General features: G+C 46.1%; 3 protein-coding genes across 3 annotated transcripts in view; 2 read left to right on the top strand and 1 right to left on the bottom strand.

Annotated features, from left to right (window-relative positions):
- ADM (adrenomedullin) overlaps nt 1–2,379 on the top strand; it is a 3,476-nt gene extending 1,097 nt beyond the window's left edge. The window contains exon 4 of the mRNA XM_056523105.1: nt 1,175–2,379. Coding sequence (XP_056379080.1) covers nt 1,175–1,514 — 340 coding nt within the window. The 3' untranslated portion in view covers nt 1,515–2,379. The remainder of the gene's footprint in view (nt 1–1,174) is intronic.
- A 46,475-nt stretch (nt 2,380–48,854) lies between these two features.
- On the top strand, nt 48,855–107,426 carry AMPD3 (adenosine monophosphate deaminase 3). Its single transcript, XM_056523099.1, is given in 16 exon segments — nt 48,855–49,030; nt 60,560–60,785; nt 77,204–77,420; nt 78,844–79,006; nt 79,340–79,556; nt 83,987–84,116; nt 89,070–89,264; nt 91,886–92,017; nt 93,948–94,111; nt 96,754–96,880; nt 96,978–97,141; nt 99,006–99,126; nt 100,048–100,221; nt 104,856–104,966; nt 106,463–106,508; nt 106,511–107,426. Coding segments are annotated over 15 exon segments (2,313 nt in total). The 5' UTR covers nt 48,855–49,030; nt 60,560–60,564; the 3' UTR covers nt 106,642–107,426.
- Nucleotides 107,427–113,475: 6,049 nt separating this feature from the next.
- Nucleotides 113,476–135,003, bottom strand: RNF141 (ring finger protein 141). Its single transcript, XM_056527999.1, has 6 exons — nt 134,855–135,003; nt 125,110–125,287; nt 122,625–122,733; nt 121,700–121,884; nt 118,706–118,813; nt 113,476–114,589 (listed from the first exon to the last, which is right to left on the bottom strand). Exons 2-6 carry the CDS (start codon nt 125,244–125,246, stop codon nt 114,433–114,435), a joined length of 696 nt encoding a protein of 231 aa, XP_056383974.1. The 5' UTR covers nt 125,247–125,287; nt 134,855–135,003; the 3' UTR covers nt 113,476–114,432.
- Nucleotides 135,004–144,179: the final 9,176 nt, after the last annotated feature.

Raw genomic sequence — 144,179 nt, 5'->3', positions numbered from 1 at the left:
AGGAACGATTGTAGTTTTGCAACCAGCACTGATTTAAAGCAGCAGGTGTAGCAGAGCTGGGAATGTCGTTCACACAGTAAACGCAAAATGACATTCAGTGCAAGGGTTATGCTTTCAACCAGGGTTGGTTGCAAAACTACAACTCCCAGCATGCCGGGAGTTGTAGTTTTGCAATAGCCGGAGGAACACTGGTTAAGAAGCGCTGATTCAAAGCAATGTATGTAGCAGAGCTGGGAATGTCACTTGTTACAACCGTCAGTTCATCGGTTACATAGTATATGCAAAATGACATATTGAGCTCTGCTACATCTATATGGTTAACTGTGTGTTTAATGGGTTTCTCAATCTCAGTGCAAGGGTTGTGTTTTCAACTAGGGTTGGTTGCAAAACTACAACTCCCAGCATGCCCGGGCAGCCTTCGGCTGTACTGATTTAAAGTAACAGATGTAGCAGAGCTGCAAATGTCGGTTACATAGTAAATGCAAAGTGACACATTGAGCTCTGCTACATCTGTGATGTCTATAGGGTTGTGTGTATTTAACGTTTGTTTTCAACTAGGGTTGGTTGCAAAACTACAACTCCCAGCATGCCCGGGCAGCCTTCGGCTGTACTGATTTAAAGCACCAGATGTAGCAGAGCTGGGAATGTCGGTTACATAGTAAATGCAAAATGACACATTGAGCTCTGCTACATCTGTGATGCCTATAGGGTTGTGTGTATTTAATGTGTTTTCAACCAGGGTTGGTTGCAAAACTACAACTCCCAGCATGCCCGGACAGCCTTCGGCTGTCCGGGCATGCTGGGAGTTGTAGTTTTGCAATAGCCAGAAGAACACTGGTTGGGAAACGCTGATTTAAAGCAACAGATGTAGTAGAGCTGGGAATGTCACTTGTTACAACCGTCAGTTCATCGGTTACTTGTATATGCGAAATGACATATTGAGCTCTGCTACATCTCTATAGTTATCTATGTGTGTTTAATGGGTTTCCCAATCTCAGTGCAAGGGTTGTGTTGGTTTTTTGGAGTAAGCGCTTCGTAGAATAAGCAGAGCGGGGGGTGGGTTGTAGCACCAGATACTTGGTTATTATTAGTGACTGATGTGGAATAGTGGTAAGGAGTTTGCATTGTGTTGCAGGTGTCTAACCTTATTTTTGTTTTGTCTCCCTTTTTGCAGCAACGTCGCCCACATCCGTGTAAAGAGATACAGGCACAGCTTCGGCAACTACCCCCAGATGTCTAGGGGCTGCAAGTTCGGCACCTGCATAGTGCACAACTTGGCCAACCAGATCTACCAGTACACCGACAAGGACAAGGACATCACCGCGCCGGCCAGGAAAATCAGCTCCCAGGGCTACGGCCGCAGGAGGAGAAGGTCCGTCCCGGAGAGGAGGCTTCTGATGCCCTTCGTGGACGGCGCCTTCAGACCGCGGTGGGTGAGAAGAACCAACCCGGCCACCACCCGGCAACTCCGCCCGACCAAAGGCAAAATGTGGCCGACCTTACTGAGGACTTAAACAAGAAAGCGTGGACTCGGAGGTGTGGAATACTATGAAGGGTTAAGGTCCCCCCCGATTGAGGAGGACGCGTAGAATTCCTCGTGCCCGGCGCGTGCGGCGCTGGACACAAGACGAGGGATCGATCATGGAGGACTGGTGGTCGGAGAACGGTCTTCGGTGGCTCGGACTCTTCCGCCGCGGACCGAGGTGAAATGCGACATTTTGCACTTAGTGACTTTAATGAATGTGAGCACTGACCAAGACCGGAGAGAGGGCAACGCGTGGGGGGGGGGGGCGGCGCCACGAGCGCAGAGAAGGACTTGGCACGGGTCGTGGTGCTGTAGAACATTTCTGATGGAGTCTGTAGCTGAATTAACTGACCTCAGAGCGGGACTCGGTGCACTCAGTCCCAAATGTGACTTCTGATTCATGGGGGGGGGGGGACAGGGGACACCTCGGCGGTCTCTTCCCTCCCCCCCCCCCCCCAGGACTGTCTCCCTCTCCCCCCATCCTCTCACTGCCAATGGACCTGTTACAATGTATCACGGTCCTTACGGAGACCAACGTTTCCCGGACCCTTAATACTTGAACCTGAAGTGCAATATGTTTGTTTTTGGATATTTAATGCTACTGTTTATTATGTGTTTGTTTTGTCCAAAGCAGAAGTTATTTTTTTACCAGATTCTTATATGATAAGGGCATTATTATTATTATTATTATTATTATATATATATAGAAATCTATCAATCTATGTATCTCGTATTGTATGGGATGTGTTTTGTATTTTGCATTCCTCGGGGACGTCGCTCTCCGTATGTTACGTTTTGTTATATACATCCCCCCCCCCCCCCCCTGTGGGTTACATTGAATAAAAGAAAAAGCAATTCACCAGAACTTTTCTTTGTCGTTGATTTTACTATATTTTGTGTATACGGGGTCATTGGTCTCCTGCCAGCCCCATATAGTCCTGAATTGGTTGTGTGTGTGTGTGTGTTAGAGATGAGCGAACTTACAGTAAATTCGATTCGTCACGAACTTCTCGGCTCGGCAGTTGCCAACTTTTCCTGCATAAATTAGTTCAGCTTTCCGGTGCTCCGGTGGGCTGGAAAAGGTGGATACAGTCCTAGGAAAGAGTCTCCTAGGACTGTATCCACCTTTTCCAGCCCATGGGAGCACCGGAAAGCTGAACTAATTTATGCAGGAAAAGTCGGCAACTGCCGAGCCGAGAAGTTCGTGACGAATCGAATTTACTGTAAGTTCGCTCATCTCTAGTGTGTGTGTATATCTATATTCGTATTTTATTTATTTACATATATATTTATATATATTTAAATTATTTATTATATATTATATTTAATGTAAAATCATTATTATTTATCTATATGTTTATATTTATTCACACATATATATATATTATCTATTGTTTAAATTCATTATTATTTATATATTTATGTTTTTATATATTATATACACAAATTAGTAAATAAATATATATAAACATATACATTTATAAATAATAATGATTTTAAATTTAAATAAATAAATAATTTATATATATATATATATATATATATATATATATATATATATATATATATACATACATACACACATATATTATATTTTAGGGGCTTCAACATTGACACTTTAGAGCAGTATTCTCCATCCTGTGGCCTTTCAGCTGTGGCTAAACTACAACTCCCATCATGCCCTGACAGCCAAAGGCTGTCAGGGCATGATGAGAGTTGTAGTTTTGCCAAAGTTGGAGAGGTTTAGCTTTCAGAGCATGCTGAGAGTTGTAGTTATGCAACAGCTAGAGAAACAGCAGCTATTAGGGCATGCTGGGAGTTGTAGTTTTGCAACAAAAGGAGAACCCACAGCTGTCTAGGCATGCTGAGAGTTGTAGTTCTGCAACAGTTGAGGAAACAACAGCTATCAGGGCATGCTGGGAGTTGTAGTTTTGCAACAGCAGGAGAACCCGCAGCTGTCAGGGCATGCTGGGAGTTGTAGTTCTGCCACAGTTGAGGAAACAACAGCTATCAGGGCATGCTGGGAGTTGTAGTTTTGCAACAGCAGGAGCCTAAGCAGCTGTCCGGGCTTGCTGGGAGTTCTAGTTTTGCAACAGAAGGAGAACCCACAGCTGTCAGGACATGCTGGGAGTTGTAGTTCTGCAACAGTTGAGGAAACAACAGCTATCAGGGCATGCTGGGAGTTGTAGTTTTTCAACTGCTGGAGAACAAGCAGGTCTCGGGGCATGCTGGGAGTTGTAGTTTTTCAACCGCTGGAGAACAAGCAGGTATCGGGGCATGTTGGGAGTTGTAGTTTTGCAACAGCTGGAGAACAAGCAGGTATCGGGGCATGTTGGGAGTTGTAGTTTTGCAGCAGCTGGAGAACAAGCAGGTATCGGGGCATGTTGGGAGTTGTAGTTTTGCAACAGCTGGAGAACAAGCAGGTATCGGGGCATGTTGGGAGTTGTAGTTTTGCAGCAGCTGGAGAACAAGCAGGTATCGGGGCATGTTGGGAGTTGTAGTTTTGCAACAGCTGGAGAACAAGCAGGTGTCGAGGCATGTTGGGAGTTGTAGTTTTGCAGCAGCACATTTGGTTGAATTCTTAGTAGTAAATAAGAACCAAGTAAAAAAACATATCCGAGACTTCAGGGAAATCCTACATCTGTCTCTTCCTTCCTGACATGATTAAATGAGATCAATTTGCTATAGAAAACAAAAAGAAAAAAAATACATTAAAAAAAATACATAAAAAACAATACATAAGAAAATACAAAAAAAATATAAATACAAAAAAGCATACATAAAATAATACATAAAGAAAACAAAACAACCCAATACCTAAAACTAAGGTATGAGATGAAGAATGATTCATAGGAACGCTATGTGACGCCACAAATATCATTCCCAAATAAAGTTACTCCAATAAAGCCTCATTAACCTCTATTTACCATCGAAAACATTTCAAGGATGATCTATAAATCCCTGTTTAAATTTACTGTATGATGGCGGCCTCTAGAGGCCAATCCAGGAACTGCTCCAAAAATCGGAAGAAAACACTCAAAGTGCAAGAATAATAATAAAATAATTACAATTATCCTTATCTTTAGTTCTATAGCGCCAACATACTCTGCAATGCTTTACATTTTAGGGTATGTGTCTAAAAGAAGGGGAAAAAATCCCATTGGCCATGCTGGGATTTGTAGTCCCACAACCAAGATTTATTGCCTGTGATGTAACAAGCTCATTTATAATAATATTATTGTACAATGACATGTTTATCCAAATATTTTGAATAAATAAATTACAAAAAAAGAAAAGGGAACAAAATCGCTCATTTTAGATTCACTTTATTGGGCCAAAAAAGATTATTCTTCCCTTATTTCCAAGTCGTATGTTTCCCATTCCCTTCGCGCCGGTGCCAAGTAAGGGTACGAAAGCGGATCAACAAGGAGAACATTAAACTTTCGAGATGTTTTGGAATTTGGCAGATAAACTTTAATTCCTCGTAAACAATGGAGAGCGTCCCCGCTTGTTTATCTTCCAGTGTTTTCTAGATATTTTCGTCCCATTAATAAACCTGTCTTAAGTCCCCAGATTGTGCAATCGGTGCGGATTCTGGGCCAAATGACTACACAAAAATGCAGCCTGGGCTTTTTTCCATTGTAATTTACATTGGGTAATGGTGCAAGGACCTGATGGGTGACAGCGATCGGTAAAAGTGGTGCTCTTGCGCCATCTAGTGGTGGGAGCGCGGTATTGCAAGATGCAGAAGCAAAATCCCAGAATATTCATGTACTCACCGAAGTTTTTTCAAACACTTTAGAGCAGTTTTTTCCCAACCCGAGTGCCTCCAGCTGTTGCAAAACTACTCCCAGCATGCACTCCCCATCCCCGTATACACTTGGAAATGTATTCTGCAGGGGGACACTTGCCCGACCCTTCTCTCCTCTGATATCCAGAGTCATCAGAGAGTTTAGAGGCCATCATACTCACAGAGCAGTTTTTCCCAACCTTGGTGCCTCCAGCTGTTGCAAAACTACAACTCCCAGCATGTACTCCCCATCCCGCATACACTAGCACATGTATTCTGCAGGAGGACACTTGCCCGACCCTTCTCTCCTCTGACATCCAGAGTCATTGTACTCAGAGAGGCCATTGTTCACATAGATCAGTGTTTCCCATCCAGCGTGCCTCCAGCTGTTGCAAAACTACAACTCCCAGTATGCCCGGACAGCCATTGGCTGTCCAGGCATGGTGAAATTGTAGTTTTGCTACAGCTGGAGGTGCCTTGGTTGGGAAACACTGCTGCAGAGAAATATTCCTCCTATTATATAGAACAGTGTCTCCCAACCAGTGGTTTCCCAGCTGTTCCAAAACTAATTTTGTAACAGCTGGAAAGTGTGCAGCTGCCAGGGAATGCTGGGAGTTGTAGTTTTGCAACAGCTGGAAAGCTTGTGGCTTTCAGGGCATGCTGGGAGTTGTAGTTCTGCAATAGCTAAAGAGCCTGTGGCTTTCAAGGCATGCTGAGAGTTGTAGTTTTGCAACAGCTGGAAAGTGTGCAGCTGCCAGGGCATGCTGAGAGTTGTAGTTTTGCAACAGCTGGAGAGTGTGCAGTTTTGGATCAGCTGGACAGCTTGCAGCTTCAGGACATGCTGGTATTTGTAGTCTTGCACTAGCTGTAGAGCCCGTAGGGTTGTCTGGGCATGCTGGACATGTGGTACAGATTAGACTTTAGGATCCAGGGTCTTCGGTTTATACCTCTATATACCACCGATACATTATGGGGACTTCAGTGAGGCTCCCCGTCATTTTCATCATCATGGGTGGCTGGCACTTGTAGTCCCACAGGAGGCAGATTCTCCATGTTCCCATACATTGTGGGTGTTCCAAGGTCAGTGCCGCCATGTCCTTGTTTCCACTCTTCTATCTTTATCTATTTATTCACAGTCTGTGGACAAGACGTCGACATCAGGCAAAAATTCCTTAAATATTTCACGCAGCAACAATGTATCGGTTACAAAACGTGTTTGTCCAGCAAATTCTGGTCATGGAGTCCCTGGTACAAAGAGCTGACAATCTAATCTCAGAAGATAAGGCGCCCGCCTCAAGGTCACCAGTGAAGCTGACTCCACAGTGGGTGCTGTGCCCCCCGACCTCAAGGTTATCAGGGGGCGTCCTGAGTGTGGAAACAGCTGCAGAATCCATGATAAGATTTTCCACTGCGAACCGCGTGGGCTGACAATCTAATGGGGGGGGGGGGATACTGAGCAATAACAGGTTATTAGGAAAACATATTACCGCAATATGATATTCACTGGGTGAAGAGAATGTTACATAAATAATGCCGCCATATAGTGCCGAAAACCAATGCAGCATAGCCCCTGTACAGGCGCTATGCTGCATTGGTTTTTGACACTATATGGCGGTATTATTTATGTAACGTTCTCTTCTCCCAGTGAAGATTTCTCCCTCCCAGGACCTGCCATATTGCGGTAATATCTGTTTTCCTAATAACCTGTTACTGCTCCGTGCACACATAATAGTGCCCGTCAGGAAACCCATATCAGTACCGTACACTATAAAATACCGCTATAAACTGCCTATACCACCGCACAGTGCCACATAATGATACCAAGAAACCCCATAATGATGCCGTATTGGAACCATATAGTTGTACCATATAGTAAAACCCATAATGGTGCCATATTTGAATCTTATAGTAATACCCTATAAATAATAGTGCCTTATTTGGTTCCTATAGTTGTGCCATATGGTAACACCCACAATGGTGCCATATTTGGATCTTATAGTTGGACTATACTGTCACGATTCGGCTTACAGGTAGTGGATCCGCTGTGTCAGCGAGGGATTGGCGTGGACCGTGCTAGTGGACCGGTTCTAAGAGGCTACTGGTATTCACCAGAGCCCGCCGCAAAGCGGGATGGTCTTGCTGCGGCGGTAGCAACCAGGTCGTATCCACTAGCAACGGCTCAACCTCGCTGACTGCTGAGAAGGCGTGGGACAGAAGGACTAGGCAGAGGCAAGGTCAGACGTAGCAGAAGGTCGGGGCAGGCGGCAAGGTTCGTAGTCAATGAGGATAGCAGAAGTTCAGGTAACACAGGCTTTGGACAACACTAAACGCTTTCACTGGCACAAGGCAACAAGATCCGGCCAGGGAGTGCAGGGGCAGTGAGCAGATATAGCCAGGGAGCAGGTGGGAGCCAATAAAGCTAATTGGGCCAGGCACCAATCATTGGTGCACTGGCCCTTTAAGTCTCAGAGAGCTGGCGCGCGCGCGCCCTAGAGAGCGGAGCCGCGCGCGCCAGCACATGACAGCAGGGGACCGGGACGGGTAAGTGACTTGGGATGCGATTCGCGAGCGGGCGCGTCCCGCTGTGCGAATCGCATCCCCGACGGCCATATCAGTGCAGCGCTCCCGGTCAGCGGGAGTGACCGGGGCGCTGCAGGGAGAGAGACGCCGTGAGCGCTCCGGGGAGGAGCGGGGACCCGGAGCGCTCGGCGTAACATATACAGTAAAGCCCATACTTGTCCCATATTTGGATCATATATATAGTAGTATCATATAGTAAAACCCATAGTGGTGCCCTATTTGGATCACATAGTAGTATCATGTACTAAGAACCATAGTGGCGCCCTATTTGGACCATATAGTAAAATCCATACTAGTGCCATATTAGGATCATATAGTAGTTTCATATAGTAAAGCCCATAATGATGCCATATTTGGATCATATAGTAGTATTATATACTACGAACAATAATGGTGCCATATTTGGATCTTATAGTTGGACTATACAGTAAATCCCATAATAGTGCTATACTTGGATTATACAGTAGAACCACATAGTAAGACCCATACTAGTGCCATATTTGGATCGTATAGTAGTATCATATAGTAAAACCCATACTAGTCCCAAATTTGGTTCATACTAAGAACCATAATGGAGACCTATTTGGACCATATAGTAGTACCATATAGTAAAATCCATACTAGTGCCATATTTGGACCATATAGTAGTACCATATAGTAAAATCCATACTAGTGCCATATTAGGATCATATAGTAGTACCATATAGTAAAGCCCATAATGATGCCATATTTGGATCATTTAGTAGTATTATATACTAAGAACCATAATGGAGACCTATTTGGACCATATAGTAGTACCATATAGTAAAATCCATACTAGTGCCATATTAGAATCATATAGCAGCGCCATATAGTAAAACCCATAATGTTGCCATATTTCGATCATTTAGTAATACCATATAGTAAAACGAGTGCCATATTTGGACCATATAGTAAAACCCATAATGATGCAATATTTGGATCATATAGTACCATATACCTTTACTATGACCCATTTCCTATATAACAGTGCCGACATACCACCCCACTATATAAACATAACCCATACAGTGCCTTCTATAATAATACTATAGAGTTCAGAAATAACAACGCCACATAGTGACCAAACAGGCGAAGAAATGTATCATGTTGCAAAACTACAACTCCCAGCATGCCCGGACAGCCAACGGCTGTCCGGGCATGCTGAGAGTTGTAGTTCTGCAACATCTGTAGGTCGACAGTTTGAGAGAGGGCATTGTAAGCAACTGGTGATAAATTCGAGAGGTAGTCAACTGCAGCATGAGCCTCCCCCCACTGTCTATACCACATTATGCTAAACCCCACCCCTTTATCTAAGCCACACCCACTATTAAAGAGACCCTTCTCCTAAATTAACCAGATATCTCCAGTCTTCCTCTTCCAAGCTGCGAAAGTTGCTTAAATGTAACTAGTTACATCTCAGGATTGGGAATGCCTGGAAAGCTGGGTGACAGACCTAATGGGTTCTTTACTATCAGGCATAATGATTGTCACCCAACTTTCTCCGACACAAATATGTGACAGAGAAGACTAAAGGATTTATATTTACCGGAGATTATCAAGTCTTGGGAGAAAAGGAATTTAAAGGGGTATTCCAGGCCAAAACTTTTTTTTATATATCAACTGGCTCCGGAAAGTTAAACAGATTTGTAAATTACTTCTATTAAAAAATCTTAATCCTTCCAATAGTTATTAGCTTCTGAAGTTGAGTTGTTGTTTTCATTCTAACTGCTTTCTGATGACTCACGTCCCGGGAGCTGTGCAGTTCCTATGGGGATATTCTCCCATCATGCAAGGCTCCCGGGATGTGAGTCATCAGAGAGCAGTTCGACAGAAAACAGCAACTCAACTTCAGAAGCTAATAACTATTGGAAGGATTAAGCTTTTTTTAATAGAAGTAATTTACAAATCTGTTTAACTTTCTGGAGCAAGTTGATATATATAAAAAAAGGTTTTGCCTGGATAACCCCTTTAAACTATGAAGCTGCAATTTCAACCATCACCACTAGATGGAGCCAAAACACCAAATTTTATCCAAACTTCAACCTAAAAAACACCTCCTGGATTATTACAGCAAAAAGTCTAAAACAAACTTCTATGATGGTTTATTGTGGTAGAGTAGCGTTTGCCAATCTGCCTGCGGGAATGCTGGGAGTTGTAGTTTTGCAACAGCTGGAGGCGCGCTGGCTGAGAAACGTTGATGTAGACGGAGTTTGTGGAGCACTAGCACTTACTGTGCAAACTGACAAGGATCATCACAGGGGGCTTAAAGGGGTACTCCGCCCCTAGACATTTTATAAGATGTCTGATTGCGGGGGTCCCACCGCTGGGGACCCCCGGGATCTCAGTGCTGCACCTGGCATTCGTTTAGAGTGTCCGGTTCAGCGCCGGAGGCTCGTGACATCACGGCCATGCCCTCAATGCGAGTCTATGGGAGGGGGCGTGACTGACGTCACGCCCCCTCCCATAGACTTGCATTGAGGGGGCGTGGCCGTGACATCACAAGTGGGGCATGATTGTGGCGTCACGAGCCTCCGCCCCATATCGCCAGTCATCCGGCACAGAGCGAAGTTCTCCCCGTGCCCTGGATGTCTGGGGTGCCGCAGCCGAGATCGCGGGGGTCCCCAGCGGCAAAGAAGCTGTTACCAATCCTGTTGCATCTCACACATGGGGTTATTTTTTGGAATGCTTGCGAAAAGCCACTGCGGCCTCCGTTACCTCCGTGTGCACCTCAGCACCGGCGTCTACCAACAACCAGGGACACTTTATTTCAGCGTTAAAAAGCATGAAAACTCCGCTAGCGCATTAAACGAGCTGTTAGTTACCATGGGTTACTGCATGTCGCCACAACTGATCCTTAAAGGGGTACTCTGGTGGTAAAATAAAATTTTAAGGTCTTTATAAGTCAACTGGTGCCAGAAAGTTAAACAGATTTGTAAATTACTTCTTTTAAAAAATCTTAATCCTTCCAGTACTTTTTAGCAGCTGTGTGCTCCAGAGGAAATTCTGTTCTTTTTGAATTTCTTTTTTGCCTTGTCCACAGTGCTCTCTGCTGACACCTCTGTCCGTGTCAGGAACTGTCCAGAACAGCATAGGTTTGCTATGGGGATTTTCTCCTGCTCTGGACAGTTCCTGATACGGACAGAGGTGTCAGCAGAGAGCACTGTGGTCAGACAGAAAGGAAATTCAAAAAGAAAAGAACTTTCTCTATAGTATATAGCAAATGATAAGTACTGGAAGGTTTGGGATTTTTTTTAATAGAAGTAATTTACAAATCTTTAGTAAAAGCTTAACTTTCTGGCACCAGTTGATATAAAAGAAAATGTTTTCCCGTGGAGAGTCCCCCCTATAAAACCACTTGGTACATTCCTATGAGACCCTACTGCTCCATTACACAAGGTTTGATAAATCTCCTCCGTATGTCGCGTATTGGGGAGTAAATTCAGCTTTTGCAAAAAATTTGCAACTTTTATACTTAATCCAGCGGATTTCCTTCCTTCCTTCCTTCTTCTTCTTCTTCCTCTTTCTTGCAGCATCTCGATACATTGTATTTCATCAGATTTCCAAGTACAGGGAGGAGGAGGGAGGAGGAGGGAGGAGGAGGAAGGAGGAGGAAGGAGGAGGAAGGATGAGGGAGGAGGAGGGAGGTGGTGGGAGGTGGAGGAGGGCGGGGGAGGAGGGAGGTGGTGGGAGGAGGAGGAGGGAGGTGGTGGGAGGTGGAGGAGGGAGGAGGAGGAGGGAGGTGGTGGGAGGAGGAGGAGGGAGGTGGTGGGAGGAGGAGGAGGAGGGAGGTGGTGGGAGGTGGAGGAGGAGGGAGGGGGAGGAGGGAGGGGAGGAGGAGGCGGGAGGTGGAGGAGGGAGGGGGAGGAGAGAGGTGGTGGGAGGTGGAGGAGGGAGGAGGAGGAGGGAGGTGGTGGGAGGTGGAGGAGGGAGGAGGGAGGTGGTGGGAGGTGGAGGAGGAGGGAGGGGGAGGAGGGAGGGGAGGAGGAGCGGAGGGAGGGGGAGGAGAGAGGTGGTGGGAGGTGGAGGAGGGAGGAGGAGGAGGGAGGTGGTGGGAGGTGGAGGAGGGAGGAGGAGGAGGGAGGCGGTGGGAGGTGGAGGAGGAGGGAGGGGGAGGAGGGAGGGGAGGAGGAGGCGGAGGGAGGGGAGGAGAGAGGTGGTGGGAGGTGGAGGAGGGAGGAGGAGGAGGGAGGTGGTGGGAGATGGAGGAGGGAGGAGGGAGGAGGAGGAGGGAGGTGGTGGGAGGTGGAGGAGGGAGGAGGAGGAGGGAGGTGGTGGGAGGTGGAGGAGAAGGGAGGGGGAGGAGGGAGGGGAGGAGGAGGCGGAGGGAGGGGAGGAGAGAGGTGGTGGGAGGTGGAGGAGGGAGGAGGAGGAGGGAGGTGGTGGGAGGTGGAGGAGGGAGGAGGGAGGAGGAGGAGGTAGAGAAGGGAGGAGGAGGAGGGTAGGCGGGAGATGAAAGGAGGAGGGTAGGAGGGAGGAGGAGGAAGTAGAGGAGGGAGGAGGAGGAAGGAGGAGGAGGAGGTAGAGAAGGGAGGAGGAGGAAGTAGAGGAGGGAGGAGGAGGAAGGAGGAGGAGGGTAGGAGGGAGGTGGAGGGAGGTGGAGGGAGGTGGAGGAGGGAGGTGAGGGAGGAGGAGGGAGAAGGAGGAGGTAGAGGAGGGAGGAGGAGGGTAGGAAGGAGGTGGAGGGAGGAGGAGGAGGAGGTGGAGGAGGAGGTGGAAGGAGGAGGGAGGAGGAGGAGGTGGTGGAGGAGGAGGTGGAAGGAGGAGGGAGGAGGAGGAGGTGGAGGAGGAGGTGGAAGGAGGAGGGAGGAGGAGGAGGAGGAGGCCCTGCAGCGTTGCGGTAAGTTTCTGTTCACATCTTGGTTTTTCTTCATGTTTGGCCTATGTCCCGGGAAAACTCCAGCTGGGCAGGGGTCAAGGGCCAAGGAGTGTCCTGCTAGATCAGTGGTCTTTAGCCTATTGTAAAACCACAACTCCCAGCATGCCCAGACAACCAATGGCTAATGGAGAGCCACAAGTTAAAGACTGCTGTGCTTAAAGGGGTACTCCGCCCCTAGACATCTTATCATCCCCTGTCCCAAGGATCGGGGATAAGATGTCTGATCGGGGGTCCTGCCACTGGGGACCCGCAATCTCGGCTGCGGCACCAAAGACATCCGATGCACAGAGCGAACGTCACTCCGTGCCGGATGACTGGCGATGCGGGGCCAGAGACTTATGACATCACGGCCACACCCCCCTCGTGACATCCCCCCCCCCCCCCACAGAATTAAATAAAAATAAATAAATGGATATATATATATATATATATATATATATATATATATATTGTATTTATTTAATTAAAGTAATAATAATAAAAATAAATATATAAATGGATATATAGATATATAAATAAATAAATAAAAATGAATATATGAATACACACACACACATATATATATATAAATTAAATAAATAATAAAAATAAATAATATAAATATATATAATGTAATAATATTACTAATAAATAAATATTAATAAATAATTGATGTGAATATTACAATTATTATCTTTAAAAACAATATAAACAGTTTGGGGGAGATTCATCAAAACCTGTGCACAGTAAGAGGGGTGCAGTTGCCCATAGCAACCAATCAGATCGCTTCTTTTGATAAATCTCCCCCTTCATGATTAAAATGTAATCAGAGTTCCCTTTATCCCCATATGTGAACCTCTAAATGTCGCAAAACTACTACTCCCAGCATGCCCGGACAGCCAGCGGCTGTCCGGGCATGCTGGGAGTTGTAGTTTTGCGACAGCTGGAGGCACCCTGTTTACAATTACAAATGTTACAATTGTATCCAGGCAACAAGTACAAGTCTTGTTACAATGTATCGGAGCAAATATGATGTATCCATTTGACTCACAGAAGACAAAAAAAAATTATAATATAATAAATATAAATATAATAAATAATAATCTATATCCTCATCTATTACTTTTCACAGCTGAGGGTTTGTTACAGGTGACAATCATCTGGAAGTAAATAAGGATCATGGGGATTTCTACAGAGATATATTTCTTTTTATTTAATTTATTTAGTATTAATTATTATTATTTATTTTTTTACTGTATTTACGGTTTGTTCATTTCACCCCAGAAAGTGAATTTCTGGTGTCCCCCATAGTTTGGGGGGGGGGGGGGGTATAACTATGTGGGGGGCGGGGACTCTATTTAGACACAATGTAACAAATCGTATCACATGGTATCCGGAGTCCGGTTTGTATTGTCCATTAGGGCGGCAGGACGGACCGGCTTCAATTTCATCTAATTTTAATGAGAGGAGATGGATTTCGGTCAATTATAATGTTTTATTGAGATTATTAGTCGCATCTAACAATGACTCCATTTCCTTCAAAAATAAGTGATGAAAATGGAAAAATGGGCCAAGCACAAAAAAATAAAAAAATATATAAAAGAATATAAAAAATATATAAAAAAAAAATAAAAATATATAAAAAAATATAAAAAAAATAAAAAAAACACCAAAACACTGGAGGAACCGGAATAAACCAAGGGTTGGAGAACAGACCCTACACCGTACACCAGGACCGGGGCATATAACCTCTGGACCAAGGTTTCCCAACCAGGGTGTCTATAGTGGTTGCAAAACTACAACTCCCAGCATGCCCGGACAGCCTTTGGCTCAGGACTCTAAGGACGGTATTGGACAATGTAGACTAGAACATTATTTCAGTAGACATCATCAGCTATGGGGGAAATGACTGGACACCAGGGCCTGAGGACACTGAGCCACCTGACACCAGGGCCTGAGGACACTGAGCCACCTGACACCAGGGCCTGAGGACACTGAGCCACCTGACACCAGGGCCTGAGGACACTGAGCCACCTGACACCAGGGCCTGAGGATACTGATCCACCTGACACCAGGGTCTGAGGACACTGAGCCACCTGACACCAGGGCCTGAGGACACTTAGCCACCTGACACCAGGGCCTGAGGACACTAAGCCACCTGACACCAGGGCCCGAGGAGACTGAGCCACCTGACACCAGGGCCTGAGGATACTTAGCCACCTGACACCAGGGCCTGAGGACACTAAGCCACCTTACACCAGGGCCTGAGGACACTTAGCCACCTGACACCAGGGCCTGAGGACACTTAGCCACCTGACACCAGGGCCTGAGGATACTTAGCCACCTGACACCAGGGCCTGAGGACACTGAGCCACCTGACACCAGGGCCTGAGGACACTTAGCCACCTGACACCAGGGCCTGAGGACACTAAGCCACCTGACACCAGGGCCTGAGGACACTAAGCCACCTTACACCAGGGCCTGAGGACACTTAGCCACCTGACACCAGGGCCTGAGGACACTTAGCCACCTGACACCAGGGCCTGAGGATACTTAGCCACCTGACACCAGGGCCTGAGGACACTTAGCCACCTGACACCAGGGCCTGAGGATACTTAGCCACCTGACACCAGGGCCTGAGGATACTTAGCCACCTGACACCAGGGCCTGAGGAGACTGAGCCACCTGACACCAGGGCCTGAGGAGACTGAGCCACCTGACACCAGGGCCTGAGGAGACTGAGCCACCTGACACCAGGGCCTGAGGAGACTGAGCCACCTGACACCAGGGCCTGAGGATACTTAGCCACCTTACACCAGGGCCTGAGGACACTGAGCCACCTGACACCAGGGCCTGAGGACACTGAGCCACCTGACACCAGGGCCTGAGGATACTTAGCCACCTGACACCAGGGCCTGAGGATACTTAGCCACCTGACACCAGGGCCTGAGGACACTGAGCCACCTGACACCAGGGCCTGAGGACACTGTTACGCCGAGCGCTCCGGGTCCCCGCTCCTCCCCGGAGCGCTCGCCTCATCCTCGCTACTGCAGCGCCCCGGTCAGATCCACTGACCGGGTGCGATGCGATACCTCCTCCAGCCGGGATGCGATTCGCGATGCGGGTGGTGCCCGCTCGCGATGCGCACCCCGGCTCCCGTACCTGACTCGCTCTCCGTCGGTCCTGTCCCGGCGCGCGCGGCCCCGCTCCCTAGGGCGCGCGCGCGCCGGGTCTCTGCGATTTAAAGGGCCACTGCGCCACTGATTGGCGCAGTGGTTCTAATCAGTGTGTTCACCTGTGCACTCCCTATGTATACCTCACTTCCCCTGCACTCCCTCGCCGGATCTTGTTGCCCTTGTGCCTAGTGAAAGCGTTTCCCAGTGTGTTCCTAGCCTGTGTTCCAGACCTCCTGCCGTTGCCCCTGACTACGATCCTTGCTGCCTGCCCCGACCTTCTGCTACGTCCGACCTTGCTTCTGTCTACTCCCTTGTACCGCGCCTATCTTCAGCAGTCAGAGAGGTTGAGCCGTTGCTAGTGGATACGACCTGGTCACTACCGCCGCAGCAAGACCATCCCGCTTTGCGGCGGGCTCTGGTGAAAACCAGTAGCAGCTTAGAACCGATCCACTAGCACGGTCCACGCCAATCCCTCTCTGGCACAGAGGATCCACCTCCTGCCAGCCGAATCGTGACAGTAGATCCGGCCATGGATCCCGCTGAAGTTCCACTGCCAGTTGTCGCCGACCTCACCACGGTGGTCGCCCAGCAGTCGCAACAGATAGCGCAACAAGGCCACGAGCTGTCTCAACTGACCGTGATGCTACAGCAGCTACTACCACAGCTTCAGCAATCATCTCCTCCGCCAGCTCCTGCACCTCCTCCGCAGCGAGTGGCCGCTTCTGGTCTACGACTATCCTTGCCGGATAAATTTGATGGGGACTCTAAGTTTTGCCGTGGCTTTCTTTCACAATGTTCCCTGCACTTGGAGATGATGTCGGACCAGTTTCCTACTGAAAGGTCTAAGGTGGCTTTCGTAGTCAGCCTTCTGTCTGGAAAAGCTCTGTCATGGGCCACACCGCTCTGGGACCGCAATGACCCCGTCACTGCCTCTGTACACTCCTTCTTCACGGAGATTCGAAGTGTCTTTGAGGAACCTGCCCGAGCCTCTTCTGCTGAGACTGCCCTGCTGAACCTGGTCCAGGGTAATTCCTCCGTTGGCGAGTACGCCGTACAATTCCGTACTCTTGCTTCCGAATTATCCTGGAATAATGAGGCCCTCTGCGCGACCTTTAAAAAAGGCCTATCCAGCAACATTAAAGATGTTCTGGCCGCACGAGAAATACCTGCTAACCTGCATGAACTCATTCATCTTGCCACTCGCATTGACATGCGTTTTTCCGAAAGGCGTCAGGAGCTCCGCCAGGATATGGACTTTGTTCGCACGAGGCGTTTTTTCTCCCCGGCTCCTCTCTCCTCTGGTCCCCTGCAATCCGTTCCTGTGCCTCCCGCCGTGGAGGCTATGCAAGTTGACCGGTCTCGCTTGACACCTCAAGAGAGGACACGACGCCGCATGGAGAATCTTTGCCTGTACTGTGCCGGTACCGAACACTTCCTGAAGGATTGTCCTATCCGTCCTCCCCGCCTGGAAAGACGTACGCTGACTCCGCACAAAGGTGAGACAGTCCTGGATGTCTACTCTGCTTCTCCACGTCTTACTGTGCCTGTGCGGATATCTGCCTCTACCTTCTCCTTCTCCACTAAGGCCTTCTTGGATTCCGGATCTGCAGGAAATTTTATTTTGGCCTCTCTCATCAACAGGTTCAACATCCCAGTGACCAGTCTCGCCAGACTCCTCTACATCAATTGTGTTAACAATGAAAGATTGGACTGTGCCGTGCGTTACCGCACGGAACCCCTCCTAATGTGCATCGGACCTCATCACGAAAAAATTGAGTTTTTGGTCCTCTCCAATTGCACTTCCGAAATTCTCCTTGGACTACCATGGCTTCAACGCCATTCCCCAACCCTTGATTGGTCCACAGGAGAGATCAAGAGCTGGGGTACTTCTTGTTTCAAGGACTGTCTTAAACCGGTTCCCAGGACTCCCTGCCGTGACCCTGTGGTTCCCCCTGTAACCGGTCTCCCTAAGGCCTATATGGACTATGCTGACGTATTTTGCAAAAAACAAGCTGAGACTCTACCTCCTCACAGGCCTTATGACTGTCCTATTGACCTCCTCCCGGGCACTACTCCACCCCGGGGCAGAATTTATCCTCTGTCCGCCCCAGAGACTCTTGCTATGTCTGAATACATCCAGGAAAATTTAAAAAAGGGGTTTATCCGCAAATCCTCCTCTCCTGCCGGAGCTAGATTTTTCTTTGTGTCCAAAAAAGATGGCTCCCTACGTCCTTGCATTGACTACCACGGACTTAATAAAATCACGGTAAAGAACCGCTACCCCCTACCTCTTATCTCTGAACTCTTTGATCGCCTTCAAGGTGCCCACATCTTTACCGAACTGGACTTAAGAGGTGCATATAATCTCATCCGCATCAGGGAGGGGGACGAATGGAAAACTGCATTTAACACCAGAGATGGACACTTTGAGTATCTGGTCATGCCCTTTGGCCTGTGCAACGCCCCTGCCGTCTTCCAAGACTTTGTTAATGAAATTTTTCGTGATCTCTTATATTCCTGTGTTGTTGTGTATCTGGACGATATTCTGATTTTTTCTGCCAACCTAGAAGAACACCGCCAGCATGTCCGCTGTTACGCCGAGCGCTCCGGGTCCCCGCTCCTCCCCGGAGCGCTCGCTACACTCTCTCCGCTGCAGCGCTCCGGTCAGATCCACTGACCCGGGGCGCTGCGATTCTGCTGCCAGCCGGGATGCGATTCGCGATGCGGGTAGCGCCCGCTCGCGATGCGCACCCCGGCTCCCGTACCTGACTCGCTCTCCCTCGGTCCTGTCCCGGCGCGCGCGGCCCCGCTCCCTAGGGCGCGCGCGCGCCGGGTCTTTGCGATTTAAAGGGCCACTGCGCCGCTGATTGGCGCAGTGATTCCAATTAGTGTCTTCACCTGTGCACTTCCCTATATCACCTCACTTCCCCTGCACTTCCCTGCCGGATCTTGTTGCCATTGTGCCAGTGAAAGCGTTTCCTTGTATGTTCCTAGCCTGTGTTCCAGACCTCCTGCCGTTGCCCCTGACTACGATCCTTGCTGCCTGCCCCGACCTTCTGCTACGTCCGACCTTGCTTCTGTCTACTCCCTTGTACCGCGCCTATCTTCAGCAGCCAGAGAGGTTGAGCCGTTGCTAGTGGATACGACCTGGTCACTACCGCCGCAGCAAGACCATCCCGCTTTGCGGCGGGCTCTGGTGAAAACCAGTAGTGACTTAGAACCGATCCACTAGCACGGTCCACGCCAATCCCTCTCTGGCACAGAGGATCCACTACCTGCCAGCCGGCATCGTGACAGTAGATCCGGCCATGGATCCCGCTGAAGTTCCTCTGCCAGTTGTCGCTGACCTCACCACGGTGGTCGCCCAGCAGTCACAACAGATAGCGCAACAAGGCCAACAGCTGTCTCAACTGACCGTTATGCTTCAGCAGTTACTACCACAGCTTCAGCAGTCATCTCCTCCGCCAGCTCCTGCACCTCCTCCGCAGCGAGTGGCCGCTCCTGGGCTACGCCTATCCTTGCCGGATAAATTTGATGGGGACTCTAAGTTTTGCCGTGGCTTTCTTTCCCAATGTTCCCTGCATCTGGAGATGATGTCGGACCTGTTTCCCACTGAAAGGTCTAAGGTGGCTTTCGTAGTCAGCCTTCTGTCCGGAAAAGCCCTGTCATGGGCCACACCGCTCTGGGACCGCAATGACCCTGTCACTGCCTCTGTACACTCCTTCTTCTCGGAAGTCCGAAGTGTCTTTGAGGAACCTGCCCGAGCCTCTTCTGCTGAGACTGCCCTGTTGAACCTGGTCCAGGGTAATTCTTCCGTTGGCGAGTATGCCGTACAATTCCGTACTCTTGCTTCAGAATTGTCCTGGAATAATGAGGCCCTCTGCGCGACCTTTAAAAAAGGCCTATCCAGCAACATTAAAGATGTTCTGGCCGCACGAGAAATTCCTGCTAATCTACATGAACTTATTCACCTAGCCACTCGCATTGACATGCGTTTTTCCGAAAGGCGTCAGGAGCTCCGCCAAGATATGGACTCTGTTCGCACGAGGCGTTTCTTCTCCTCGGCTCCTCTCTCCTCTGGTCCCCTGCAATCTGTTCCTGTGCCTCCCGCCGTGGAGGCTATGCAGGTCGACCGGTCTCGCCTGACACCTCAAGAGAGGACACGACGCCGCATGGAGAACCTCTGCCTGTACTGTGCTAGTACCGAACACTTCCTGAGGGATTGTCCTATCCGTCCTCCCCGCCTGGAAAGACGTCCGCTGACTCCGCACAAAGGAGAGACAGTCCTTGATGTCTACTCTGCTTCTCCACGTCTTACTGTGCCTGTGCGGATGTCTGCCTCTGCCTTCTCCTTCTCTACCGTGGCCTTCTTGGACTCTGGATCTGCAGGAAATTTTATTTTGGCCTCTCTCGTCAACAGGTTCAACATCCCAGTGACCAGTCTCGCCAGACCCCTTTACATCAATTGTGTAAACAATGAAAGATTGGACTGTACCATACGCTTCCGCACGGAGCCCCTTCTAATGAGCATCGGATCTCATCACGAGAGGATTGAACTTTTGGTCCTCCCCAATTGCACCTCGGAAATTCTCCTTGGACTTCCCTGGCTTCAACTTCATTCCCCAACCCTGGATTGGTCCACTGGGGAGATCAAGAGTTGGGGGCCCTCTTGTTCCAAGGACTGTCTAAGACCGGTTCCCAGTAACCCTTGCCGTGACTCTGTGGTTCCCTCAGTAACCGGTCTCCCTAAGGCCTATATGGACTTCGCGGATGTTTTCTGCAAAAAACAAGCTGAGACTCTACCTCCTCACAGGCCTTATGATTGCCCTATCGACCTCCTCCCGGGTACTACTCCACCCCGGGGCAGAATTTATCCTCTCTCTGCCCCAGAGACTCTTGCCATGTCTGAGTATGTCCAGGAAAATTTAAAAAAGGGCTTTATCCGTAAATCCTCCTCTCCTGCCGGAGCTGGATTTTTCTTTGTGTCCAAAAAAGATGGCTCCCTACGCCCTTGCATTGACTATCGCGGTCTTAATAAAATCACGGATAAGAACCGCTACCCCCTACCCCTCATCTCTGAACTCTTTGATCGCCTCCAAGGTGCCCACATCTTTACTAAATTGGACTTAAGAGGCGCCTATAACCTCATCCGCATCAGAGAGGGGGATGAGTGGAAAACGGCGTTTAACACCAGAGATGGACACTTTGAGTATCTGGTCATGCCCTTTGGCCTGTGCAACGCCCCTGCTGTCTTCCAAGACTTTGTCAATGAAATTTTTCGTGATCTGTTATACTCCTGTGTTGTTGTATATCTGGACGATATCCTAATTTTTTCTGCCAATCTAGAAGAACACCGCCAGCATGTCCGTATGGTTCTTCAGAGACTTCGTGACAATCAACTCTATGCCAAAATTGAGAAATGTCTGTTTGAATGCCAATCTCTTCCTTTTCTAGGATATTTGGTCTCTGGCCAGGGACTACAAATGGATCCAGACAAACTCTCTGCCGTCTTAGATTGGCCACGCCCCTCCGGACTCCGTGCTATCCAACGCTTTTTGGGGTTCGCCAATTATTACAGGCAATTTATTCCACATTTTTCTACCGTTGTGGCCCCTATCGTGGCTTTAACCAAAAAAAATGCCGATCCCAAGTCGTGGCCTCCTCAAGCGGAAGACGCCTTTAAACGACTCAAGTCTGCCTTTTCTTCGGCTCCCGTGCTCTCCAGACCTGACCCTTCCAAACCCTTCCTATTGGAGGTTGATGCCTCCTCAGTGGGAGCTGGAGCTGTTCTTTTACAAAAAAATTCTTCCGGGCATGCTGTCACTTGTGGTTTTTTTTCTAGGACCTTCTCTCCGGCGGAGAGGAACTACTCCATCGGGGATCGAGAGCTTCTAGCCATTAAATTAGCACTTGAGGAATGGAGGCATCTGCTGGAGGGATCAAGATGTCCAGTTATTATTTACACCGACCACAAGAACCTCTCCTACCTCCAGTCTGCCCAACGGCTGAATCCTCGCCAGGCCCGGTGGTCTCTGTTCTTTGCCCGATTTAATTTTGAGATTCACTTTCGTCCTGCCGATAAGAACATTAGGGCCGATGCTCTCTCTCGTTCCTCGGATGCCTCAGAAGTTGAACTCTCTCCGCAACACATCATTCCACCTGACTGCCTGATCTCCACTTCTCCAGCCTCCATCAGGCAAACTCCTCCAGGAAAGACCTTTGTTTCTCCACGCCAACGCCTCGGAATCCTCAAATGGGGTCACTCCTCCCATCTCGCTGGTCATGCGGGCATCAAGAAATCTGTGCAACTCATCTCCCGCTTCTATTGGTGGCCGACTCTGGAGACGGATGTTGTGGACTTTGTGCGAGCCTGCACTATCTGTGCCCGGGATAAGACTCCTGGCCAGAAGCCCGCTGGTTTTCTTCATCCCCTGCCTGTCCCCGAACAGCCTTGGTCTCTGATTGGTATGGATTTTATTACTGATTTACCCCCTTCCCGTGGCAACACTGTTATTTGGGTGGTCGTTGATCGATTCTCCAAAATGGCACATTTCATCTCTCTTCCTGGTCTTCCTTCAGCGCCTCAGTTGGCTAAACAATTTTTTGTACACATTTTTCGTCTTCACGGGTTGCCTACGCAGATCGTCTCGGATAGAGGCGTCCAATTCGTGTCTAAATTCTGGAGGGCTCTCTGTAAACAACTCAAGATTAAATTAAATTTTTCTTCTGCATATCATCCCCAGTCCAATGGACAAGTAGAAAGAATTAACCAAGTCTTGGGTGATTATTTGCGACATTTTGTTTCCTCCCGCCAGGATGACTGGGCAGATCTCCTTCCATGGGCCGAATTCTCGTATAACTTCAGAGTCTCTGAATCTTCCTCCAAATCCCCATTTTTCGTGGTGTACGGCCGTCACCCTCTTCCCCCCCTCCCTACCCCCTTGCCCTCTGGTCTGCCCGCTGTGGATGAAATTTCTCGTGACCTTTCCATTATATGGAGAGAGACCCAAAATTCTCTCTTACAGGCTTCTTCACGCATGAAGAGGTTCGCGGATAAGAAAAGAAGAGCTCCTCCCGTTTTTTCCCCTGGAGACAAGGTATGGCTCTCCGCTAAATATGTCCGCTTCCGTGTCCCTAGCTACAAGTTGGGACCACGCTATCTTGGTCCTTTCAAAATTTTGTGTCAAATTAATCCTGTCTCTTACAAACTTCTTCTTCCTCCTTCTCTTCGTATCCCTAATGCCTTTCACGTCTCTCTTCTTAAACCACTCATCCTCAACCGTTTTTCTCCCAAATCTGTTCCTCCCACTCCTGTTTCCGGCTCCTCGGACATCTTCTCTGTCAAAGAGATCTTAGCCTCTAAAAAGGTCAGAGGGAAAACTTTTTTTTTAGTGGACTGGGAGGGTTGTGGTCCTGAAGAGAGATCCTGGGAACCTGAGGACAACATCCTAGATAAAAGTCTGCTCCTCAGGTTCTCAGGCCCTAAAAAGAGGGGGAGACCCAAGGGGGGGGGTACTGTTACGCCGAGCGCTCCGGGTCCCCGCTCCTCCCCGGAGCGCTCGCTACACTCTCTCCGCTGCAGCGCTCCGGTCAGATCCACTGACCCGGGGCGCTGCGATTCTGCTGCCAGCCGGGATGCGATTCGCGATGCGGGTAGCGCCCGCTCGCGATGCGCACCCCGGCTCCCGTACCTGACTCGCTCTCCCTCGGTCCTGTCCCGGCGCGCGCGGCCCCGCTCCCTAGGGCGCGCGCGCGCCGGGTCTTTGCGATTTAAAGGGCCACTGCGCCGCTGATTGGCGCAGTGATTCCAATTAGTGTCTTCACCTGTGCACTTCCCTATATCACCTCACTTCCCCTGCACTTCCCTGCCGGATCTTGTTGCCATTGTGCCAGTGAAAGCGTTCCTTGTATGTTCCTAGCCTGTGTTCCAGACCTCCTGCCGTTGCCCCTGACTACGATCCTTGCTGCCTGCCCCGACCTTCTGCTACGTCCGACCTTGCTTCTGTCTACTCCCTTGTACCGCGCCTATCTTCAGCAGCCAGAGAGGTTGAGCCGTTGCTAGTGGATACGACCTGGTCACTACCGCCGCAGCAAGACCATCCCGCTTTGCGGCGGGCTCTGGTGAAAACCAGTAGTGACTTAGAACCGATCCACTAGCACGGTCCACGCCAATCCCTCTCTGGCACAGAGGATCCACTACCTGCCAGCCGGCATCGTGACATCCGCATGGTTCTTCAGAGACTTCGAGACAATCAACTTTATGCCAAAATGGAGAAATGTCTGTTTGAATGTCAATCTCTTCCTTTCCTAGGATACTTGGTCTCTGGCCAGGGACTACAAATGGACCCAGATAAACTCTCTGCCGTCTTAGATTGGCCACGCCCCTCCGGACTCCGTGCTATCCAACGTTTTTTGGGGTTCGCCAATTATTACAGACAATTCATTCCACATTTTTCCACTATTGTGGCTCCTATCGTGGCTTTAACCAAGAAGAATGCCAATCCCAAGTCCTGGTCTCCCCAAGCAGAAGACGCATTTAAACATCTCAAGTCTGCCTTTTCTTCTGCTCCCGTGCTCTCCAGACCTGACCCATCTAAACCCTTCCTATTGGAGGTTGATGCCTCCTCAGTGGGAGCTGGAGCGGTCCTTCTACAAAAAAATTCTTCCGGGCATGCTGTTACTTGTGGTTTTTTTTCTAGGACCTTCTCTCCGGCGGAGAGGAACTACTCCATCGGGGATCGAGAACTACTGGCCATTAAATTGGCACTTGAGGAATGGAGGCATCTGCTGGAGGGATCAAAATTTCCAGTTATCATTTACACCGACCACAAGAATCTCTCCTATCTCCAGTCTGCCCAACGGCTGAATCCTCGCCAGGCCAGGTGGTCTCTGTTCTTTGCCCGTTTTAACTTTGAAATTCATTTTCGCCCTGCCGACAAGAACATTAGGGCCGATGCTCTCTCTCGTTCCTCGGATGCTTCGGAAGTAGAGGTCTCTCCGCAACACATCATTCCTCCTGACTGTCAGATCTCCACTTCTCCAGCCTCCATCAGGCAAACTCCTCCAGGGAAGACCTTCGTTTCTCCACGCCAACGTCTCGGGATTCTCAAATGGGGTCACTCCTCCCACCTCGCTGGCCATGCGGGCATCAAAAAGTCTTTGCAACTCATCTCTCGTTTCTATTGGTGGCCGACTCTGGAGACGGATGTTGTGGATTTTGTGCGAGCCTGCACTGTCTGTGCCCGGGATAAGACTCCTCGCCAGAAGCCTGCTGGTCTCCTTCACCCTCTGCCTGTCCCCGAACAGCCTTGGTCTCTGATTGGTATGGACTTTATTACAGACTTACCCCCATCCCGTGGCAACACTGTTGTTTGGGTGGTCGTTGATCGATTTTCCAAGATGGCACATTTTATTCCTCTTCCTGGTCTTCCTTCAGCGCCTCAGTTGGCAAAAAATTTTTTGTACACATTTTTCGTCTTCACGGTTTGCCCACGCAGATCGTCTCGGATAGAGGCGTCCAATTCGTGTCAAAATTCTGGAGGGCTCTCTGTAAACAACTCAAGATTAAATTAAACTTCTCTTCTGCTTATCATCCTCAATCCAATGGGCAAGTAGAAAGAATTAACCAGGTCCTGGGTGATTATTTACGGCATTTTGTTTCCTCCCGCCAGGATGACTGGGCAGATCTTCTACCATGGGCCGAATTCTCGTACAACTTCAGAGTCTCTGAATCTTCTTCTAAATCCCCATTTTTCGTGGTGTACGGCCGTCACCCTCTTCCCCCCCTCCCTACTCCCTTGCCCTCTGGTTTGCCCGCTGTGGATGAAGTGACTCGTGATCTTTCCACCATATGGAAAGAGACCCAAAATTCTCTTTTACAGGCTTCATCTCGCATGAAAAAGTTTGCCGATAAGAAAAGAAGAGCTCCCCCCATTTTTGCTCCCGGAGACAAGGTATGGCTCTCCGCTAAATATGTCCGCTTCCGTGTCCCCAGCTACAAACTGGGACCACGCTATCTTGGTCCTTTCAAAATCTTGTGCCAAATTAATCCTGTCTCTTACAAACTTCTTCTCCCTCCTTCTCTTCGTATTCCCAATGCCTTTCATGTCTCTCTTCTTAAACCACTCATCATCAACCGTTTCTCTCCCAAACTTGTTTCTCCCACTCCTGTTTCCGGCTCCTCGGACATCTTCTCCGTAAAGGAGATACTGGCCTCCAAGACGGTCAGAGGGAAAAAATTTTTTTTAGTCGATTGGGAGGGCTGTGGTCCTGAGGAGAGATCCTGGGAACCTGAGGACAACATCCTAGACAAAAGTCTGGTCCTCAGGTTCTCAGGCTCCAAGAGGAGGGGGAGACCCAAGGGTACTGTTACGCCGAGCGCTCCGGGTCCCCGCTCCTCCCCGGAGCGCTCGCCTCATCCTCGCTACTGCAGCGCCCCGGTCAGATCCACTGACCGGGTGCGCTGCGATACCGCCTCCAGCCGGGATGCGATTCGCGATGCGGGTGGCGCCCGCTCGCGATGCGCACCCCGGCTCCCGTACCTGACTCGCTCTCCGTCGGTCCTGTCCCGGCGCGCGCGGCCCCACTCCCTAGGGCGCGCGCGCGCCGGGTCTCTGCTATTTAAAGGGCCACTGCGCCACTGATTGGCGCAGTGGTTCTAATTAGTGTGTTCACCTGTGCACTCCCTATGTATACCTCACTTCCCCTGCACTCCCTCGCCGGATCTTGTTGCCATTGTGCCAGTGAAAGCGTTTCCCAGTGTGTTCCTAGCCTGTGTTCCAGACCTCCTGCCGTTGCCCCTGACTACGATCCTTGCTGCCTGCCCCGACCTTCTGCTACGTCCGACCTTGCTCTTGTCTATTCCCTTGTACCGCGCCTATCTTCAGCAGTCAGAGAGGTTGAGCCGTTGCTAGTGGATACGACCTGGTTGCTACCGCCGCTGCAAGACCATCCCGCTTTGCGGCGGGCTCTGGTGAAAACCAGTAGCAGCTTAGAACCGGTCCACTAGCACGGTCCACGCCAATCCCTCTCTGGCACAGAGGATCCACCTCCTGCCAGCCGAATCGTGACAGACACTGAGCCACCTGACACCAGGGCCTGAGGAGACTGAACCACCTGACACCAGGGTCTGAGGAGACTGAGCCACCTGACACCAGGGCCTGAGGAGACTGAGCCACCTGACACCAGGGCCTGAGGACACTGATCCACCTGACACCAGGGCCTGAGGACACTGAGCCACCTGACACCAGGGCCTGAGGACACTGAGCCACCTGACACCAGGGCCTGAGGACACTTAGCCACCTGACACCAGGGCCTGAGGATACTTAGCCACCTGACACCAGGGCCTGAGGATACTTAGCCACCTGACACCAGGGCCTGAGGACACTGAGCCACCTGACACCAGGGCCTGAGGACACTGAGCCACCTGACACCAGGGCCTGAGGACACTGAGCCACCTTACACCAGGGCCTGAGGACACTGAGCCACCTGACACCAGGGCCTGAGGACACTTAGCCACCTGACACCAGGGCCTGTGGATACTTAGCCACCTGACACCAGGGCCTGTGGATACTTAGCCACCTGACACCAGGGCCTGAGGACACTGAGCCACCTGACACCAGGGCCTGAGGACACTGAGCCACCTGACACCAGGGCCTGAGGATACTTAGCCACCTGACACCAGGGCCTGAGGATACTTAGCCACCTGACACCAGGGCCTGAGGATACTTAGCCACCTGACACCAGGGCCTGAGGATACTTAGCCACCTGACACCAGGGCCTGAGGACACTGAGCCACCTGACACCAGGGCCTGAGGACACTGAGCCACCTGACACCAGGGCCTGAGGACACTGAGCCACCTGACACTAGGGCCTGAGGACACTGAGCCACCTGACACCAGGGCCTGAGGACACTGAGCCACCTGACACTAGGGCCTGAGGACACTGAGCCACCTGACACCAGGGCCTGAGGACACTGAGCCACCTGATACCAGGGCCTGAGGACACTGAGCCACCTGACACCAGGGCCTGAGGACACTGAGCCACCTGACACTAGGGCCTGAGGATACTGAGCCACCTGACACCAGGGCCTGAGGACACTGAGCCACCTGACACTAGGGCCTGAGGATACTGAGCCACCTGACACCAGGGCCTGAGGACACTGAGCCACCTGACACTAGGGCCTGAGGACACTGAGCCACCTGACACCAGGGCCTGAGGACACTGAGCCACCTGACACCAGGGCCTGAGGACACTGAGCCACCTGACACCAAGGCTGGTGCATGTAACCACGAGACCGAGGAACCTCTGGACACTTGGGGACTTGTCCCAGAACTAGAGGTCACTACAGATTACAAAGTAAGAAGGGCGGGAACATTAAATTAGTGCACTTAACCACCAGACACCAGGACTAGAGCATTTGAACTCCAGATATGGGGCATCTAACCATCAGATCCCAGGACTAGTGCACCTAATCACCAGATCCCAGGACTAGTGCACCTAATCACCAGATCCCAGGACTAGCGCACCTAATCACCAGATCCCAGGAATAGTGCACCTAATCACCAGATCCCAGGACTAGCGCACCTAATCACCAGATCCCAGGACTAGTGCACCTAATCACCAGATCCCAGGACTAATGCACCTAATCACCAGATCCCAGGACTAGTGCACCTAATCACCAGATCCCAGGACTAGTGCACCTAATCACCAGATCCCAGGACTAGTGCACCTAATCACCAGATCCCAGGAATAGTGCACCTAATCACCAGATCCCAGGAATAGTGCACCTAACCACCAGATCCCAGGAATAGTGCACCTAACCACCAGATCCCAGGACTAATGCACCTGACCACCAGATCCCAGGACCGGTGCACCAAATAAGCAGACCCCAGGACTAGTGCACCTAACCACCAGATCCCAGGGCTAGAGCATTTTACTTTTGGACTCCAGATACGGGCATCTAACCACCAGATCCCAGGACTAGTGTACCTAACCACCAGATCCCAGGAATAGTGCACTGACCACCAGATCCAAGGAATAATGAACCTGACCACCAGATTCCAGGACTAGTGCACCTGACCACCAGATCCCAGGACTAGTGCACCTGACCACCAGATCCCAGGACTAGTGCACCTGACCACCAGATCCCAGGACTAGTGCACCTGACCACCAGATCCCAGGACTAGTGCACCTGACCACCAGATCCCAGGACTAGTGCACCTGACCACCAGATCCCAAGACTAGTGCACCTGACCATCAGATCCCAGAACTAGTGCACCTGACCACCAGATCCCAGGACTAGTGCACCTGACCACCAGATACAAGGGTTAGAGAATTTAACTTTTGGACTCCAGGTATGGGACATCTAATCACCAGAACCCAGGACTAGTGCACCTAACCACCAGATCCAAGGAATAGTGCACCTGACCACCAGATCCAAGGACTAATGCACCTAAACACCAGATCAAAGGAATAGTGCACCTAACCACCAGATCCCAGGAATAGTGCACCTGACCACCAGATCCCAGGACTAGTGCACCTGACCACCAGATCCCAGGAATAGTGCACCTAACCACCAGATCCCAGGAATAGTGCACCTGACCACCAGATGCCAGGACTATTGCACCTAACAACCAGATCCCAGGAATAGTGCACCTAACCATCAGATCCCAGGAATAGTGCACCTAACCATCAGATCCCAGGAATAGTGCACCTAATCACCAGATCCCAGGAATAGTGCACATGACCACCAGATCCCAGAACTAGTGCACCTAACCACCAGATCCCAGGAATAGTGCACCTGACCACCAGATCCCAGGAATAGTGCACCTGAACACCAGATCCCAGGAATAGTGCACCTGTCCACCAGATCCCAGGAATAGTGCATATAACCACCAGATCCCATAACTAGTGCACCTAACCACCAGATCCCAGGAATAGTGCACCTAACCACCAGATCCCAAGAATAGTGCACCTGACCACCAGATCCCAGAACTAGTGCACCTAACCACCAGATCCCAGAACTAGTGCACCTAACCCCCAGATCTCAGGAATAGTGCACCTAACCACCAGATCCCAGGAATAGTGCACCTAACCACCAGATCCCAGGACTAGTGCACCTAACCACCATATACTAGGGCTAGAGCATTTAACTTTTTTACTCCAGATATGGAGCATCTAACCACCAGATCCCAGGACTAGTGCACCTAAACACCAGATCCCAGGACTTGTGCACCTAAACACCAGATCCCAGGAATAGTGCACCTAACCACCAGATCCCATGAATAGTGTACCTGACCACCAGATCCCAGGACTAGTGCACCTAAACACCAGATCCCAGGACTTGTGCACCTAAACACCAGATCCCAGGAATAGTGCACCTAACCACCAGATCCCAGGTATGGTGCACTGACCACCAGATCCCAGAAATAGTGCACCTCACCACCAGATCCCAAGAATAGTGCACCAAACCACCAGATCCCACGAATAGTGCACCTAACCACCAGATCCCAGGAATAGTGCACCTGACCGCCAGATCCCAGGAATAGTGCACCTCACCACCAGATCCCACGAATAGTGCACCAAACCACCAGATCCCACGAATAGTGCACCTAAACACCAGATCCCAGGACTAGTGCACCTGAACACCAGATCTCAGGAATAGTGCACCTGTCCACCAGATTCCAAGAATAGTGCACCTAACCACCAGATTCCAGGAATAGTGCACCTAAACACCAGATCCCAGGACTAGTGCACCTGAACACCAGATCCCAGGAATAGTGCACCTAACCATCAGATCCCAGGAATAGTGCACCTAACCATCAGATCCCAGGAATAGTGCACCTAACCACCAGATCCCAGGAATAGTGCACATGACCACCAGATCCCAGAACTAGTGCACCTAACCACCAGATCCCAGGAATAGTGCACCTGACCACCAGATCCCAGGAATAGTGCACCTGAACACCAGATCCCAGGAATAGTGCACCTGTCCACCAGATCCCAGGAATAGTGCATATAACCACCAGATCCCATAACTAGTGCACCTAACCACCAGATCCCAGGAATAGTGCACCTAACCACCAGATCCCAAGAATAGTGCACCTGACCACCAGATCCCAGAACTAGTGCACCTAACCACCAGATCCCAGAACTAGTGCACCTAACCCCCAGATCTCAGGAATAGTGCACCTAACCACCAGATCCCAGGAATAGTGCACCTAACCACCAGATCCCAGGACTAGTGCACCTAACCACCATATACTAGGGCTAGAGCATTTAACTTTTTTACTCCAGATATGGAGCATCTAACCACCAGATCCCAGGACTAGTGCACCTAAACACCAGATCCCAGGACTTGTGCACCTAAACACCAGATCCCAGGAATAGTGCACCTAACCACCAGATCCCATGAATAGTGTACCTGACCACCAGATCCCAGGACTAGTGCACCTAAACACCAGATCCCAGGACTTGTGCACCTAAACACCAGATCCCAGGAATAGTGCACCTAACCACCAGATCCCAGGTATGGTGCACTGACCACCAGATCCCAGAAATAGTGCACCTCACCACCAGATCCCAAGAATAGTGCACCAAACCACCAGATCCCACGAATAGTGCACCTAACCACCAGATCCCAGGAATAGTGCACCTGACCGCCAGATCCCAGGAATAGTGCACCTCACCACCAGATCCCACGAATAGTGCACCAAACCACCAGATCCCACGAATAGTGCACCTAAACACCAGATCCCAGGACTAGTGCACCTGAACACCAGATCTCAGGAATAGTGCACCTGTCCACCAGATTCCAAGAATAGTGCACCTAACCACCAGATTCCAGGAATAGTGCACCTAAACACCAGATCCCAGGACTAGTGCACCTGAACACCAGATCCCAGGAATAGTGCACCTGGCCACCAGATCCCAGGAATAATGCACCTAACCACCAGATTCCAGGAATAGTGCTCCTAACCACCAGATCCCAGGAATAGTGCACCTGACCACCAGATCCCAGAACTAGTGCACCTGACCACCAGATTCCAAGAATAGTGCACCTAACCACCATATCCCAGGAATAGTGCACCTGATCACCAGATCCCAGGAATAGTGCACCTGAACACCAGATCCCAGGAATAGTGCACCTAACCATCAGATCCCAGGAATAGTGCACCTAAACACCAGATCCCAGGAATAGTGCACCTAACCACCAGATCCCAGGAATAGTGCACCTGACCACCAGATCCCAGGAATAGTGCACCTGGCCACCAGATCCCAGGAATGGTGCACCTAACCACTAGATCCCAGGAATAGTGCACCTAAACACCAGATCCCAGAACTAGTGCACCTGACCACCAGATTCCAAGAATAGTGCACCTAACCACCATATCCCAGGAATAGTGTACCTGACCACCAGATCCCAGGAATAGTGCACCTGACCACCAGATCCCAGGACTAGTGCACCTAATCACCAGATCCCAGGACTAGTGCACCTGACCACCAGATCCCAGGAATAGTGCACCTAACCACCATATCCCAGGAATAGTGCACCTGACCACCAGATCCCAGGAATAGTGCACCTAACCACCAGATCCCAGGACTTGTGGATTGTGCACTTAACCCTTGGACACCAGGGATGTTATTTTTAACCACTGGACACAGAGGTTGGCATATTTAACCATTGGACTCTATGGCTGGTGCACTTAACCATTGGACTCCAGAGATGGTTCACTTAACCACTGGACTCCAGACATGGTGCACTTAACTACTGGACTCCAGAGATGGTGCACTTAACCACTGGACTCCAGAGATGGTGCACTTAACTACTGGACTCCAGAGATGGTGCACTTAACTACTATTCTCCAGAGATGGTGCACTTAACTACTGGACTCCAGAGATGGTGCACTTAACCACTGGACTCCAGAGATTGTGCACTTAACCACTGGACTCCAGAGATGGTGCACTTAACCACTGGATTCCAGACATGGTGCACTTAACTACTGGACTCCAGAGATGGTGCACTTAACTACTGGACTGCAGACATGGTGCACTTACCCACTGTACTCCAGAGATGGTGCACTTAACTACTGGACTCCAGAGATGGTGCACTTAACTACTGGACTCCAGAGATGGTGCACTTAACCACTGGACTCCAGAGATGGTGCACTTAACTACTGGACTCCAGATATGGTGCACTTAACCACTGGACTCCAGAGATGGTGCACTTACCCACTGGACTCCAGAGATGGTGCACTTAACTACTGGACTCCAGAGATGGTGCACTTACCCACTGGACTCCAGAGATGGTGCACTTAACCACTGGACTCCAGACATGGTGCACTTAACCACTCGACTCCAGAGATGGTGCACTTACCCACTGGACTCCAGAGATTGTGCACTTAACCACTGGACTCCAGACATGGTGCACTTAACCACTCGACTCCAGAGATGGTGCACTTACCCACTGGACTCCAGAGATGGTGCACTTACCCACTGGACTCCAGAGATGGTGCACTTAACCACTGGACTCCAGAGATGGTGCACTTAACCACTGGACTCCAGAGATGGTGCACTTAACTACTGGACTTCAGAGATGGTGCACTTAACTACTGGACTCCAGAGATGGTGCACTTAACCACTGGACTCCAGAGATGGTGCACTTACCCACTGGACTCCAGAGATGGTGCACTTAACTACTGGACTCCAGAGATGGTGCACTTAACTACTAGTCTCCAGAGATGGTGCACTTAACTACTGGACTCCAGAGATGGTGCACTTAACCACTGGACTCCAGAGATGGTGCACTTAACTACTAGACTCCAGAGATGGTGCACTTAACCACTGAACTCCAGAGATGGTGCACTTAACCACTGGACTCCAGAGATGGTGCACTTAACTACTATTCTCCAGAGATGGTGCACTTAACTACTGGACTCCAGAGATGGTGCACTTAACCACTGGACTCCAGAGATGGTGCACTTAACTACTAGTCTCCAGAGATGGTGCACTTAACTACTGGACTCCAGAGATGGTGCACTTAACCACTGGACTCCAGAGATGGTGCACTTAACTACTAGACTCCAGAGATGGTGCACTTAACCACTGGACTCCAGAGATGGTGCACTTAACCACTGGACTCCAGAGATGGTGCACTTAACTACTGGACTCCAGAGATGGTGCACTTAACTACTGGACTCCAGAGATGGTGCACTTAACCACTGGACTCCAGAGATGGTGCACTTAACTACTGGACTCCAGAGATGGTGCACTTAACCACTGGACTCCAGAGATGGTGCACTTAACTACTAGTCTCCAGAGATGGTGCACTTAACCACTGGACTCCAGAGATGGTGCACTTAACTACTGGACTCCAGAGATGGTGCACTTAACTACTGGACTCCAGAGATGGTGCACTTAACCACTGGACTCCAGAGATGGTGCACTTAACCACTGGACTCCAGAGATGGTGCACTTAACTACTGGACTCCAGAGCAGTGTATTGCACCCTGAATGTTGCAGTGAAGTTCCCTCTGCCTCATGTCTCCCGCCGCCTCCTCTCTAATAACTGATCACAGGGGACACAATGTTTTCTTAGAACATATGGAGAGAATTACACAACACTGGATCATTGTCCTGGTGGCACGAGCGGCAGGTGCGGCTGACAATATACCCCCCGAGGCTTAAAGGGACAGTGTCATCAGAAAATAACCTGCAGTCATATCAAGTTTTTATGTTAAACAGGCTGTTCAGCTCACAGAGCATTGTCTAGACTGGATACAATTATCACTTCTCAGCTGAGAACAGGACGAGCTATGTACAATGTATCAGTCTGGGGTCCAGGATGTTTAGCTCACAGAGCATTGTCTAGACTGGATATAATTGTATCACTTCTCAGCTGAGAGCAGGACTAGCTATGTACAATGTATCAGTCTGGAGTCCAGGATGTTTAGCTCACAGAGCATTGTCTAGACTGGATACAATTGTATCACTTCTCAGCTGAGAGCAGGACGAGCTATGTACAATGTATCAGTCTGGAGTCCAGGATGTTTAGCTCACAGAGCATTGTCTAGACTGGATACAATTGTATCACTTCTCAGCTGAGAGCAGGACAAGCTATGCACAATGTATCAGTCTGGAGTCCAGGAGGTTTAGCTCACAGAGCATTGTCTAGACTGGATACAATTGTATCACTTCTCAGCTAAGAGCAGGACGAGCTATGTACAATGTATCAGTCTGGGGTCCAGGATGTTTAGCTCACAGAGCATTGTCTAGACTGGATACAATTGTATCACTTCTCAACTGAGAGCAGGACGAGCTATGTACAATGTATCAGTCTGGAGTCCAGGATGTTTAGCTCACAGAGCATTGTCTAGACTGGATACAATTGTATCACTTCTCAGCTGAGAGCAGGACCAGCTATGTACAATGTATCAGTCTGGGGTCCAGGATGTTTAGCTCACAGAGCATTGTCTAGACTGGATATAATTGTATATACTTCTCAGCTGATAGCAGGACTAGATATGTACAATGTATCAGTCTGGAGTCCAGGGTGTTTAGCTCACAGAGCATTGTCTAGACTGGATACAATTGTATCACTTCTCAGCTGATAGCAGGACGAGCTATGTACAATGTATCAGTCTGGAGTCCAGGGTGTTTAGCTCACAGAGCATTGTCTAGACTGGATACAATTGTATCACTTCTCAGCTGATAGCAGGACTAGATATGTACAATGTATCAGTCTGGAGTCCACTTCTAAGAGACATTTATATATAATTAATCTATATACATTAGGGTAACCTGTCATATATAAGAAACTTTACAAACTTTGCATAAAGTAATTGCACAAGTGAATAAATATATTTGACTGTTTGTAACGTCCACACGTGACCCCAAGAATCACCTCCGAACACATTGTCAACAAAGAAACTGGAAACATCTTATTACATCATGGAATGTTACAGAAATAAACCGCCTGTCAGCAGGAGTGATGATGTCATCAGAATGAGGGCGTGGCCTCCGGGTCATGTGTCTTTACATACAATATGGACAAAACAAAGCAGGTACCTGAGGGTGACGACACAAACCCTCCCTCTGTATTGTACCTGCAGGATTCATACTGAGCTGTTGACCTATAGATATATAAATAGAAATATTACAGAATAACACAAATCATCAGGTTATTATTTATTAACCTTCTAAATTTACCTGCGAATACAGAACGTAATGGAGGAGCACGAGACTAAAGGGCGACTCCTGTTTTTATTATTGTTACCATTACTCATCCAGAAATCATTCACCTGGTAAACACGTCCTCCAAATAGTTGTTTTCTGAATTTCCATACTGCCCCTATATACAAGAACATAACTACTATAATACTGCTCCTATATACAAGAATATAACTACTATAATACTGCCCCCTATATACAAGAACATAGCTACTATAATACTGCTCCTATATACAAGAATATAACTACTATAATACTGCTCCTATATACAAGAATATAACTACTATAATACTGCCCCCTATATACAAGAACATAACTACTATAATACTGCCCCCTATATACAAGAACATAGCTACTATAATACTGCTCCTATATACAAGAATATAACTACTATAATACTGCTCCTATATACAAGAATATAACTACTATAATACTGCCCCCTATATACAAGAACATAGCTACTATAATACTGCTCCTATATACAAGAATATAACTACTATAATACTGCTCCTATATACAAGAATATAACTACTATAATACTGCCCCCTATATACAAGAACATAACTACTATAATACTGCTCCTATATACAAGAATATAACTACTATAATACTGCTCCTATATACAAGAATATAACTACTATAATACTGCTCCTATATACAAGAATATAACTACTATAATACTGCCCCCTATATACAAGAACATAACTACTATAATACTGCCCCTTATATACAAGAATATAACTACTATAATACTGCTCCTATATACAAGAATATATCTACTATAATACTGCCTCCTATATACAAGAATATAACTACTATAATACTGCTCCTATATACAGGAATATAACTACTATAATACTGCTCCTATATACAAGAATATAACTACTATAATACTGCCCCTATATACAAGAATATAACTACTATAATACTGCTCCTATATACAATAATATAACTACTATAATACTGCTCCTATATACAATAATATAACTACTATAATACTGCTCCTATATACAAGAATATAACTATTATAATACTGCTCCTATATACAAGAATATAACTACTATAATACTGCCCCTATATACAAGAATATAACTACTATAATACTGCTCCTATATACAAGAATATAACTACTATAATACTGCTCCTATATACAAGAATATAACTACTATAATACTGCTCCTATACACAAGAATATAACTACTATAATACTGCTCCCTATATACAAGAATATAACTACTATAATACTGCTCCTATATACAAGAATATAACTACTATAATACTGCTCTTATATACAAGAATATAACTACTATAATACTGCTCCTATATACAAGAATATAACTACTATAATACTGCTCCTATATACAAGAATATAACTACTATAATACTGCTCCCTATATACAAGAATATAACTACTATAATACTGCTCCTATATACAAGAATATAACTACTATAATACTGCCTCCTATATACAAGAATATATCTACTATAATACTGCTCCTATATACAGGAATATAACTACTATAATACTACTCCTATATACAAGAATATAACTACTATAATACTGCTCCTATATACAAGAATATAACTACTATAATACTGCTCCATTATACAAGAATATAACTACTATAATACTGCTCCCTATATACAAGAACATAACTACTATAATACTGCCCCCTATATACAGGAATATAACTACTATAATACTGCCTCCTATATACAAGAATATAACTACTATAATACTGCTCCTATATACAAGAATATAACTACTATAATACTGCTCCTATATACAAGAATATAACTACTATAATACTGCCCCCTATATACAAGAATATAACTACTATAATACTGCTCCTATATACAAGAATATAATTACTATAATACTGCCTCCTATATACAAGAATATAACTACTATAATACTGCTCCTATATACAAGAATATAACTACTATAATACTGCTCCTATATACAAGAATATAACTATTATAATACTGCTCCTATATACAAGAATATAACTACTATAATACTTCTCCTATATACAAAAATATAACTACTATAATACTGCCTCCTATATACAGGAATATAACTACTATAATACTGCTCCTATATACAAGAATATAACTACTATAATACTGCTCCTATATACAAGAATATAACTACTATAATACTGCCTCCTATATACAGGAATATAACTACTATAATACTGCTCCTATATACAAGAATATAACTACTATAATACTGTCTCCTATATACAAGAATATAACTACTATAATACTGCTCCTATATACAGGAATATAACTACTATAATACTGCTCCTATATACAAGAATATAACTACTATAATACTGCCTCCTATATACAAGAATATAACATTGATTTCCTCTTAGTATCTCGGGTCTATAGATCTGGTGACAGTAGATACGGATCCTCTATACATTATCGTTGCTATTTATATACAGGTCCCGGGGCGCTCGGCTGCTGCAGTAATGGGATCCTGTGTAAATAGGCGTCAGGAGTCTGTGTTGTGTATACAGCGATAGCGTCCTGCCCCAACCTGTACAGCAGTGTTTCCTAACCAGAGTGCCTCCAGCTGTTGCAAAACTACAACTCCCAGCATGCCCGGACAGCCTTCGGCTGTCTGGGCATGCTGGGAGTTGTAGTTTTGCAACAGCTGGAGGCACACCGGTTGGGAAACACTGCTGTACAGTGATTATTTCTTATACAATGTATCGGTATAGTCCTCCATATTCAGATGTAGCAGAGCTGAACTTGTCATGAAACTGTTGCTCATCATAAATTCCTCGCTCTGCAAAGTCATCGTGATTGTGCGACGCGACAAACTCAGCACCGCTACATCTCCGCCCAAGTAAACATCGTATCCATTACAGCGGGAAGTGGAGAACGCAACGCGGACCCATAAAAGAGTTAAGTAGCTGTGCGGAGCGGAGAAGAAGCACTTAGACTTGCGAAGAAGGAAAACTCTATTATGGCGAGATGCGGCGCGGAGGATACGATGTCGCTAATGGCTCCATTAAACATTTAGGAGATGAGGTCATGTGATCCATTAGTTTGGAAAGCAAAAAAATCCTGAATCGATATGAAGAATATGAAAAAAAAAAATTATAATAAAATTCGGAGTCCTGAGTGTCCAGAGGGGTCACATGACTCGTGCCTATAGATTTGTTCACAGAATGAGGCGTAGAGTCTTATATGGAGCCTCAACGTCTCATAGCCAGAGGGGGAACTTGTAGGACGGGTACCACCTATGCACCCCCTAGTTACACCAGGGCCCCAGCTGGGTACCACCTATGCACCCCCTAGTTACACCAGGACCTGGGCCGGGTACCACCTATGCACCCCCTAGTTACTCCAGGACCCGGGCCGGGTACCACCTATGCACCCCCTAGTTACACCAGGGCCCGGGCTGTGTACCACCTATGCACCCCCTAGTTATACCAGGGCCCAAGCTGGGTACCATCTATGCACCCCCTAGTTACACCAGGACCCGGGCCGGGTACCACCTATGCACCCCCTAGTTACTCCAGGACCCGGGCCGGGTACCACCTATGCACCCCCTAGTTACTCCAGGACCCGGGCCGGGTACCACCTATGCACCCCCTAGTTACACCAGGGCCCGGGCTGTGTACCACCTATGCACCCCCTAGTTATACCAGGGCCCGAGCTGGGTACCACCTATGCACCCCCTAGTTACACCAGGACCCGGGCCGGGTACCACCTATGCACCCCCTAGTTACACCAGGCCCTGAGCCGGGTACCACCTATGCACCCCCTAGTTACACCAGGGCCCGAGCTGGGTACCACCTATGCACCCCCTAGTTACACCAGGACCCGAGCAGGGTACCACCTATGCACCCCCTAGTTACACCAGGACCCGGGCCGGGTACCACCTATGCACCCCCTAGTTACACCAGGACCCGGGCCGGGTACCACCTATGCACCCCCTAGTTACACCAGGACCCGGGCCGGGTACCACCTATGCACCCCCTAGTTACACCAGGACCCGAGCCGGGTACCACCTATGCACCCCCTAGTTACACCAGGACCCGAGCAGGGTACCACCTATGCACCCCCTAGTTATACCAGGGCCCGAGCTGGGTACCACCTATGCACCCCCTAGTTACACCAGGACCCGGGCCGGGTACCACCTATGCACCCCCTAGTTACACCAGGACCCGGGCCGGGTACCACCTATGCACCTCCTAGTTATACCAGGGCCCGAGCTGGGTACCACCTATGCACCCCCTAGTTACACCAGGACCCGGGCCGGGTACCACCTATGCACCCCCTAGTTACACCAGGACCCGGGCCGGGTACCACCTATGCACCCCCTAGTTACACCAGGACCCGGCCCGGGTACCACCTATGCACTCCCTAGTTACACCAGGACCCGAGCCGGGTACCACCTATGCACCCCCTAGTTACACCAGGACCCGAGCAGGGTACCACCTATGCACCCCCTAGTTATACCAGGGCCCGAGCTGGGTACCACCTATGCACCCCCTAGTTACACCAGGAAACGGGCCGGGTACCACCTATGCACCCCCTAGTTACACCAGGACCCGGGCCGGGTACCACCTATGCACCCCCTAGTTACACCAGGACCCGGGCCGGGTACCACCTATGCACCCCCTAGTTACACCAGGACCCGGGCCGGGTACCACCTATGCACCTCCTAGTTATACCAGGGCCCGAGCTGGGTACCACCTATGCACCCCCTAGTTACACCAGGACCCGGGCCGGGTACCACTTATGCACCCCCTGGTTACACCAGGACCCAGGGACGGGGCTGAGTACCACCTATGCACCCCCTAGTTACACCAGGACCCGAGCAGGGTACCACCTATGCACCCCCTAGTTATACCAGGGCCCGAGCTGGGTACCACCTATGCACCCCCTAGTTACACCAGGAAACGGGCCGGGTACCACCTATGCACCCCCTAGTTACACCAGGACCCGGGCCGGGTACCACCTATGCACCCCCTAGTTACACCAGGACCCGGGCCGGGTACCACCTATGCACCCCCTAGTTACACCAGGACCCGGGCCGGGTACCACCTATGCACCTCCTAGTTATACCAGGGCCCGAGCTGGGTACCACCTATGCACCCCCTAGTTACACCAGGACCCGGGCCGGGTACCACTTATGCACCCCCTGGTTACACCAGGACCCAGGGACGGGGCTGAGTACCACCTATGCACCCCCTAGTTACACCAGGGACGGGGCTGGGCACCACACGTGCACCCCATTGTTACACCAGGGACGGGGCCAGAAACACACACCCCTAGTTACCCCCCTGGTCTCAGCTCTGTGTAGACCATAAATCAGGGCCAAGGTGGTGGGGCGCATAGCACTGTTCATCCTGAGCCCCCTTTTGCAGGAATAGATGTATATACCAGGGGGTGTGAGGAGCTGGTGATGACCCTGTGGGCATGGGAATGGCTGTAGTAAGTGGTCGTCATATCTATACATCATGTATTGTCAGGACAGGGAAGAGGCCGGAGGTTACAGGAGGTTGTGTCCATTCATCTCCCTGTACATGGGTCCTGTCCTCCATTCTACTGACCTCCTTTTTTTCTGTCCTCCATCCTACTGTCTGTGTGACCTCCTCCCCCCCCCCCATTCTACTGTCTGTGTGACCTCCTGTCCCCCCATCCTACTGTCTGTGTGACCTCTTGTCCCCCCATCCTACTGTCTGTGTGACCTCTTGTCCCCCCATCCTACTGTCTGTGTGTGACCTCTTGCCTCCCCCCCATTCTACTGTCTGTGTGACCTCCTGCCCCCCCCATCATACTGTCTGTGTGACCTCTTGCCCCCATCCTTCTGTCTGTGTGACCTCTTGCCCCCCATCCTTCTGTCTCCTATCCCCTTGTTCTCCTTTCATCATGTCCTCCTGTACCCTATCCCCCCTTTACCCCTGATCTCCAGCCCCCACTCCCCTTGTCTTCCAGATCTGAAGCCCCCTATCCCCAGTCAATTTCCCTCCTTTCCTCCTGTACCCTATTGCCCGCCCCCCCTTTTACCCAGATCTCCTGCCCCCTATCCCCAGTCCATTCCCCTCCCCTTTACCCCTGGTCTCCTATCCCCCTTTCCTCTTCTCCCCCTGATCTGACCTGTTGTCCTCTTCCCTTCTGTCCTCTCTCCTGATCTCTTTCCTCTTTCCCTCCTTTCCTTTTGTTCTCTTCTCCCATTTCATTGAGTCCCCAGACCCCCTGTCCCCCTTTCCTCTTGTCCTCTAGTTCTCGTGCGTCCTTCCTGTTCCCCTATCCTTCTGTCCTCATGACCTTCTGTCTCGTTGACCTCCTCTCTATCAGTTCCTTTGTTTGACCTCTTGTCCCGTTCCTGTGTCCTGACCCTTTGCTCTTCTATCCCCATCTCCCTTGGTTCCTGTATACTGGTATCCAGGACCTCTTTTTCTTCCGTCCCCCATTGCCGTGACCTCTAGTCCCCATGTCCTCCTGCCGAGGTGTTCACATTTTCTCCTTTCCCAATGTCCCTCTGTCCTTGATTCCTCTCCTCCTGTCCGCCATCCTCCCACTCATTCACCTGTCTCCTGAACTCTGTCCTGGTCCTCCCCCGTTCTCCTGCCGATCCTCTTCCCCCCTCATCTTCCTGTCCCTGTTCTCTTTTCCTCAATCCTCCTGTCCCCTTCTCCTCTCCACACAATCCTCCTGTCCCCCCTGTTCTACCACCGATCCTCCTGTCCTCTTCTCCTCCATCCTCCTGTCCTTCCATCCTCTTATGTCCCTGACCTCTTTTCCTCAGTCCTCCTGTTTCCTTCCAATCCTCTTGTCCCTCTGTCCTCTTCTCCCTCCATCCTCCTGTCTTCTTCTCCCCATCCTTCTGTCTCCTGTCCTCTTCTCCCCCCATTGTCCTGTCCTCTTGCCTTCTTCTCCCCCTCCCCATTGTCCTGTCCCCTTGTCCTCTTCCCCCCCCCATTGTCCTGTCCCCCTGTCCTCTTCCTCCCCCCATTTTCCTTTCCCCCTGTCCTCTTCTACCCCCATTGTCCTGTCCCCCTGTCCTCTTCTTCACCAATTGTCCTGTTCCCGTCTTCTTCTCCCCCCATCCTCCTGTCCTCTTCTCCCCCCATTGTCCTGTCCCCCTGTCATCTTATGTCCTATGTCCTGTACCCCTGTTCTCTTCTCCCCTATTGTCCTTGTCACGGTGCCGGCTGGCAGGTAGTGGATCCTCTGTGCCAGAGAGGGATTGGCGAGGACCGCGCTAGTGGACCGGTTCTAAGTCACTACTGGTTTTCACCAGAGCCCGCCGCAAAGCGGGATGGTCTTGCTGCGGCGGTAGTGACCAGGTCGTATCCACTAGCAACGGGTCACCTCTCTGACTGCTGATGATAGGCGAGGTACAAGGGAGTAGACAGAAGCAAGGTCGGACGTAGCAGAAGGTCGGGGGCAGGCGGCAAGGTTCGTAGTCAGGGTGGATAGCAGAAGTTCTGGTACACAGGCTTTAGACACACAATACGCTTTCACTAGGCACAAGGGCAACAAGATCCGGCAAGGGAGTGCATGGGAGGAGGTTAGATATAGTCAGGGACCAGGTGGAAGCCAATTAAGCAAATTGGGCCAGGCACCAATCATTGGTGCACTGGCCCTTTAAGTCTCAGGGAGCTGGCGCGCGCGCGCCCTAGAGAGCGGAGCCGCGCGCGCCAGCACATGACAGCAGGGGACGGGAACGGGTAAGTGACCTGGGATGCGATTCGCGAGCGGGCACGTCCCGCTGTGCGAATCGCGTCCCCAACGGCCATGACAGTGCAGCGCTCCCGGTCAGCGGGACTGACCGGGGAGCTGCAGGGAGAAAGACGCCGTGAGCGCTCCGGCGAGGAGCGGGGACCCGGAGCGCTAGGCGTAACAGTACCCCCCCCTTAGGTCTCCCCTTTTTTTTGTCCGGTGACTGCCTCCCCTGGGATGAGGACACCGGGAAGGAATGGATGGTTTCCTCAATGGCAGGCAGTACAGCAGGAGTAGGAATGGGGAGGGAGGGCAGAGGGTGAAGCTTGGCACGGGGCAGGGAGACACAAGGACGGGAGCCATGAGGGGACACAGAGGCTTGCCTGAAGGGACTGGGAGGGGGGGAGAGGCATTTTCTGTGGCAGGCAGAGTCCCTACCGACTTTAGGGGGACCGGATACAGGACGAACCACAGGGTCACGGCAGGGAGTACTGGGAACTGGTTTAAGGCAGTCCTTGGAACAAGAGGGACCCCAACTCTTGATCCCCCCAGTGGACCAGTCCAGGGTTGGGGAATGGTGTAGAAGCCAGGGTAGTCCAAGGAGAACTTCGGAAGTGCAATTGGGAAGGACAAAAAATTCAATTTTCTCGTGATGAGGTCCGATGCACATTAGGAGGGGCTCCGTGCGGTAACGCACGGTGCAATCCAACCTGGCTCCGTTGACCGCGGAAATGTGGAGTGGCTTGACAAGACGGGTCACCGGAATGCGGAATTTATTCACCAAGGACTCCCGAATAAAATTCCCAGAAGCACCAGAGTCCAGGCAGGCCACGGCTGAGAGGGAAGAGCTGGCTGAAGTAGAAATCCGTACAGGCACCGTGAGACGTGGAGAAGCCGACTTAGCATCCAGAGACGCCACACCCACGAGAGCTGGGTGCGAGCGTGCGTTTCCCAGACGTGGAGGACGGATAGGGCAATCCACCAAAAAATGTTCGGTACTGGCACAGTACAGACAAAGATTCTCTTCCTTACGGCGATTCCTCTCTTCCAGGGTCAGGCGAGACCGATCCACTTGCATGGCTTCCTCGGCGGGAGGCCTAGGCGCAGATTGCAGTGGAGACTGTGGGAGAGGTGTCCAGAGATCTAAGTCTTTTTCCTGGCGGAGCTCTTGATGTCTCTCAGAAAAACGCATGTCAATGCGAGTGGCTAGATGAATGAGTTCATGTAGATTAGCAGGAGTTTCTCGTGCGGCCAGAACATCTTTAATGTTGCTGGATAGGCCTTTTTTAAAGGTCGCGCAGAGGGCCTCATTATTCCAGGAAAGTTCAGAAGCAAGAGTACGGAATTGTATGGCGTACTCGCCAACGGAAGAATTACCCTGGACCAGGTTCAGCAGGGCAGTCTCAGCAGAAGAGGCTCGGGCAGGTTCCTCAAAGACACTTCGAATTTCCGAGAAGAAGGAGTGTACAGAGGCAGTGACGGGGTCATTGCGGTCCCAGAGCGGTGTGGCCCATGACAGAGCTTTTCCAGACAGAAGGCTGACTACGAAAGCCACCTTAGACCTTTCAGTAGGAAACTGGTCCGACATCATCTCCAAGTGCAGAGAACATTGCGAAAGGAAGCCACGGCAAAACTTAGAGTCCCCATCAAATTTATCCGGCAAGGACAGGCGGAGGCTAGGAGTGGCCACTCGCTGCGGAAGGGGTGCAGGAGCTGGCGGAGGAGATGATTGCTGCTGAAGTTGCGACTGAAGTTGCTGCACAATGGTGAATACTTCCGACAGCTGGTGGGTTAGATGGGCGATCTGTCGGGATTGCTGGGCGACCACCGTGGTGATATCAGAGATATAAGGCAGAGGGACGTCAGCGGGATCCATGGCCCGATCTACTGTCACGGTGCCGGCTGGCAGGTAGTGGATCCTCTGTGCCAGAGAGGGATTGGCGAGGACCGCGCTAGTGGACCGGTTCTAAGTCACTACTGGTTTTCACCAGAGCCCGCCGCAAAGCGGGATGGTCTTGCTGCGGCGGTAGTGACCAGGTCGTATCCACTAGCAACGGGTCACCTCTCTGACTGCTGATGATAGGCGAGGTACAAGGGAGTAGACAGAAGCAAGGTCGGACGTAGCAGAAGGTCGGGGGCAGGCGGCAAGGTTCGTAGTCAGGGTGGATAGCAGAAGTTCTGGTACACAGGCTTTAGACACACAATACGCTTTCACTAGGCACAAGGGCAACAAGATCCGGCAAGGGAGTGCATGGGAGGAGGTTAGATATAGTCAGGGACCAGGTGGAAGCCAATTAAGCAAATTGGGCCAGGCACCAATCATTGGTGCACTGGCCCTTTAAGTCTCAGGGAGCTGGCGCGCGCGCGCCCTAGAGAGCGGAGCCGCGCGCGCCAGCACATGACAGCAGGGGACGGGAACGGGTAAGTGACCTGGGATGCGATTCGCGAGCGGGCGCGTCCCGCTGTGCGAATCGCGTCCCCAACGGCCATGACAGTGCAGCGCTCCCGGTCAGCGGGACTGACCGGGGAGCTGCAGGGAGAAAGACGCCGTGAGCGCTCCGGGGAGGAGCGGGGACCCGGAGCGCTAGGCGTAACAGTCCTGTCCCCCTGTCCTCTTCTTCTCCCCCCATTGTCCTGTCCTCTTCCCCCCCATCCTCCTGTCCCCCTGTCCTCTTCTCACCCCCATCCTCCTGTCCCCCTGTCCTCTTCTCCCCCCCACATTGTGCTGTCCCCCTGTCCTCTTCCCCCCCCCCATTGTGCTGTCCCCCTGTCCTCTTTTCCCCCAATGTCTTGTCCCCCTGTCGTCTTATCCCCCTATGTCCTGTCCTCTTCTCCCCTATTATCCTGTCCCCCTGTCCTCTTCTTCTCCCCTATTGTCCTGTCCCCCTGTCCTCTTCTCCCCCCATTGTCCTGTACCCCTGTCCTCTTCTCCCCCCATTGTCCTGTCCCCCTGTCGTCTTATCCCCTATGTCCTGTACCCCTGTTCTCTTCTCCCCCAATTGTCCTGTCCCCCTGTCCTCTTCTTCTCCCCCCATTGTCCTGTTCCCCTGTCCTCTTCTTCTCCCCCTATTGTGCTGTCCTCTTCCCCCCATTCTCCTGTCCCCCTGTCCTCTTCTCCCCCATCCTCCTGTCCCCCTGTCCTCTTCTCCCCCCCCCATTGTGCTGTCCCCCTGTCCTCTTCTCCCCCCCCCATTGTGCTGTCCCCCTGTCGTCTTATCCCCCTATGTCCTGTCCCCCTGTCCTCTTCTCCCCTATTGTCCTGTCCCCCTGTCCTCTTCTTCTCCCCTATTGTCCTGTCCCCCTGTCCTCTTCTTCTCCCCCAATTGTCCTGTCCCCCTGTCCTCTTCTTCTCCCCCCCATTGTCCTGTTGTCCTGTCCCCCTGTCCTCTTCTCCCATTGTCCTGTCCCCCTGTCCTCTTCTTTAGCTCCCATCCTCCTGTCCCCCTGTCCTCTTCTTCTCCCCCCATCCCCCTGTCCTCATCTCCCCCATCCTCCTGTCCCCCTGTCCTCTTCTCCCCCCATCCTCCTGTCCCCCTGTCCTCTTCTCCCCCCCCCCGTCCCCCCGTCCTCTTCTCCCCCCATCCTCCTGTCACCCTGTCCTCTTCTCCCCCCCGTCCTCTTCTCCCCCCATCCTCCTGTCCCCCTGTCCTCTTCTCCCCCCATCCTCCTGTCCCCCTGTCCTCTTCTCCCCCCCCGTCCCCCTGTCCTCTTCCCCCCCCCCCGTCCTCCTGTCCCCCTGTCCTCTTCTCCCCCCGTCCCCATGTCCTCTTCTCCCCCCATCCTCCTGTCCTCTTCTCCCCCCCCCCGTCCCCCTGTCCTCTTCTCCCCCCCCTCCCCCGTCCTCCTGTCCCCCTGTCCTCTTCTCCCCCCGTCCTCCTGTCCTCTTCTCCCCCCCGTCCTCCTGTCCCCCTGTCCTCTTCTCCCCCCCGTCCCCCTGTCCTCTTCTCCCCCTGTCCTCCTGTCCCCCTGTCCTCTTCTCCCCCCATCCTCCTGTCCCCCTGTCCTCTTCTCCCCCCATCCTCCTGTCCCCCTGTCCTCTTCTCCCCCAATCCTCCTGTCCCCCTGTCCTCTTCTCCCCCCCATCCTCCTGTCCCCCTGTCCTCTTCCCCCCCCCCCATCGTCCTGTCCCCCTGTCCTCTTCTGCCACCATCCTCCTGTCCTCTTCTCCCCCTATCCTCCTGTCCTCTTCTCCCCCCCATCCTCCTGTCCCCCTGTCCTCTTCTGCCACCATCCTCCTGTACTCTTCTCCCCCCATCCTCCTGTCCCCCTGTCCTCTTCTTCCCTCCCATCCTCCTGTCCCCCAGACCTCTTCTCCCCCATCCTCCTGTCCCCATGTCCTCTTCTCCCCCCCATCCTCCTGTCCCCCAATCCTCTTCTCCCCCCCATCCTCCTGTCCCCCTGTCCTCTTCTCCCCCCCCCCCATCCTCCTGTCCCCCTGTCCTCTTCTCCCCCCCCCATCGTCCTGTCCCCCTGTCCTCTTCTGCCACCATCCTCCTGTCCTCTTCCCCCCCATCCTCCTGTCCCCCTGTCCTCTTCTGCCACCATCCTCCTGTCCTCTTCTCCCCCCCCATCCTCCTGTCCCCCTGTCCTCTTCTTCCCCCCCATCCTCCTGTCCCCCTGTCCTCTTCTCCCCCATCCTCCTGTCCCCCTGTCCTCTTCTCCCCCATCCTCCTGTCCCCCTGTCCTCTCCCCCCCCCCATCCTCCTGTCCCCCTGTCCTCTTCTCCCCCCCATCCTCCTGTCCCCCTGTTCTCTTCTCCCCCATCCTCCTGTCCCCCTGTCCTCTTCTCCCCCATCCTCCTGTCCCCCTGTCCTCTTCTCCCCCCCATCCTCCTGTCCCCCTGTCCTCTTCTCCCCCATCCTCCTGTCCCCCTGTCCTCTTCTCCCCCCCATCCTCCTGTCCCCTCCTCCTCTCATTCTGCTCCTTATTTAGTTATTGTTTGATTCTCTTCCAGGACGGTGTGGGGAGTTTTCTGGCAGAGGACATGACAATGATTTTCTTTTCCAGCAGAGGGACTGAAATCTGAGTCGAGCACCAAGTTTCCTGGAGTAATAGACAGAAGTCCCTGCAGGTGAGAGGACCCAGAGCCCGGACAGAAGCCTCTGCTGACTATATACTGCACCAGGGACCCCCATCAGGAAGGAGAGCCGGACCCCCAGGTGAGCCAGAAGGGGTGGTGGGGTGACCTCCAAGGGGTCAGGGAGACCGTGAGCTTCTATGTGTGATACCAGGGTGAGTGCCAGCTGCCAGGGCTCAGGGTGACAGCACCGGCTTAGATACAGAGTATCGCACCACAGGATGGAAGCAGAGTGTTATAGGGAGGTCAGAGGTCACCCCTATATAATAGGTGGAATAAGGTTTGTAGTCCTGACTCATATTCACTTTGTTCTTCTATAAACCCAACTCTGTATACAGCAAACTGTGCACCGGCCCCCAATATATATATAATCTCCCTGCTGTATACACTGCACCGGCCCTATGTGTATATATATATATATATATATATATATATATATATATATATAAAATCTCCCTGCTGTATACACTGCACCGGCCCTATGTATATATATATATATATATATATATATATATATAATCTCCCTGCTGTATACACTGCACCGGCCCTATGTGTATATATATATATATATATATATATATATATAAAATCTCCCTGCTGTATACACTGCACCGGCCCTATGTATATATATATATATATATATATATATATATATATATATATAATCTCCCTGCTGTATACACTGCACCCTGCTCCTATATATATAATCTCCCTGCTGTATACACTGCATCCGGCCCCTATATATATCATCTCCCTGCTGTATACACTGGATCCGGCCCATATATATATGTATATATATATATATATATATGATATATATTTCATCTCCCTGCTGTATACACTGCACCTGGCCCCTATATCTATAATCTCCCTGCTGTATATACTGCATCTGGCCCCTATAGATATCATCTCCCTGCTGTATACACTGCACCTGGCCCCTATATATATAATCTCCCTGCTGTATACACTGCATCCGGCCCCTATATATATCATCTCCCTGCTGTATACACTGCATCCGGCCCCTATATATATCATCTCCCTGCTGTATACACTGCATCCAGCCCCTGTATATATATAATCTCCCTGCTGTATATGTTGTTGTATACACGGCACCTCTCCTGTATACACCATATACACTGCACCTCTCCTGTATACACTGCACCTCTTCTGTATACACTGGACCTCTCCTGTATACACCATATACACTGCACCTTTCCTGTATACACTGCATGTCTCCTGTATACACTGCACCTCTCCTGTATACACCATATACACTGCACCTCTCCTGTATACACTGCACCTCTTCTGTATACACCATATACACTGCACCTCTCCTGTATACACTGCACCTCTCCTGTATACACCATATACACTGCACCTCTCCTGTATACACTGCACCTCTTCTGTATACACCATATGCACTGCACCTCTCCTGTATACACTGCACCTCTCCTGTATACACCATATACACTGCACCTCTCCTGTATACACTGCACCTCTCCTGTATACACCATATACACTGCACCTCTCCTGTATACACTGCACCTCTCCTGTATACACCATATACACTGCACCTCTCCTGTATACACTGCACCTCTTCTGTATACACTGGACCTCTCCTGTATACACCATATACACTGCACCTCTTCTGTATACACTGGACCACTCCTGTATACACCATATACACTGCACCTCTCCTGTATACACTGCAACCTCTCCTGTATGCACTGCATGTCTCCTGTATACACTGGACCTCTCCTGTATACAATCCACCTCTTCTGTATACACTGGACCTCTCCTGTATACACCATATACACTGCACCTCTTCTGTATACACTGGACCTCTCCTGTATACACTGCACCTCTCCTGTATACACTGGACCTCTCCTGTATACACCATATACACTGCACCTCTTCTGTATACACTGGACCTCTCCTGTATACACTGCACCTCTTCTGTATACACTGGACCTCTCCTGTATACACCATATACACTGCACCTCTTCTGTATACACTGGACCTCTACTGTATACACCATATACACTGCACCTTTCCTGTATGCACTGCACCTCTCCTGTATACACTGCACCTCTCCTGTATACACTGCACCTCTCCTGTATACACCAATTGGCGACTTGTAGCTGCTGAATATTCCTTTTGGCTGACTGGTATTTTCGGACATGAGGACACTGTCAGCCATAACTTTTCGGTGTCTGGTGCCGCGTTCTTCTGTAGAATGTTGTCGGAGTCGATGACTTCACCCGATCATCATCCATGAGACGCCTTATCTCTTATATCTGAGGACGTGTTCACACCTTAAGGTTTATAATTGTAATTGTTGAATACAAAACCAAATTATAAATGGAGGAGACGTGTGAAAGAAAAGACTGGGGCGTCCTCTCTGATCACATCCATTCCTGGCTTTATACTGAATAATTAATAATTCATATCCTGAGCCCAGATCCTGGCTAGAATGAGACTCTCCTGTGCCCCTGACTCCTAATGTACAGTCACTGTGTGCAGTCTCTTCCTCCTGTGCAGTCACTGTGTGCAGTCTCTTCCTCCTGTGCAGTCACTGTGTGCAGTCTCTTCCTCCTGTGCAGTCACTGTGTGCAGTCTCTTCCTCCTGTGCAGTCACTGTGTGCAGTCTCTTCCTCATGTGCAGTCTCTTCCACCTGTGCAGTCACTGTGTGCGGTCTCTTCCTCCTGTGCAGTCACTGTGTGCAGTCTCTTCCACCTGTGCAGTCACTGTGTGCAGTCTCTTCCACCTGTGCAGTCACTGTGTGCAGTCTCTTCCTCCTGTGCAGTCACTGTGTGCAGTCTCCTCCTCCTGTGCAGTCACTGTGTGTAGTCTCTTTTTCCTGTGCAGTCACTGTGTGCAGTCTCTTCCTCCTGTGCAGTCACTGTGTGCAGTCTCTTCCTCTTGTGCAGTCACACTGTGCAGTCTCTTTCTCCTGTGCAGTCACTGTGTGCAGTCTCTTCCTCCTGTGCAGTCACTGTGTGCAGTCTCTTCCTCCTGTGCAGTCACTGTGTGCAGTCTCTTCCTCCTGTGCAGTCACTGTGTGCAGTCTCTTCCTCCTGTGCAGTCACTGTGTGCAGTCTCTTCCTCTTGTGCAGTCACACTGTGCAGTCTCTTTCTCCTGTGCAGTCACTGTGTGCAGTCTCTTCCACCTGTGCAGTCACTGTGTGCAGTCTCTTCCTCCTGTGCAGTCACTGTGTGCAGTCTCCTCCTCCTGTGCAGTCACTGTGTGTAGTCTCTTTTTCCTGTGCAGTCACTGTGTGCAGTCTCTTCCTCCTGTGCAGTCACTGTGTGCAGTCTCTTCCTCCTGTGCAGTCACTGTGTGCAGTCTCCTCCTCCTGTGCAGTCACTGTGTGTAGTCTCTTTTTCCTGTGCAGTCACTGTGTGCAGTCTCTTCCTCCTGTGCAGTCACTGTGTGCAGTCTCTTCCTCTTGTGCAGTCACACTGTGCAGTCTCTTTCTCCTGTGCAGTCACTGTGTGCAGTCTCTTCCTCCTGTATATCTCACTGAGTTGCTTGAATATAGAATTTTTACCTTTTCTCTTGTCATCTACCCAGATATCCAATAACAATCCGTATACCAGCAGGAGAAGACATTATATAATGTACGGCACCATTTCATTGTTCTACATGGAGCAAAACATTTTACTACAATCTGTGGAAATAAACCTTTAATATACATCTCATGTTTTCACCATATATCCTGATAAACATAAACGTGTCGCGCGTTTACGGAATTATTTCTGTCATCAACCTCTCAGAATGAGTTTTGTGATATTATAATAACATTCACATCTTGTTTACAAAACATCACAAAAATTGTTACATAAAGTTCCTGTGTATATTGTAGATACAGCAATGAGGTGACAATATGCAGGTCTCCCCTCTGTCCATAGGAACGGCTGCAGTACTCAACAAGGGAGATGGGGGGCAGTGACCAACCAACTGTGCCTCCAGCTGTTGCAAAACTACAACTCCCAGCATGCTGGGAGTTGTAGTCATTGTAACAGCTAGAGGCACACTGGTAGGGGGGGTCCTTTCTGCAGGACCCATGGCAGTCCCTGGAACACTGGTAAGGGGGGGGCATAGTGGACTGAATAATTACAATGCACGGCCTAAAGGGCGAGGTATTTGGCAGGTCATGTGATCATGCACAGCATGAAATAAAAAAAATAACTGTGAAACCACCTAGATGCTATAGTCAATAGGAACCGCAGCATCTAGAAGGTTAAAAGCCACATTTAGCCACAATTGCACCACAGAGTAAAGGGGGGTGGGGGAGGGGCCTGGTCACTTCCAGTCCCCTCCCCCTCCACTCTGTTTGTATTTGGGGCTGAATGTGGCTTTTAACCTTCTAGATGCCGTGGCTCCTAGTGACCATAGCATCTAGGGGGTCAAACTGCTGTTATTTTTTTTTAATTAAAAAAAAAAAGTTTAAAAACACTCAACATAAACTCAAACTGATAAAATGTAACATAATTTATCTAGAAAGGTGAACGGCATAAAAAAAATAAAAAAAAAATAAAAACAACATTCCAAAATTTAAAAATGTAAAAAAATAAACCTAATAAATAAACTCACATCTGCCCCAAATACCAACTAAAACTATAGATAACCACGACATCCCCACTGAAAAAAAATGTGTTTTCCTACCCTGCAAAAAAGAAAAATAATTTGTTTCCGATGACGTTTTACATTTTATAAAGGAGAAACAAGGTTATTTCTGTGGTTGTTTACTTGATGCTTTGCCAGAATAAGACGCGCTGGCACAGGAAAGTGGTCCTGCTGGCTGCTGATATGGCGGGTGGGGGAGGGTGGGTCGTTGGGGGCGGAGATTGAGGCCCAGGTTGTGTGAACTGTCTGGGGTCTGGGTCATAGTGTAATGCGATGTTTTACAACTCTATTTAAAACTACAACTCTCTATTTTATGTATAAGGAAGTATTCAGACCCCCCCTCCCCTCCCCCCACCCCTCTGGAGGGGGAGAGAGAGGGATGAGGAGGAGGACAGAGGAGTCTGGAGGAGGACAGAGGAGTCTGGAGGAGGAGGACAGAGGGGTCTGGAGGAGGAGGAGGATAGAGGAGCCTGGAGGAGGACAGAGGGGTCTAGAGGAGGACAGAGGAGTCTGGAGGAGGACAGAGGGGTCTGGAGGAGGAGGACAGAGGGGTCTGGAGGAGGAGGACAGAGGGGTCTGGAGGAGGACAGAGGGGTCTGGAGGAGGAGGAGGACAGAGGAGTCTGGAGGAGGACAGAGGGGTCTGGAGGAGGAGGACAGAGGGGTCTGGAGGAGGAGGACAGAGGGGTCTGGAGGAGGAGGACAGAGGCGTCTGGAGGAGGACAGAGGAGTCTGGAGGAGGAGGAGCCGTTGGCTGTCTGGGCAGGCTGGGAGTTGTAGTTTTGCAACAGCTGGAGGCACACATGTTGGGAAACACTGATGTAATGTGTAAGAAGTTAGCTCTGAGTTCTGCAATATTCCGCATCCTGTGATAAAGTTACCGCTATACAGTTACTGCGACTTAAGTTGACAGGTTCTTAAAGAGACAGCACCCCTTTTAAAAGAACTTCTGTTTTCCATGGAATGGGTCGGGGCCTTATTCCTCTCTTGCTCAGGAGAGTATTTTGCAGATTGCAGCCGGGGGTCGTCTGGATTCTGGAGGATACTAGAAGGAGTCGCCGGCCCTGATCTTGCTATGAGGCCCTTTTCCATCTTACTGTCCCTAAAGATAATGTACATTTCATTGATAGAATAAATCAACAAAAAAGAAATTCCCACAGCCCAAAACAAAACAGTTCACGGAATCATATCCTGAATTTCTGATCGATAATTATTCGTTTTGTAATTGATCATGTGGTTTATTATGTAACCCTGGGTTGGGCACCGAATGTGACTTCCAGCCGTTTCGATAACCAGTAGGACGGTTGCGCCCGTCGTATATTGACTTGACTTTGCATGTAAATGCATCTAATTCTATGTTTCTAAGAACTTGTCTGGACAAAAAATTTCCCTGAGTCATAGTGTAATGCAGAGTTTCCCAAGCAGGGTGCCTCCAGCTGTTGCAAAACGACAACTCCCAGCATCCTCGGACAGCCTAATGACCAGTTCAGCTCTGCTACATCTAAATATGGAGGACTATACAGATACATTGTATAATAAAATAATCACTGTACAGCAGTTTCCCAACCGCTGTGCCTCCAGCTGTTGCAAAACGACAACTCCCAGCATCCCCGGACAGCCTAATGACCAGTTCAGCTCTGCTACTTTTAAATATGGAGGACTATACAGATACATTGTATAATAAAATAATCACTGTACAGCAGAGTTTCCCAACCGCTGTGCCTCCAGCTGTTGCAAAACTACAACTCCCAGCATGCCCGGACAGCCTCATGACCAGTTCAGCTCTACTACATCTAAATATGGAGGGCTATACAGATATATTATATAATAAAATAATCACTGTACAGTACAGTTTCCCAACCGCTGTGCCTCCAGCTGTTGCAAAACTACAACTCCCAGCGTGCCCAGACAGCTTTCGGCTGTCTGGGCATGCTGGGAGTTGTAGTTTTGCAACAGCTGGAGGCACACCAGTTGGGAAACACTGGTGTAAAGTTAGCCTTGAGTTCTGCAAGTAAAGTTACCGCTATACTGTTACAGCAACTTATGTTGCCAAGTTCTTAAAGGGACAGCACCCCCTTTAAAATAACTTGTTTTTTTTTTTTACCTTATGGGTGGATTCTGGAGAGGTAGTAGCTCAGGGACCACCAGGACCATTGATGGCGCAGAGCAATTCCCAGAAGTAGATGTTATTATTCCTAAAATAATACGAAAAGAAACGACCGGCCCTGATCTTGCTATGAGGCCCTTTTGCATCTTACTGTCCCCGCAGAAAATGTAAATTTCATTAATAAATATAAAAAATTTCCCACATCCCAAAAAAATAAAAATGGTTCACAGAATGGTATCCTGAAATATTTACGTCATTTTTTTCCTCGTTCACGCATGTTTTTTGGGCGCACGGGGTGCTTTGCCCCTGAGTCAGACCAGAGCTATGCAGATGATGCAGCTGTGTTGTGACATGTGATCCGATGTGACACTTATGCTAAACAGGTGTCTCTGCTTCCCCCGGTGACGTGTGGCGGTGACTTATAAAAACACCGTACAGTAGAGTTACCGGAGGAGCAATAAGAGAGGCAGTAATCTGCTCTAAATATACATGCCCTCTAAGATGCGAGGGACGATAACGTGTCATCGCACTCAGACCTCCTCCTCGGTGGCTCCTTCTTAGTCTTCATGTTTCTCACGACCCATCTCTTACAGTCGTCTCCAGTCAGAACATTCCGGCAGTAAGAGCTGAGAGGAAGAAGAGCAGCAGACGAGCAAGGATTTTAGGGACTCCGAGAGCAGCAGCACTTGTCTACTAGGGACCAGGACTGAGATCCCTTAAGACTGAACTGGTCTATTGTGGATGAAGACTTAGCTTCCTCAGGACCGAACTGATCTACTGTGGACAAGGACTTAGCTTCCTCAGGACCGAACTGATCTACTGTGGACAAGGACTTAGCTGCTTCAAGACTGAGCTGATCTACTGGGGACCAGAACTTAGCTCCCTCAGGACTGAGCTGATCTACTGTGGATCAGGACTTAGCTCCCTCAAGATTGAGCTGATCTACTGAGGACCAGAACTTAGCTCCCTCAAGACTGAGCTGATCTACTGAAGATCAGGACTTAGCTCCCTCAGGACTGAGCTGATCTACTGAAGATCAGGACTTAGCTCCCTCAGGACTGAGCTGATCTACTGAAGATCAGGACTTAGCTCCCTCAGGACTGAGCTGATCTACTGAGGATCAGGACTTAGCTCCCTCAGGACCGAGCTGATCTACTGAGGATCAGGACTTATCTCCCTCAAGACTGAGCTGATCTACTGTGGACAAGGACTTAGCTCCCTCAAGACTGAGCTGATCTACTGAAGATCAGGACTTAGCTTCCTCAAGACTGAGCTGATCTACTGAAGATCAGGACTTAGCTCCCTCAGGACTGAGCTGATCTACTGAGGATCAGGACATAGCTCCCTCAGGTCTGAGCTGATCTACTAAGGATCAGAACTTAGCTCCCTCAGGACCGAGCTGATCTACTGAGGATCAAGACTTAGCTCCCTCAGGACTGAGCTGATCTACTGAGGATCAGGACTTAGCTCCCTCAAGACTGAGCTGATCTACTGTGGATCAGGACTTAGCTCCCTCAAGACTGAGCAGATCTACTGTGGATCAGGACTTATCTCCCTCAGGACTGAGCTGATCTACTGAGGATCAGGAGTTAGCTCCCTCGGGGCTGAGCTGATCTACTGAGGATCAGGACTTAGCTCCCTCAGGACTGAGCTCATCTATTAAGGATCAGGACTTAGCTCCCTCAGGGCTGAGCTGATCTACCGTGGATCAGGACTTAGCTCCCTCAGGACTAAGCTGATCTACTGTGGATGAGGAGTTATCTCCCTCAATACTGAGCTTATCTGCTGTGAACCAGGACTTAGGTCCTTCATAATTCACCATATCTATTGTGGACAAGAACTTAGCTCCCTCAGGACTGAGCTGATCTGCTGTGGACCAGGACTTAGCTCCCTCAGGACTGAACTCCATTAGGTTGGGGTCACCAACTTTAGACTTGAAGGTCGCAGAGTTCACAGAATTTTGATCTCACCTACAGTAGAAAAAGAGGTCCTATAGGACTGAGGTCACCCTCTGTAGGCAAGGAGGTCCTTTAGGACTGGATTCATCTACAGTAGACAAACAAAGTCCTTACATACTCTCTTGATACTAAGAACAAAGAGGTCCCATAGGACTCAGTTGATCTATCTTGGAAAGGTGTTTGGGGCCCAAAGCACTGGGCTCACCAGTTTGAAAACCTTTGGGCACGCCGGCCAAACTTTTGGCTTTCCTAAGGCAAGTCCAACATTAGTTACCCCTTTCCAGAGATCAGTGAGAAGAGTACCTAACATAAGTCTGCCCTGGACATAACCATCTGGGATAAGTGGCCTTTGTGTAGTACCCATGGCAGTCCCTGGACCACTAGGTGAGTTCAGTATTTTATAACATTATTTATAAATTACTTACTTATGTTGCCCCCCCCATTGTGTTTAGGTAGGTTCTAAATAAATATATCTTGATGTTGACTCTTGATGTTGGGTGTTTTTGCCTTCGTGAGTATTCTAGGGGCCCAGAGATCTTTCTCCTTCCTCATTCGCTTCCGGAGAAATTTATATTTTGACACTTGAATAGTTTCCTGGGTAAGTTGTTGTTGTGTTCCTCATTGGTAACTGAACTCTTCCCCTTGTCATGTGACGGTAACAGTAAGTCGTGGTGTAGTAATACTGCGGGGGCTGAGCCAACTTCATGGATATCACAGATTAGTTTTCTCTTTCCCATGAAGTTGTTACAAAGTGTCAATTCCAAAGCGGCACCCAAGTTGGCGGTCAGTGGAGCCGGTGTCATGTGACCAAGTGTTTATGAAACGAATGGCGGCCCTTTTCAAAGAGCAGCTACTCAACACAAGCATATAGGGAAGGGAAACTGATCTCGTACCCCACCCCCCACCCCCACACTACCGCGAAATAGGATCGGGTATTGCCATCACAGTATGTTGCAAGTTAAAGGGGTACTCCCCTGCCCCAGTGTTCAGAACATTTTGATGTCACGGCCATGCCCCTCGTGACGTCACACCACGCCCCCCTCAATGCAACTCTATGGGAGAGGGCATGTGACGTCACGACTCCTGCCGCCCGGACCCAGCTATTTAAATGAACGCCAACTGCTGCACAGAGATCACGGGGGTCCCAGCTGCAGACCCCAACATTCAGACGTCTTATCCCCCATCCTTTGGATAGGGGATAAGATGTCTAGGGGTGGAGAACCCCTTTAATGACACATTTGGAGGTCATTGTAAGATGCCAGCACATAAATATCTCCTGTTCCACAAGCAGAGATGGCCCCAAGTACCATGGAGGCAGACATCTTATAGGCGGGGCTAGTATAGAGGAGAAGGCTGCTGATTGGTTCTCATGGAGCACCTGGTACAGTGACACATATGCAGTAAACTCCACAACTGCTTTGAGCATGATTTTATTTAGATGACGTCACCGGTGAACGTGTCCGCCACGCCGTCCTTGCATTTCCCGATTCTGAAGTCCATAAAGTATTTGCATAAAGTCCGTAGATTATATTGTGTCTTTGGAAATGACTCCGAGAGGTCAGATATGAAGAGATGTTACTTCTGCTTGACCTTGGTCCCAATGGTTGTAGGGTTTGTCCGTACACAAGGACCTGGAGGTCAGGGGCCGCTCTGTCCTATAAAGAGGACATCATTTCATCTTTCTTCATGTATATTAAGGTTTTATATGGAAGAACCGGTTGGACTAGACAGAGGATCCATGACTTGGTAGATCAGTGATAGGAGCTTTTCTCTGATGTCCTACATTGTGTCCTCAGCTGAATAAATACTTTATTGTATATAATACGCCTACAAAAATACTTTATTATATATTATACGCCTACAAAAATACTTTATTATATATTATACGCCTACAGCAATGACTGTGAGGATCACTGGGTGAAACAGGAGCCGCTTGTGCAATGATGACTCCAGAAATATCACCAAGTAGGAGACGGAATTCTCCTAGGATGTGGTTTCCTTCTATCATGTTGTCTCCCATGTCTCTTTCTATCATGTCTCTTTCTATCATGTCTCCTTGTATGATGTCTCCTTGTATGATGTCTCCTTGTATGATGTCTCGTTTTATGATGTCTCTTTCTATGATGTCTCTTTCTATGTTGTCTCCTTGTATGTTGTCTCCTTGTATGTTGTCTCCTTGCATGTCTTCTTGTATGATGTCTCCCTCTATGATGCCTTGTATTATGTCTCCTATGATGTCTCTTTCTATGATGTCTTTCTATGATGTCTCCTTCTATGATGTCTTCTATGATGTCTCCTTCTATGATGTCTTCTATGATGTCTCCTTCTATGATGTCCCCCTCTATGATGTATCCTTCCATGATGTCTCCTTCCATTATGTCTCCTTCCATGATGTCTCTTTCTATGATGTATTTTTCTATGATGTCTCTTTCTATGATGTATTTTTCTATGATGTCTCCTTGTATGATGTCTCCTTCTATGATGTCTCTTTCTATGATGTCTCCTTCTATGATATCTCCTTCTATGATGTCTCCTTCTATGATGTCTCCTTCTATGATGTCCCCCTCTATGATGTCTCCTTCCATGATGTCTCCTTGCATGATGTCTTTCTATGATGTCTTCTTGCATGATGTCTCCTTATATGATATGTGACACTGCTGAGAAGTCACTATGGATGTAGAATGAAGGGATCACTGTATCCAGCCGTGGTAACAAATCCAATAATAGCCGAACAATGTGTCTAATGTTCCCAACAACACGTTCTCCTCATACTCCGGACCTTTTCATTATTTTATTATAGTAGTAATGATTCTCGCTCTTCCTTAGACCCTATAGTGGGTGAATCCATTGACCGGTTGCGTTCCCCTCTATTGGTTTTTGATCTTAGTTACCTTCCCATCTTGTCTCACCCTTTAGGAGAGATGCCGCGGCAATTCCCTCGTCTGAGTATTTCGGAGGTCGATGAACAAGTCCGACTTCTAGCTGAGAGAGTTTTTGCCAAAGTTCTTCGAGAAGAAGACAGTAAGGATGGCTTTTCCCTGTTCACCGTCCCGGAGGATTGTCCCATCGGACAGAAAGAGGCGAAAGAAAGGGAACTGGAGAAGGAAATTGCAGAGCAGAGATCTGCGGAAACTGTTAAGAGGTTTGTCCTGGCGCAGTTCTCGTTCATAGTAGGTTGCAGTTTATTGCAGAAGTTAATTTTGTGGTTCTGTAGCATGTTTTTACAACTTGGAACAATAAACACGATTTTCCCTTCTTACAGTTCCATAAAAAAGTGCTAATTTTGACTACTATAAATTATTTTTCCTTCAGTCCAAAGCAGCAGCACATGAATGGGTACTTCTGCTGCAGAAGATAAAGGAAAGCGTAATTTGCAGAGTTAACTATTTTTCCTTTATGTCCTGCAGCAGCAAATATATTGGAAAAAAGCAAAACAGCAGCAAATATATTTGTGCTGCTGCTGTAAGACATAAAGGAAATGAAGAAGTGTAGGGTTAACTTTCCTTCATGTCCTGCAGCAATATATATATATATATATATATATATATATATATATATATATATACTGCTGTAAGATGTAAAGGAAATTTAGATATGTAGGGTTAACTTTCCTTTAGGTCCTGCAGCAGAAGCACATATATTGGGGCTGCTGCTGAGGAACATAAAGGACAATTAAACGTGCAGAGGTAACTACTTTACTTTATGCCCTGAAGCAGCAGCGAATGTATTGGTGCTAATACAGCAGGATATCAAGAAAATTTAGTTGTGTAGGGTTACCTACTTTCCATTTTGTTCCACAGTAGCAGCAGCACATATATTTGTGCTGCTGTGGAACATAAAGGACAATTAAATGTGCAGAGGGAACTACTTTACTTTATGCCCTGCAGCAGCAGCACATATATTGGTGCTAATGCAGCAGGATATAAAGGAAATTTAGATGTGTAGGGTTACCTACTTTCCATTTTGTCCCACAGCAGCACATATATTTGTGCTGCTGCTGCGGAACGTATAGGACAATTAAACATGCAGAGTTAACTACTTTACTTTATGTCCTGCAGCAGCAGCACATATAGTGGTGCTAATGCTGCAGAATATAAAGGAAATTTAGATGTGTAGGGTTATCTACTTTTCATTTTGTCCTGCAGCAGCACATACTGTATATTCATGCTGCTGCGGAACATAAAGGACAATTAAATGTGCAGAGGTAACTACATTACTAAAAGGGGTACTCCGCCGCTGGGGACCACAATGATCTCTGTGCTGGCAGGGGCAGTGTCAGGAACGCGGAAGCTTGCAGCTTCCACGTTCGCCATGTCTTGCCACGTTCCCTTCATTTATTTCTATGGGAGGAGGGGTGACGGCTACATCATAGCCATCATGCCTCCTCCCATAAAAGTGGGTGGAGGGGGGCATAGCGGCCGCATCACCAGTCATCAGGCACAGAGCAGAGTTCGCTCCGTGCGCTGAATGCCGGGGCGCCGCGCCATAGGGGATAAGAAGTTTGCGGTGGAGTACACCTTTAATGTCCTGCAGCAGCAACTTATATATCGCTGCTGCTGCAGGAGATGTGGGAAATTTAAATGTGTAGGGTTAACTTTCCTTTTTGTCATGCAGCAGCAACACATATATTGATGCTGCTGCTTTGGACTCAAGCAGTGGTCTCCAAACTGTGGTCCTCCAGATGTTGGGAAACTACAACTCCCAGCAAAATTATTGGATCAAAGAGTGTCTCCCGAGCTGGAGGACTCAGCACGATCATTTATACTTAGTTGCACATTAAAGGGGTACTTCGTGGCAAACTTTTTTTTTTTTTAAATCAACTGGTGCCAGAAAGTTAAACAGACTTTTAAATTATAGATACAGAGACAAAAAAAAAAAAGACATGGTCGCACATCCACAAAATGCACTAATGATCTAACGCTTCTCAGCAATATATATAAAACAAACAGGTCGTTTGTGTACTTTATGATCATAAAGTGCATGAAGCCCGCCAGCCTCGTCATGGCCACCTGGATGTGGCGGGTCCCTAACATCCCTAACATAAAATGGCGCTGCACCACGCGGCGACCACCACCGCCACGACACCAGTGCCCATGGGAGGGGAACGACCCGCTGGCCGAGCAGCTCCAAATGCCACTCGAACCAGCCCACGGGACGCCCCCCCCACGCAGACACGGTGCCACGGAGGGAGCAGCCGCCACGCAGTACCACACCAGTGTGAACAGGATGCAATAGTTATACAAGATTGTAGATGTGCGGCCATGTCTGCTTCTTCTACCTGAATTCACACTGTGTTTTCTTTCCCCTCTTTTTTATTTTGTTTGAACATGTGCTGCACTCTTCCCCACCCCCTCAGCCCAACCCTATATAAGTAGTAGTTAGCTACACAAGGGCCATTTCTTTCCTAGCAGCCTCCCAGTCTGACTACCTAAGTGTAGGTAGGTGGCCTTGACGTGGCGAGTGGGCTTGGTACTTTTTGATCAACCTGTTAGTTTTGATATTATGCTGAGAAGCAATTAGATCATTAAACAAGATTGTAGATGTGCGACCATGTCGGTTTCTTCTACCTGAATTCAGACTTTCAAATTACTTGTATTAAAAAAATCTAAATCCTTCCAGTACTTATTAGCTGCTGAATACTACAGAATAAATTATTTTCTTTTTGGAACAGAGAGCTCTCTGCTGACATTAAGAGCACAGTGCTCTCTGCTGACATCACGACCACAGTGCTCTCTGCTGACATCTCTGTCCATTTTAAGAACTGTCCAGAGTACGAGAAAATCCCCATAGCAAACATATGCTGCTCCGGTCAGTTCCTAAAATGGACAAAGATGTCAGCAGAGAGCACGGTGGTTGTGATGTCAGCAGAGAGCTCTGTGGTCATGATGTCAGCAGAGAGCACTGTGTTCCAAAAAGAAAATAATTTCCTCTGTAGTGTTCAGCAGCTAATAAGTACTGGAAGGATTAAGATTTTTAATAGAAGTAATTTACAAATCTGTTTAACTTTCTAGCACCAGTTGATTGAAAAAGAAAAAAAAGGTTTTCCACCGGAGTACCCCTTTAAGATCAGCAGATCAGTAGACGTTCCGGAGGCAGAGGCGATCATCTCACCGCCAGGGAATCAGAACATAACAATAATAAGATCCCACTTGTTGACGGTTTCCATCGTTACACGGAAAACATCAACAAGAATTTTATTTTTATATCCAAATTTAAGAACAATGAGATTCTGACTTGACGGTACGATCACCGACGGTAACAGGTGACGACCTTCACGACGGACACGGTATTGACAGCTTGTCCCTGACTGGTGCGGTTATCTACACCGGGACCCAAATTTAGAGGTGGTGAGGTGAGGATGACGGCCATTGGGGTCATGTGACACTGCTGAGAAGTCAATATGGATGTAGAATGAAGGGATCATTGTATCCAGCCGTGGTAACAAATCCAATAATAGCCGAACAATGTGTCCGATGTTCCCGACAATACATTCTCCCCATACTCCGGGCCTTTGTATTATGAGGCCGAGTTCACACAATATATTTTGGGTCGTATTTGTAGCCATTTAAAACTTCTCTTATTGGTCCCTTGGCTGCGGCCCAGTCCCTCATAGCGCAAAACGAGGTGAGAGATAAACACAGAAAGGAAATCTCCTGTAATAGGATTAAGTGTCGGCCATGTCCGGACCCTCCTCCTCCGCACATGAGGGACACGATCGGCCTCCATGTCCTATGTCACCTGTGCAGGACGAGGCTGGAGCCCACGCAGACAGGTACCGACTATACATCTACCTCCATAGCGATCTGACCGGGGGGGGGGGGGGGGGGTATTCAAATATAATAATAATAATAACAACACTAGTAAAAATGATTGATTATTGTTACAATTAATGATGATTATCCATTGATATGAATCCTTTTCAATTTTTTCAATGATTATAATAATAAAAATAATACATAATAAATGCATACATTATTATTATCATTATTATACCAAGACAAATACCAAAAAAAACTAATATTGCAGTAATAATAATAATAATAATAATAAAGGCATTTATTATGTATGATGAAAATAATTATTAATATTATTATTGGACAGTATTTGGAATTTTTGGTATTCTTATTGTTGGTGTATTATTTCTTCTTCTTCTTCTTCTTATTCTTATTATTATTATTATTATACCAACACAAATACCAAAAAGAAAAAATATTGCAGTTATAATAATAATAATAATAAATATAAAAACTGCATTTATTATGTATGATGATTATAATAATTATTATTGGGCAGTATTTGGAATTTGTAATACTTTTATTTTTGGTGTAACATTATTATTATTATTGTTATTATTATTATTATTATTATCACACCATAAACAATAATAATATTAAGACATAAAATAATGTTTTTATTATATCCTATGATTTCTGCTATTAGCATTATTGTTGCTACTATAATTTACCTGTATGTGATATTTATTCATACATATTTATTACGTCCCATTTCACCAACCCTATAAACTAGAACTTCAAGAATTTTCTGACAAATTATTATTATTTTTTTTTAAAAGCCATTTTGTGTTTTTAGTCACTATCCGCCCCCAGAATCTTCAATAGAAACAGGAAACCTTCCCGGGGTTATAAATGGCCGGATAGAAACTAATATAAAGGGAGAAATTATCTGCCATGATAGAGGGGACATGAGGCAGCTATGGGGCCCTAACAGAGAGGGGACATGAGGCTGTTATGGGGCCCTAACAGAGAGGGGACATGAGGCAGCTATGGGGCCCTAAGAGAGAGGGGACATGAGGCAGCTATGGGGCCCTAAGAGAGAGGGGACATGAGGCTGTTATGGGGCCCTAACAGAGAGGGGACATGAGGCTGCTATGGGGCCCTAACAGAGAGGGGACATGAGGCTGCTATGGGGCCCTAAGAGAGAGGGGACATGAGGCAGCTATGGGGCCCTAAGAGAGAGGGGACATGAGGCAGCTATGGGGCCCTAAGAGAGAGGGGACATGAGGCAGCTATGGGGCCCTAAGAGAGAGTGGACATGAGGCAGCTATGGGGCCCTAAGAGAGAGGGGACATGAGGCAGCTATGGGGCCCTAAGAGAGAGGGGACATGAGGCTGCTATGGGGCCCTAAGAGAGAGGGGACATGAGGCAGCTATGGGGCCCTAAGAGAGAGTGGACATGAGGCAGCTATGGGGCCCTAAGAGAGGGGACATGAGGCTGCTATGGGGCCCTAAGAGAGAGTGGACATGAGGCAGCTATGGGGCCCTAAGAGAGAGGGGACATGAGGCAGCTATGGGGCCCTAAGAGAGAGGGGACATGAGGCTGCTATGGGGCCCTAAGAGAGAGGGGACATGAGGCAGCTATGGGGCCCTAAGAGAGAGTGGACATGAGGCAGCTATGGGGCCCTAAGAGAGGGGACATGAGGCTGCTATGGGGCCCTAAGAGAGAGGGGACATGAGGCAGCTATGGGGCCCTAAGAGAGAGGGGACATGAGGCTGCTATGGGGCCCTAAGAGAGAGGGGACATGAGGCTGCTATGGGGCCCTAAGAGAGAGGGGACATGAGGCTGCTATGGGGCCCTAAGAGAGAGGGGACATGAGGCAGCTATGGGGCCCTAAGAGAGAGGGGACATGAGGCTGCTATGGGGCCCTAAGAGAGAGGGGACATGAGGCTGCTATGGGGCCCTAAGAGAGAGGGGACATGAGGCAGCTATGGGGCCCTAAGAGAGAGGGGACATGAGGCAGCTATGGGGCCCTAAGAGAGAGGGGACATGAGGCAGCTATGGGGCCCTAAGAGAGAGGGGACATGAGGCAGCTATGAGGCCCTAAGAGAGAGTGGACATGAGGCAGCTATGGGGCCCTAAGAGAGAGGACATGAGGCAGCTATGGGGCCCTAAGAGAGAGGACATGAGGCTGCTATGGGGCCCTAAGAGAGAGGGGACATGAGGCAGCTATGGGGCCCAAAGAGAGAGTGGACATGAGGCAGCTATGGGGCCCTAAGAGAGAGGGGACATGAGGCAGCTATGGGGCCCTAAGAGAGGGGACATGAGGCAGCTATGGGGCCCTAAGAGAGGGGACATGAGGCAGCTATGGGGCCCTAAGAGAGGGGACATGAGGCAGCTATGGGGCCCTAAGAGAGAGGACATGAGGCTGCTATGGGGTCCTAAGAGAGAGGGGACATGGGGCAGCTATGGGGCCCTAAGAGAGAGGGGACATGAGGCAGCTATGGGGCCCTAAGAGAGAGTGGACATGAGGCAGCTATGGGGCCCTAAGAGAGGGGACATGAGGCAGCTATGGGGCCCTAAGAGAGGGGACATGAGGCAGCTATGGGGCCCTAAGAGAGAGGGGACATGAGGCAGCTATGGGGCCCTAAGAGAGAGGACATGAGGCTGCTATGGGGCCCTAAGGGAGAGGGGACATGAGGCGGCTATGGGGCCCTAAGAGAGAGGGGACATGAGGCAGCTATGGGGCCCTAAGGGAGGGGACATGAGTCTACTATGGGGCCCTAAGGGAGAGGGGACATGAGGCTGCTATGGGGCCCTAAGGGAGAGGGGACATGAGGCTGCTATGGGGCCCTAACAGAGAGGGGACATGAGGCAGCTATGGGGCCCTAAGGGAGAGGGGACATGAGGCAGCTATGGGGCCCTAAGAGAGGGGACATGAGGCAGCTATGGGGCCCTAAGGGAGAGGGGACATGAGGCAGCTATGGGGCCGTAAGAGAGAGGGGACATGAGGCAGCTATGGGGCCGTAAGAGAGGGGACATGAGGCTGCTATGGGGCCCTAAGAGAGAGGGGACATGAGGCAGCTATGGGGCCGTAAGAGAGGGGACATGAGGCTGCTATGGGGCCCTAACAGAGAGGGGACATGAGGCAGCTATGGGGCTCTAAGAGAGGGGACATGAGGCTGCTATGGGGCTCTAAGAGAGAGGGGACATGAGGCAGCTATGGGGCCCTAAGAGAGAGGGGACATGAGGCAGCTATGGGGCCCTAAGAGAGAGGGGACACGAGGCAGCTATGGGGCCCTAAGAGAGGGGACATGAGGCAGCTATGGGGCCCTAAGAGAGAGGGGACATGAAGCTGCTATGGGGCCCTAAGAGAGAGGGGACATGAGGCAGCTATGGGGCCCTAAGAGAGAGGGGACATGAAGCTGCTATGGGGCCCTAAGAGAGAGGGGACATGAGGCAGCTATGGGGCCCTAAGAGAGAGGGGACATGAAGCTGCTATGGGGCCCTAAGAGAGAGGGGACATGAGGCTGCTATGGGGCCCTAAGAGAGAGGGGACATGAGTCTGCTATGGGGCCCTAAGAGAGAGGGGACATGAGGCAGCTATGGGGCCCTAAGAGAGAGAGGACATGAGGCTGCTATGGGGCCCTAAGAGAGAGGGGACATGAGGCTGCTATGGGGCCTTAAGAGAGGGGACATGAGGCAGCTATGGGGCCCTAAGAGAGAGGGGACATGAGGCTGCTATGGGGCCCTAAGAGAGGGGACATGAGGCTGCTATGGGGCCCTAAGAAAGAGGGGACATGAGGCAGCTATGGGGCCCTAAGAGAGAGGGGACATGAGGCAGCTATGGGGCCCTAAGAGAGAGGGGACATGACACTACATTACACTTTGTACATATGGCGATATCCGGGCCCCGTTTTTTGTTGGAGCCCCCAGCCCACCATGAATATCTCACAGGCCGCCATCACATTTCCATAATCTGATATGATGCAGGAACAGAACTATAAACACGAGATAATAATCTTATATTTACATAGATAACACGATATCCCCCCTGGAGGTATCGGGGGTGGGGGCACATCCGGGACGGTTAATACTAAACCTGAGGAATCAATGGCTGACGGCTCAGCGCTGGGGAAGCAATCGGGACAATTGATTATCTGGGTCTGAATAATCCATAAAATCCAATTCATAGTAAATAAGATTGGGATCAGCGGATCCTCACACGTCCATGGCGGCCCTGGGGTTTGGACGGTTTATTGGAGGGACATACGTCTGCATAAGAGCTGTGTACATAAAGCGACAGACCCCGCGGGGACTCCTCCCCGATCCTGGTGTAAACGGATGAGAAACTGGTACAAAACTGATACAAAGTGTCCATTTCTTTTAAAGAATCCGTTTGAATCGTCCATCAGAATAACAATTTGTATCAGGTTTTTTTTTTTCCCAATTTTTTAATATAATTTTTTTTTTTTTTTTTTTACCAGTTCATGGCTAAGTTCACACATCTTATTTTTGGCGCTTTTTTATTTATTTTATAATTTTTTTTTTACCTGAAACAAACCGCCCCCTAATTTTGTGTTTACATACAGGGGATCAATTTGTCTGGTATACAGATACACACCGGACACTTTATTAGGTACACCTGTACAACAGCTTGTTAAGGCAAATATCTAATCAGCCAATCACATGGCAGCAACTCAATGCATTTAGGCATGCAAATGTGGTCAAGACAACTGGCTGAAGTTCAAACTGACCATCAGAACGGGGTATAAAGGAGATTTAAGTGACTGTGAACGAGGCATGATTGTTGGTGCAGAGGATTTCACAAACTGCTGATCTGATGGGAACTGTGTGATGTCATCATGTCCATATGGAGGAACTGTGTGATGTCATCATGTCTATATGGAGGAACTGTGTGATGTCATCATGTCTATATGGAGGAACTGTGTGATGTCATCATGTCTATATGGAGGAACTGTGTGATGTCATCATGTCTATATGGAGGAACTGTGTGATGTCATCATCTCCATATAGAGAAACTGTGTGATGTCATCATGTCCATATGAAGGAACTGTGTGATGTCATCATGTCCATATGGAGGAACTGTGTGATGTCATCATGTCCATATGGAGGAACTGTGTGATGTCATCATGTCCATATGGAGGAACTGTGTGATGTCATCATGTCCATATGAAGGAACTGTGTGATGTCATCATGTCCATATGGAGGAACTGTGTGATGTCATCATGTCCATATGGGGGAACTGTGTGATGTCATCATGTCCATATGGAGGAACTGTGTGATGTCATCATGTCTATATGGAAGAACTGTGTGATGTCATCATGTCCATATGGAGAACTGTGTGATGTCATCATGTCCATATGGAGGAACTGTGTGATGTCATCATGTCTATATGGAGGAACTGTGTGATGTCATCATGTCCATATGGAGGAACTGTGTGATGTCATCATGTCCATATGGAGGAACTGTGTGATGTCATCATGTCCATATGGAGGGAACTGTGTGATGTCATCATGTCCGTATGGAGAACTGTGTGATGTCATCATGTCCATATGGAGGAACTGTGTGATGTCATCATGTCTATATGGAGGAACTGTGTGATGTCATCATGTCTATATGGAGGAACTGTGTGATGTCATCATGTCTATATGGAGGAACTGTGTGATGTCATCATGTCTATATGGAGGAACTGTGTGATGTCATCATGTCCATATGGAGGAACTGTGTGATGTCATCATGTCTATATGGTGGAACTGTGTGATGTCATCATGTCCATATGGAGAACTGTGTGATGTCATCATGTCCATATGGAGGAGCTGTGTGATGTCATCATGTCCATATGGAGGAACTGTGTGATGTCATCATGTCTATATGGAGGAACTGTGTGATGTCATCATGTCTATACGGGAGAACTGTGTGATGTCATCATGTCTATATGGAGGAACTGTGTGATGTCATCATGTCCATATGGAGGAACTGTGTGATGTCATCATGTCCATATGGAGGAACTGTGTGATGTCATCATGTCCATATGGAGGAACTGTGTGATGTCATAATGTCTATATGGAGAACTGTGTGATGTCATCATGTCTATATGGAGGAACTGTGTGATGTCATCATGTCCATATGGAGGAACCGTGTGATGTCATCATGTCCATATGGAGGAACTGTGTGATGTCATCATGTCCATATGGAGGAACTGTGTGATGTCATCATGTCTATATGGAGGAACTGTGTGATGTCATCATGTCCATATGGAGAACTGTGTGATGTTATCATGTCTTTATGGAGGAACTGTGTGATGTCATCATGTCCATATGGAGGAACTGTGTGATGTCATGTCCATATAGAGGAACTGTGTGATGTCATCATGTCTATATAGAGGAACTGTGTGATGTCATCATGTATATATGGAGGAACTGTGTGATGTCATCATGTCCATATGGAGGAACTGTGTGATGTCATCATGTTCATATGGAGGAACTGTGTGATGTCATCATGTCCATATAGAGGAACTGTGCGATGTCATGTCTATATAGAGGAACTGTGTGATGTCATCATGTCCATATGGAGAACTGTGTGATGTCATCATGTCCATATGGGGGAACTGTGTGATGTCATCATGTCCATATGGGGGAACTGTGTGATGTCATCATGTCCATATGGAGGAACTGTGTGATGTCATCATGTCTATATGGAGAACTGTGTGATGTCATCATGTCCATATGGAGGAACTATGTGATGTCATCATGTCCATATGGAGGAACTGTGCGATGTCATCATGTCCATATGGAGGAGCTGTGTGATGTCATCATGTCCATATGGAGAACTGTGTGATGTCATCATGTCCATATGGAGGAACTATGTGATGTCATCATGTCCATATGGAGGAACTGTGTGATGTCATCATGTCCATATGGAGGAGCTGTGTGATGTCATCATGTCCATATGGAGAACTGTGTGATGTCATCACGTCCATATGGAGGAACTATGTGATGTCATCACGTCCATATGGATTAACTGTGTGATGTCATCATGTCCATATGGAGGAACTGTGTGATGTCATCATGTCCATATGGAGGAACTGTGTGATGTCATCATGTCTATATGGAGGAACTGTGTGATGTCATCATGTCTATATGGAGGAACTGTGTGATGTCATCATGTCTATAAGGAGGAACTGTGAGATGTCATCATGTCCATATGGAGGAACTGTGTGATGTCATCATGTCCATATAGAGGAACTGTGTGATGTCATCATGTCTATATAGAGGAACTGTGTGATGTCATCATGTCCATATAGAGGAACTGTGTGATGTCATCATGTCTATATAGAGGAACTGTGTGATGTCATCATGTCCATATGGAGGAACTGTGTGATGTCATCATGTCCATATGGAGGAACTGTGTGATGTCATCATGTCTATATGGAAGAACTATGTGATGTCATCATGTCCATATGGAGGAACTGTGTGATGTCATCATGTCCATATGGAGGAACTGTGTGATGTCATGTCTATATGGAGGAACTGTGTGATGTCATCATGTCCATATGGAGGAACTGTGTGATGTCATCATGTCTATATGGAACCAAATCTCTGAGGAACAAGTGCAGTACATTTATAGACAGTATAAAGGGGCCCAACTTGGGACTAGAGAGGTGTACCCAATAAAATTGCCAGTGAGGATATATATATATATATATATACACACAAAGAGAGAAGGGGGGGGGGGTCCAACCCAGAAATACATTTTTAAGGCACCAGAATTCCAAAAAGATGACTTGTGCCCCATTTATTAATCTCTCCTCTGCTGTATTGATATCTACTGATCTCCGATGTCACAACCGGCAATAAGTAGCTCAGTCTCTGCTTTTACCCAAATCCCAGGCTGCCCCCCCCCCCCTCCCCCCAGTATGGCAGATGCCAAAGCCTGAAGTCTATTGACCCTGTAATCCGGAAAGATATTTGTATATTTGTAGTCCCTGAATGTCCGGCAGGGGGAGAGGTCCAGAGAGTAGGTTCAGCACGAGAGAAAATTCCAGAAACACTTATAATAGACATAACCTGGGACATTGCAGTTTGTGAAGGTTCGGAGCTGTTTGGGTTAAAATTTCGGATGCTCCCAGAGAATGGCGGTCATTATAATTTTATTATGTGAACCCCTCCCGGAGCTTCCTCTTTGTGGTCAGTCAGTGACTGTTTCTTGTCCCACGATCTGATAGTCTCCATAGTATCCGCAGTCTGTTTGTGAGCTGCGCGGGGACAGGCACCGGTTCTAGATCAGATGGATGGAAAATCTGCCATAACTTCACAAACACCAGTCTGACAATGAGCAGAAGCCGGAATGTAAGGCATGTGGTAAATGATTACACCGTAATCACCGCATCTAGATGTGTCCGGAATATTGTAGACTTATTACAGAGCAAGATCAACGACTCCCGGGACAAGGGACCGAACCGGGACCTTTTGTACAAAGGGCGAGATGTTCTCCATAAATAGTCACCAAATGGATCTACGCAGTGATTAAAAAAAGAACGAGAAAATAACACAAATGTATTAACACGAGAAGACGTCCAAATGTTCTGAGGGATCTCCATTGGTGACACGGCAAACGTCTAGGTGGTAGTGCGGTCCTGTCCAGATACGGGCAGAATCTTCTTGGACTCCACTGCGTCAGTGATTTGTTGTCTCAGGTCAGTCAGATCCGGGGGCAGATGAGTCCTTAAAGGGGTATTCCAGCCAAAGACATCTTATCCCCTATCAAAGGGGATGTCTGATTGCAGGGGGCCAGCCACTGGGACCCCCCATGATCTCTGTGCAGCACCCACATTCTATGCGGGACTGCTGTTCCAGCCGGGACCGGAGACGTGAAGTTACGCGACGCCCCCTCCATTCATGTCTATGGGAGGGGGCGTGGCGGCCGTCATGCCCCTCCCATAGACATGAATGGAGGGGTGTGGTGTGACCTCACAAGGGGGCGTGGCGTGACGTCACATCTCCAGTCCTGGAAACACAGAGGTTTCCGAGACTGCGGCAGCATCCGGCACAGAACACCGGTTGCTGCAAGGAGATCGCGGTGGGTCCCAGCAGTGGGCCCCTGCATGATCAGACATCTTATCCCCCTTTGGATAGGGATAAGATGTCTTTGGCGGGAATACCCCTTTAATGTCCCCACAGAAAGAAGTCACATTGTCACGATGCCGGCTGGCAGGAGGTGGATCCTCTGTGCCAGAGAGGGATTGGCGTGGACCGTGCTAGTGGACCGGTTCTAAGTCACTACTGGTTTTCACCAGAGCCCGCCGCAAAGCGGGATGGTCTTGCTGCGGCGGTAGTGACCAGGTCGTATCCACTAGCAACGGCTCAACCTCTCTGACTGCTGAAGATAGGCGCGGTACAAGGGAGTAGACAGAAGCAAGGTCGGACGTAGCAGAAGGTCGGGGCAGGCAGCAAGGATCGTAGTCAGGGGCAACGGCAGAAGGTCTGGAACACAGGCTAGGAACACACAAGGGAACGCTTTCACTGGCACAATGGCAACAAGATCCGGCGAGGGAGTGCAGGGGAAGTGAGGTATAAATAGGGAGTGCACAGGTGAACACACTGATTAGAACCACTGCGCCAATCAGCGGCGCAGTGGCCCTTTAAATCGCAGAGACCCGGCGCGCGCGCGCCCTAGGGAGCGGGGCCGCGCGCGCCGGGACAGGACCGACGGAGAGCGAGTCAGGTACGGGAGCCGGGGTGCGCATCGCGAGCGGGCGCCACCCGCATCGCGAATCGCATCCCGGCTGGAGGCGGTATCGCAGCGCACCCGGTCAGTGGATCCACTGACCGGGGCGCTGCAGAAACGAGAGTGTAGCGAGCGCTCCGGGGAGGAGCGGGGACCCGGAGCGCTCGGCGTAACACACATGGTGTTAGATCTGGTGATCATGGAGACCATTCCCAGTTGTTTCTGATCCAACATTCCGGTAGAGCTTTATTCAGGTATCTGAGAACATCCAAAATGGAAATGTGGAGGCGACTATCCTGCTGGTGGACTACGCCGGGCAGATCGTTCCTATCACATGTCCATGTAGAAGTGGCCAGTGACCGGCTCCTCAGACGTTAGACATTGCACCTGCTCATTGCAGAGGACACGGTTACTTTTGGTGAGTCCCTCAAGTGCTTTATAAGAACACAACGTTCTTCTGAGCCCCAAGTTCCAACATGACCTTCTGAGGTCTCATGGCTGAACACCACCAATCAGCCCTGCAAGTCAACGCAAAAGTACACGGCACCGATCCTGGTCACCATGTCTTCCCAAGTCTTTAGTGCTCCAGACTTATCCCAGGACATAAACACCCAGTGGTTACGAATTACGTCACCCAACCGTAATGTTTCCTGTTCACAACAGACGCCGTTCTTGCAAATTCCAACACGTAAAAAGTTTTTTCTTTCTTTGATGTCGCCATCTCAGGTCCTGCCGTATAAGCGCGTTTTCACATTTGGCTTTTGAAAAATGAAAACTGTGGCCGACTAAGACAGATTTACCATCGGTTTTACTTTACAGGCCTTCATCCCATCATTCCGTATATTAGACACTTTTCATGCTGATCGCATCAGCTTTACGTAGTGTCCATAAAAAGAGGGGAGGGGAAAGGTGTGACTTTTATTATAGACGTGAGACATGTGTGCACTGGATATTGAAATCTAGGAATGGTGGCCATGAAATTGTATAAGGTCCTGCGCATATAATGTTGAAAACAAATCTGTGGTGGAATTCAGGGGTATAGTAAAAATCTATGGTGAAATTCAGGGGTATAGTAAAAATCTATGGTGAAATTCAGGGGTATAGTAAAAATCTATGGTGAAATTCAGGGGTATAGTAAAAATCTATGGTGAAATTCAGGGGTACAGTAAAAATCTATGGTGAAATTCAGGGGTATAGTAAAAATCTGTGGTGAAATTCAGGGGTATAGTAAAAATCTAAGGTGAAATTCAGGGGTATAGTAAAAATCTGTGGTGAAATTCAGGGGTATAGTAAAAATCTATGGTGAAATTCAGGGGTATAGTAAAAATCTATGGTGAAATTCAGGGGTATAGTAAAAATCTGTGGTGAAATTCAGGGGTATAGTAAAAATCTATGGTGAAATTCAGGGGTACAGTAAAAATCTATGGTGAAATTCAGGGGTATAGTAAAAATCTATGGTGAAATTCAGGCGTATAGTAAAAATCTATGGTGAAATTCAGGGGTATAGTAAAAATCTATGGTGAAATTCAGGGGTACAGTAAAAATCTATGGTGAAATTCAGGGGTATAGTAAAAATCTGTGGTGAAATTCAGGGGTATAGTAAAAATCTAAGGTGAAATTCAGGGGTATAGTAAAAATCTGTGGTGAAATTCAGGGGTATAGTAAAAATCTATGGTGAAATTCAGGGGTATAGTAAAAATCTATGGTGAAATTCAGGGGTATAGTAAAAATCTGTGGTGAAATTCAGGGGTATAGTAAAAATCTAAGGTGAAATTCAGGCGTATAGTAAAAATCTATGGTGAAATTCAGGGGTATAGTAAAAATCTATGGTGAAATTCAGAGGTACAGTAAAAATCTATGGTGAAATTCAGGGGTATAGTAAAAATCTATGGTGAAATTCAGGGGTATAGTAAAAATCTATGGTGAAATTCAGGGGTATAGTAAAAATCTATGGTGAAATTCAGGGGTATAGTAAAAATCTATGGTGAAATTCAGGGGTATAGTAAAAATCTAGGGGAAATTCAGGGGTATAGTAAAAATCTATGGTGAAATTCAGGGGTATAGTAAAAATCTATGGTGAAATTCAGGGGTATAGTAAAAATCTATGGTGAAATTCAGGGGTATAGTAAAAATCTATGGTGAAATTCAGGGGTATAGTAAAAATCTATGGTGAAATTCAGGGGTATAGTAAAAATCTATGGTGAAATTCAGGGGTACACCACGAAGGGATGTGGATTGTTACTCTGGACGCTTTAGATTTTTGCCTCGGTTATGAACATAAATTTAGTCCTACTCAGTGTGGCAGAGCACCGCCATACACCGGCTGATCTACATTCGTGTTAACCACATATTCGAATAGCGAAGTTTTTTCACGAATATCGGCACTTCGCGATTCCACGAATATTTAGAATATCACAAATTTTATTCGTTATGACCGTACGCATCACAGTGACGTGTACTGTGTAAATAAAAAGTTACCATCCCTCCCTCCTTCCAGCTTGTGGTCCAAAGAAGGCGAATATGCGAATGCAAATTTTATGCAAAAATTATGCAAATATCGGCACTTCCAGAGGACACTGATCCCTCCCTTCTTTTAGCTTGTGGGCCAATTGGAAGGAAGCAAATACAGTTGCCAGAAGGTAGCAACATCCCTAGCAACTAATAGGTAAGTAGTTAGTTGAAAGATTTAATTTTGCTAATTTTATGACGAATATGCATGGGAAGAAAAGTTAACGAATATGCAAAATTTGCGAATATAGGATGAATATTCGTCCAAATATTTGCAAAATATCGCAAATTCGAATATGGCCTATGCCGCTCATCACTAATCTACATATAGATTGGCCTTGTGATGTATACTTGCCCAGTAAACTGGAGCCATAGATGTAGCGTATTGTCCCTGACTCTGTCGCAGGACCACGTACCCAGCATCCTCAGATTCTAAGGAACCGGTCAGGGAAGCCACAAGCCACGTTTGTAAACGTCACAGAACCATCCACACGTGCACACTGAATATCTTTACTGTCATAGTAAGGAACATACAATAACTTCTCCTTATTAATTTCTTGGGATTTAGAAAGAAAAGCTTCAAGATCATTCGATCCCAGTCTTTGTCTCTTCAAATGCCTCCTCATGATTGGAAGACTCCACCCACCATAACACCAATTCCATCTCCCGTATCCCCAGTGGAGACACCACTTCCGATTCTACGGGGTTCCACGCTGCCTGCCCTAGTGCCGTATGATGTCCCTGAATTCCAGAGAGTCACCATAAGTGGAGATTACTGTGCTGGGGTAAGAACATTACTCAGATCTTGAATCTCATTGAAGAGTGTTGCACGAAGAGTAAAGTTGGCCATATACTTCCCATTACCATTGGCTGAACACTCCATTGATGTTGGTTGGTTGATTGGTTGAATGAAGTGTTAGTGTAATAAATGGTTGGTTAGTTTGTTGGATTAAGAAATTGGTTGCTATTTTGCTGAATTATAAATTGAGTAAAGAGCTGGTTGGCTTGTTGGTTGGTTGAATAAATAAATAAATAGTCTGTTGTTTACTTGGTTAAATAAAGAGTTGGTTGATTGGTTGGTTGTTCAGATAAAGTTGGTTGAGTAAAGAATTGGTTGGATATCTTGTTGGATGAAGAGCTGGTTGTATGAAGAGGTGGTTGGTTTATTGATTGGATGAAGAGTTAGTTTAGTGAAGAGATGGCTGGTTGGTTGGTTTCTTGGATGAAGAGTTAGTTGAGTAAAGAGGTGGTTGGTTGGTTAAATGAAAAGTTGGTTAAGTAAAGAGTTGGTTGGTTAATTGTAGTGTTGAGCGGCATAGGCCATATTCGAATTCGCGAATATTCGCGAATATATGGACGAATATTCGTAATATTCGCGAATATTCGCATATTCGTAATATTCTCATTTTATTTTCGCATATGCGAAATATTCGCGTGTGCGAAAATTAACAAATGCAAAAATTTGCATATACAAAATTTAGCAAAAGCGAGAATTCGCATATGCGGAAATTTGCATATTCTAATTTTCGTATATGCGAATATTCGCACACCAGTCTCACACAGTAGTATTAGAGCCTTCTTACACCACATAAGCTGGAAGCAGAGAGGGGTGATCACTGTGATGTGTACTGTGAAAAAGAAAAAAAAAAAAAACGAATATTCGTAATTACGAATATATAGCGCTATATTCGCGAATATTCGCGAATTCGCGAATATGCGATATTCGCGAATAAAATTCGAATTGCGAATATTCGCGAGCAACACTAGTTAATTGGTGAAATTGGAAGTTGGTTGGGTGAAGAGATGGTTGGTTGGTTAGTTGGATAATAAGTTGGATGGTTAATTGGATGAAGAGTTAGTTCAGTGAAGAGATGGCTGGTTGGTTGGTTGGTTTGAGTTGATTAAGTTAATTGATTAGTTGCTTTGTTTGGGTAATGATTTGGTTAGTTTCTCATTTCTTGTTCTTTTTTTTACATAGCACAAATAATTGTCATCTGCACCATAATTAAAAAAAATACACAACACTTTATGAGTCTCTGTACATGAACTGAATCGATGCTAGAGCATTATATTTCCTCTATCGTGTGATGATTGACAGAAGAGGCACAATGTATTTTTACTTTTGAGATTAGACAATTGTATGAGAACTATATCAAGTGAAATAAAATATTCCTCCAAATAATCCTCAAAATATCCCTTCCCTCTCAGATCACGGTCGACGACTATGAACAGGCTGCACTACGACTCGCCAAGGCTCTCCTGATAAGGGAGAAATACTCCCGGCTGGCATATCACCGCTTCCCCAGAATTACCGCTCAGTACCTGTGCACCAGTGAAGAAAGCTGGAGGATGGAAGACGAGGTGGCTCCAGGTAGGAGTTTTTTTTTTTACCATTTTTTATTAGTATGTGATCGCCCCATTAGCAAACCAACACCTGATCACCTACTGCAAAGAAAATGATCATTTACAACTTGCCATGTACATGTCGCAATCAGAAAAGGGCCTCTCATTTCTTGGACCTCCAATTGTTTTGAGGGGGTTCTTTGTAGTCTGCTGCCCCGAGACCCTTCTCAAAGCCACCAGCCAAAGAAACAACCACCAGTCCATTGTGGACACCAAAACTTTGTGAGTGGCCACTAACTTGTCAGTCACACTTCACATACAACACAAACTCTACATTTCTCCATTTGTTCTTATTTTACAGTCTTTAATCCGCCCCCGGGTGACGAGGATCCTTACAACTTAGATAATGTTCCTCCAAATCTTAACTACGTGGTGAGAATGAGAGCCGGGATTCTATATGTCTACGACAACATGGAGATGGCTGAAGCCAATGAGCCGAGGAGTTTACCATATCCCGACCTTCAGACCTACACCATTGACCTCAGTCACATCTTGGCTCTCATCGCTGATGGCCCAACGTAAGTCAAAACTATTTGTCATCCTGTAGTGGTGACTATAAAAGACTGTACAGCAGTGTCCCCCAAACTGAGGACTATTATCTCAGCCGGTGTCTTTCAGAGCTTGATGAAGTTTTACGTTTTGCTATAGCTGGAGAGCCTGAAGCTAGGGAACAATTCTGTAGAGGAATAGATAATCCAACTGGTCTATCCAATATCAAGATCCACACATTGAAGTAAGGAGGTCCATAACTAAAAGTAAAATAGGACACTGATGATGGGTCACACTAGCATATCCTTTATCCAGAGATAAGAAACCCGCCTTTTATGTTGTCACGTTCTCTGACATGGGCAATGGGGATGGAGTCAACATAGGCTGGGTCCCCCACAGGATCCTATATGTAGATGTCTCACCTTATGACCAGATTATAAGCAGGGCACATGAGCCACATGCCCTGGTAGACCTGGGGGCCTTAACCACCCACCCATGCTGATGGTCAGTGATCCTATAAAGAGAGGTGGCCACTTCTTTATGAGTCTTCAATAAAGTGTTGCAGAGTTGTTGGTTGCAGAGTTGTTGGTTGAGTAAAGAGTTAGTTAGATAGTTAAATCAAGTGAAGGTTGAGTAAATGGTTGGTTGGACGGTTTGAAGAACCAGCCAACCATTCACTCAACTTACTCTACATCCAACCAAATAAATTATTGAACCTTCCATTCAACCAAACAAAAGCAACCAGCTCTTCACTATACAAATTCTTTATCAATCCAACCAACCAACCAACATTTACTCAACCATCTCTGTATATAACAAACAAGACATACAGAGTTGTTAATTGCAGAGTTGGTTGAGTAAAGAGTTGGTTAGAGGGTTAAATCAAGAGATGGTTGAGTAAATGGTTGGTTGGATGGTGAGAAGAACCAGCCAACTCTTCCAACTTACTCTTCATCCAACAATTAATAAAGCTTTCATTCAACCAAAAAAATCAACCAGCTCTTCACTATACACATTTTTTATCAATCCAAGATGCAGAGTTCGTTCGTTGGCTGAATGAAGAATTTGTAGGGTAAAGAACTGGTTGATTTTTGGTTGGATGAAGAGTGAGTTTGTGAAGGGTTGGCTGGTTGGAGAAAGGGATCTATGTCTTGCTTATAAGATTAGAGTTGTTTGAGTAAAGAGATAGTTGGTTAGGCAGCTGGATGTAGAGTTTGTTTAGTGAAGAGCTGGATGAAAGGTTCATTGATTGGTTGGATGAAGAATTACTTGAGTAAACGGAGGGGGGTTGGTTGGTTGGTTGGTTGGAGGATGAGATGTTTGGCTTGTTTATTATATGCAGAGCTGGTTGAAGAAAGAGATAGTTTGTTAGTTGGCTAAATGTAGAGTTTTTTTTGTTAGATGAAAGGATGGGTGACATGTTGGATGGATTCTTAGATGAGTTAAAGGTTGGTTGGTTGGTTATTTGGTTGGATGGATACTTAGATGAGTTAAAAGTTGGTTGGTTGGTTATTTGGTTGGATGGATTCTTAGATGAGTTAAAGGTTGATTGGTGATTTGGTTGGATGGATACTTAGATATGTTTAAGGGTTGTTTATTTGGTTGGATGAAGAATTAGTTAAATGAACGGTTGGTTGGTTATTTAGTTGGATGGATGAAGAGATGTGTGGCTTGCTTAATAGATGCAGAGTTGGTTGAGTAATGAGATAGTTTGTTAGTTGCCTAAATGTAGAGTTTGTCTAGTGAAGAGTTGGTTGTTTTTTTGATTTGATGAAAGGATGGGTAATTGGATGGATACGTAGATAAGTTAAAGGGGTACTCCGCTGCTCAGCATTTGCAACAAACTGTTCTGAATGCTGGAGACGGCAGCTCGTGACGTCATAACCCCGCCCCCTCAATGCAAGTCTATGGGAGGGGGCGTGGCAGCCGTCATGCCCCCTTCCATAGACTTGCATTGAGGGGGCGGGGCATAAAGTTATGATCGGCGGGGCTATGACGTCACGAGCTTCCAGCTCCAGCGTTCAGAACAGTTTGTTACAAATGCTGGTTAGTTGGTTGGTTAGTTGAGTGAAGGGATGGTTATTTGGTTAGTTGGTTATCAGGTTGGATGAAGAGTTAGTTAAGTAAAGGGATGGATGGTTGGCTGGGTATCTGTTTGGAGGAAGAGATATATGTCTGGATTATTAGATGCAGAGGTTGGTTGAGTAAAGAGTTAGTTATACGTAGAGTTTGTTTGGATGGTTACTTAGATAAGTGAAGTATTTGGTTGGATGGTTACTTAGATAAGTGAAGTATTTGGTTGGATGGTTACTTAGATAAGTGAAGTATTTGGTTGGATGGTTACTTAGATAAGTGGTTGGTTATTTGGTTGATTTGTTATCGGGTGAACAGTTGCTGATTGGTTGGTTGGCTGGTTGGTTGTATGAAATGTTGGTCAAGGCTCTCGCTGACCAAGGAGCAGCAATCTTGGTGATCAGCATTCGTCCTGATAATCAGCCGTGTGACCGAGGGTTAAGGATAGTAAGGATTTGGTTGTTTCTAATATAAATTATCGATTTTATGACATATCCAAAGGCAACTTCTTACCTTCCATAGCGCAAAAAATGCCGATATCTTCACCATAGTTTAAGAAAAAAACATTTACACAGCTGCTTACACAATCGTGTCATGTGACTCGCCGGCACGCAGTGTTGACAGGGAGGGCAGAGTTATCTGTGACACATTGTGTTGGCGAGCGGCGTTCCTCCGCTAATGAGGATTCCAGGAACAGGTTCTTCTGGTTTTGTCTGGAGATGTTCGGATCAGCCCAGGATCGGGTATAATGGAAATGAATATAAAGCCGGTGACGAGTCTCTGCTACATACCGCACATATGTAATAGAACAATGGCGAACACGATCACCGTCATACGTGATATATCCGCTGGCGCCGGTGTGAAGGACATTCCCGAGATGTCTACAAATTAGGTTTATTGTCTCCAGGAAAAGTGATGACTGTAGAGCAGCAGATCCCTGTATCTGTATCCAGACAATGCTCTGTGAGCTAAACACCCTGGACTCCAGACTGATACATTGTACATAGCTCGTCCTCCTCTCAGCTGAGAAGTATATACAATTGTATCCAGTCTAGACAATGCTCTGTGAGCTAAACATCCTGGACCCCAGACTGATACATTGTACATAGCTCGTCCTGCTCTCAGCTGAGAAGTGATACAATTGTATCCAGTCTAGACAATGCTCTGTGAGCTAAACATCCTGGACCCCAGACTGATACATTGTACATAGCTAATCCTGCTCTCAGCTGAGAAGTGATACAATTGTATCCAGTCTAGACAATGCTCTGTGAGCTAAACATCCCGGACTCCAGACTGATACATTGTACATAGCTCGTCCTGCTCTCAGCTGAGAAGTGATACAATTGTATCCAGTCTAGACAATGCTCTGTGAGCTAAACATCCTGGACTCCAGACTGATACATTGTACATAGCTCGTCCTGCTCTCAGCTGAGAAGTATATACAATTGTATCCAGTCTAGACAATGCTCTGTGAGCTAAACCTCCTGGACCCCAGACTGATACATTGTACATAGCTCGTCCTGCTCTCAGCTGAGAAGTATATACAATTGTATCCAGTCTAGACAATGCTCTGTGAGCTAAACATCCTGGACTCCAGACTGATACATTGTACATAGCTAGTCCTGCTCTCAGCTGAGAAGTGATACAATTGTATCCAGTCTAGACAATGCTCTGTGAGCTAAACATCCTGGACTCCAGACTGATACATTGTACATAGCTCGTCCTGCTCTCAGCTGAGAAGTGATACAATTATATCCAGTCTAGACAATGCTCTGTGAGCTAAACACCCTGGACTCCAGACTGATACATTGTACATAGCTAGTCCTGCTCTCAGCTGAGAAGTGATACAATTGTATCCAGTCTAGACAATGCTCTGTTTTTCAAGAATGTTATCATTCACTGACAGCAAGTGGAGATCTTGACAACAGTGTAGATGTGAACTATACTGGTGATGTCTGTTCTTCCATGAGTATATATCAGCGTTTACCAACCAGGGTGCTTCCAGCTGATGCAAAACTACAACTCCCAGCATGCCCGGACAGCCGTTGGCTGTCCGGGCATGCTGGGAGTTGTAGTTTTGCAACAGCTGAAGGCACCGTGGTTGGGAAACGCCACCCCAGGCAATGCAGTTGCTGGTTATAGCAGAACAGCAGTTGGAGCCTGAGATGTGATGAACCGTCTGGACTAGGAGGGAGCTGATAAGACGGAAGGGTTAATGTCACATGATCCAGAACAGTCGCTTGTTGCACTTTCTAGGGATAAAATGACGCAGAATATTGCGCGGTCAGATATCGAGGAGCCGGGCGGTTGTGATGTCATCGCTCTCGTCCGCCAGTTCTGCGCTATAAAAATAATCCTTATTATCTCTATGGACATTTTCCCACAGAAAAACCTACTGTCACCGCCGCCTCAACTTCCTGGGGTCCAAGTTTAACCTCCACGAGATGCTGAACGAGATGGCGGAGCTGAAGGAGTTAAAGAGCGTCCCCCACCGCGACTTCTATAACGTCAGGAAGGTAAATATAGGATCACACAGAAGATGATGTCACTGCCAATGGGACCATGAGGAGGAGGAGGACAGAGGAGGAGGAGGAGGAGGAGGACAGAGGAGGACAGAGGAGGACAGAGGAGGAGGAGGACAGAGGAAGAGGAGGAGGACAGAGGAGGAGGAGGAGGACAGAGGGGGAGGACAGAGGAGGAGGAGGATGAAGGAGGAGGAGGAGGAGGACAGAGGAGGAGGAGGACAGAGGAGGAGGAGGAGGAGGACAGAGGAGGACAGAGGAGGACAGAGGAGGAGGAGGACAGAGGAAGAGGAGGAGGACAGAGGAAGAGGAGGAGGACAGAGGAGGAGGAGGACAGAGGAGGAGGAGGATGAAGGAGGAGGAGGAGGAGGACAGAGGAGGAGGAGGACAGAGGAGGAGGACAGAGGAGGAGGACAGAGGAGGAGGACAGAGGAGGAGGAGGAGGACAGTGGAGGAGGAGGACAGAGGAGGAGGACAGAGGAGGAGGACAGAGGAGGAGAGAGGAGGAGGAGGACAGTGGAGGAGGAGGACAGAGGAGGAGGACAGAGGAGGAGAGAGGAGGAGGAGGAGAGAGGAGGAGGAGGACAGAGGAGGAGGAGGACAGAGGAGGAGGAGGACAGAGGAGGAGGACAGAGGAGGAGGACAGAGGAGGAGGAGGAGGACAGAGGAGGAGGAGGACAGAGGAGGAGGAGGAGGACAGAGGAGGAGAAGGACAGAGGAGGAGGACAGAAGAGGAGGAGGAGGAGGACAGAGGAGTCTAGAGGAGGAGGACAGAGGAGGAGGAGGAGAACAGAGGAGGAGGACAGAGGAGGAGGACAGAGGAGGAGGAGGAGGAGGAGAACAGAGGAGGAGGAGGAGAACAGAGGAGGAGGAGGACAGAGGAGGAGGAGGACAGAGGAGGAGGAGGAGGACGACGACAGAGGAGGAGGATAGAGGAGGAGGAGTAGGAGAACAGAGGAGTCTGGAGGAGGAGGACAGAGGAGGAGGAGGACAGAGGAGGAGGACAGAGGAGGAGGAGGAGGAAAGAGGAGTCTGGAGGAGGAGGACAGAGGAGGAGGAGGAGGACAGAGGAGTCTGGAGGAGGAAGACAGAGGAGGAGGAGGACAGAGGGGTCTGGAGGAGGACACAGGAGGAGGAGGACAGAGGAGGAGGACAGAGGAGGAGGACAGAGGAGGAGGAGGAGGACAGAGGAGTCTGGAGGAGGAGGACAGAGGAGGAGGAGGAGGAGGACAGAGGAGTCTGGAGGAGGAGGACAGAGGAGGAGGAGGAGGACAGAGGAGGAGGAGGACAGAGGAGGAGAGAGGAGGAGGACAGAGGAGGAGGAGGAGGACAGAGGAGGAGAGAGGAGGAGGACAGAGGAGGAGGAGGACAGAGGAGGAGGAGGACAGAGGAGTCTGGAGGAGGAGGACAGAGGAGGACAGAGGAGTCTGTGGGAGGAGGACAGAGGAGTCTGGAGGAGGAGGACAGAGGGGTCTGTGGGAGGAGGACAGAGGAGTCTGGAGGAGGAGGACAGAGGAGTCTGGAGGAGGAGGACAGAGGAGTCTGGAGGAGGATGACAGAGGGGTCTTCATGCAGCTCACTCCTCTCTCTTGGCGGAGTCCATGTGATCTGGGGACATTAGGAGGGACGTCTGTTAAGGTCTTCAGATCCCTATAGACATTGATGGACAATCATAGCAAACATGGATGACACATCTGACTCTGCTGCTGTATATATATTGGAGGACACCCCTATCTGACTCTCTGCTGCTGTATATATCTAGGTGGACACCCATATCTGACTCTCTGCTGCTGTATATATCTAGGTGGACACCCCTATCTGACTCTCTGCTGCTGTATATATCTAGGTGGACACCCATATCTGACTCTCTGCTGCTGTATATATATTGGAGGACTCCCATATCTGACTCTCTGCTGCTGTATATATCTAGGTGGACACCCCTATCTGACTCTCTGCTGCTGTATATATCTAGGTGGACACCCCTATCTGACTCTCTGCTGTATATATCTAGGTGGACACCCCTATCTGACTCTCTGCTGTATATATCTAGGTGGACACCCATATCTGACTCTGCTGCTGTATACATCTAGGTGGACACCCATATCTGACTCTGCTGCTGTATACATCTAGGTGGACACCCATATCTGACTCTCTGCTGCTGTATATATCTAGGTGGACACCCATATCTGACTCTCTGCTGCTGTATATATATTGGACGACTCCCCTATCTGACTCTCTGCTGCTGTATATTTCTAGGTGGACACCCATATCTGACTCTCTGCTGCTGTATATATCTAGGTGGACACCCATATCTGACTCTCTGCTGCTGTATATATCTAGGTGGACACCCCTATCTGACTCTCTGCTGCTGTATACATCTAGGTGGACACCCATATCTGACTCTCTGCTGCTGTATATATCTAGGTGGACACCCATATCTGACTCTCTGCTGCTGTATATATCTAGGTGGACACCCATATCTGACTCTCTGCTGCTGTATATATCTAGGTGGACACCCATATCTGACTCTCTGCTGCTGTATATATCTAGGTGGACACCCATATCTGACTCTCTGCTGCTGTATACATCTAGGTGGACACCCATATCTGACTCTCTGCTGCTGTATATAACTAGGGGGACACCCCTATCTGACTCTCTGCTGCTGTATATATCTAGGTGGACACCCATATCTGACTCTCTGCTGCTGTATATATCTAGGTGGACTCCCCTATCTGACTCTCTGCTGCTGTATATATCTAGGTGGACTCCCCTATCTGACTCTCTGCTGCTGTATACATCTAGGTGGACACCCATATCTGACTCTCTGCTGCTGTATACATCTAGGTGGACACCCCTATCTAACTCTGCTGCTGTATATATCTAGGTGGACTCCCCTATCTGACTCTGCTGCTGTATATATATTGGAGGACTCCCATATCTGACTCTCTGCTGCTGTATATATCTAGGTGGACACCCATATCTGACTCTCTGCTGCTGTATATATCTAGGTGGACACCCCTATCTAACTCTGCTGCTGTATATATCTAGGTGGACACCCCTATCTAACTCTGCTGCTGTATATATCTAGGTGGACACCCCTATCTGACTCTGCTGCTGTATATATCTAGGTGGACACCCATATCTGACTCTCTGCTGCTGTATATATCTAGGTGGACACCCCTCTCTGACTCTCTGCTGTATATGTCTAGGTGGACACCCCTATCTGACTCTGCTGCTGTATATATCTAGGTGGACACCCATATCTGACTCTCTGCTGCTGTATACATCTAGGTGGACACCCATATCTGACTCTCTGCTGCTGTATACATCTAGGTGGACACTCCTTTCTGACTCTCTGCTGCTGTATACATCTAGGTGGACACCCATATCTGACTCTCTGCTCCTGTATATATCTAGGTGGACACCCATATCTGACTCTCTGCTGCTGTATATATCTAGGTGGACACCCATATCTGACTCTCTGCTGCTGTATATATCTAGGTGGACACCCATATCTGACTCTCTGCTGCTGTATATATATTGGAGGACCCCCCTATCTGACTCTCTGCTGCTGTATATATCTAGGTGGACACCCATATCTGACTCTCTGCTGCTGTATATATCTAGGTGGACACCCATATCTGACTCTCTGCTGCTGTATATATCTAGGTGGACACCCATATCTGACTCTCTGCTGCTGTATATATATTGGACGACTCCCCTATCTGACTCTCTGCTGCTGTATATATACACCCATATCTGACTCTCTGCTGCTGTATATATCTAGGTGGACACCCATATCTGACTCTCTGCTGCTGTATATTTCTAGGTGGACACCCATATCTGACTCTCTGCTGCTGTATATATCTAGGTGGACACCCATATCTGACTCTCTGCTGCTGTATATATCTAGGTGGACACCCATATCTGACTCTCTGCTGCTGTATATATCTAGGTGGACACCCATATCTGACTCTCTGCTGCTGTATATATATTGGACGACTCCCCTATCTGACTCTCTGCTGCTGTATATATACACCCATATCTGACTCTCTGCTGCTGTATATATCTAGGTGGACACCCATATCTGACTCTCTGCTGCTGTATATTTCTAGGTGGACACCCATATCTGACTCTCTGCTGCTGTATACATCTAGGTGGACACCCATATCTGACTCTCTGCTGCTGTATATATCTAGGTGGACACCCATATCTGACTCTCTGCTGCTGTATATATCTAGGTGGACACCCATATCTGACTCTCTGCTGCTGTATATATCTAGGTGGACACCCATATCTGACTCTCTGCTGCTGTATATATCTAGGTGGACACCCATATCTGACTCTCTGCTGCTGTATACATCTAGGTGGACACCCATATCTGACTCTCTGCTGCTGTATATATCTAGGTGGACACCCATATCTGACTCTCTGCTGCTGTATACATCTAGGTGGACACCCATATCTGACTCTCTGCTGCTGTATATAACTAGGGGGACACCCATATCTGACTCTCTGCTGCTGTATACATCTAGGTGGACACCCATATCTGACTCTCTGCTGCTGTATATATCTAGGTGGACACCCATATCTGACTCTCTGCTGCTGTATACATCTAGGTGGACACCCATATCTGACTCTGCTGCTGTATATATATTGGGGGACACCCATATCTGACTCTCTGCTGCTGTATATATCTAGGTGGACACCCATATCTGACTCTGCTGCTGTATATATATTGGAGGACTCCCCTATCTGACTCTCTGCTGCTGTATACATCTAGGTGGACACCCATATCTGACTCTGCTGCTGTATATATATTGGAGGACTCCCCTATCTGACTCTCTGCTGCTGTATACATCTAGGTGGACACCCATATCTGACTCTGCTGCTGTATATATATTGGAGGACTCCCATATCTGACTCTCTGCTGCTGTATACATCTAGGTGGACACCCATATCCACGCCGCCGCCTGTATGAACCAGAAGCATCTTCTCCGCTTCATTAAACACACGTATCGCACAGAACCGGACCGGGTGGTGGCGGAGAAGAACGGGAAGAAGGTGACCCTGAAGGAATTATTCGACAGTCTCAAGATGGATCCGTATGACCTGACTGTAGACTCTCTGGATGTCCATGCGGTAAGATGTAGGTTGTAAGGGATCAGCGAAGATCTATCGTTCTCTTCTCCCATTATGTCCTGACAACCAGCGGTTCTGATCATTCGGATCTAATATTCTGACCACTCTATGAAGGACCAACTGAGGACACAGCAGAATACATTGCATCAGTCCCACATTGTAGCGTAATTCGAGACTAAGCTTAACCAAAGTTAAACAGATTTATAAATTACTTCTATTAAAAAATCTTAATCCTTCCAGTACTTATTAGTAGCTGTATGCTACAGAGGAAATTTCTTTTCTTTTTGAATTTCTTTTTTGTCTTGTCCACAGTGCTCTGTGCTGTCACCTCTGTCCATATCAGGAACTGTTCAGAGCAGGAGAAAATCCCCAGAGCAAACCTCTGCTGCTGTGGACAGTTCCTGATACGGACAGAGGTGTCAGCAGAGAGCACTGTGGACAAGACAAAAAAGAAATTAAAAAAGAAAAGAATTTCCTCTGTAGCATACAGCTGCTAAGGCCCCTTTCACACTATAAAAATTTATCCGTAATGAACGTCCGTCATAAAAATCTTGAAAATCGGCCGTATAACGGCCGATTTTCAAGATTTTTATGACGGACGTTCATTACGGATGACTTTTTATAGTGTGAAAGGGGCCTTATAAGTACTGGAAGGATTAAGATTTTTAAATTAGAAGTAATTAACAAATCTGTTTAACTTTCTGGCGCCGGTTCATAAAAAAAAGAAAACATTTTGCACCGGAGTACCCCTTTAAGTCCAAGACAGAAGGTCAAATCTCTAGAGCTCCAAACCCTCAAGATCCCAAACAGAAAAGTCTAAAGACTGTCTGATCTCCGAGATAATAAGTCAGAATTTGGACTGCTCAGAATCCTTCATTAAGGGTCCAAAATCCCAAACTTTAGGGTAAGTAAGATCTGTCAGGGTTCTCAGAAAGTCTGTCAAATGTGTCAGAATGTCAGTGACCTTGTCCCAGATCTCTGAGATAATAATCCGATGTTAGACTGTTAGAGTGGTCCTTGTCCTAGATCTCTGAGATAATAATCCGATGTTAGACTGTTAGTGGTCCTTGTCCCAGATCTCTGAGATAATAATCCGATGTTAGACTGTTAGAGTGGTCCTTGTCCTAGATCTCTGAGATAATAAGTCTGAGCACTTTCAGCTCTTTAAGATAATAGTCCCAGGTTCTGTTGGAAAGGTGAGACAATAAGTCAGGGCTTTGCTCAAAACTCTTTAATGGACCCAAATTCTAAAATGTCTGTGATAAAATTCTATCAATGGCCAGAACACTCTGAGGTAAAAAGTCAGAACACTCTGAGGTAAAAATTTAGAACTCTATGAGGTAATAAGTCAGAACTCTATGAGGTAATAAGTCAGAACTGTATGAGGTAATATGTCAGAACTCTCTGTAGTAATATGTCAGAACTCTATGAGGTAATAAGTCAGAACTCTGAGGTAATATGTCAGAACTCTATGAGGTAATAAGTCAGAACTCTGAGGTAATATGTCAGAACTCTATGAGGTAATAAGTCAGAACTCGCTATAGTAATAAGTCAGAACTCTCTATAGTAATAAGTCAGAACTCTCTGCGGTAATAAGTCAGAACTCTCTGTAGAAATGTGTCAGAACTCTCTGTAGTAATATGTCAGAATTATTTGAGGTAATAAGTCAGAACTCTCTGAGGTAATATGTCAGAACTCTCTGAGGTAATAAGTCAGAACTCTCTGAGATAATAAGTCAGAACTCTGAGGTAATAAGTCAGAACTCTATGAGGTAATAAGTCAGAACTCTATGAGGTAATAAGTCAGAACGCTATGAGGTAGTAAGTCAGAACTGTATGAGGTAATATGTCAGAACTCTCTGAGGTAATAAGTCAGAACTCTCTGAGGTAATAAGTCAGAACTCTATGAGGTAATAAGTCAGAACTCTCTATAGTAATATGTCAGAACTCTATGAGGTAATAAGTCAGAACTCTATGAGGTAATAAGTCAGAACTCTATGAGGTAATAAGTCAGAACTCTATGAGGTAATAAGTCAGAACTCTATGAGGTAATAAGTCAGAACTCTCTGAGGTAATAAGTCAGAACTCTGAGGTAATAAGTCAGAACTCTATGAGGTAATAAGTAAGAACTCTGAGGTAATAAGTCAGAACTCTCTGAGATAATAAGTCAGAACTCTGAGGTAATAAGTCAGAACTCTGAGGTAATATGTCAGAACTCTCTGAGGTAATAAGTCACAACTCTGAGGTAATAAGTCAGAACTCTCTGAGGTAATAAGTCAGAACTCTGAGGTAATAAGTCAGAACTCTGAGGTAATAAGTCAGAACTCTATGAGGTAATAAGTCAGAACTCTATGAGGTAATAAGTCAGAACTCTGAGGTAATAAGTCAGAACTCTATGAGGTAATAAGTCAGAACTCTATGAGGTAATAAGTCAGAACTCTCTGAGGTAATAAGTCAGAACTCTGAGGTAATAAGTCAGAACTCTCTGAGGTAATAAGTCAGAACTCTGAGGTAATAAGTCAGAACCTCTGAGGTAATAAGTCAGAACTCTCTGAGATACTAGTTCTGAAATAACCCATATTTCCCGGCACTATTTAATAATTGACTAATGTTGATCCGCAGGGGCGACAAACCTTCCACCGCTTCGATAAGTTCAACGCCAAATATAACCCCGTGGGGGCGAGCGAGCTGAGAGACCTCTACCTGAAGACGGAGAATTACATCGACGGGGAGTACTTCGCCCGTATTGTCAAGGTACAGGCACGACACACTGTCACGACATCTGCTGTGTGATGAAACGCTTAATCTCCTTGTCTTTCGTACACAGCGCCACACCTGTCTGCAGGTTGTGTTTGGAATTGCAGTCGAGCCCCATTCACTTCAATAGAGCCAGGCTGCAATACCCCTCACGGCCTATGGGCAGGCACCGTATGGCACTGGAAGAAAGACGACATGTCTTCCCGATTCTGTAGAACGAGGGCTCGCTTTACGGCAGAGGGGGGGGGGGCACTGACCTTTGGGGACCCAATAGTAACAATCACAATGGGCCCCTTTCTGGTCCCGTCACTTTCCTACATCCATTCTGCTCCCATACTTGCCAGATTTTGGGTTAAATAATATTGCAAAACAGTGTGTCCCCAACCTGCGGCTCTCCAGCTGTTGCAAAACTACAACTCTCAGCATGCCCTGACAGCCGAAGGCTGTCAGGGCATGCTGGGAGTTGTAGTTTTGCACCTCTGTATGGTGATTTATGGGCCCTTGCGAAATCAAAAGGGCCCTAGGACTCTGTAGAGACCCCCTTAGCTTGTTGTATAAGCCACTGATGGGATCCCAGCTGGAGTGCCCCTACAATGATCTATGATGAGTGAGAAGATGTAGGGGGAGTTACCCTTTATACTTCATCTTGGGCCTCTGGGGCCTTCCCGGTTACGGGCCGGGCCTAATATCTGGAAATATTCAAATGATGTTTCCTTCCCAGACCAAGTGCCCCTCCAATACCCAATGACGAGTGAGAAGATGTAGGGGGAGTTTCCCTTTATACATTGGACTTCATCTTGGGCCCCTGCGGCCTTCCCGGTTACGGGCCGAGCCTAATATCTGGAAATAGTCACATGACTCTTCCTTCCCAGACCAAGTGCCCCTCCAATACCCAATGACGAGTGAGAAGATGTAGGGGGAGTTACCCTTTATACATTGGACTTCATCTTGGGCCTCTTGGGCCTTCCCAATGATCTATAGACAAATGGTTTTTATAGAATTTTCCAGAAATGTTACAATACAATAAACAAGATCATTGTAACATTGTGGCCAAAAAGAAAACAACATAAAACAAATAAAATCCTAACATATGTTCGAACATAAATATATATAAAGCTATGAAAACATCACTCAGATTAAATGAATGGCCTCTAAGGATCTATGATGAGGGAGAAGATGTAGGGGGAGTTACCCTTTATACTTCATCTTGGGCCCCTGTGGCCTTCCCGGTTACGGGCCGGGACTTATATCCAGAAATATTCACCTGACTCTTAGTTCTCAGACCAAGTGCCCCTCTAAGGATCTATGACGAGTGAGAAGATATAGGGGGAGTTACCCTTTATACTTCATCTTGGGCCCCTGTGGCCTTCCCGGTTACGGGCCGGGACTTATATCCAGAAATATTCACCTGACTCTTCCTTCCCAGACCAAGTGCCCCTCTAATGCTCTATGACGAGTGAGAAGATGTAGGGGGAGTTTCCCTTTATACATTGGACTTCATCTTGGGCCCCTGTGGCCTTTCCAATTACGGGCCGCGCAAATTATTAGGAAATATTTACATGACTCTTCTTTCCCAGACCAAGTGCCCCTCTAATGCTCTATGACGAGTGAGAAGATGTAGGGGGAGTTACCCTTTATACATTTTACTTCATCTTGGGCCTTTCCGATTACGGGCCGCGCCTATTATCAGGAAATATTCACCTGACTCTTCCTTTGGTCTTGAAACCTGATGCAGTCTCAATAAAAACAACTATTTCCGGACCATTAGCGCGATACGATGGCGAGATCTGCAGACGCGGTGCTGACGCCCATATTTTCTATTATTTTCTTTTTGATGTAAATGTTTAGGTCTCTGCTGCCCTCTGGTGGTAGAGATGGGGTACTGTAATTACTGTAAGTCTTGATGTCCTTTTCTCTGTCTGTCCAGGAAGTGTCTCAGGAGCTGGAGGAGAGCAAGTACCAGTACACGGAACCCCGACTGTCCATCTACGGCCGCTCCCCCGATGAGTGGGACATCCTGGCCAAGTGGTTCATCAAGCACAAGGTCTACTCCCCCAACATGCGCTGGATCATCCAGGTCCCTCGGATTTTGTAAGTCTCCCTTCCTGCTGCCCATCGAAGTAAAGAGGAGCTCTAACTTTAAACAAACTTGCAGTAGATGCACCACTCTGTACTCTAATTACACCCAAAGCTGCACCTAAAGTTCTCCTGGTTTCCAATGCAGTGCATCATGGGAGCTCAGATCCGGGTTACCAAAGTCCGTCGTGATAGAGTTCCACTTTAACTTTGGAGTCTATTACACCATATAACCCAAGGTCGGAACCTCACAAAGTGTAGCAGAGTTTTTCCAAGTTTAGACTGAGTTAAAGGGGTACTCCGGTGAAAACCTTTTTTCTTTTAAATCAACTGGTGGCAGAAAGTTAAACCTATTTGTAAATTACTTCTATTAAAAAATCTTAATCCTTCCTGTACTTATTAGCTGCTGAATACTACAGAGGAAATTCTTTTCTTTTTGGAATGCTCTCTGCTGACATCACGAGCACAGTTCTCTCTGCTGAAGTTATTATAATAATAATAACGCTTTATTTATTGTTGTCCTTAGTGGGATTTGAACCCAAGTCCCCAGCACTGCAAGGCAGCAGTGCTAACCACTGAGCCACCATGCTGCCCTTAGCATACATCTGCTATGCACGGTTGCTAAAATGGACAGAGATGTCAGCAGAGAGCACTGTGCTCGTGATGTCATCAGTGTTCCAAAAAGAAAGGAATTTCCTCTGTAGCATTCAGCAGCTAATAAGTACTGGAAGGATTAAGATTTTTTAATAGAAGTAATTTACAAATATGTTTAACTTTCTTCCACCAGTTGAGTTAAAAGAAAAAAGGTTTTCACCGGAGTACCCCTTTAACATAAACTTTTTATCTCTCTTTTAATGTTTCTATAACGTTTACATTTACGAAATTAGTAAAAATGTCGTCAACCTCGCTATTGTGTGCACCAAAAAAAAAAAAGCGGAATGCCTTTTTAGCATAGTTTCCCCCCCCCCCCTTGTTGTTAAAGGGGTACTCCGGTGGAAAACAATTTATTTTAAATCAACTGGTGCCAGAAAGTTAAACAGATTTGTAAATTACTTCTTTTAAAAAAATATTAATCCTTCCAGTACTTATTAGCTGCTGAATACTACAGAGGAAATTCTATTCTTTTTTGGAACACAGTGCTCTCTGCTGACATCATAAACAGAGTGCTCTCTGCTGACATCTCTGTCCATTTTAAGAACTGTCCAGAGCAGCATATGTTTGCTATGGGGATTTTCTCCTGCTCTGGACAGTTCTTAAAATAGACAGAGATGTCAGCAGAGAGCACTGTGGTCATGATGTCAGCAGAGAGCTCTGTGCTCGTGACAGAAGAGAAATCTAAAAAATAAAGCATTTCCTCTCTAGCCCCTAAAAAGTACTGGAAGGACTAAGATTTTTTAATAGAAGTAATTTACAAATCTGTTTAACTTTCTGGAACCAGATGATTTAAATAAATAAATAAAAAATTTCCATGGGAGTACCCCTTTAACTCTGGGGTGGGTTTTTTTTTGTTTAGTTTTTTGGCTGTTTTTGTTTCCCCATTTCTTTAGTAGACATCCTTGAGTCCCCTGATGAATACATTACATGACTTGTAATGAGAAACACGCAGGGGGGACAAAAACTGAAAAACTTGAACCCACTATTTAAAAAAAAATAATAATAAGAAGAAACAAAAAGTGTATTTTGGGATTGTAAGATGAGGGCGCAGTTTTTTTGTGTTTTTTTTTATTGTATTGGGGGAAAAAAACATCAAAAATAAGTTGCGTGAAAACTTAGCCTAATACTGTAGAACAGTCTGTCCACAACCTGCGGCTCTTCAGCTGTTGCAAAACAACAACTCCCAGCATGCCCTGACAGCCGAAGGCTGTCAGGGCATGCTGGGAGTTGTAGTTTTGCAATGCTGTACACAAGTAGAACAACTAGAAGATGTAGGGGGAGTTCCCCTTTATACATTAAAATTAATAAAAACAAATATTTCCCGACCATTATTGTGATGGCGAGATCTGCAGACGCGGTGTCCACTGCTTGCTGCGCACTTATAGGGTTATTAGTATTTTCTATTACTTTTATTTACTTATTTATATTATTATTTTTTTCTATTATTATTATTACTTTTTATTTATTTTTTTTATTATTTTTTTTCTATTATCATTATTATTAATAATTATATTTTTTATTAATAATAATAATCTAATACTACTACTAATAATAAATATAATAATAATAATAATAATAATAATTATTATTATTATTATTATTACTATGTTATTGTTAAGGTCTCTGCTGCCCTCTGGTGGTAGAGGAGGGGATACTGTAATTACAACTTTCAAGAGAGTTCAACATCCAGCAAATTATTTATTATTAATTATTATTGTTATTATTATGTTATTTTTAAGATCTCGCTTATTAATTATTATTATTATTATTATTATTACTATGTTATTGTTAAGGTCTCTGCTGCCCTCTGGTGGTAGAGGAGGGGATACTGTAATTACAAGTTTTAAGAGAGTTCAACATCCAGCAAATTATTTATTATTATTATTGTTATTATTATTATTACTATGTTATTGTTAAGATCTCTCTTATTAATTATTATTATTCATTACATAAATATTTTATATTTCTCTCAAAATTAACTGTTTATTAACTTTTTATTTCAGCGACATTTTTAGATCCAAGAAGATCCTCCCGGATTTTGGCAAAATGTTAGAAAATATTTTCTTGCCGCTGTTTGAGGCCACGATTAACCCTTCGGATCACAAGGAGCTCTACCTCTTCCTTAACTATGTAAGTGAGAGGGGGAGAGGAACCCCCCCATTGTGTACCCATGGATATCGCCCCCATAGGCCGGGGCCCTGTGTGATCAGAACATTTCTCCTTCCAGGTCACCGGCTTCGACAGCGTTGACGATGAGTCCAAACACAACGATCACATGTTCTCCAACAAGAGCCCCACCCCCGACCAGTGGACGCACGAGATGAACCCCCCGTATAGTTATTACCTGTATTATATGTACGCCAACATCATGCTGCTCAACAACCTGCGCAAGTAAGTGACCCCCCCCCAGGGGAGCGTACAATGATGGAGGAGAACACCTGCATACATGGTGCCGGATACATTGCTTTATCTCTGTATACCTTACACTGTTTCTGACTTTAAAGCTTGTTAATGTCCCCTGATGAAGCCATGTGTGAAAAACACGTCGGGATAGGCTGCATAAGGATTACCGGGATTTGGAGGCACAATTGCTCACTTTAGGGTGTATATTTCAATTATCTGGCCTATGTGACCCCCTAAGTACTATAAGCAGAGGACTCCAATGTTAGAAGTATGTGACCCCCTAAGTACCGTAAGCAGAGGACTCCAATGTTAGAAGTATGTGACCCCCCCTCCCCCCTATATACTATGATCCGGGGTCTCCAGTGTTAGAAGTATGTGGCCCCTCCCCCTATATACTATGATCCGGGGTCTCCAGTGTTAGAAGCATGTGACCCCCCCCCCCCCCCCTATATACTATGATCCGGGGTCTCCAGTGTTAGAAGTATGTGACCCCCCCCCCCCCTATATACTATGATCCGGGGTCTCCAGTGTTAGAAGTATGTGACCCCCCCCCCCTATATACTATGATCCGGGGTCTCCAGTGTTAGAAGTATGTGGCCCCTCCCCCTATATACTATGATCCGGGGTCTCCAGTGTTAGAAGCATGTGACCCCCCCCCCCCCTATATACTATGATCCGGGGTCTCCAGTGTTAGAAGTATGTGACCCCCCCCCCCCCCTATATACTATGATCCGGGGTCTCCAGTGTTAGAAGTATGTGACCCCCCCCCCCCCCTATATACTATGATCCGGGGTCTCCAGTGTTAGAAGTATGTGACCCCTCCCCCTATATACTATGATCCGGGGTCTCCAGTGTTAGAAGTATGTGACCCCCCCCCCCCCCCTATATACTATGATCCGGGGTCTCCAGTGTTAGAAGTATGTGACCCCCCCCCCCCCCTATATACTATGATCCGGGGTCTCCAGTGTTAGAAGTATGTGGCCCCTCCCCCTATATACTATGATCCGGGGTCTCCAGTGTTAGAAGCATGTGACCCCCCCCCCCCCTATATACTATGATCCGGGGTCTCCAGTGTTAGAAGTATGTGACCCCCCCTATATACTATGATCCGGGGTCTCCAGTGTTAGAAGTATGTGACCCCTCCCCCTATATACTATGATCCGGGGTCTCCAGTGTTAGAAGTATGTGACCCCTCCCCCTATATACTATGATCCGGGGTCTCCAGTGTTAGAAGTATGTGACCCCCCCCCCCCCCCTATATACTATGATCCGGGGTCTCCAGTGTTAGAAGTATGTGACCCCCCCCTATATACTATGATCCGGGGTCTCCAGTGTTAGAAGTATGTGACCCCCCCCCTATATACTATGATCCGGGGTCTCCAGTGTTAGAAGTATGTGACCCCCCCCCCTATATACTATGATCCGGGGTCTCCAGTGTTAGAAGTATGTGACCCCCCCCCCCCCCCTATATACTATGATCCGGGGTCTCCAGTGTTAGAAGTATGTGACCCCCCCCCCCTATATACTATGTACCGGGGTCTCCAGTGTTAGAAGTATGTGACCCCCCCTATATACTATGATCCGGGGTCTCCAGTGTTAGAAGTATGTGACCCCCCCCCCTATATACTATGTACCGGGGTCTCCAGTGTTAGAAGTATGTGACCCCCCTATGTACCATGACCCTGGGAGACTTCTATGTTAGAAGTATAGGCTCTATCTCTAGAACACGGGCCCCTGCAGGTTTCTATAGCAATGTGTCATACAGTCTCTTCATTGGCTTCATTTCTGGGGCCCCTTAGATTACTGGGGGCCCAGGATCTCAATGACTGTTTTGTGTTTCTCTATTTTGCAGGGAGAGGGGGATGAGCACCTTCCTGTTCCGGCCGCACTGCGGAGAGGCCGGATCCATCACTCACCTGGTGTCGGCCTTTATAACCGCGGATAACATCTCTCATGGATTAAATCTCAAAAAGGTGAAACCCACGAATAAGGAATCTCATCACATGTTATAAAATGCTGGGACTTGTAGTGCAGATGGGGCTCTTATCTAGGAAATCTCTACATGACCCATAGACCCCGACCGCAACATGGAAGGGTCACGTCTGCCTCCATACGGTTACAATTATATCCAGTCTAGACAATGCTCTGTGAGCTAAACATCCTGAACTCCAGACTGATACATTGTACATAGCTCGTCCTGCTCTCAGCTGAGAAGTGATATAATTGTATCCAGTCTAGACAATGCTCTGTGAGCTAAACATCCTGGACTCCAGACTGATACATTGTACATATCTAGTCCTGCTCTCAGCTGAGAAGTGATACAATTGTATCCAGTCTAGACAATGCTCTGTGAGCTAAACATCCTGGACTCCAGACTGATACATTGTACATAGCTAGTCCTGCTCTCAGCTGAGAAGTGATACAATTGTATCCAGTCTAGACAATGCTCTGTGAGCTAAACATCCTGGACCCCAGACTGATACATTGTACATAGCTAGTCCTGCTCTCAGCTGAGAAGTGATACAATTGTATCCAGTCTAGATAATGCTCTGTGAGCTAAACATCCTGGACTCCAGACTGATACATTGTACATAGCTAGTCCTGCTCTCAGCTGAGAAGTGATACAATTGTATGCAGTCTAGACAATGCTCTGTGAGCTCAACAGTCAGTGTAACTGTCCTGGTGATGTCTGTTCTTCCGTGAGTATATACCAGGGATTCAACAATTGTGCTTCCAGCTGATGCCAAACTGCAACTCAGCCAACGGCTGTCCAGGCATGCTGGGAGTTGTAGTTTTGCAACAGCTGGAGACACCCTGGTTGGAAAACACTGGTATATACCCATTATATATGGTGCAGTGGTGAGTAAGTCGGTGATGTCCTCCCTTCTCCGCAGACCCCCGTCCTGCAGTACCTCTACTATCTGGCGCAGATCCCCATCGCAATGTCCCCGCTCAGTAATAACAGTCTGTTCCTGGAATACTCCAAGAATCCGCTGCGGGAATTCCTGCACAAAGGACTAGTGGTCTCCCTGTCCACCGACGACCCCATGCAATTCCACTACACCAAGGTATAGTCCGCATATATCACTCCTCTCCTGTATACTCTGCTCTGCTGTGGTCTCTGCTCCTCACTATATATATATAATCATATAACACTCCTCTCCTGTATACTCTGCTCTGCTGTGGTCTCTGCTCCTCACTATATATATATATCATATAACACTCCTCTCCTGTAATACTCTGCTCTGCTGTGGTCTCTGCTCCTCACTATATATATATATATAATCATATAACACTCCTCTCCTGTAATACTCTGCACTGCTGTGGTCTCTGCTCCTCACTATATATATATATATATATATATATATATATAATCATATAACACTCCTCTCCTGTAATACTCTGCACTGCTGTGGTCTCTGCTCCTCACTATATATATATATATAATCATATAACACTCCTCTCCTGTAATACTCTGCACTGCTGTGGTCTCTGCTCCTCACTATATATATATATATAATCATATAACACTCCTCTCCTGTAATACTCTGCACTGCTGTGGTCTCTGCTCCTCACTATATATATAATCATATAACACTCCTCTCCTGTAACACTCTGCACTGCTGTGGCCTCTGCTCCTCACTATATATATATATATATATATAATCATATAACACTCCTCTCCTGTAATACTCTGCACTGCTGTGGTCTCTGCTCCTATATATATATATAATCATATAACACTCCTCTCCTGTAATACTCTGCACTGCTGTGATCTCTGCTCCTCACTATATATATATAATCATATAACACTCCTCTCCTGTAATACTCTGCACTGCTGTGGTCTCTGCTCCTCACTATATATATATATATCATATAACACTCCTCTCCTGTAATACTCTGCACTGCTGTGGTCTCTGCTCCTCACTATATATATATATATCATATAACACTCCTCTCCTGTAATACTCTGCACTGCTGTGGTCTCTGCTCCTCACTATATATATATATATATATATATATATATATATATAATCATATAACACTCCTCTCCTGTAATACTCTGCACTGCTGTGGTCTCTGCTCCTCACTATATATATATATATCATATAACACTCCTCTCCTGTAATACTCTGCACTGCTGTGGTCTCTGCTCCTCACTATATATATATATATATATATATATATAATCATATAACACTCCTCTCCTGTAATACTCTGCACTGCTGTGGTCTCTGCTCCTCACTATATATATATAATCATATAACCCTCCTCTCCTGTAATACTCTGCACTGCTGTGATCTCTGCTCCTCACTATATATATATCATATAACACTCCTCTCCTGTAATACTCTGCTCTGCTGTGGTCTCTGCTCCTCACTATATATATATATCATATAACACTCCTCTCCTGTAATACTCTGCACTGCTGTGGTCTCTGCTCCTCACTATATATATATATAATCATATAACACTCCTCTCCTGTAATACTCTGCACTGCTGTGATCTCTGCTCCTCACTATATATATATATATATATATATATATATATATATATATATATCATATAACACTCCTCTCCTGTAATACTCTGCTCTGCTGTGGTCTCTGCTCCTCACTATATATATATAATCATATAACACTCATCTCCTGTAATACTCTGCACTGCTGTGATCTCTGCTCCTCACTATATATATATATATATATCATATAACACTCCTCTCCTGTAATACTCTGCACTGCTGTGGTCTCTGCTCCTCACTATATATATATATATATATATATAATCATATAACACTCCTCTCCTGTAATACTCTGCACTGCTGTGGTCTCTGCTCCTCACTATATATATATAATCATATAACACTCCTCTCCTGTAATACTCTGCACTGCTGTGGTCTCTGCTCCTCACTATATATATAATCATATAACACTCCTCTCCTGTAATACTCTGCACTGCTGTGGTCTCTGCTCCTCACTATATATATATATATATATATATAATCATATAACACTCCTCTCCTGTAATACTCTGCACTGCTGTGGTCTCTGCTCCTCACTATATATATATATATATATATATAATCATATAACACTCCTCTCCTGTAATACTCTGCACTGCTGTGGTCTCTGCTCCTCACTATATATATATAATCATATAACACTCCTCTCCTGTAATACTCTGCACTGCTGTGGTCTCTGCTCCTCACTATATATATAATCATATAACACTCCTCTCCTGTAATACTCTGCACTGCTGTGGTCTCTGCTCCTCACTATATATATATATAATCATATAACACTCCTCTCCTGTAATACTCTGCACTGCTGTGGCCTCTGCTCCTCACTATATATATATAAAATCATATAACACTCCTCTCCTGTAATACTCTGCTCTGCTGTGGCCTCTGCTCCTCACTATATATATATATATATATATATATATATAATCATATATCACTCCTCTCCTGTAATACTCTGCACTGCTGTGGTCTCTGCTCCTCACTATATATATATATATATATATATATATATAATCATATAACACTCCTCTCCTGTAATACTCTGCACTGCTGTGGTCTCTGCTCCTCACTATATATATATATAATCATATAACACTCCTCTCCTGTAATACTCTGCACTGCTGTGGTCTCTGCTCCTCACTATATATATATCATATAACACTCCTCTCCTGTAATACTCTGCACTGCTGTGGTCTCTGCTCCTCACTATATATATATATATATATATATCATATAACACTCCTCTCCTGTAATACTCTGCACTGCTGTGGTCTCTGCTCCTCACTATATATATATATAATCATATAACACTCCTCTCCTGTAATACTCTGCATTGCTGTGGTCTCTGCTCCTCACTATATATATATATATATATATATATATATATATATAATCATATAACACTCCTCTCCTGTAATACTCTGCACTGCTGTGGTCTCTGCTCCTCACTATATATATATATAATCATATAACACTCCTCTCCTGTAATACTTTGCACTGCTGTGGTCTCTGCTCCTCACTATATATATATATATATAACACTCCTCTCCTGTAATACTCTGCACTGCTGTGGTCTCTGCTCCTCACTATATATATATATATATATCATATAACACTCCTCTCCTGTAATACTCTGCTCTGCTGTGGTCTCTGCTCCTCACTATATATATATATCATATAACACTCCTCTCCTGTAATACTCTGCACTGCTGTGGTCTCTGCTCCTCACTATATATATATATAATCATATAACACTCCTCTCCTGTAATACTCTGCACTGCTGTGGTCTCTGCTCCTCACTATATATATATATAATCATATAACACTCCTCTCCTGTAATACTCTGCACTGCTGTGATCTCTGCTCCTCACTATATATATATAATCATATAACACTCCTCTCCTGTAATACTCTGCACTGCTGTGGTCTCTGCTCCTCACTATATATATATAATCATATAACACTCCTCTCCTGTAATACTCTGCACTGCTGTGGTCTCTGCTCCTCACTATATATATATATATATATATATCATATAACACTCCTCTCCTGTAATACTCTGCACTGCTGTGATCTCTGCTCCTCACTATATATATATATATCATATAACACTCCTCTCCTGTAATACTCTGCTCTGCTGTGGTCTCTGCTCCTCACTATATATATATAATCATATAACACTCATCTCCTGTAATACTCTGCACTGCTGTGGTCTCTGCTCCTCACTATATATATATATATATATATATATATATATATATATATATCATATAACACTCCTCTCCTGTAATACTCTGCACTGCTGTGGTCTCTGCTCCTCACTATATATATATATATCATATAACACTCCTCTCCTGTAATACTCTGCACTGCTGTGGTCTCTGCTCCTCACTATATATATATCATATAACACTCCTCTCCTGTAATACTCTGCACTGCTGTGGTCTCTGCTCCTCACTATATATATATATATATATATATATAATCATATAACACTCCTCTCCTGTAATACTCTGCTCTGCTGTGGCCTCTGCTCCTCACTATATATATATAATCATATAACACTCCTCTCCTGTAATACTCTGCACTGCTGTGGTCTCTGCTCCTCACTATATATATATATCATATAACACTCCTCTCCTGTAATACTCTGCTCTGCTGTGGCCTCTGCTCCTCACTATATATATATAATCATATAACACTCCTCTCCTGTAATACTCTGCACTGCTGTGGTCTCTGCTCCTCACTATATATATATATAATCATATAACACTCCTCTCCTGTAATACTCTGCTCTGCTGTGATCTCTGCTCCTCACTATATATATATAATCATATAACACTCCTCTCCTGTAATACTCTGCACTGCTGTGGTCTCTGCTCCTCACTATATATATATATAATCATATAACACTCCTCTCCTGTAATACTCTGCACTGCTGTGGTCTCTGCTCCTCACTATATATATATATAATCATATAACACTCCTCTCCTGTAATACTCTGCTCTGCTGTGGTCTCTGCTCCTCACTATATATATATATATATATATATATATATATATATATATATATATATAATCATATATCACTCCTCTCCTGTAATACTCTGCTCTGCTGTGGTCTCTGCTCCTCACTATATAACTCTCAGCCTGTGACCCCAGTAACATTTCTCTTCTCTAGGAAGCCCTGATGGAGGAATACGCCATCGCCGCGCAGGTCTGGAAGTTGAGCACATGTGACCTGTGTGAGTTAGCCAGGAACAGCGTTCTGCAGAGCGGCCTCTCCGACAAGGTAAGAGCGTCCGGAAATCATCATCTGCTCCAATTCACACACAGCTGGTCCACTGCGCATTTTCGTCCCGGCGTTTGCATTGTGAAAATTGTCAGGACTTACAGCAGCGACAAAGATTGAGAATGATACAAATAAAAGAGGAGGAAAAGAATTACAAAAATAATTATTTGTTAATTAAGTGGAAGAAAAAAAAAGAATAGTTAAAAAAATTTCAAAGAGAATAAAATAATTATTATTTAATTATTTGTTTAAGAGGAAGAACAAAATAAAAAATTTATACATTTAATTATTTATTTGTTCCCTTCAAATTCTGATAAATTTATAAAATAAGATTTTTGTAATTTGCACGATTATTTGTAGAAAATTAAAAAAGACAATTTAAAAAATATATATCTGGGCAGATTCAGTTGCCAAATTTGTGTGTCCAAATGTAGAAATTTGCGATCTGGCAACAATTCACATCTCAAGCGTGCAAATTGGGATTTCTGCAGCCCAGTTCGCATGTAGCAGAAAAAAATTTGCATTTTTTGATGCTTGTGGGGAAAAAAAAAATATATAAATCAGCGTAAAATATAAGTAGCGAATTGCCTAAACGTGATGGCGAATCCTTGTGCAAAGCCACCACTGGTGTTTAGAAATTTGAAATCAGCTCCAATTTTATTTTTTATTTTTTAACATTTTAATGTTCGTTTTTTTTTATTTAATGTTAATGTTTTTCAAAACTAAATTTTATTGTTCATTTTTTAATTAAAATTAAATTTAAAAAAATTTACATTAAAATGTAATGTAAATATTTTTAAATGACATTTTAAAGTATTTTTATTTTATTTTATTGTAATGTTAGTTTTTTAAATTACATTTGAATGTAAATTATTTTAATGTTCATTTTTTTCTTTAATTATAATGTACATTATTTAAAATGTTAAAAAAAAATTATTTAATAAAATTTTAAATAATTTACATTAAAATGAAAAAAAAATGAACATTAAATTAAACTTATTTTTTTTAAATTTAATTATTGTTCATTTTTTAAATTTAATTTTGATTTAATGTTCATTTTTTAAATGTAATTAATGTAAATTATTTAAAATTAAATTTTAAAATAATTTATTTTATTTTAAAATTAAATTTTAAATAATTTACATAAAAATTTAATAAAAAAAATGAACATTAAACTAAACTTTAAAAAATGAAGTTTAATTTAATGTTCATTTTTTTACATTTAATTTTAAATGCAAATTATTTTAAATTACATTTTTAAATAATTTTTTTATTTTAAAATTAAATTTAAAATAATTTACATTAAAATTTAATTTAAAAAATGAATATTAAATTAAACTTTAAAAAAATTTAAGTTTAATTTAATGTTCATTTTTTTAAATGTTCATTTTTTCTAAATTAAAAGTGACTGCACATGTGCCGGTTTGGACTCAGTGGGCGGAGCTTAGTCCGTATTCTAATTATATTCCTCCATTTATTTATTTTTTATCCCCCAGGAAAAGAAGCATTTTCTAGGCGTCAATTACATGAAGGACGGTCCGGAAGGAACGACATCACCAGGACCAATGTTGCGCAAATTCGCATGGCGTACCGATACGAGACGTTGTGCAACGAGTTGAGCTTCCTGGCGGACGCTATGAGTTCTGCCTCCGGGTCCTTGGCGGAGGAATATTAAGGGGACCCCCGAGGTGAAATGGGGGGGGATGGGTGCGGGGGATCTGTACGAACAATGACGAGGTTCTCCTCCAGCTTCGCTTTTACGTAACCGCTCAAATCCGACGAGAAAGTCAGAAAGGTATTCGTTTCCACGCCGCCGGGAGGTTTGGTCATGTGACCTTCTTGTATAGAGATGGACGCGGACATGTGATGTTTCTCCGTGTAACCGGTCACATCCAGCGAGGCCGCGGAAACATATTCGCTTTCTTATCGCTGGTCACGTGACCTCCTCGAACGGACGCAACCGCAGGACCCCTCCGTCCGTTATCTGCCACTCAGGACCATTTGTTCTGCCAACGCTTGCTGATACATAATGCTTTGTCGGTGCTCTCCAGCTGTTGGGAAACTACAACTCCCAGCATGCCCGGACAGCCAATGGCTGTCCGGGCATGCTGGGAGTTGTAGTTTCCCAACAGCTGGAGAGCCGTGGGTTCAAACACCACCTCGTTTAGTAATATTGCGGTGAAATTTAGAAATGTGAATAAGGGATATTCTCTGTTGTCAGTCGTTTCAGGCTGTTTAGGGTTAACAGTCCTTTAAATATTATTATTATTTTTTTAAATGTATCATTTTTATTGCTGATACAGTTTGGGATTGTTACAATGTATCAGTGTAGGGGGAAGGGTGATCAGAACTGTAAAGAGGATTGAGATGCGGGGTTGTCTGCACTGATGCACTGTAACGAAACCTCAGCTGTGTGAAAGGATTTAAAGGGGTACTGCGGTGAAAAATTTTTTTTTTTTTTTTTTTAATCAACTGGTGCCAGAAAGTTAAACAGATTTGTAAATTCCTTCTATTAAAAAATCTTAATCCTTCCTGTACTTATTAGCTGCTGAATACTACAGCAGAAATGCTTTTCTTTTTGAAACACAGAGCTCTCTGCTGACATCTCTGTCCATTTTAGGAATTGTCCAGAGTAAAAGGAAATCCCCATAGCAAACATATCTTGTTCTGGACAGTTCCTAAAATGGACAGAGATGTCAGCAGAGAGCACTGTGGTCGTGATGGTAGCAGAGAGCTCTGTGTTTCAAAAAGAAAGAATTTCCGCTGTAGTATTCAGCAGCTAATAAGTACTGGAAGGATTAAGATTTTTTAATAGAAGTAATTGACAAATCTGTTTAACTTTCTGGCACCAGTTGATTTAAAAAGAAAATGTTTTTCACCGGAGTACCCCTTTAAGGCTGCGTTCACATCTCGTTTTGCAATACGGTTCCCGTATCTGGTTTCAGTGTAAAAACCGTATTGAACCGTATTGCAAACCGTATGTATAGACAAGTCATTGAAAACCGTATGTCAAACGTAGCATCCGGATGTGTACGTTTTGCACCATTTACGGTTTTATCTGTTTTTTTTTTTTCCCGTACACAAAACCGTAGTCTACTACGGTTTTATGTCCGGGTGAAAAACCGGATACAACCCGTTTTTTTTTTTTTAAATGGTGGTCTATGGGAACCGTACTGAACCGTTATGTGCATACGGTTCCATCCGGTTTTGCACAATACGGTTTTGCAGTTTGCGCATGCGCAGTGTACGCCGAAAGTTCTTCCCACAAATAGAACAAGAAGAACTTTATTTAATTAAGGACAAACATAAACCTGTATCCGTTTTTTTTTCTTTAAAAAAATGCATTAAACTGTATGCGACCGGACATCCGTTTTCAAACTATACAGAGGTATATACGGTTGTAAACGGTTGTATACGGTTCGCTCCGGTTTTAAGACACTTTTTTGTTACAAAAAATCTGATACGGGAACCATATTGCACAAACGAGACGTGAATGCAGCCTGAGGGTGCGTTCACACGCATTTTGTTTTTGTGGATTTTCCGCTGCATATTTGAAAGTGGGCGGGCTCTTCTCGACTGACCGAAGCAGATTTTCCACGGTGGAATTTAAGCTGCGGAAAATGCGCCGCAGTCCTTACTGACTTCAATGGGGCTTGCGTCGGATTTTACGCAGCGCAAATTCCTCCGTGGAAAATCTGCTGCGGACAGCCGAGAAGAGCCCGCCCACTTTCAAATACGCAGCGGCAAACCCGCAAAAACAAAAAGCGTGTGAACGCACCCTAAGTCAGGATAGTTTTGTTGTTGTTTTTTAGCCTAGATGTTCTCATTCACTGACAGCAAGCTGGGATCTCGACCGCCTGTTGGTCCAGTGACCTTGGATGTCTGCCAGTGAGGCTCCAGCTGCTGCAGAACCTCTTTGATCTTCACCCACATCTTGCTCTCCAGTTAACAAAACAAAACAGACACCTCTTACTGTAGAGTCATAGTCAACTTTCAGCTGCTCCCACAGGGGGTCATCACCCAACTTTCCCCGTCTCCTGAATGGCACATCTGTCAGGGTATGCTGCATGAAGGGATCCAGGTCTAGGAAAGTTGGGTGGGAAAGCATTATGGCTGCTCTCACAGCGATAACCACTCAACTTTCCTAGGGTCCTGAATGGCGTATCTGTCTAGTTATACAGAAGGTAGATGGGGATCTAGAACTATATACTGCTGCTGCTACTGAAGTCTGGGAAAGTAGAGTGAAGAACAACATAGCTGCTTCAAAGAGATTATAACACAACTTTCCTTGACTCCTGAACAGTTTATCTGCCTAATAATGCAACAGAGTGTGGACATAGCACTATATAGGGAGGATATTTTTCTCTTTAGGAGTCTGGGAAAGTTGGGTGAAAACCAATACAGCTATTCTGAATAGGGTTATGATCCAACTTTCCTAAGCCCTTGAATTGTTTATCTGTTTAGCATATTCAGAGTTACTTGCTGTTCTGGGATCTAGGAAAGCTGGATTAGCCTCTAGTAACAGTCACTGCCCCAATGTACGTGTATAACCTGCTTGCACAGTCTATCACCACGGCAGCATCCGGTTGTCTCCGTCGTTCTCCCGCCATCTTTGCACTTGTTTACAGTTTACACATCTTGTATTTTATCATTTTGTTACTTTGTCAAATAAAGGTTTATTTTTTTTTTAAGGTTTAAAATGGAATAAAATAAAATCTGGAGCCAATGATGTTGTGCAGAGTCTTTTGTCACCTGTGATGTCTGTGCATGGCCTGATCCTAAAGGGAAACTGTCCGCAGGTGGAGGAGGAGGACAGAGGAGACGGAGGAGACGGGCCGCAGAGTAAAAGGAACACTGGATGTTGTCCTATAGCAACAGGAGTCTGGAGGGGGAGGATAGGGGAGACTGGAGGCGGAGGAGGACAGAGGAGACTGGAGGCGGAGGAGGACAGAGGAGACTGGAGGCGGAGGAGGACAGAGGAGACGGAGGAGGAGGGCCGCAGAGTAAAAGGAACACTGGATGTTGTCCTATAGCAACAGGAGGCTGGAGGGGGAGGAGGGCGGAGGAGGACAGAGGAGGGCGGAGGAGGACAGAGGAGTCTGGAGGAGGACAGAGGAGTCTGGAGGAGGACAGAGGAGTCTGGAGGAGGACAGAGGAGTCTGGAGGAGGACAGAGGAGTCTGGAGGAGGGGGGACAGAGGAGTCTGGTGGGAGGAGAAGGACAGAGGAGACTGGAGGCAGAGGAGGACAGAGGAGTCTGGAGGAGGACAGAGGAGTCTGGAGGAGAACAGAGGAGTCTGGAGGAGGGGGGACAGAGGAGACTGGAGAAGGGGGGGACAGAGGAGTCTGGAGGAGGGGGGACAGAGGAGACTGGAGAAGGGGGGACAGAGGAGTCTGGAGGAGGGGGGACAGAGGACACTGGAGGAGGGGGGACAGAGGAGTCTGCTGGGAGAAGGACAGAGGAGACTGGAGGCAGAGGGAGGACAGAGGAGTCTGGAGGAGAACAGAGGGGTCTGGAGGTGGAGCAGGACGACAGAGGAGTCTGGAGGGAGGAGGACAGAGGAGTCTGGAGGGAGGAGGACAGAGGAGTCTGGAGGGAGGAGGAGGACAGAGGAGTCTGTAGGAGGAGGATAAGGAAAGAGGAGAGTGGAGGTATGATGGGTGGAGGAGAAGGGGAGTCTAGAGGGAGGCAGAGGAGATGGTGGAGTCTAATAAGAGGGGAGGAGAGTTTGTGTTTGAACAGGAGAATGACCCCAAATCCATCTCCAGGCTATGTAAGGCCCATCTGACCAGATAAATACTTAATTGTTGATTGCCGTCAATTTAAAACCCACAAAAAAAATAATAAAATTAAATATAAACAAAAACCTGGAAAGATGCCTCCAAACTCGTGACTGATACTGTAGGTTTAAATTAATTGATAATTTAGCAATTACATTTTTTTTTTAAATATTTAATTTCTACATTAATTAAAATTCTACAGTTTATTTCCTTATTTTACATAATTCACATAAATACCATAAAATATATAAAATAGGGAAACAGTTGAGATGAAAATAGATTAAAATACATAAATAATTAGTTTTAAGCAAAAATACAAATATGTTTCAAAATAGCTTATTTATTAAATTTTAGTTTTTGAACAGTTAAAAATACACAGAACCTTTATTTTTTTATTATTTTGTAAATCTCCGATTCCCTCCGGATCTCAGACACCACAGACACTAATGTAAATAGATTTGTGTCTGCGTACAAGGTGAAGGTCATCGCGGCGGATGAGAGTCACATGATTATCACTATGAGCAGCGTGAGGCTTATTCCTACCGTCAAAATAGCGAGTAAGTGTAAAATACAGGAGACGGCCATTTTGTGGGCGGAGCCAACATTCAAATCACAAAAGGAAGTCATGTGGAGGAAGCGGTCACGTGCACGTTGGTTTAGCCCTTACAATGGCGCCCTCTTCTGTATGATACTTGTAGTGCTATATATCGGTGCTCATTATACAGTGTAAAGATTTTATCTTTTTAACTAAAAAAATAAAATAAAAAATATTATTAATAAAATTGCAGTTTGCACCATTGTCACCAAAAACCCACATATATGGTCTAAATCCCGGATACAATGATAAACAGAATACGTTGATAGCACTGACTGCCTGCTCAGCACAGTATCCAATCAGAATAAGTACAGCGGCAGTGTAAAGTATGGGGGACAGGGCCTCTGAGGCTCAAAGTGAATTTCAGATTACCCTAAACTCCTACAGACATTGCCGCTAAGATGGAATCACTATTCATTTTATAAAGACCTAAAAAGTGGCAAAAATGGTCAGTGGTTAAAAATGGTTAATAAAAATAAAAAAAAACTCTACTCAATTATCCTGCAAGCCACTAGGTGGCGATAAAGTGGGGAATTATCGCCATCTAGTGGCTGGATTGTAAATTACACGATGCATAAACTTTCTTTTATTGAACACTCAGATCCAATTCCAAGTAAATATGGGTAAAGCGCATCTGGCCAAACAAAAGTGACTAGAGAGGTCATGTGACAGCCCTTTTCTGGCTGAATAGACATTTGTTTGTTAAGGTCTACACCAGTGTTTCCCAACCGGTGTGCCTCCAGCTGTTGCAAAACTTCATCTCCGAGCATACCCGGACAGCCACCAGCTAGGCCAAGTCTTACACATACACTTTAATAGCCTATGACTGAAGGAGGTTAGAAGTGACGTGCAATTAAAAATGCAAATATAGCAGAATTTCTTTTCTTCCTCTTTTAGTAGGTAACAAATGATAAAAACTTCATAGTTACTATTATTAAAACAGTCTGTATTAATAAAACCCATAGGTTATAGCAGTGTTTCCCAACCAGGGCGCCTCCAGCTGCTGGAAAACTACAACTCCCAGCATGCGCTCCCCGTCCCCGCATACACTTGCACATTAATTCTGCAGGGAGGCACTTGTCCAACCTTCTCTTCTCTGACATTTAGAGTCAACAAAGAGTCCAGAGGCCATGGTATACAAAGTTTTTTTCAAACCAGGGTGCTCCCAGGTCTTGCAAAACTACAACTTCCAGCATGCCCGGACAGCTGTCGGCTGTCCGGGCATGCATGGAGTTGTAGTTTTGCAGCAGCTGGAGGCACACCGGTTGGGAAACACTGGGTTAGCAGAAAATGAAGATGATATATATATATACAATATTCACAAAGTGCAAATGGACTTAAAATCTCTTAAGTGCAGGTTAGAAAAATTCTAAATACACAAAATAACTTAAAAAAAGCAAAAAAGTGTAAAGTCCTGGTCACAGTACATCGCACAGGGTCAGTGCTGACGCCCATGGACGCAACATCACAGAATCAGAACGGCTGGTCGCCAGCGTCTCGCTCCGTTAGGGAGGGTTCACACGTAGCAGTAATAACCATGGCCAATATTACATTACAGTAAATTCGTTTTTTTGCAAAAAAACAAAAATACAGCTGCAATATAATAAAAATGTCAAAACCGTTTGTTACACAACTGCCGCCAAGTGTGAACACTGTTTTAAAACTCCTGTCGCCTCTGATCACTATTGTACAGTTTACATATAGAATAAAACATATACATACATGACTTTTCCTGTGCAGTTTTTACACATCTATATGTTCCCCCCTAGATTGCTGCTTACTGTTCCCCCAGCTTACTTCTTACTGTTCCCCCTAGAGCCTTGCTTATTGTTCCCCCAGATCGCTGCTTATTGTTCCCCCCGCAGCTTACTACTTACTGTCCCCCTAGATCGCTGCTTACTGTTACCCCCTAGATCCCTCCTGACTGTCCTCCCCTAGATGTCTGCTTATTTTCCTCGCCAGATTGCAGCTTACTGTCCCCCCCCACAGATCCCTCCTTATTGTCCTCCCCTCTAGATTCCTGCTTACTTTCCCCCCCCCCCCCCCCCGATGGCTGCTTACTGTCTCCCCCTAGATTGCTTTTTAATGTCCCACCCAGATCCCTGCTTACTGCCCCCCCCCAAAAAAAAAATTTATGCTTACTATCTCCCTAGATCGCTTCTTACTGTCCTCCCCTCGATGGCTGCTTACTGTCCTCCCCTCGATGGCTGCTTACTGTCACCCCTCGATGGCTGCTTAATGTCCCCACTAGGTGCTGGACTGAGTGTTTTGCACCTGGCACAGTGAGTCAGGGCTTGATTGGTGATGCACCGCATTGGGGGCCAGGCAGTGATCTTTACAGACCTAAAGAGTAGCAGAAAGCCTTGGCTGTTAATTGGCTGAGCGGCTGTGTCATATATTGAGCCTCAATCATGGTCTATCCCGGAGTACTCCTTTAAAAAACTGTTAACAGTAATCCCTACATTATTACCCTAGTAGCCATGGCCACTAGGGGGACTGGAAAGTGAAGGGTACCGTCCAACCAGGATCATCATAAAATTGCGCTCAATGTCTGGGGCAGTAGCAGGAAAGTATTATTAGGCTGGGAAAGGCTAAAATAAATGGCCCTAGTAGTACCAGGCTGCAGCTGCTTGGTTTGTTACCATGCCGACTATGGAGAAGAGAGGTAGTACCAGGCTGCAGCTGCTTGGCTTGTTACTGCTGACTATGGAGAAGAGGGGTAGTACAAGGCTGCAGCTGCTTGGTTTGTTACCTGTCTGATTATGGAGAAGAGAAGGGGGGGGGGGGGGGGGAGGGGGTAACCACACCTTTTTTTTTTAAATAAATGTAAAACCTGCATGTTTAGTCGCATATTTGGTACTCTCTGAATTCAATGGATAACAGCAAAATGTGTTGTAAATTCCATATCAGACTGGCTGCATGTGAACATATTAATTCTATAATCTTAATTCTATATGTAACCTGTAAATGTTGATCAGAGGTGGACACATTCTTCATTGTAACGTTACAATCATCCGCTGGCGCCCTTCAAGCGTAAAGAACAGTGTTAAACATGTAATAATGGGGCGAGAACCATGTGATCAGTAGCGCCTTAGAAGAAGCTGTCATGGGGCTGCCCGACCTCGTCTGCCAAGTTCAGTATGTAACTGGCCACATCGTCCTTTGTGGGGGCATCAGGCACCACCCAGGAGTCATTCGCACCCGTCACCTGTAAGCGGCAGATGGGGCAATTGCGGTTCCGGTCGCTCCTGTTGATAGAAAAAAATATTATACCGCCATAATGATCTCTCTCAACTCCTTCATACATATACATGCTCAGTACAGCAGAGAGTGCATGTGTACTAGAATGTCCACTTTATCCAAAGTTAGATTCACTTAAAGGGGTACTCTGCCCCTAGACATCTTATCCCCTATCCAAAGCATAGGGGATAAGATGTCAAATCATGGGGGTCCCGCCGCTGGGGACCCCCGGGATCTCTGCTGCAGCACCCACCTGTTGTGGCTTCCGGCTGCACTGGAGGCTCTCATCCTAAAGCCTCACAACCACGAGGAAGGGAAATCGTGACGTCACGACTCCGCCCCCGTGTGCCGTCACGCCACGCCCCCTCAATGCAAGTATATGGGAGGGGGCGTGAGAGCCGTCACGCCCCCTCCCATAGACTTGCATTGAGGGGCGTTGCGTGACATCACACGGGGGCGGAGTCGTGATGTCACAATCTCACGTCACCGTGGTCGGGAGCCGAAGCCTCCAGCGTTTCCGGAAGCCGCAACAGGTGGGTGCTGCAGCCGAGATCCCGGGGGTCCCCAGTGGCTGAACCCCGCGATCTGACATCTTATCCCCTATCCTTTGGATAGGGGATAAGATGTCTAGTGGCGGAGTACCCCTTTAATACAAAAGTGCAATAGTAAAAGGACATGAACATTATATTCACCCGGTGCAGTAAAAAGCAGATAGTGAGCTCAACGGCGTCTTCAGAACAATTTCATCCCTTTCTGGGACAGTCCGTTCCTGCCCGCTGAGATCCCCCTTCCTGGGGGTCGGGTGGAAGCGCTCGCTGGCGTGCGAGCAACAGTCGGGGCGTTTCGGGAGTTGCCTCCCTTTCTCAACCTAACTTCCGTGCACCCATCACCAACATATAAACAGGTGAACTCTCGCGAGATCTTCCTGTCTGGAACATTAAAATTGTGTAAAAACAAACTAAAATGAATATCGGTGTTATACAGTACAGAGAGGTGACCGAGATAATACTGACCTTCAGGAATACATAAAAATTACAGCTCTCATTAATGCCGTCCGGTGTTAACGTTACTAGTCACCAAATCCAATAAACTTCTCTCTTGCCTCCTTTTAACCTGTTCTTTACCATCACCTTTACCGCCCCAGTGTGACGTCTCGCTCCGCCCCCTCAATACAAGCCTATGGGAGGGGGTGTGACAGCTGATCACCAGTAATCAGACCCGGAGCAAACATGCTCCGTGGACTGATTATAACGGGGCGCTGCGTGCAAGATCACGGGGGTCCCCAGCGGAGGGTCCCCACGATCAGGCATCTTAACCCCTATCCTTTTGATAGGGGATAAGATGTCTTAGCGCCGGAGTACCCCTTTAATTCACAGATCTGACGTCTTCTTTCTATGAAATGTCTCGCTAGGCTCGTTTCCCCATGTTTGTCTCTCTGCTCGTCACCTCCTTCCTCCAATTTCTTTTTATAGGTCCTGATAGAGCTTCTATGTTCACTCAACCTGACTTTTACAGGACGGGACGTTCGCCCAATATACGCCGTCCCACAGGGACATTTTAACATGTAAATAACTTGTTTGGGTTCACACGTATAGTAACCCTTTATAGGAACTTTATTCCCATTCTTCGGATGTGTGACAGCCCCCCCTCTTATACTTCTGACACGACCTACAGGGGAAGGTGCCTTATATTCTAGGTCTGTTTAGATTCTTTTTTCTCAGAAATATCAGCACAAACTAAATACTTTGCTATAGATTTATTTTTACGATATGTAAATCTAGGTCTCTGTTTAAATAAACTTCCATATTTTCCGTCTGCTTTCCACACACTCCAGTATTTATCCACTACTTTTCTTAAAGAGATACTCCGGTGAAAAACCTTTTCTTTTCTTTTTTTAAATCAACTGGTGCCAGAAAGTTAAACAGATTTGTAAATTACTTCTATTAAAAAATATTTACCCTTCCAGTACTTTTTAGCAGCTGTATGCTACAGAGGAATTTTTTGCTTTTTGAATTTCTTTTTTGTCTTGTCCACAGTGCTCTCTGCTGACACCTCTGTCCATGTCAGGAACTGTCCAGGGAAGGAGAAAATCCCCATAGCAAACCTATACTACTCTGGGCAGTTCCTGAGACGGACAGAGGTGTCAGCAGAGAGCACTGTGGACAAGACAAAAAAGAAGTTCAAAAAAGCAAAAGAATTTCCTCTGTAGCATACAGCTGCTAATAAGTACTGGAAGGATATAGTATTTTTTTTTTTTTTTTATAGAAGTCATTTACAAAAAATGTTCTGGCACCATTTCATAAAAAAATAAAATAAAAATAAAAATAAAAAAAAGTTCCCCTTTAACGTTCCTAGTCGCTGAATCCAATAAACTTCTTTCTGATCCAGCCTCTTTTTAACCTGTTCTTTACCATCACCTTCTATTTCTTCCAGCACACGCCGCCTTAATTCACAGATCTGATGTCTTTTTTTCTATGAAATGTCTCGCTAGGCTCGTTTCACAATTTTATTAATCAACTGGTGCCAGAAAGTTAAACAGATTTGTAAATTACTTCTATTAAAAAAATCTTAATCCTTCCAGTACCTATTAGCGGCTGTATACTACAGAGCAATTTCTTTTCTTTTTGGAACACAGAGCTCTCTGCTGACATCACGAGCACAGTGCTCTCTGCTGACACCTCTGTCCATTTTAAGAACTATCCAGAAAATCCCAATGCAAACATACGCTGCTCTGGACAGTTCCTAAAATGGACAGAGATGTCAGCAGAGCACTGTGCTCGTGATGTCAGCAGAGAGCTCTGTGTTCCAAAAAGAAAATAATTTCCTCTGTAGTATTCAGCCGCTAATAAGTACTGGAAGGATTAAGATTTTTTTAATAGAAGTAATTTACAAATCTGTTTAACTTTCTGGCACTAGTTGAAAAAAAAAATTACCACCGGAGTACCCCTTTAACACCGAACGCCATTAATGAGAGCTGTAATTTTTATGTATTCCTGAAGGTCAGTATTATCTCGGTCACCTCTTTGTACTGTATAACACCGATATTCATTTTAGTTTGTTTATATACAATTTTAATGTTCCAGACAGGAAGATCTCGCGAGAGTTCACCTGTTTATATGTGGGTGATGGGTGCACGGAAGTTAGGTTGAGGAAGGGAGGCAACTCCCGAAACGTCCCGACTGTTGCTCACACGCCAGCGAGCGCTTCCATCCGGCCCCCAGGAAGGCGGCTCTCAGCGGGCAGGAACGGACTGTCCCAGAAAGGGATGAAATTGTTCTGAAGACGCCGTCGAGCTCACTATCTGCTTTTTACTGCACCGGGTGAATATAATGTTCATGTCCTTTTACTATTGCACTTTTGTATTAAAGGGGGTACTCCGCCCCTAGACATCTTATTATCTCATTAGGGGAAAAGATGCCTGATCGCAGGGTGACCCCCTTGATCTTGCATGCAGCACCCCGTTATAATCAGTCCCCGGAGCATGTTCGCTCCGGGTCTGATTACTGGTGATCACGGGGGCCGGAGCATTGTGACGTGACGGCCCGCCCCCGTGTAATGTCATAATCCACCCCCTCAATGCAAGCCTATGGATAGGGGATAAAATGTCTTAGCGCCGGAGTACCCCTTTAAGTGAATCTAACTTTGGAATAAGTGGACATTCTAATACAATCCCTGTAGAAGTGTAATTTTTCTCATCTGTGGATTGGTCTATGCAGCTTGAGATTACGGAGCCTGACACAAGGGAGCCGCCTGATGGTGCACTACCGCCGGTTGTCCATTGTGGTTTTGATTGTAAGGGAATGTGTACTGCCATAAGGACTGGTAGTAAGGTGATGGGCATTGGACCCTTACAAGGCCGGCTGACACAGAATTTTGAATACAGATGTGGGTGTATAGTGGTCTCAAACTGTGGCCCTCCAGATGTTGCAAAACTTCAACTCCCAGCATGCCCGGACAGCCGTTGGCTGTCCGGGCATGCTGGGAGTTGAAGTTTTGCAACATCTGGAGGGCCACAGTTTGAGACCACTGATCTAGAAAGTCCTTGACTGCAGCCAATATTTACTATCCACTGAAGAGATAAGAAACGTACGACTGCTATCATGTGACCAGCGCCGACTGCTTACCATTTGTCAATACATTTCTGGCAGAAGCTGTGAGCGCAAGGCAGGATGAGATCAGCGCGACCGTCCATACAGATACAGCACTCCTCCTCGTCCGTCAGCTGCCTCACCCTGGAGAATAGGAGAGAAGAATATAACTACTATAATACTGCCCCTATATACAAGAATATAACTACTATAATACTGCTCCTATATACAAGAATATAACTACTATAATACTGCTCCTATATACAAGAATATAACTACTATAATACTGCGCCTATATACAAGAATATAACTACTATAATACTGATCCTATATACAAGAATATAACTACTATAATACTGCTTCTATATACAAGAATATAACTACTATAATACTGCTCCTATATACAAGAATATAACTACTATAATACTGCTCCTATATACAAGAATATAACTACTATAATACTGCTCCTATATACAAGAATATAACTACTATAATACTGCGCCTATATACAAGAATATAACTACTATAATACTGCTCCTATATACAAGAATATAACTACTATAATACTGCTCCTATATACAAGAATATAACTACTATAATACTGCCCCTATATACAAGAATATAACTGCTATAATACTGCTCCTATATACAAGAATATAACTACTATAATACTGCTCCTATATACAAGAATATAACTACTATAATACCGCTCCTATATACAAGAATATAACTACTATAATACTGCTCCTATATACAAGAATGTAACTACCATAATACTGCCCCTATATACAAGAATATAACTGCTATAATACTGCTCCAATATACAAGAATATAACTACTATAATACTGCTCCTATATACAAGAATATAACTACTATAATACTGCCCCTATATACAAGAATATAACTACTATAATACTGCTCCTATATACAAGAATATAACTACTATAATACTGCTCCTATATACAAGAATATAACTGCTATAATACTGCTCCTATATACAAGAACATAACTGCTATAATACAAGAATATAACTGCTATAATACTGTACCAATATACAAGAATATAACTGCTATAATACTGCTCCTATATACAAGAATATAACTACTATAATACTGCTCCTATATACAAGAATATAACTACTATAATACTGCTCCAATATACAAGAATATAACTACTATAATACTGCCTCCTATATACAAGAATATAACTACTATAATACTGCCTCCAATATACAAGAATATAACTACTATAATACTGCCTCCTATATACAAGAATATAACTACTATAATACTGCTCCTATATACAAGAATATAACTACTATAATACTGCCTCCTATATACAAGAATATAACTACTATAATACTGCTCCCTATATACAAGAATATAACTACTATAATACTGTCCTATACACAAGAATATAACTACTATAATACTGCTCCTATATACAAGAATATAACTACTATAATACTGCCCCCTATATACAAGAATATAACTACTATAATACTGCCCCCTATACACAAGAATATAACTACTATAATACTGCCCCCTATATACAAGAATATAACTACTATAGTACTGCCCCCTATATACAATAATATAACTACTATAATACTGTCCTATACACAAGAATATAACTACTATAATACTGCCCCTATATACAAGAATATAACTACTATAATACTGCTCCTGTATACACAAGAATATAACTACTATAATACTGCTCCTATATACAAGAATATAACTACTATAATACTGCCCCCTATATACAAGAATATAACTACTATAATACTGCTCCTATATACAAGAATATAACTACTATAATACTGCCTCCTATATACAAGAATATAACTAGTATAATACTGCTCCTATATACAAGAATATAACTAGTATAATACTGCTCCTATATACAAGAATATAACTACTATAATACTGCCCCTATATACAAGAATATAACTACTATAATACTGCTCCTATATACAAGAATATAACTACTATAATACTGTCCCTATGTAGAAGAATATAACTACTATAATACTGCTCCTATATACAAGAATATAACTACTATAATACTGCTCCTATATACAAGAATATAACTACTATAATACTGCTCCTATATACAAGAATATAACTACTATAATACTGCCTCCTATATACAAGAATATAACTACTATAATACTGTCCCTATGTAGAAGAATATAACTACTATAATACTGCTCCTATATACAAGAATATAACTACTATAATACTGCTCCTATATACAAGAATATAACTACTATAATACTGTCCCTATGTAGAAGAATATAACTACTATAATACTGCTCCTATATACAAGAATATAATTACTATAATACTGCTCCTATATACAAGAATATAACTACTATAATACTGCCTCCTATATACAAGAATATAACTACTATAATACTGTCCCTATGTAGAAGAATATAACTACTATAATACTGCTCCTATATACAAGAATATAACTACTATAATACTGCTCCTATATACAAGAATATAACTACTATAATACTGCTCCCTATATACAAGAATATAACTACTATAATACTGTCCCTATGTAGAAGAATATAACTACTATAATACTGTCCCTAAGTAGAAGAATATAACTACTATAATACTGTCCCTATGTAGAAGAATATAACTACTATAATACTGTCCCTAAGTAGAAGAATATAACTACTATAATACTGCTCCCTATATACAAGAATATAACTACTATAATACTGCTCCTATATACAAGAATATAACTACTATAATACTGTCCCTATGTAGAAGGATCTGTTCTCGTTACATCCTGTACTCTCAGATTTGCACATTTCAGAAGACATGGGATAAACAAGTGTAGTATCGGTTGATGTCATTTCCTCCATATTGCGGTATACTCTGCCAGATCTGAGGTCATGTAGTCTTTTCCGTCATCTTGTTGAGCACCGATCCAATGTAAACACGTAAGAGCAGGAGAAGTGGCCTTTAGTGCAGGAAGCGGTGAGTGTGCACATCCAGGCGGTCACCTACCTCCCCATCAGGATGCTGGCCTGGCAGGAGGAGAGGGTCCCCAGGCTCTTGTCCTCCTCGGGGGCGGCACTGCTGCTCTGGGCGTACACCCCACTGGCGTGACTGGTGATGTCCTTGTAGAGCTGGAGGAACTGGTAGAGGTTCATGACCCGGGACACCTCCACGATGCCGCTCGTCTTATTAATCTAGAATTTACAGAGAAATAAATATATATATATATATATATAAATAAATAATCTATATCTATATCAGCAGGCAGGGAACTACAAGTCTCAGCATGCAAGGAACAGCACATAAGGAACTTGTAGTTTCACAGTAGCTAAACTGATGCCATAATAGACAAACAATATACACATAATATTAGGGAAATCTTAAATCCTTCCAGTACTTATCAGCTGCTGTATGTCCTGGAGGAAGTCATGTAGTCTTTAAAGTCAGACACTGTGTTCTTTTCTGCCACCTCTGTCCATGTCAGGAACTGTACCGGGAAGAAGAGGTTTGCTTGCTAAGGCAGTGTTTTCCAAAGAGAGAGCCTCCAGCTGTTGCAAAACTACAACTCCCAGCAAACCCGGAAAGCCGTAGTGTGTTTAGAAAACACTGTGCTAAGAGGATTTGCTGCTGCTAGCGACAGTTCCCGACATGAACCGAGGAGGCAGCAGAGAACACTGGTCAGACTGGAAAGACTACATGACTTCCTTCAGGACATACAGCAGCTAATAAGTGCTGGAATAATTAAAGTTTTACAAATCTGTGCTGGAAGAAATTTACAAATCTGTATAACTTTGTAGCGCCAGTTGATTTGAATGTTTTCATTTTCTCTGGAGTTCCGCTTTAAAAAAAACTTTTTTAACATACAAAATGTCTATATCTCCCACAATGCATCACATTAGAGCAGAATCAGAGGAATAGATGAGGACGGACTCACCTTGGTGCACAAAACACGGACAACGACTTTCCAAAGCGCTGAGGAGTCCGAGCCCGGCTGTACCTCAAAGAGGAGGTGCTTCTCCTGCCCTGCCGCCAACCGCGCCGTACTGAAGGGAGAGAACGGAATCTCTACAGTAAGAGCAGTCACACTATGGAGTCTATACTGTAAGAGAGGTCACACTATGGAGTCTATACTGTAAGAGAGGTCACACTATGGAATCTCTACAGTAAGAGCAGTCACAATATGGAGTCTATACTGTAAGAGAGGTCACACTATGGAGTCTATACTGTAAGAGAGGTCACACTATTGAGTCTATACTGTAAGAGAGGTCACACTATGGAGTCTATACTGTAAGAGAGGTCACACTATGGAGTCTATACTGTAAGAGAGGTCACACTATGGAGTCTATACTGTAAGAGAGGTCACACTATGGAGTCTATACTGTAAGAGCGGTCACACTATGAAGTCTATACTGTAAGAGATGTCACACTATGGAGTCTATACTGTAAGAGAGGTCACACTATTGAGTCTATACTGTAAGAGAGGTCACACTATGGAGTCTATACTGTAAGAGAGGTCACACTATGGAGTCTATACTGTAAGAGAGGTCACACTATGGAGTCTATACTGTAAGAGAGGTCACACTATGGAGTCTATACTGTAAGAGAGGTCACACTATGGAGTCTATACTGTAAGAGCGGTCACACTATGAAGTCTATACTGTAAGAGAGGTCACACTATTGAGTCTATACTGTAAGAGAGGTCACACTATTGAGTCTATACTGTAAGAGAGGTCACACTATGGAGTCTATACTGTAAGAGAGGTCACACTATTGAGTCTATACTGTAAGAGAGGTCACACTATGGAGTCTATACTGTAAGAGAGGTCACACTATGGAGTCTATACTGTAAGAGAGGTCACACTATTGAGTCTATACTGTAAGAGAGGTCACACTATGGAGTCTATACTGTAAGAGAGGTCACACTATGGAGTCTATACTGTAAGAGAGGTCACACTATGGAGTCTATACTGTAAGAGAGGTCACACTATGGAGTCTATACTGTAAGAGAGGTCACACTATGGAGTCTATACTGTAAGAGAGATCACACTATGGAGTCTATACTGTAAGAGAGATCACACTATGGAGTCTATACTGTAAGAGGGGTCACACTATGGAGTCTATACTGTAAGTGAGGTCACACTATGGAGTCTATACTGTAAGAGGTCACACTATGGAGTCTATACTGTAAGAGCGGTCACACTATGGAGTCTATACTGTAAGAGCGGTCACACTATGGAGTCTATACTGTAAGAGAGGTCACACTATGGAGTCTATACTGTAAGAGAGGTCCCACTATGGAGTCTATACTGTAAGAGAGGTCCCACTATGGAGTCTATACTGTAAGAGAGGTCACACTATGGAGTCTACTGTAAGAGCGGTCGCACTATGGAGTCTATACTGTAAGAGAGGTCACACTATGGAGTCTATACTGTAAGAGAGGTCACACTATGGAGTCTATACTGTAAGAGAGGTCACACTATGGAGTCTATACTGTAAGAGAGGTCACACTATGGAGTCTATACTGTAAGAGCGGTCACACTATGGAGTCTATACTGTAAGAGAGGTCACACTATGGAGTCTATACTGTAAGAGAGGTCACACTATGGAGTCTATACTGTAAGAGAGGTCACACTATGGAGTCTATACTGTAAGAGCGGTCACACTATGGAGTCTATACTGTAAGAGAGGTCCCACTATGGAGTCTATACTGTAAGAGCGGTCACACTATGGAGTCTATACTGTAAGAGAGATCACACTATGGAGTCTATACTGTAAGAGAGATCACACTATGGAGTCTATACTGTAATAGAGGTCACACTATGGAGTCTATACTGTAAGAGCGGTCACACTATGGAGTCTATACTGTAAGAGCGGTCACACTATGGAGTCTATACTGTAAGAGAGGTCACACTATGGAGTCTTTACTGTAAGAGAGGTCACACTATGGAGTCTATACCGTAAGAGAGGTCACACTATGGAGTCTATACCGTAAGAGAGGTCACACTATGGAGTCTATACCGTAAGAGAGGTCACACTATGGAGTCTATACTGTAAGAGAGGTCACACTATGGAGTCTATACTGTAAGAGCGGTCACATTATGGTGTCTATACTGTAAGAGAGGTCACACTATGGAGTCTATACTGTAAGAGAGGTCACACTATGGAGTCTATACTGTAAGAGAGGTCACACTATGGAGTCTATACTGTAAGAGAGGTCACACTATGGAGTCTATACTGTAAGAGCGGTCACATTATGGTGTCTATACTGTAAGAGAGGTCACACTATGGAGTCTATACTGTAAGAGGTCACACTATGGAGTCTATACTGTAAGAGCGGTCACATTATGGAGACCATGTTATGGGGGTGTCCGTTCAGGGTTCAGGAAAGCAGTGTGGTGAGGAGTACTGTATATTCTTACACATCATTGAGCTCCGCCACGCGCCCCAGGAACTCCTCGTAAGTCAGGACGCCGCTCTCGCGCACCAGGTTGGCGTGTTTGACGACCTTCTCAGGCAGTTTGTTCATCATGGCCTGACCGGTCAGCTGCTGACCCATGGCTGACTACGAGCTCCACAGAATCTAGGTCTTCAGCAATCCTGGGGGGGGGGGGAGAAGCCAATCAGCATTCATCTCCTGTAATACTCTGCGGGGGGCGCTGTCATTACACCATGTGACTACCCTCCTCTCCTGTAATACTCTGCGGGGGGCGCTGTCATTACACCATGTGACTACCCTCCTCTCCTGTAATACTCTGCGCTCCCGTGTGTGATGTATAATACACAGCCCGACCTCCCGTGTGTGTGTGTACATACCTGTGTGTGTGTGTCAGTGTGTACATACCTGTGTGTGTGTGTGTGTGTGTGTGTGTGTGTCAGTGTGTACATACCTGTGTGTGTGTGTGTGTGTGTGTGTGTGTACATACCTGTGTGTGTGTGTGTGTGTGTGTCAGTGTGTACATACCTGTGTGTGTGTGTGTGTCAGTGTGTACATACCTGTGTGTGTGTGTGTGTGTGTCAGTGTGTACATACCTGTGTGTGTGTGTGTGTCAGTGTGTACATACCTGTGTGTGTGTGTGTGTGTGTGTGTGTCAGTGTGTACATACCTGTGTGTGTGTGTGTGTGTGTGTGTGTGTGTCAGTGTGTACATACCTGTGTGTGTGTGTGTGTGTGTGTGTGTGTGTCAGTGTGTACATACCTGTGTGTGTGTGTGTGTGTCAGTGTGTACATACCAGTGTGTGTGTGTGTGTGTGTGTGTCAGTGTGTACATACCTGTGTGTGTGTGTGTGTGTGTGTGTCAGTGTGTACATACCTGTGTGTGTGTGTGTGTGTCAGTGTGTACATACCTGTGTGTGTGTGTCAGTGTGTACATACCTGTGTGTGTGTGTGTCAGTGTGTACATACCTGTGTGTGTGTGTCAGTGTGTACATACCTGTGTGTGTGTGTCAGTGTGTACATACCTGTGTGTGTGTGTCAGTGTGTACATACCTGTGTGTGTGTGTCAGTGTGTACATACCTGTGTGTGTGTGTCAGTGTGTACATACCTGTGTGTGTGTGTGTGTGTGTGTCAGTGTGTACATACCTGTGTGTGTGTGTGTGTGTGTGTCAGTGTGTACATACCTGTGTGTGTGTGTGTCAGTGTGTACATACCTGTGTGTGTGTGTGTCAGTGTGTACATACCTGTGTGTGTGTGTGTCAGTGTGTACATACCTGTGTGTGTGTGTGTCAGTGTGTACATACCTGTGTGTGTGTGTCAGTGTGTACATACCTGTGTGTGTGTGTGTGTCAGTGTGTACATACCTGTGTGTGTGTGTGTGTGTCAGTGTGTACATACCTGTGTGTGTGTGTGTGTGTCAGTGTGTACATACCTGTGTGTGTGTGTGTGTGTCAGTGTGTACATACCTGTGTGTGTGTGTGTGTGTCAGTGTGTACATACCTGTGTGTGTGTGTGTGTCAGTGTGTACATACCTGTGTGTGTGTGTGTGTCAGTGTGTACATACCTGTGTGTGTGTGTGTCAGTGTGTACATACCTGTGTGTGTGTGTGTCAGTGTGTACATACCTGTGTGTGTGTCAGTGTGTACATACCTGTGTGTGTGTCAGTGTGTACATACCTGTGTGTGTGTCAGTGTGTACATACCTGTGTGTGTGTCAGTGTGTACATACCTGTGTGTGTGTGTGTGTCAGTGTGTACATACCTGTGTGTGTGTGTGTGTGTGTCAGTGTGTACATACCTGTGTGTGTGTGTGTGTGTCAGTGTGTACATACCTGTGTGTGTGTGTGTGTGTCAGTGTGTACATACCTGTGTGTGTGTGTGTGTGTGTCAGTGTGTACATACCTGTGTGTGTGTGTGTGTGTGTCAGTGTGTACATACCTGTGTGTGTGTGTGTGTGTGTCAGTGTGTACATACCTGTGTGTGTGTGTGTGTGTGTCAGTGTGTACATACCTGTGTGTGTGTGTGTGTGTGTCAGTGTGTACATACCTGTGTGTGTGTGTGTGTGTGTCAGTGTGTACATACCTGTGTGTGTGTGTGTGTGTGTCAGTGTGTACATACCTGTGTGTGTGTGTGTCAGTGTGTACATACCTGTGTGTGTGTGTGTGTGTGTCAGTGTGTACATACCTGTGTGTGTGTGTGTGTGTGTCAGTGTGTACATACCTGTGTGTGTGTGTGTGTCAGTGTGTACATACCTGTGTGTGTGTGTGTGTCAGTGTGTACATACCTGTGTGTGTGTGTCAGTGTGTACATACCTGTGTGTGTGTGTCAGTGTGTACATACCTGTGTGTGTGTGTGTCAGTGTGTACATACCTGTGTGTGTGTGTGTCAGTGTGTACATACCTGTGTGTGTGTGTGTCAGTGTGTACATACCTGTGTGTGTGTGTGTCAGTGTGTACATACCTGTGTGTGTGTGTGTCAGTGTGTACATACCTGTGTGTGTGTGTGTCAGTGTGTACATACCTGTGTGTGTGTGTGTCAGTGTGTACATACCTGTGTGTGTGTGTGTCAGTGTGTACATACCTGTGTGTGTGTGTGTCAGTGTGTACATACCTGTGTGTGTGTGTCAGTGTGTACATACCTGTGTGTGTGTGTCAGTGTGTACATACCTGTGTGTGTGTGTCAGTGTGTACATACCTGTGTGTGTGTGTGTCAGTGTGTACATACCTGTGTGTGTGTGTGTCAGTGTGTACATACCTGTGTGTGTGTGTGTCAGTGTGAACATACCTGTGTGTGTGTGTGTCAGTGTGTACATACCTGTGTGTGTGTGTGTCAGTGTGTACATACCTGTGTGTGTGTGTCAGTGTGTACATACCTGTGTGTGTGTGTCAGTGTGTACATACCTGTGTGTGTGTGTCAGTGTGTACATACCTGTGTGTGTGTGTCAGTGTGTACATACCTGTGTGTGTGTGTCAGTGTGTACATACCTGTGTGTGTGTGTCAGTGTGTACATACCTGTGTGTGTGTGTCAGTGTGTACATACCTGTGTGTGTGTGTCAGTGTGTACATACCTGTGTGTGTGTGTCAGTGTGTACATACCTGTGTGTGTGTGTCAGTGTGTACATACCTGTGTGTGTGTGTCAGTGTGTACATACCTGTGTGTGTGTGTCAGTGTGTACATACCTGTGTGTGTGTGTGTGTGTCAGTGTGTACATACCTGTGTGTGTGTGTGTGTGTCAGTGTGTACATACCTGTGTGTGTGTGTGTGTGTGTCAGTGTGTACATACCTGTGTGTGTGTGTGTGTGTGTGTGTGTCAGTGTGTACATACCTGTGTGTGTGTGTGTGTCAGTGTGTACATACCTGTGTGTGTGTCAGTGTGTACATACCTGTGTGTGTGTGTCAGTGTGTACATACCTGTGTGTGTGTGTGTGTCTGTCAGTGTGTACATACCTGTGTGTGTGTCTATCAGTGTGTACATACCTGTGTGTGTGAGTGTGTGTCTGTCAGTGTGTACATACCTGTGTGTGTGTGTGTCAGTGTGTACATACCTGTGTGTGTCAGTGTTTGTCAGTGTGTACATACCTGTGTGTGTGTGTGTGTGTGTGTCAGTGTACACATACCTGTGTGTGTGTGTGTCAGTGTACACATACCTCTGTGTGTGTGTACATACCTGTGTGTGTGTACATACCTGTGTGTGTGTGTGTCTGTGTGTACATACCTGTGTGTGTTTCTGTGTGTACATACCTGTGTGTGTGTGTGTCTGTGTGTACATACCTGTGTGTACATACCTGTGTGTGTGTGTCTGTGTGTAAATACCTGTGTGTGTGTCAGTGTGTACATACCTGTGTGTCAGTGTGTGTGTGTGTGTCAGTGTGTACATACCTGTGTGTGTCAGTGTGTGTGTGTCAGTGTGCACATACCTGTGTGTGTGTCAGTGTGTACATACCTGTGTGTGTGTGTGTGTCAGTGTGTACATACCTGTGTGTGTGTGTGTGTGTCAGTGTGTACATACCTGTGTGTGTGTGTGTGTCAGTGTGTACATACCTGTGTGTGTGTGTGTGTGTGTCAGTGTGTACATACCTGTGTGTGTGTATCTGTCAGTGTGTACATACCTGTGTGTGTGTGTGTGTGTCTGTCAGTGTGTACATACCTGTGTGTGTGTGTGTCAGTGTACACATACCTCTGTGTGTGTGTGTACATACCTGTGTGTGTGTGTGTGTACATACCTGTGTGTGTGTGAGTGTGTCAGTGTGTACATACCTGTGTGTGTGTGTGTGTGTGTGTGTGTCAGTGTACACATACCTGTGTGTGTGTGTGTGTGTGTCAGTGTACACATACCTCTGTGTGTGTGTACATACCTGTGTGTGTGTGTCTGTGTACATACCTGTGTGTGTTTCTGTGTGTACATACCTGTGTGTGTGTGTCTGTGTGTACATACCTGTGTGTACATACCTGTGTGTGTGTGTCTGTGTGTAAATACCTGTGTGTGTGTCAGTGTGTACATACCTGTGTGTGTGTCAGTGTGTACATACCTGTGTGTGTGTGTGTGTCAGTGTGTGTGTGTGTGTCAGTGTGTACATACCTGTGTGTGTGTCAGTGTGTACATACCTGTGTGTGTGTGTGTGTGTCAGTGTGTACATACCTGTGTGTGTGTGTCAGTGTGTACATACCTGTGTGTGTCAGTGTGTACATACATGTGTGTGTGTCAGTGTATACATACCTGTGTGTGTGTGTCAGTGTGTACATACCTGTGTGTGTGTGTCAGTGTGTACATACCTGTGTGTGTGTCAGTGTGTACATACCTGTGTGTGTGTGTGTCAGTGTGTACATACCTGTGTGTGTGTCAGTGTGTACATACCTGTGTGTGTGTGTGTGTCAGTGTGTACATACCTGTGTGTGTGTGTCAGTGTGTACATACCTGTGTGTGTGTGTCAGTGTGTACATACCTGTGTGTGTGTCAGTGTGTACATACCTGTGTGTGTGTCAGTGTGTACATACCTGTGTGTGTGTGTCAGTGTGTCAGTGTGTACATACCTGTGTGTGTGTCAGTGTGTACATACCTGTGTGTGTGTGTGTGTGTGTGTCAGTGTGTACATACCTGTGTGTGTGTGTGTCAGTGTACAAATACCTCTGTGTGTGTGCGTACATACCTGTGTGTGTGTCTGTCAGTGTGTACATACCTGTGTGTGTGTGTGTCAGTCAGTGTGTACATACCTGTGTGTGTGTCTGTCAGTCAGTGTGTACATACCTGTGTGTGTGAGTGTGTGTCTGTCAGTGTGTACATACCTGTGTGTGTGTGTCAGTGTGTACATACCTGTGTGTCAGTGTGTGTGTCAGTGTGTACATACCTGTGTGTGTGTGTGTGTGTGTCAGTGTGCACATACCTGTGTGTGTGTCAGTGTGCACATACCTGTGTGTGTGTGTCAGTGTGTACATACCTGTGTGTGTCAGTGTGTGTGTCAGTGTGTACATACCTGTGTGTGTGTGTGTGTGTGTGTCAGTGTGCACATACCTGTGTGTGTGTGTGTGTGTGTCAGTGTGTACATACCTGTGTGTGTGTCAGTGTGTACATACCTGTGTGTGTGTCAGTGTGTACATACCTGTGTGTGTGTGTCAGTGTGTACATACGTGTGTGTGTGTGTCAGTGTGTACATACGTGTGTGTGTGTGTGTGCGTCAGTGTGTACATACCTGTGTGTGTGTGTGTGTGTGTATCTGTCAGTGTGTACATACCTGTGTGTGTGTGTGTATGTGTGTGTCAGTGTGTACATACCTGTGTGTGTCAGTGTGTGTGTGTGTCAGTGTGTACATACCTGTGTGTGTCAGTGTGTGTGTGTGTGTACATACCTGTGTGTGTCAGTGTGTACATACCTGTGTGTGTGTGTGTGTGTGTCAGTGTGTACATACCTGTGTGTCAGTGTGTACATACCTGTGTGTCAGTGTGTGTGTGTATATACCTGTGTGTGTGTGTGTGTGTGTCTGTCAGTGTGTACATACCTGTGTGTGTGGTGTGTGTGTCAGTGTGTACATACCTGTGTGTGTCAGTGTGTGTGTGTCAGTGTGTACATACCTGTGTGTGTATCAGTGTGTACATACCTGTGTGTGTATCAGTGTGTACATACCTGTGTGTGTGTGTGTGTCAGTGTGTACATACATGTGTGTCAGTGTGTACATACCTGTGTGTGTGTGTGTGTGTGTCAGTGTGTACATACCTGTGTGTGTGTGTTAGTGTGTACATACCTGTGTGTGTGTGTGTGTCAGTGTGTACATACCTGTGTGTGTGTGTGTCAGTGTGTGTGTGTGTGTCAGTGTGTACATACCTGTGTGTGTGTCAGTGTGTACATACCTGTGTGTGTGTGTGTGTCAGTGTGTACATACCTGTGTGTGTGTGTCAGTGTGTACATACCTGTGTGTGTGTGTCAGTGTGTACATACCTGTGTGTGTGTGTGTGTCAGTGTACACATACCTCTGTGTGTGTGCGTACATACCTGTGTGTGTGTCTGTCAGTGTGTACATACCTGTGTGTGTGTGTGTGTCAGTCAGTGTGTACATACCTGTGTGTGTGTCTGTCAGTCAGTGTGTACATACCTGTGTGTGTGAGTGTGTGTCTGTCAGTGTGTACATACCTGTGTGTGTGTGTCAGTGTGTACATACCTGTGTGTCAGTGTGTGTGTCAGTGTGTACATACCTGTGTGTGTGTGTGTGTGTGTGTGTGTGTGTCAGTGTGCACATACCTGTGTGTGTGTGTCAGTGTGTACGTGTGTACATACCTGTGTGTGTGTGTGTGTGTGTGTGTCAGTGTGCACATACCTGTGTGTGTGTGTGTGTCAGTGTGTACATACCTGTGTGTGTGTCAGTGTGTACATACCTGTGTGTGTGTGTCTGTCAGTGTGTACATACCTGTGTGTGTGTGTCAGTGTGTACATACGTGTGTGTGTGTGTGTGCGTCAGTGTGTACATACCTGTGTGTGTGTGTGTGTATCTGTCAGTGTGTACATACCTGTGTGTGTGTGTATGTGTGTGTCAGTGTGTACATACCTGTGTGTGTCAGTGTGTGTGTGTGTCAGTGTGTACATACCTGTGTGTGTCAGTGTGTGTGTGTGTGTGTGTACATACCTGTGTGTGTCAGTGTGTACATACCTGTGTGTGTGTGTGTCAGTGTGTACATACCTGTGTGTCAGTGTGTACATACCTGTGTGTCAGTGTGTGTGTGTATATACCTGTGTGTGTGTGTGTGTGTGTGTGTGTGTCTGTCAGTGTGTACATACCTGTGTGTGTGGTGTGTGGTGTGTGTGTCAGTGTGTACATACCTGTGTGTGTCAGTGTGTGTGTGTCAGTGTGTACATACCTGTGTGTGTATCAGTGTGTACATACCTGTGTGTGTATCAGTGTGTACATACCTGTGTGTGTCAGTGTGTACATACATGTGTGTCAGTGTGTACATACCTGTGTGTGTGTGTGTGTGTCAGTGTGTACATACCTGTGTGTGTGTGTTAGTGTGTACATACCTGTGTGTGTGTGTGTGTGTGTCAGTGTGTACATACCTGTGTGTGTGTGTCAGTGTGTGTGTGTGTGTCAGTGTGTGTCAGTGTGTACATACCTGTGTGTGTGTGTGTCAGTGTGTACATACCTGTGTGTGTGTGTGTGTGTGTGTGTGTCAGTGTGTACATACCTGTGTGTGTGTGTTAGTGTGTACATACCTGTGTGTGTGTGTGTGTGTGTAAGTGTGTACATACCTGTGTGTGTGTGTGTGTCAGTGTGTGTGTGTGTGTCAGTGTGTGTCAGTGTGTACATACCTGTGTCAGTGTGTACATACCTGTGTGTGTGTGTGTGTGTGTGTCAGTGTGTACATACCTGTGTGTGTGTGTTAGTGTGTACATACCTGTGTGTGTGTGTGTGTGTGTACATACCTGTGTGTGTGTGTGTGTCAGTGTGTGTGTGTGTGTCAGTGTGTGTCAGTGTGTACATACCTGTGTCAGTGTGTACATACCTGTGTGTGTGTGTGTGTGTCAGTGTGTACATACCTGTGTGTGTGTGTCAGTGTGTACATACCTGTGTGTGTGTGTGTCAGTGTGTACATACCTGTGTGTGTGTGTCAGTGTGTACATACCTGTGTGTGTGTGTGTGTCAGTGTGTACATACCTGTGTGTGTGTGTGTCAGTGTGTACATACCTGTGTGTGTGTGTGTGTCAGTGTGTACATACCTGTGTGTGTGTGTGTGTCAGTGTGTACATACCTGTGTGTGTGTGTGTGTCAGTGTGTACATACCTGTGTGTGTGTGTGTGTCAGTGTGTACATACCTGTGTGTGTGTCAGTGTGTACATACCTGTGTGTGTGTGTGTGTGTGTCAGTGTGTACATACCTGTGTGTGTGTGTGTCAGTGTGTACATACCTGTGTGTGTGTGTGTGTGTGTCAGTGTGTACATACCTGTGTGTGTGTGTGTCAGTGTGTACATACCTGTGTGTGTGTGTCAGTGTGTACATACCTGTGTGTGTGTGTCAGTGTGTACATACCTGTGTGTGTGTGTCAGTGTGTACATACCTGTGTGTGTGTGTGTGTGTGTCAGTGTGTACATACCTGTGTGTGTGTGTGTGTGTCAGTGTGTACATACCTGTGTGTGTGTGTCAGTGTGTACATACCTGTGTGTGTGTGTCAGTGTGTACATACCTGTGTGTGTGTGTCAGTGTGTACATACCTGTGTGTGTGTGTGTGTGTGTGTGTCAGTGTGTACATACCTGTGTGTGTGTGTGTCAGTGTGTACATACCTGTGTGTGTGTGTCAGTGTGTACATACCTGTGTGTGTGTGTGTCAGTGTGTACATACCTGTGTGTGTGTGTGTCAGTGTGTACATACCTGTGTGTGTGTGTGTCAGTGTGTACATACCTGTGTGTGTGTGTCAGTGTGTACATACCTGTGTGTGTGTGTGTGTGTGTCAGTGTGTACATACCTGTGTGTGTGTGTGTCAGTGTGTACATACCTGTGTGTGTGTGTGTGTGTGTCAGTGTGTACATACCTGTGTGTGTGTGTGTGTGTGTGTGTCAGTGTGTACATACCTGTGTGTGTGTGTGTCAGTGTGTACATACCTGTGTGTGTGTGTCAGTGTGTACATACCTGTGTGTGTGTGTGTGTGTGTCAGTGTGTACATACCTGTGTGTGTGTGTGTCAGTGTGTACATACCTGTGTGTGTGTGTGTGTGTGTCAGTGTGTACATACCTGTGTGTGTGTGTGTCAGTGTGTACATACCTGTGTGTGTGTGTCAGTGTGTACATACCTGTGTGTGTGTGTCAGTGTGTACATACCTGTGTGTGTGTGTCAGTGTGTACATACCTGTGTGTGTGTGTGTGTGTGTCAGTGTGTACATACCTGTGTGTGTGTGTGTGTGTCAGTGTGTACATACCTGTGTGTGTGTGTCAGTGTGTACATACCTGTGTGTGTGTGTCAGTGTGTACATACCTGTGTGTGTGTGTCAGTGTGTACATACCTGTGTGTGTGTGTGTGTGTGTGTGTCAGTGTGTACATACCTGTGTGTGTGTGTGTCAGTGTGTACATACCTGTGTGTGTGTGTCAGTGTGTACATACCTGTGTGTGTGTGTGTCAGTGTGTACATACCTGTGTGTGTGTGTGTGTGTGTGTGTGTGTCAGTGTGTACATACCTGTGTGTGTGTGTCAGTGTGTACATACCTGTGTGTGTCAGTGTGTACATACCTGTGTGTGTGTGTGTCAGTGTGTACATACCTGTGTGTGTAGACACAGTGGGGTCCATGTGTAGACAGCAGTGTTCGGTAATGGCGGATACACGGATCCCCTCAGAACTCTCTGGTTCGCGGGCTGGTATGACCCCTCCGAGTTCTCGTACCAAACTGACATTCGCCCCGCCTACTGCTATGCGTCTCTGTGACGCCATCACGCTACGTCCTCTAAAGGCTAGTAGCCATCTTTGATATGGGAAGACTCCTTCCGGTCACGTGACCCTGTGTCCGTGGAAACGTGTTTGACTTCCTGTTCCTGATTAGGTATCGTGGAGGCGACTCATCCCTATGTACACTACAAATGTGGAGGCCAAATCCTGTTTTGAACATCATATTATGGGGGACACTGGTGTATGGAGATGTTATGGGGGACACTGGTGTGTGGAGATGTTATGGAGGACACTGGTGTGTGGAGATGTTATGGGGGACACTGGTGTGTGGAGATGTTATGGGGGACACTGGTGTGTGGAGATGTTATGGGGGACACTGGTGTGTGGAGATGTTATGGGGGACACTGGTGCGTGGATATGTTATGGGGGACACTGGTGTGTGAAGATGTTATGGGGGACGCTGGTGTGTGAAGATGTTATGGGGGACGCTGGTGTGTGAAGATGTTATGGGGGACACTGGTGTATAGAGATGTTATGGGGGACACTGGTGTGTGGAGATGTTATGGGGGACACTGGTGTATAGAGATGTTATGGGGGACACTGGTGTATGGAGATGTTATGGGGGACACTGGTGTGTGGAGATGTTATGGAGGACAGTGGTGTGTGGAGATGTTATGGAGGACACTGGTGTGGAGATGTTATGGAGGACACTGGTGTGGAGATGTTATGGAGGACACTGGTGTGTGGAGATGTTATGGAGGACACTGGTGTGTGGAGATGTTATGGAGGACACTGGTGTGTGGAGATGTTATGGGGGACAGTGGTGTGTGGAGATGTTATGGGGACACTGGTGTATGGAGATGTTATGGGGGACACTGGTGTGTGGAGATGTTATGGGGGACAGTGGTGTGTGGAGATGTTATGAGGGACACTGGTGTGTGGAGATGTTATGGGGGACGCTGGTGTGTGGAGATGTTATGGGGGACGCTGGTGTGTGGAGATGTTATGGGGGACGCTGGTGTATGGAGATCTTATGGGGGACACTGGTGTGTGGAGATGTTATGGGGGACACTGGTGTGTGGAGATATTATGGGGGACACTGGTGTATGGAGATGTTATGGGGGACACTGGTGTATGGAGACGTTATGGGGGACACTGGTGTGTGGAGACGTTATGAGGGACGCTGGTGTGTGGAGACGTTATGGGGGACACTGGTGTGTGGAGATGTTATGGGGGACACTGGTGTGTGGAGATGTTATGGGGGACACTGGTGTGTGGAGATGTTATGGGGGACGCTGGTGTGTGGAGATGTTATGGGGGACGCTGGTGTGTGGAGATGTTATGGGGGACGCTGGTGTATGGAGATGTTATGGGGGACACTGGTGTGTGAAGATGTTATGGGGGACACTGGTGTAAAGAGATGTTATGGGAGACGCTGGTGTGTGGAGATGTTATGGAGGTCACTGATGTGTGGAGAGGTTATGGGGGACACTGGTGTATGGAGATGTTATGGGGGACACTGGTGTGTGGAGATGTTATGGGGGACACTGGTGTGTGGAGATGTTATGGGGGACGCTGGTGCGTGGAGATGTTATGGGGGGGATCTGTAGCTGGCACATGGCGACTAATAGTTCACTTTGTTATGGAAGTGTTTGTTACTCGCACTGTTATGGGGATAGTAACAACTAGCAGTCTATGGAACAATAGTGACCATATGCATGTGTTGTGTTATAAATAAGAGTATTAGACATCCCCTCGGAGGTGTCCAGCTCTCCTGCCTGTGGCCTCCGCCCGCCTCTTATTGTAATATCTCGGCCATAGTACTGAGTTTTCCTCCAATCCTGTTCTCTTCCTGTTGAAAACTGCAGATTTCCTCTGGACGTCAGTGATGTTCCCCACAGGTTGACAAACATCAGGAACATGTGCAGATGACCTCACCGCGATGGCAAATTATCCAAATTATAAGTGGAGAGGACATGGGGCATTCAGAGAGCCTTCGCCTCCTTTTACAGAGATCATCTGCAGAGATCGTCTGTTTTTTTTTCTTATTCAACTACATCTAAACAAAGCAATGAAGCATCTTGATTTGAAGTTTCTTATTCTTTTAGGTTTACAGTCTGTTAGAAAGTTGTAGAACTTTACTTACCCCCCACCACCTTTCCATTTGCAATATGAGACAGAGACTTCTCTTTAGGTTCACATGTGACTGATTGAGAGCTGAGAACCTGACAGATTAGCTGCACATTTTCCAGGGTACGTCTGCCCCTTCCTATCGTTGTCGTCTCTATAACATTGAGCACAATAATGACGTCTCATGTCTTTTCTCCACCTACAGGGACTGGGAACGTGATTCTAATAGAAGGGACACCTGGTTATGTAAGACTTATTTTCACCATGCACCTTGGGAGGAAAGGATGCAACCTGGCTCTCCTCCAGAGGGAAGAAAACGGTCTCCTAGTAGCCAAACTGATCAGATAGCGGTGTCAGGATCTGTTGTTGGTTGCTTTAGGTGGTCACGTTGGGATCTGTAGATAGATGGTCACATTGGGATCTGTAGGTGGTCCTGTTGGGATCTGTAGGAGGGCACATTGGGATCTGTATTCGGTCATGTTGGGATCTGTAGGCGGTCGTGTAGGGATCTGTAGGCGGTCGTGTAGGGATCTGTAGGTGGTCCTGTTGGGATCTGTAGGTGGTCCTGTTGGGATCTGTAGGCGGTCCTGTTGGGATCTGTAGGAGGACACGTTCGGATCTGTAGGCGGTGATGTTGGGATCTGTGGGCGGTCATGTAGGAATCTGTAGGCGGTCCTGTTGGGATCTGTAGGCGGTCGTGTTGGGATCTGTAGGAGGACACGTTCGGATCTGTAGGCGGTGATGTTGGGATCTGTAGGCAGTCGTGTAGGGATCTGTAGGCGGTGATGTTGGGATCTGTAGGCGGTGATGTTGGGATCTGTAGGCGGTGATGTTGGGATCTGTAGGCGGTGATGTTGGGATCTGTAGGCGGTGATGTTGGGATCTGTAGGCGGTGATGTTGGGATCTGTAGGCAGTCGTGTAGGGATCTGTAGGCGGTGATGTTGGGATCTGTAGGCAGTCGTGTAGGGATCTGTAGGCGGTGATGTTGGGATCTGTAGGCGGTGATGTTGGGATCTGTAGGCGGTGATGTTGGGATCTGTAGGCGGTGATGTTGGGATCTGTAGGCGGTGATGTTGGGATCTGTAGGCGGTGATCTAGGGATCTGTAGGCGGTGATCTAGGGATCTGTAGGCGGTGATGTTGGGATCTGTAGGCGGTGATGTTGGGATCTGTAGGCGGTGATGTTGGGATCTGTAGGAGGTCACATTGGGATCTGTGGGTGTTCATGTTCAGATCTGTGGGCGGCTGTTTTGGGGTTCTTGCATCTTGTCAGTACAGAGCAGCTAAAGAGATGACAGATGACCACGTTTCCCCACATAACCAGCCTCCATTGCTCTGTTCCGTTGATCTCTTTACCTTTTTCCATATTGTCTCTAAACATGATTTTCGTTCTGGCACAGTGGATGGAAAACTGACTCATCCATCATACAGATTCCCTGACATCAGGTCTGGGTCACGTTTCATGGATTTCCTTAGGAGTGTACACGGAAACTTTCCAGTATTTGTTTGTTTTACTCAGTGAATCCCGACCCTTTAACACGGGGATGTTGTTCATATTCCCATATTTACTAGATTTACACCATCTTCATTTCCTATTACTTAGCAGGACTGTTACACCACTTTTGTACACACTGGGGGACATGTATCATTATTTGTGTATGGTAGAAGCATTTTACCCCTTTTCCCGAATTCTAAATTATGTGCAGAAGCGCAAAATTTATCAAACAAGCGCAATGAGCTTCATAAATTGCGGGTAAATATAGTAATCTCCTCAATCCACTCTTTGGAAAATAGAATCGATGATTTAGAGCATCTTGCTACGTTAAGTCCAAGATGGCTTATATTTGCGCAAAAAAAAAACAGCTCTTGCGGCAACATTTTTGGTGTAAAGGAAAAGTATGCAGTTAATAAATGTGTACTATAGATGTCACTCCAAGGTACCCTCATTCAGCCACATCTGGAGGATATGCTCTACCAAAACGTGCGCAAAAAAATGCGCAAAATAAGGGTAAAATCTTTGATACATGTCCCTTATTGTTCCCTTTTGGCACATGGGGTAGTGTGTACCACAGTATTCTCGGTAATTCCTTTTTTTTTTTTATCTATGTTGAGCTGCACAGATCTTTTGTCTTTAGAAATATGAAAGGAATGTTACTGGTAGGAGAGACTCCGGCACTGTAGACCTGGAGTTTTAGTGCATGACGGGCATGACCAATGATGACTTATCTGTAATGTACCAATATGGAAGTCATTCTAACTCACCTATGTAGCTGGATCACCTGACAATCTCATGTATGGGGGTCTCACAACCAATCGCAGATGTCAGGGGCAAGAAGGATCTGGCATTATGGATTTCAGCATGCCCAATCCTGTTTTATTCACACTTCTATACGCTGCTGCCAGAGGAGACTGGAGGAGGACAGAGGGGTCTACAGGGGGTCAGATAAGTCATAAGAATGACAGGAGCCTGAAAGGATAAAGAAGCCTGAGACAGACAGAAGAGTTTGAGGAGAGACAGAAGTGTCTGAAAGAAGTATTGTGATTGATTAGAGGTTACAACATCTTTGTCTAAAAAACTCTGCACAGGCCTAGTCCTTCTCTCAGAGCTGATGAAATTTGCTACAATGTTTCAGTGTAGTTAGGAGTTATAAGCCTGGAATCCAGAACATGGGGGAGACATTTGGTGAGGCTGGTTTGTACAGATTCATTGTAACAAACCCCCAGCTATTTGAGGAGGACTAGGTCATTGACCATCATTTCAGTCATATCTTCATTGTTTAATAACAGTTATTTATCAGTATTATCAGGAAGTGACATCAGAAGTAAAATACGGTATAATCCAGCGTCGGTCACTTTCAATATTGACAAAATTTATTCATAGAGGGTTCATCCGCCGTCCTCCGATCCCAACCCCTGGTCCTCTGTCTGATATTCTCTCCTGCTCTTTAGATTCGGCATTGGGGCATCACAAATGATTTGTTAGTTCCCGTTCTGTTTTCTTCAGCAGCGACACAAAGCGGTCAGATGACATGTGGGGCACAGTGCCCAGTCTATACGCAGTTTTTCTCTGTGCCCAGACCGCCTGATGTCAGACCTCTGCCTCAATGGAGTTTCCTGAAATATATTGTGGGCTCTCAGCCCCCTGCAGATTTGTGTATCGCTCTTCCCCGCTTGTGTTTTCGGAGTCCAATATGTCTTAAAGCACCTTTGTCTCCATTGACTCTTTGAGCTGATTTTTCATGGTGAAGAGTAAATGTGTTTTGTATCTGCGGAAAGAATCAAAGAATGAAATTGCTTCACCCTGCTGGGACATACAGTCATGACCGTAAATGTTGACACCCCTGAAAATTTTACTAGAAAATGAAGTATTTCTCACAGAAAACAATCGCAGTAACACGTGTTTTGCTATACACATGTTTATTCCCTTTGTGTGTATTGGAACTAAACCGAAAAAGGAGGAAAAAAAGCAAATTGGACATAATGTCACAAAACTCCAAAAATGGTCTGGACAAAATTATTGGCACCCTTTCAAAATTATTGAAAAATAAGATTTTTTCAAGCATATGATGCTCCTTTAAACTGACCTGGAGGAAGTAAAAGGAGATGGCAATATAAAAGTAACACCTGAAACATAAAAAGGAGAGAAGTTCCCTTAGTCTTTGCATTGTGTGTCTGTGTGTGCCACACTAAGCATGGACAACAGAAAGAGGAGAAGAGAACCGTCTGAGGACTTGGGAACCAAAATTGTGGAAAAATATCAACAATCTCAAGATTACAAGTCCATCTCCAGAGATCTAGATTTGTCTTTGTCCACAGTGCGCAACATTATCAAGAAGTTTAGATAATCTCCCTGGGCGTAGATGGAAGAGAAAAATTGATGAAAGGTTTCAACGCAGGATAGTCTGGATGGTGGATAAGCAGCCCCAAACAAGTTCTAAAGTTATTTAAGCTGTCCTGCAGGCTCAGGGAGCATCAGAGTCAGCGCAAACTATCCGTCCACATTTAAATAAAATGAAACTCTATGGAGGAGACCCAGAAGGACCCCACTATGGAGGAGACCCAGGAGGACCCCACTATGGAGGAGACCCAGGAGGACCCCACTGCTGACACAGACATAAAAAGCAAACTACATTTTACAAAAATGAACTTGAGTAACCAAAATCCTTCTGGGAAAACGTCTTGTGGACAGATGAGACCAAGATAGAGCTTTTTGGTAAAGCACATCATTCTACTGTTTACCGAAAACGGAATGAGGCCTACAAAGAAAAGAACACAGTCCCTACCATGAAATATGGTGGAGGTCAGTGATGTTTTGGGTTGTTTTACTGCCTCTGGCACTGGGTGCCTTGAATGTGTACAAGACATCATGAAATCTGAGGATTACCATCGGATTTTCGATCGCACTGTACAGCCCAGTGTGGGAAAGCTAGATTTGCTCCAGATCTTGGGTCTTCCAGCAGGACAATGACTCCAAACATAAGCCAAAAAGCACCCAGAAGGGGATGGCAACAAAGCGCTGGAGAGTTCTGAAGTGGCTGCAATGAGTCCAGATCTAAATCCCATTGAACACCTGTGGAGAGATCTTACCATTGCTGTTGGGAAAAAGCGCCTTCCAATAAGAAGAGTGACCTGGAGCATTCTTTCTCCTCCAAACACGACGAGTTGAGTTTTTACCTGAAACTTCTACTTTGGTTTCATTTGACCATATGACATTCTCCCAATACTATTCTGGATCATCCAAATGCTCTCTAGTAAACTTCAGATGGGCCCGGACATGTACTGGCTTAAGCAGGGGGCATGTCTGGCACTGCATGATTTGAGTCCCCGGCGGTGTAGTGTGTTACTGATGGTAGCCTTTGTTACTTTGGTCCCAGCTCTCTGCAGGTCATTCACTAGATCCCCTGTGTGGTTCTGGAATTTTTGCTCCCCGTTCTTGTGATCATTTTGACACCATGGGGTGAGATCTTGCGTGGAGCCCCAGATGGAGGGAGATTATCAGTGGTCTTGCATGTCGTCCATTTTCTAATAATTGCTCCCACAGTTGATTTTTTTCACACCAAGCTGGTTGCCTATTGCAGATTCAGTCTTCCCAGCCTGGTGCAGGTCTACAATGTGGTTTCTGGTGTCCTTCAACAGCTCTTTGGTCTTGGCCATAGTGGAGTTTGGAGGGTGACTGTTTGAGGTTGTGGACAGTTTTTTTATACTGAAAACAAGTTCAAACAGGAGCCATTAATACAGGTAATGAGTGGAGGACAAAGGAGACTCTTAAAGAAGTTGTTACAGGTCTGTGAGAGACAGAAATCTTATTTGTTTGTAGGTGACCAAATACTTATTTTACAGAGGAATTTACCAATTAATTCATTAGAAAACCTACAATATGATTTCCTGTATTCTTCCCCCCCCCCCCCCCCCCCATTCTGTCTCTCATAGTTGACGTTATAACCTATGATGAAAATTACAGCCTCTCATCTTAAGTAGGAGAACTTGTACAGTTGGTGGCTGACTAAATACTTTTTTTCCCCCTCACTGTAGGAGCAGTATTATAGTAGTTATGAATTCAGGTATAAGACAGACATGGTTGCACATCTACAATCTTGCACAATGATCTAATTGCTTCTCAGCATAAATTCAAAAACTAACAGGTTGTTAGTATATACGTTTTGATCAAAAAGTACAAAGCCCACTTGCCACGTCAAGACCACCTATTTAGAGTGGGTCCGTAACGTCCCTAGCATAAAATTGCGTAGCACTGGGCGGCGACCACCACCACCGCGACACCAGTGCCCACAGGGGGAACGACCCACTGTCAGAGCAGCCCCAATGCCACTCAAAACCAGTCCATGGGTCGCACCTCCCCACAGACACAGCGCCACGGCAGTAACGGACACCGCACAGCACCACACCAGTGTGAACAGGGTGCTACAGCTCACCATGCTCTCCCAGTCAGACTGGGAGGCTACTAGGAAAGAAATGGCCCATGTGTAGCTAACTACTACTTATATAGGGTTGGGTTGAGGGGGTGGGGAAGAGTGCAGACATGTTCAAAAAAAAGAGGGGATAGAAAAAACAATGTGAATTCAGGTAGAAGACAGACATGGTCGCACATCTACAATCTTGTATAATGATCTAATTGCTTCTCAGCATAATATCAAAAACTAACAGGTTGTTATTATACATTTTGATCAAAAAGTACAAGCCACTCGCCACGTCAAGTCTCACCTGCTAGGGACGTTAGAGACCCACTCTAAATAGGTGGCCTTGACGTGGCGAGTGGACTTGTACTTTTTGATCAAAATGTATAATAACAACCTGTTAGTTTTTGATATTATGCTGAGAAGCAATTAGATCATTATACAAGATTGTAGATGTGCGACCATGTCTGTCTTCTACCCGAATTCACATTATAGTAGTTATATTCTTGTACTGTATATATACGGGGCAGTATTATAGTGGTTATATTTTTGTATATAGGAGCAGTATTATAGTAGTTATATTCTCGTATATAGGAGCAGTATTATAGTGGTTATATTTTTGTATATAGGAGCAGTATTATAGAAGTTATATTCTTGTATATAGGAGCAGTATTATAGTAGTTATATTCTTGTATATAGGAGCAGTATTATAGTAGTTATATTCTTGTATATAGGAGTAGTATTATATTAGGAGTAGTATTATATTAGTTATATTCTTGTATATAGGAGTAGTATTATATTAGTTATATTCTTGTATATAGGTGCAGTATTATAGTAGTTATATTCTTGTATATAGGAGCAGTATTATAGTAGTTATATTCTTGTATATAGGGAGCAGTATTATAGTAGTTATATTCTTGTATATAGGAGGCAGTATTATAGTAGTTATATTCTTGTATATAGGAGGCAGTATTATAGTAGTTATATTCTTGTATATAGGAGGCAGTATTATAGTAGTTATATTCTTGTATATAGGAGCAGTATTATAGTAGTTATATTCTTGTATATAGGAGCAGTATTATAGTAGTTATATTCTTGTATATAGGAGCAGTATTATATTAGTTATATTCTTGTATATTGGTGCAGTATTATAGTAGTT

This window comes from Hyla sarda, chromosome 6 (assembly GCF_029499605.1).
Source record: "Hyla sarda isolate aHylSar1 chromosome 6, aHylSar1.hap1, whole genome shotgun sequence".
NCBI classification, from domain to species: domain Eukaryota; kingdom Metazoa; phylum Chordata; class Amphibia; order Anura; family Hylidae; genus Hyla; species Hyla sarda.
This window is presented reverse-complemented; position numbering and strand designations above follow the sequence as displayed.

Excerpts from the sequence above, each read along its gene's own strand:
- RNF141 (XM_056527999.1), bottom strand. The coding sequence starts at position 125,246 with ATGGGTCAGCAGCTGACCGGTCAGGCCATGATGAACAAACTGCCTGAG. Across the intron at positions 121,885-122,624 it reads TCCGTGTTTTGTGCACCAAG|ATTAATAAGACGAGCGGCAT; the intron begins GTGAGTCCGTCC and ends TGTAAATTCTAG. Across the intron at positions 118,814-121,699 it reads GCCAGCATCCTGATGGGGAG|GGTGAGGCAGCTGACGGACG; the intron begins GTAGGTGACCGC and ends CCTATTCTCCAG.